At 44.9% G+C, this 144,179-nt stretch overlaps 1 protein-coding gene across 1 annotated transcript; it reads left to right on the top strand.

The window, feature by feature from the left end:
• Window positions 1-24,951: 24,951 nt before the first annotated feature.
• Window positions 24,952-130,752, top strand: SMC3 (structural maintenance of chromosomes 3). The gene is made up of 29 exons (XM_077455061.1): window positions 24,952-25,116; window positions 26,563-26,638; window positions 28,251-28,289; window positions 31,500-31,567; window positions 36,652-36,723; window positions 36,802-36,881; window positions 41,199-41,277; window positions 44,806-44,923; window positions 45,001-45,176; window positions 45,297-45,377; window positions 49,890-50,054; window positions 50,145-50,266; window positions 51,515-51,728; window positions 59,800-59,903; window positions 77,041-77,140; window positions 77,245-77,405; window positions 84,839-84,980; window positions 89,522-89,672; window positions 90,519-90,671; window positions 93,123-93,274; window positions 94,878-95,036; window positions 95,148-95,255; window positions 95,379-95,487; window positions 100,569-100,816; window positions 116,768-116,980; window positions 121,169-121,360; window positions 123,223-123,400; window positions 127,197-127,303; window positions 130,269-130,752. The coding sequence occupies exons 1-29, from the start codon at window positions 25,102-25,104 to the stop codon at window positions 130,338-130,340; spliced, it is 3,654 nt and encodes a 1,217-aa protein (XP_077311187.1). The 5' UTR covers window positions 24,952-25,101; the 3' UTR covers window positions 130,341-130,752.
• Window positions 130,753-144,179: the final 13,427 nt, after the last annotated feature.

The raw sequence follows: 144,179 nt of genomic DNA, 5'->3' as shown, positions 1-144,179 counted from the left end.
ATGTTTCCAGTTTCTGACCATCTCCTGTAGTATGTCTGCAGTCTCTGGCCATCTACTGTAATATGTCTGCAGTCTCTGGTCATTACCTGTAGTATGTCTACAGTCTCTGACCATCTCCTGTAGAATGTTTCCAATTTCTGACCATCTTCTGTAGAATGTTTCCAGTTTCTGACCATCTCCTGTAGTATGTCTGCCGTCTCCGACTATCTCCTGTAGTATGTCTGCAATTTCTGAATATCTCCTTTATTATGTCTGCAGTCTCTGACAATCTTGTGTAGTGTGTCTGCAATCTCTGCTCAACTAAAGCAGTGTGTCGGCGGTCTCTAATGCCATGTACACAGAACCAGACTTTTTCGGCAGACTAGGTCCGACGATCTTCCAGACGGACTTTCGGTGGACTTTCCGAACACAATCACACCAAAGTCTGACGGATTCAACTGTGATGACGTATGACCGGACTAGAATAAGGAAGTTCATAGAAGGTAGCCAATAGCTGCCCTAGCATCGGTTTTCGTCCGTCGGACTAGCATACAGACGAATGGATTTTTCGATTGGACTCGAGTCCGTTGGAAAGATTTGAAACATGTTCTACATCTAAAGTCTGTCTGATTTTTCGACAGCAAAGGTCCGATGAAGCCCACACACGGTCGAATTGTCTGACGGATTCGTTCCATCTGACCTTTGCTGTCAAAAAGTCTGGCCGTGTGTACACAGCATAACTGTCTAACCATCTCCTGTAGAATATCTGCAGTCCATGACCATCTCCTGTAGTATGTCTTTAGTTTTTGACCATTTTGTGTAACATGTCTGTAATCTCTGAATATCTCCTGTATTATGTCTGCACTCTCTGCCAACTAAAGCAGTGTGTCTGCAGTCTCTAACCGCTTTATGTATCATTAGAATTACTGGAAATTTGGTTCTTTTGCAATGTAACATTAGGCCCTCTGTGTCAAATAAGTTTGCCACCACATACAGTGTGATGGCTACAGGGTGTATGTGTAATGCACCCTTTCTCAACCTTTTTAACATGGAGTTCATCTTTGGGAACATGTTACATGTTACAACCATTTTTAGGGTGTCACAAAAAAATGCATGTGTGCAGTGCTCTGCCCACCCAACCACATCATTCATTCACAGTGTTCTGTGAATGGGTGAACTACAAGTACTGACAACCTTTGCAGCTGTCTGCTTGTAGTTCTCAATGAACTACCAGGGTGCTGTTGAGCTCTCTAAGTAGTTAATTGTTTCTTCCTGTCATTGTGTTACTGCCTGCCCATAAAAGGTAGGAGCAGACAGTTTACGCTGACAGTTAGGGATGAGCCGAACACCCCCCAGTTCGGTTCGCACCAGAACTTTCGAACGGACCCCAAATTCGTACGAACTTTAGAACCCCATTGAAGTCTATGGGACTCGAACGTTTGAAATTAAAAGTGCTAATTTTAACGGCTAATATGCAAGATGCTGTCCTAAAAAGGGTTTGGGGACCTGGCTCCTGCCCCAGGGGACATGGGTCAATGCCTAAAATGTTTTTAAAAATGGCCGTTTTAGCAGGAGCACTGATTTTAATGACGATTAAAGTGAAAAAAAAAAAGTGAAATATTCTTTTAAATATCGTGCCTGGGGGTGTCTGTAGTATGCCTGTGAAGTGCCACGTGTTTCCTGTGTTTAGAACAGTCCCTGCACAAAATGACATTTAACGGAAATAACATTTAAAACTGCTTGCGGTTTTAATGTTATATCTGGTTCCTTCAATATGGTTGAAAATCATTGAGAAAAATGGCATGGGTAGCCTTCCCTGCCCATTACCAGCCCCTTTGGGTCTTGTACGCCTATTAAGGGGAACCCCGTACCCATATTAAAAAAAAGGAAATATGTGTGGCCCCCACGCCCTATATACTCAGAACAGCAGTATAAAGGCAGTGCAAACAAGACAGGGACTGTGTAGGTTTGTTGTGTTAAGTTGAATCTGTTTGTAATTTTCAACTGGTACATTTTTAAAGTGTAGCTCCAGTCAAAAAAACTATTTTTAAGCTTTTTGGAAAACATAGGGAAGGGTTATCACCCCTGTATAATTTGTTTTGTTGTCCATCTTTTTTCATCTCACTTGCTGTTGTCTCCTTCCATTTGCAAGTAGGAGATGTTTATAAGTTGGATGTTTGAAAGTAGGGGCCTGCCCTATATGCTCTGCAGAAATGGCGGAACAAGGTGTTGGTTTTGCCACAACATTGTAAGCTCTCAAAGTGACTCTTGGTGGGCGCTGGAGCGCCCTGCTGTGAACGATTATATCAAGAATTGTAATTACATGCCATTGTTGAACAGTGGTAGAAAAATTGACCTTTGGTGGTTGTGGTGCTGGTGCCACAACACTATAAGTCCTCACAGTTACTCTGGGTGGGCACAGGAAAGGGCCCTCCTGTGAAATATTATATCAAGAATTGTAATTACATGTCCCTGTTAAACAGGGGCAGAAAAATTGGGCCTTAGGCACTGGTGCTGGTGCCACGACACTGCAACCTCTCCCATATACTCTAGTTTTAGTGCAGGAATTAGCCCTGCTGCAAAGCATTGCATTTAAAATTGTAATTAAACGCCCCTGTTAAACAGGGGCAGAAAAATTGGGCCTTAGGCACTGGTGCTGGTGCCACCACACTGCAACCTCTCCCATATACTCTAGTTTTAGTGCAGGAATTAGCCGTGCTGCAAAGCATTGCATCAAAAATTGTAATTAAACGCCCCTGTTAAACAGGGGCAGAAAAATTGGGCCTTAGGCACTGGTGCTGGTGCCACCACACTGCAACCTCTCCCATATACTCTAGTTGTAGTGCAGGAATTAGCCCTGCTGCAAAGCATTGCATCAAATATTGTAATTAAACGCCCCTGTTAAACAGGGGCAGAAAAATTGGGCTGATGTCATCACCCAGAACCAGAAATGTTCTTCCAACATATCAGCGGAGGAGGAAGAGGATAGACAATCAACATAACAGGACAGTCACTCAGCATCAGCATAGGCAGTCTTGAAGGGATGTGATATTTAAAAAAAAATTATTCAGTTACATCAGCTTCAGGTGCTTGGTAGCTGTGGGTGATCCAAGACTGATTCATCTTGATGAAGGTCAGTCGATCAACTGATTCGGTGGACAGGCGCACCCTGTGATCGGTAACAAAGCCACCAGCAGCACTGAAGGTGCGTTCCGAAAGAACGCTGGATGCAGGACAGGCCAGTAGCTCAATTGCATACTGTGCAAGCTCTGGCCAGTGATACATCCTCAAGACCCAGTAAGCCAGAGGATTTTCGGTGGGAAAGGTGTCCAAGTCTGACCTTGCCCCTAGGTATTCCTGCACCATGTAAATCAGACGCTGGTGATGGTTGCTGGAACCGATCATACCTTGGGGCTGCGGACTAAAAAATTGTCTGAAAGCATCGGTCAGACGGCCACCTTCTCCACCGCTCCTTCTGACCAATGCCTCAGCAACACGTTGTCCAGGACGAGGAGTTTGGATCCTCCCAGTCTCTGGGAACGCGTTGCACAGACCTTTATGCAAGGCCTCCCGGAGATGTCTCATCCTCTGCTCCCTCTGTGATGGCAAGATAAGGTCGGCAACCTTACCCTTGTACCGTGGATCAAGGAGAGTGGCCAGCCAGTAATGGTCCCTCTCCTTGATCCGAAGAATACGAGGATCCTTCCGCAGGCTTTGCAGGATCAGGGAGGCCATGCAGCGTAGGTTAGCTGAGGCATTCGGTCCGGAGTCCCCTGGGTCACTAAGGACAACATGATCCGCAGCTACCTCCTCCCAGCCACGTACAAGTCCACGGGTTTCTTGAGACTGTAAATCATCCCTATAAGACTGCTGCTGCTGCTGATGCTGAGTGCCAGCCTCCACCTCCATGCTGACACAATCATCCTCCTCCTCCTTCTCATCCTCTTCCTGTGTGATGGGTGGCACAGCAGGAACACTATCTGGATAAAGGGGGCCTTGAGAGGCAAGGAAGTCCTCCTCTTCCTGCCTCTGTTCTGCCTCAAGTGCCCTGTCCATTATTCCACACAGCGTATGCTCCAAGAGGTGGACAAGAGGTACAGTGTCACTGATGCATGCACTGTCACTGCTCACCATCCTTGTGGCCTCCTCAAATTGTGACAGGACAGTGCATGCATCCCTGATCATGCCCCACTGGCGTGGTGAGAAAAAACCAAGCTCCTCTGACCCTGTCCTGGTGCTGTAGTCACACAGGTACTCATTGATGGCCCTCTGCTGCGTGTGCAGCCGCTGCAGCATGGCCAACGTTGAGTTCCACCTGGTGGGCATGTCACATATAAGGCGGTTCTTGGGCAGGTTCAACTCCTTTTGGAGCTCAGCCAGCCGAGCACAGGCATTAAATGATCGGCGGAAATGCACACAGACTTTCCTGGCCTGCTTCAGGACATCCTGTAAGCCCGGGTACCTGCCCAAGAACCGCTGCACCACCAGGTTAAGGACGTGAGCTACACAGGGCACATGGGTCAGTTGTCCCTGTCGGAGGGCGGAGAGGAGGTTGGTGCCATTGTCGCAAACCACCATTCCTGGCTTAAGCTGGCGTGGCGTCAACCACCTCTCGGCCTGCCCCTGCAGAGCTGACAAAACATCCGCCCCAGTGTGGCTCCTGTCCCCCAAACAAACCAGCGCAAGCACGGCATGGCATCGTTTTGCCTGTGTACTTGCGTAGCCCCTGGAACGCCTACGGAGCACTGCTGGTTCTGAGGACAGAGCACTGGAACAGGCCATGGAGGAAGAAGAAGAGGAGGGGGTGGAGGAGAGAGGTGTGTCACAACCAATAGTAGCATTTTGGAGGCGTGGTGGAGGAACAACCTCCAACACTACTGCACCTTGTCCTGCATCCTTCCCAGCTGCCAGAAGAGTGACCCAATGGGCCGTGAAAGACAGGCAACGTCCCTGTCCATGCCTGCTGGACCATGAGTCAGCGGTAATATGCACCTTACCGCTGACCGCCCTGTCCAGCGAGGCAAGGACATTGCCTTCCACATGCCGGTAGAGAGCCGGAATCGCCTTCCATGAGAAAAAGTGGCGTTTGGGGACCTGCCACTGAGGAACCGCACATTGTACAAACTCACAGAAGGGGGCCAAGTCTACCAACTGAAAAGGCAGCAGTTGAAGTGCTAGCAATTTAGCCAAGCTAGCATTCAACCTCTGGGCATGTGGATGGCTGGGAGTGAACTTCTTTCGCCGGTCCAGCAGCTGGGGCAGGGACATTTGCCTGCTATAATCGGACGTGGGTGTACTGCTAGCAGAGTGCCCGGAAGCACTTGGCTGTGACACACCTAATTCTACACCTTCATTCCTCTCAGAGCAGGTTTCAGAGAGGACTGAATGTCTAGTGGGGTTGGAGATCCCAGCTGATGAGGAGCAAGGAGAGGTCCGCTTTGTTCGTTGGTGTGGGTCTTTGAGGTACGCTTGCCAACGAACTGCATGGCAGGTCAACATATGTCTGGTCAAGCATGTGGTACCCAAGCGGCTGATGTTTTGGCCACGCAAGATACGCTTGAGACATATGTTGCAAATAGCAGCGGTGCGATCTGATGCACTCGTCTCAAAAAAGGCCCACACCAAAGAACTTTTAGAATAACGCGCAGAGGCAGCGCCCTGCACAGGCGGAGCTCTGCGGTGTGATTCAGTCTGTGTGCTGCCCCTAAGCTGGCCCCCAGAGGGCATCCTGCCTCGTTGGACATGTGCCTCCTCCTCCTACCAGGCACCCACGTGGAGTCAGTGCCCTCATCATCCCCTCCCTCTTCATCGCTGGAGCAAACCTGGCAGTATGCTGCAGCATGTAGAACATGACTGCCAGATTGCTGTCCTTCTTTAGCATCCCCTCTCTCTGCATTCACGCTACTGCCTTCCTCTAGCTGAGTATCATCATCAGAGCCTACAAAACACTGAGCATCCTCCTGGAGCATGTACCCAACACTGTGCTCAAAGAGTTCAGGAGACTCCTCAGGAGGACGTGGTGGGTCTAGGGAAGGAGTCACTGATGATGACATTGAGAGGAGGGAGACGATGCGTTGGCAGCTGCTTTGCGAGTACCCTGAGCCTGGGTGAGAGAGGATGAGGAGGATGAAGAGGGCTTGGTCATCCACTCTACCAAGTCGTTAGCATGTTGCGGCTCAACATGTCCAGCTGCCGAAAAGAAGGACAAGCGTGTCCCATGGCCACGTGCTGATGATGACGATGCACCGCGTCCACGACCAGCACTGTTGTCTCTAGACACAGAGCCTGCTTGCCCTCTTTTATCGGCTCACGCCTGTCTGCCTCTCCTTGCTGGCCTTCCAGACATGGTAATGGCATGAAGGGAGTTGGGAAAACCAGCAATTGGGTAGTGTATATTGTGCTGGAGGCACACACAACTTCCACTAACTCCTGCAGATGGCAGATGGCTCAAATAGAGAAGAGCTATGTAGGTGGATATAGCGGTGTATACTGGGTTCAGAGCACGCAGACAGCACGCACAATCTCCTACCGCTGACTGCAAGCTCTATTTAAAACGAGCAAGATACTTAGCTATATAGGTGGATATAGCGGTGTATACTGGGTTCAGAGCACGCAGACAGCACGCACAATCTCCTACCGCTGACTGCAAGCTCTATTTAAAACGAGCAAGATAGTTTGCTATATAGGTGGATATAGCGGTGTATTCTGGGTTCAGAGCACGCAGACAGCACGCACACAGCACGCACACAGCACGCACAATCTCCTACCGCTGACTGCAAGCTCTATTTAAAACGAGCAAGATAGTTTGCTATATAGGTGAATATAGCGGTGTATACTGGGTTCAGAGCATGCAGACAGCACGCACAAGCTCCTACCGCTGACTGCAAGCTCTATTTAAAATGAGCAAGATAGTTTGCTATATAGGTGGATATAGCAGTGTATACTGGGTTCAGAGCACGCAGACAGCACGCACAAGCTCCTACCGCTGACTGCAAGCTCTATTTAAAACGAGCAAGATAGTTAGCTATATAGGTGGATATAGCGGTGTATACTGCGTTCAGAGCACGCAGACAGCACGCACAATCTCCTAACACTGACTGAAAGCTCTATTTAAAACGAGCAAGATAGTTTGCTATATAGGTGGATATAGCGGTGTATACTGGGTTCAGAGCACGCAGACAGCACGCACAATCTCCTACCGCTGACTGCAAGCTCTATTATAAAAGATAGATATATCGCTAGCTATATAGGTGAATATAGCGGTGTATACTGTGGTCAGGGCACGCAGACAACAACCACTACAGAAGAGCAAGAACGAAAAATCGGCCGATAACGATCGGTGTATACTGTGTTGAAGGTACACAGAACACCCACTAACTGCTACAGACACCAACACACTACACAAGGCCACCGTGCTGGCGGCCTTATATAGTGTGGGGCGTGTACTACACAGCCTGAGCTATGATTGGCCACAGGCATCCTGCCTGTGGCCAATCATGGCTCTCCTCGCTGCCGGCGCTGTGATTGGCCAAGCATGCGGGGTCACAGTGCATGCTTGGCCAATCATGAGCCAGCAATGCACTGCGCCATCGCAGTGCATTGTGGGCCGTGAGCGCCACACGAATTTGGCACGAACGGCCCATAACGTTCGGAATTCGCCAAACGGGCGAACAGCTGATGTTCGAGTCGAACATATGTTCGACTCGAACACGAAGCTCATCCCTACTGACAGTCTGCAAGAGCCCTGCATTTACCTTGAGATCTACTGATCGTGGGTGCAATGCTTTGCAGACTTCTAGCAAAAAAATTATAAATGCCAATTTTTTTTTACCTGCAAGAAGATGTGCATATAAATTTTCTTTAAGAAAGGTGAACTTATCGTTTAACTTGTGATATGACTTTTTCTGCTCATAAGCCATCCTTATTGTTATTGTATTTAAAAGAGAAGGAAGGGTTTTTTTCCCCCCCTTTTATACTAACCTAAGTCGATGCAGCATGGGACCGATGCTGCCTCTGTCCCCAGCATCCCTACACTGGGAAACGAGCTATTGAACATCGCCGATGGCTTGGTTCTCACAGATTCCCGCGAGGAGAGCTGCTGACTGTCAATCAGCAGCTCTCTTCTTTGCTTCTCCACTCTCACTGGAGTGCTGAGCTGAGGAGGGGCAGGGAGCAGCCATCTCAGACCCCTTTCACACTGGGGAGCTTTTCAGGAAATTTAGAGCTAAAAATAGCCCCTGCAAAGCGCCTCTCAAGCCACCCAAGTGTGAAAGCCTGAGTACTGCAAGCAGCATCTTTGGGGTGGTTTGTGAGCAGTATAGCTGTAAGAGACAAATGGTATAACGTCTGCTACTCTTTTTGCATTTACATGTGCTGGATACATCCAAAAATAAAAGTAATGAAGGTATTAAATAAATAAAATGTTTGATACAAATATAATTAAGGACCTGTTCACACTAGTGTGATGCCAGACATTGCATGTGATTTGCGGAAATACACTCTACTGTGGACTCAGAAAACAATACTTAAGATGGCGCTGCCTAACCCCTGGAAACAAGTTTTTTAACGTTTCTTTAAACAGTAAGTAATATGCGATTTGGGCTGGATTACAGTGGCTATAGACTGATAATAACTTATTATAATGGACTAAATGAAGAAAAGCATCAGAGTGGAAGAGTTTACTTCCTCTTTAAGTGGTTCAACTTTTTCACTTACACACAAAGGCTATTCCTTTGACAAATTGTTACAATGTTTACAATGTTTATACTTAAGTTCAACTGATAGGGCTGTGGCTTCGGAAGAGCAGAGGGAATTCTTTGCATAGAAAGAATTGTGAAACACTTTAGTCAAGATTGCGATAACGATTCTTGATGATTAATTGTGCAGCTCTACTATGTATACAGTGTAGTGTATGGTACAGCTGTGTATACAGTATAATGTAATGTGTACACAATGTCTGGAATAGCAGTGCACATAAAGCCCCATACACACTATCAGATTGTCTGCTGATTTTTTCCTTCAGGTTTACCAAAACCATGTAGTGGAAGGGCCTGCCTGATTGCATACACATTGAAATCCCTAAGGTTTGACCTCATATTATATGGTTTTGGTAAATCTGATGGAAAAAATCAGCATAAAATATGATAGTGTGTATGGGGCTTTAGGGGAAATTCAATAAAGCTGCTGGGCCACATTTCTGGCGTTAAATGCCCCTTGTTAATATATTTCACCAAATTCATGAAGCATTTACAACACTTTTGTTTCTGACAGCGACTTCTGCACCAAATTCTACAATGTGCCACATTTGCATTGTGTCTGATTGAATGCACCAAATGTAAAAGTGGAGTTAATTAACCAGTTGCCGACCGCCGCACGCCGATGTACGTCGGTAGAATGGCACGGGCAGGCATAAGGACATACATGTACGTCCCTTGCCTCCCGCGGGTCGGGGGCCCGATCGGGCCCCCGCCCGGTGCCTGCGGCGGTCGGTTTTCGTCCGGGAGCGATCCGGGACGAGGGGGCGGCCATTCATTCATGGCCACCCCCTCGCGATCGCTCCCGACGAATAGAAATCCCCGGTGACATCACTTCCTCTCCTGTAATGTAAACACAGGAGAGGAAGTGATGTATTCTCTCCTCCGTGTCGGTATTTTTCGTTCCGACACGGAGGAGAGCGGATCAGTGAGTTGCACCAACACTCTACACACACAGTAGAACATGCCAGGCACACTCACACCCCCCCTTTACCCCCCGATCACCCCCCCAATTACCCCTGCCCCCCAGTCACAGTGACACCAATGTCATTTTTTTTTATTTTTTATTTTTTTTTGCATTGGTGTCATTTGTGACTGTAATAACTGTTAGGGCAGTTAGAGTTAGCCCCCTTTAGTTCTAATGTACCCCCCTAACCCCCCCAATAAAGGTTTAACCCCGTGATCACCCCCCGTCGCCAGTGTCACTAAGGCTGGGTTCACATTGCAGCGGTTTATGAGAACGAATGTGATTCGCACCGCACTGCAGTGCAAATCACATCCGATCTCTGTGCGATTCGAGTTCAGCCATTCGCCGCACCCGCCGCACCCGCCGCAAATTCGCACGGGACCCTTTTTTTGGCCCGCAGCAGAATCGGATCGCATGGGTGTTCACACCATGCGATCCGAGTTTGCAGATCGCACTGCGATATGCGAACTGATCTGGGGGTGTCAGTAACATTTCACTGACACTCCCAGCAGTTCGCATAGGGCAGTGTGAACTGCCGCCGGGAGGCATGCGATGCGGGAACCCGCCGCGGATTCGCGGCGTTTCCGCATCGCTCCAGTGTGAACCCAGCCTAATAAGCGATCATTTTTCTGATCGCCGTATTAGTGTCACAGGTGACGCTAGTTAGGCAGGTAGGTATTTAGGTTCGCCGCAGCTTTTTATAGCGCCAGGGACCCCCATATACTACCGCATAAAGCCCCCTGATTGCCCCCTAGTTAACCCTTTCACCAGTGATCACCATATAACTGTTACAGGTGACGCTGGTTGGTTAGTTATTTTTTTATAGTTTCAGGGCACCCGCCATTTATTACCTAATAAAGGTTTAACCCCCTGATCACCCGGCGGGTGTCATTTGTGACTAATAACTGTTAGGGCAGTTAGGGTTAGCCCCCTTTAGTTCTAAGGTACCCCCCTAACCCCCCCAATAAAGGTTTAACCCCGTGATCACCCCCCGTCGCCAGTGTCACTAAGGCTGGGTTCACATTGCAGCGGTTTATGAGAACGGATGTGATTCGCACCGCACTGCAGTGCAAATCACATCCGATCTCTGTGCGATTCGAGTTCAGCCATTCGCCGCACCCGCCGCACCCGCCGCACCCGCCACACCCGCCGCAAATTCGCACGGGACCCTTTTTTTGGCCCGCAGCAGAATCGGATCGCATGGGTGTTCACACCATGCGATCCGAGTTTGCAGATCGCACTGCGATCCAGTGTGAACCCAGCCTAATAAGCGATCGTTTTTCTGATCGCTGTATTAGTGTCACAGGTGACGCTAGTTAGGCAGGTAGGTATTTAGGTTCGCTGCAGCTTTTTATAGCGCCAGGGACCCCCATATACTACCGCATAAAGCCCCCTGATTGCCCCCTAGTTAACCCTTTCACCAGTGATCACCATATAACTGTTACAGGTGACGCTGGTTGGTTAGTTATTTTTTTATAGTTTCAGGGCACCCGCCATTTATTACCTAGTCTCACTAGTGTACCCCTAAATTTAGGGGTGTCTACTTTCCAAAATGGGGTCATTTGGGGGGGGTTTGTGCCATCTTGGCATTTTATGGCCTTCAAAACTGTAACGCCCTTAGAAAGCCTGAAGGCGGTGCTTGGTTTTCGGGGCCCCGTACGCGGCTAGGCTCCCAAAAAGTCCCACATATGTGGTATCCCCGTACTCAGGAGAAGCAGCAGAATTTATTTTGGGGTGTCATTTCACATATGCCCATGGCATGCGTGAGCAATATATCATTTAGTGACAACTTTGTGAAAAAAAAAAAAAAAAAAAAAAAGTTTGTCATTTTCCCGCAACTTGTGGCAAAATATAAAATATTCCATGGACTCAACATGCCTCTCAGCAAATAGCTTGGGGTGTCTACTTTCTAAAATGGGGTCATTTGTGGGGGTTTTGTGCCATCTTGGCATTTTATGGCCTTCAAAACTGTAATAGGTAGTGAGAAGTGAACTCAAAAATTTACGCCCTTAGAAAGCCTGAAGGCGGTGCTTGGTTTTCGGGGCCCCGTACGCGGCTAGGCTCCCAAAAAGTCCCACATATGTGGTATCCCCGTACTCAGGAGAAGCAGCAGAATTTATTTTGGGGTGTCATTTCACATATGCCCATGGCATGCATGAGCAATATATCATTTAGTGACAACTTTGTTAAAAAAAAAAAAAAAAAAAAAAGTTTGTAATTTTCCCGCAACTTGTGGCAAAATATAAAATATTCCATGAACTCAACATGCCTCTCAGCAAATAGCTTGGGGTGTCTACTTTCTAAAATGGGGTCATTTGTGGGGGTTTTGTGCCATCTTGGCATTTTATGGCCTTCAAAACTGTAATAGGTAGTGAGAAGTGAACTCAAAAATTTACGCCCTTAGAAAGCCTGAAGGCGGTGCTTGGTTTTCGGGGCCCCGTACGCGGCTAGGCTCCCAAAAAGTCCCACATATGTGGTATCCCCGTACTCAGGAGAAGCAGCAGAATTTATTTTGGGGTGTCATTTCACATACGCCCATAGCATGTGTGAGCAATATATCATTTAGTGACAACTTTGTGTAAAAAAAAAAAAAAAATTTTTTTTTTGTCATTATTCAATCGCTTGAGGCAAAAAAATAAAATATTCAATGGGCTCAACATGCCTCTTATCAGTTTCCTTAGGGGGTCTACTTTCCAAAATGGGGTCATTTGGGGGGGTTTTGTACTGCCCTGCCATTTTAGCACCTCAAGAAATGAGATAGGCAGTCGTAAACTAAAAGCTGCGTAAATTCCAGAAAACGTACCTTAGTTTGTAGATGTGACAACTTTTGCGCAAACCAATAAATATACAATTATTGACTTTTTTTTTACCAAAGACATGTGGCTGAATACATTTTGGCCTAAATGTATGACTAAAATTGAGTTTATTGGATTTTTCTAATAACAAAAAGTAGAAAATATCATTTTTTTTCAAAATTTGCGGTCTTTTTACGTTTATATCGCAAAAAATAAAAATTGCAGAGGCAATCAAATACCATCAAAAGAAAGCTCTATTTGTGGGAAGAAAAGGACGCAAATTTTGTTTGGGTACAACATTGCATGACCGCGCAATTACCAGTTAAAGCAGCGCAGTGCCAAAGTGTAAAAAGACCTCTGGTCATTTACCAGCAAAATGGTCCGGTCTGAAAGTGGTTAAAGAGGAGCTCTAGGCTGAATTCAAGAGTTGGTGTGTATAGGCTGAATGTATGTCAGTGTGTAGTATAGCTGTGTATACACCGCAGTGTCTATAGCAGCCTTTCTCAACCTTTTCAACACAGCGGAACCCTTGAAATAGTTCTCTGGTCTTGGGGAAACCCTTCTAAAAATTAGAAATCTACAACTCATGATACATTAATGTGATGGTCAGTGGGAAGAATGGTCCTTACACTTGTGGTCATTGGTAAGAATTACCCCCTTACAGATAGCTACAAAGATCAATGGCATGAGTGGGAACTTATCTGAGAGGCAGAAATTGCCCAATGCTGAAGGAACCCCTAGCAACCTCTGGAGGAACCCTAGGGTTCCACGGAACTCTGGTTGAGAATCACTGGTCTATAGTATAGCAGTGTATATAGTGTAGTGTGTATGGTATAGCTTAGGGATGCATCGATACCGATACTGGTAGCAGTACTGATCCTAGGCATTTGCACAAGTATCTGTACTCATGCAAATGCCTCCGATACCTGAAACTGATACCGGAAGTAACGTCAGCTTGGTGGACAGAGAGTGGCATCACTAGGGTGGTGCGGGTCGCACCCAGCTGACACCCCCTCACCCGGATGTCCAAGGCAGCTGCGGTGGCTGGGCTGCTCCTTGAACACTGCTCACCCGGCCTCTCCATGGCCAGCCGGCCGCCCATTCTTTTCACTGCACGGATGGGAAGGCTGAGACTAGGTCAGCTGATCGTGAAGGGGAGGGGCTGGAGAGGAGACCCCATTGCTGCTTATCAGGATAGGTGTCACTGCAGGACGGAACATCACAAGGTACAACACAGCTAAGTAACACTCGGATGGTGAAGTAACTATGCATTTGTATACTGGCATTGCCACTGTGTGAAGCTTTATAATATATGGATCTATCTACTTGTTACAACTGAATATGTGACATTTAAATTAACATTGAGGGGGCGTGGCCGAGCGGAGAACCGAGTGGACGTGCCTGGGGTGAGCTCCGCTACTAGAGCGCACACCCAGAGCCTTCCCGTCCACCGGAGCGGAACGGACCCCACCGGAGGCCCTGGGCATACCAGGAGGAGCTGGACATACCTCTAGCGCGGGTGCGCTGTTCGCGGAGCTCCGGCCGCCCGGCAGGACAGTCCGAGGCTTCGGCCTACAGCGGCCATCTTGCTCCACCCGGAGGCCGAGCTCCGGCGCACTACAAAGCCCAGCGGCTGTTTCTACAACCTGCAGGTTGCCGGGGACACCCAGCCTGCCATCTAGAGCCCGAAGTCCTCCCTGAGTGGCCCTGGGATCATCCGAAACGGTCCTGGTAAGTGACGGCGGCCATCTTGGTACACCCGGAGGCCTCTCTGTTCTCTCTGGGCTCAATCCGTCCCCATCCACCCTCAGGAACACTCTAGCCGGACCACCAGAGACCCCTGAAGGGGTTGTTAAGGGGGCATGTACTTTTCTCTGGCTGCATTTGCTGACAAGGCTCTGGCTTCAGAGAATTAGAGGGGCGGCCATCTTGCTACACCTCCGTGTCTTCTGGGCCCCTTTCTAAACTCGCTGACCCCCTGGAAATCCTGGCTGGGCACCTTCAGAATTAGACGGGGCTATCCTTGAGGACCAACCCCCCCTTATTACATGGGCTGCTGATACAGATCCAGAGACCCAGAGGGGTGGCCATCTTGGTTCACCCAGGCTGCTGTATGCACCCACACTCCTGAGCTCCCGCATTCTTACAAACCTGGATCTCTACATACACGGCCGCCAAAGCAGCCCAACCAGATAGTGCCCACCTGGGGTCTCCATCCGTTCAACTCCGCAGAGACACAGAACGACCATGTCTGGCTAAGGAAATGTCCGGCTGAGTCCCGTGATCGCCAGTAGCGGACAGGCTATACCTCAGACATTGCACATACCTAAACAGCATGTCCACACACAGCTCTCGATCTACTGAGTCTGTGGATCTCCAACAGGGTACAATCCAGCGATACCTGCTCCGTACGTCTCAGTCTGATCCCCGCACTCCCAGAGACAAGATGGCACCAGCGCGTAATCCAGGAAAGAGCAAACCTCCTCCTCCTACTCAGCCGACAACGGACAGCGGCGAGGAATCAGATGACCCCCCGACCCAGCACTCAGTCCTTTCAAGTGTAGCGTCCAGATCCGGCACCACTGTTGTCCCTCTTCCAGGTGCAGTTCCTGGAGCCGTGGCCCCTCCAACCTCAGGAGAATTACCTAGGTCTGAAGCCTCGACTCTTCTAGCGGCCTTCCGAGCGGAGTTTGAATCCTGGGCAGTCAAAATGGAGTCCTCACTCCACAAGGATCTTCAGGCCATCCAACAGCAGGTCTCTACCAATCAGACCGCAATCTCTACCCTGACTGATACTCAATCTGACCATGCTGCCCGCATTACGTCTCTTGAGCGGGCCTCCAAAGAACACTTGCACCGTATTCGTCAACATCAACTGCGCATAGAAGACGGGGAGAATAGGAGCCGCAGGAATAATATACGACTACAAGGCATACCGGAAGCCACGGCGGGTACAGACTTGAAACCATCTGTCACTGCCATCCTCAACCTAGTCCTGGGAAGAGAGACTATGTCCCCTATTGAGATAGACCGGGTGCACAGAGTGGGGGGGCCCAGGAGGGAACATAGTGACCGCCCACGTGACGTCCTATGCAGGGTTCACTATTTCACCCTTAAAGAGGAAATTATGCGCAAAGCGTGGCGTTTGGGCCCTGTGGACTTTGACGGTTCAACTATCCACCTATACCCAGACCTTTCTCGCAACACTCTCCACATGCGCCGAATGGTCCGCCCACTGCTAGACCTGATACGCCAAGCCGGAGCAACCTACACTTGGGGGCACCCTTTCAGCATCAAGGTGACCAGGGCCGAGCATAAATTTGTACTCTCTGATCCAGATCAACTTCCAGCCTTTTTCCGCTTTTTGGAGCAAGATCCAACTGATGTACCTAACTGGCTGGACCCCCCAGACGACCGCACTAGGGTACAAATACGTGATCCCCTCCCGCAACGCCGCAGACATCCGAGGTATGCATCGCACTCTGTTGATCCTGGACCACGTCACCCTACCTCTCCGGAAGATTAAAGTAACTTCAGGAAACCTTTTGGACTTATTTCGATGCACATTGTATGACTAGCGCCATCTCAGTATTATACCTATCCCTTGTCTCCTGGATGGGCAGCATTTTTCTTTTTTGGGGATGTTATTCCTTTTTTTTTTTTTTGTGGTTTCTGCCATCCTTTCATCTCACTTGTTTCTCCATATACTCTGTTGGTTATGCCATGATGGGGGATGGGGTGGTAGACCGCATACTAAATACTTCAGTACAGCTGGTGCACTTAATTCACGGACCTTCTCCCTGCCCTTTGCTAGTGTATTGTGACTGGCTGGGGTTCGGGAGAGGCAATGGAACAGCGGGTTGCTCATGCTTGATCTAGTTATGTAAATGTTGAGTTCCTAATCTGCTTTAATATACAGGTCCACTCTCTACATGTTTAGCGGTAATGGCCCACCTGGATGTGGGTGGAGGGGCGACTGATGGACCGGTTGGGTCCACGGTCCCTTGCTGCTATCCACGTGGGCTTCCTTAGTTATATACTCACAGTTTCTTACGCACCAGGTAGTTTCACCCTAATGCGCTCTCTGTCATTATACACGGATGGATCTCTGGCCCCCCGTTGGGGTATGTGGAAACATATGTTGACAATGTTTGCTCCCTTCCCGTGAGGTGTCTCACGGACTGTTGTCTCCTCTGCGGAGGGGGGAGACGGGACTGGTGTGGAGCTATTTGCCCATGCGGACCGTCTCCCCCTCCGTGGAGGATCTGCTGTGTGTTCTGTATTAATATCTTGTTATACTAATGTGCCTCAGTGAAGTTTTACATGCCTGTCATGCTACTGGGCTCATGGCTCAGGTTCTCCGCTTCGACCCTTCACCCTCAATAGGCCGGGCACGAATAGTGCTCGTATACGTGAACTTTCACGTGGTGTCCCGTTCTCGTGGACCCCCTTAGATTTACCTGGCTCCTTACCTGGGAGCCCTCTTTCCCCCTTTTTTTCCCTTTTTCTTTTCTCTTTTTAGTTTTTTACTGGTACACTTTCTGCTACCTTATAAGTTCCCCCTTTCCTTCTTCTACCCCCCCCCCCCACTGTCTATAACCTGACTTTCTTATCCGCATTCCACTATGGCTCACACAGTACTATCTCGTCCTCGTTTGACGTGTTGCTCGTACAATGTAAATGGCCTCAATATTGCATCCAAGAGAGGACAAATTCTTTACCACATGCATAAACAGCAGGTCAACGTATTACTGTTACAGGAAACACATTTCCACACAAACTCCACCCCTTCCTGCTCCAACAGGTACTTTAACAGATGGTTCCACAGTACAAACCCCTCTCAGAAAACTAAAGGCGTTTCTATTGCCTTCCACAAAACGCTCCCGATTGATCTGATAGACCAGCTGTCGGATCCTCAGGGAAGGTATGTGTTCGTAAAGTTCTCCCTATGGGGCACCAAATTTACTATAGCCAACCTCTACCTACCAAACACTAACCAAATCTCGACTGCTCTGCGATACATGAAGCTCTTGTCAGAATTTGCGGAAGGTAAACTAATTATAGGCGGGGATTTTAATGCCCCCCTAGACCCGCTTTTAGACTCGTCCACCTCTCGCTCATCCATCTCCTTTACTAAGTTGAGGGCTTTTAAACGGGCTATATACGACCTCCGTCTAATCGACATCTGGCGGGTTCTGTTTCCAACAAATCGGAATTATACCCATTTCTCACAGGTCCATCACTCCTATAGTCGTATCGACTACTTCCTTCTTGACCATAGCTGCTTGGATTGGTCACCTGAATGTGACATAGACTCAATGGTCTGGTCTGACCACTCGCCTATATATCTGACATTATCTATCCCTTCCACTCCTGTGAGGGAATGGACATGGAGGCTGAATGATTCCCTACTCACGAACCCTGAGTGTTCCCACAAGGTCTCGGAAACGATTTCTAGTTTCTTGCTAGATCATGCCACAGACACCACCTCACTACCCTTCCAATGGGAGGCGCTTAAAGCTGTTCTGCGAGGCCTCTTTATTCAGGTGGGAACCCGCTTGAAAAAGACTCGTTCAGCTGCAATAACCTCAGCAACACAAAAGCTTTGGGACCTTGAGACCCAGCATAAACGAGCCCCTACGCTTGTGACTTTGACAGAGGTTTCACTGGCCCGATCCCAACTCAGGGACCTATACGAGGCCTCAGCTCGTACTTATGCGGACAGACTTGCTTTACATCAGTACCGATTTCGAGATAAATGTGGTAGGCCGTTGGCCCGCACCCTCCATCCAAGCACGCCTTCCACATTTATACCTCATATTCGGGCCCCTTCTGGAGAAATGCTTAATGAGCCCTCCAAGATATCACAAACATTCAGAGATTTCTATCAGACACTGTACAACCTACCGACCGGTATCCCGTCTAGCCCATCCCACACTCCTGCGCCCGATGGCCAGTCCTATATCGAGGAAACTGAGCTCCCTATATTAGATGGCGATACTGCAGAAGAGCTAGAGAGAGTAATCACAGCAGACGAGGTAGTGGGAGCAATAGCGGCTACTCCTTCAGGTAAAAGCCCAGGACCCGACGGTTTTACCCCTAAATTCTACAAAACATTTGCTCCTCTACTGACCCCCTTTATGGCTAAGGTGTTTAACTCTCTATCAGAAGGCTCAGCGTTTCCTCCACAAACGCTTGAAGCCCACATCGCCATTATCCCCAAACCAGACAAAGACCCTACCTTGTGTGCAAATTATAGGCCCATATCATTAATTGGAGTGGATCTGAAAATATATGCCAAAATATTAGCTACTAGAATGCAACCGCTACTCCCCCGCCTTATACATCTGGACCAGGTGGGTTTTGTAAGTGGCCGCGAGACAAGGGATAACACCCTGAAAACCCTGCTTCTTACCGACTATGCCCGCACCCACGAAATCCCTCTATGCCTTTTGACGGTCGATGCAGAAAAGGCATTCGACCGGGTTGACTGGCAATTCCTTCGGTTGTCTCTGCAACAGATAGGCCTGGGTCCCAAAATGTTATCCCGAATTATGGCCCTTTACTCCTCCCCTTCCGCTAGAATTCGGGTAAATGGCTCACTGTCACCTACATTTGCCATTAAAAATGGGACACGACAGGGCTGTCCTTTATCTCCCCTTCTATATGTCCTTGTCATGGAACACCTAGCAATAGCCTTACGCAATAACCCCAACGTCTCAGGTGTATCGATAGGCCCCATTCATTCTAAGCTGGCGCTCTTTGCGGACGACTTGCTATTGTTTGTAACCCAACCCCACCTATCCTTACCACATATAATGCAGGAATTCACGAGGTTTGGCATGCTGAGCAATTTCAAAGTAAACCATACTAAATCAGAAATCCTGAACATCTCACTGTCCCAAGAGGTCCTCCGCCAGATATCCGCTAGGTACCCATTTAAAACAGGCTCTACCTCCATCCGCTACCTAGGAATTCAAATACCCACGGAAAGGTCCCATCTATTCTCTTTGAATTATGCACCCCTGCTGCTTAGAACCAAGACGGATCTCTCAAACTATGCAAAGAAATGCCTATCGTGGCTAGGCAGAGTAAATGCCCTAAAAATGGACGTAATCCCTCGGTTTCTCTATTTGTTCCAAACAATTCCCATTTCCATACCCTCCTGGTTTTTCAGGAAGCTCCGCCAACTATTCTCCTCCTTTATTTGGGGGGGGGCTCGTCCCCGGATACGCTACGAGACCTTATCACTCCCCAAGATTCGTGGTGGAGCAGGAGCCCCGGATGCCTCCTTATATTATAGAGCAGCTGTGCTCACGCGTATACTTAACTGGTTCCATCATTCCTCCTCCAAATTATGGGTACAGATAGAGAGCCATATTAACCCAATAGATCTCTGTGCATTGCCGTGGACACCTACTGAATTCCTGAAAGGAGAGGTACAACTGAGCGACCTCACCCGACAAACCATACAAATCTGGACCCGAATGAATTCTTCCAAGACCCTATCTCCCATGCAGGGACCCATGGCTCCACTGTTTGGAACTCCGGCTTTCCCACCGGCCCTACAGGGAGCGAGTTTTGGACCTTGGTGTAAGGAGGACCACAGGCGACTTGCCCAAGTCCTACGTTCGGACCCCTCTCTGACTCATGACATTCCCTCTGACCCATCTTCTCATGCCTCTACGCACTGGCTGCAGAGACAACAGGTGATTTCCTTCATTCGCACTTTCCCTTCGTTACCTAATGTACTCGCTGACTTAACAGACTTGGAAGGCATGCTGCTCCAGGCCACCCCTCCTACACATGTAGTCTCTCAATTATATTCCCTCTTACATGGGGCTTACAATCCTGACCTTCCCCCATACACACAGGCATGGGAGGAAGACCTGGGCCACTCCATCTCGCCTGTAGACTGGCAAAAGTGCTTTATACTGACCCACAAAATGTCCATAGCCTCCAATTCTCAAGAAAAGGGGTTCAAGCTGTTGACCCGCTGGTACAGATGCCCTTCGACTTTGCACCAAATTAACTCGACACTTCCGGATACTTGCTGGCGTTGCTTGTCATCTAAAGGAACCTTACTTCACATTTGGTGGGCATGCCCCCCTGCGAGGAAGTTCTGGCAAAAGATCCTTGATTTGTACTGCAAACTTATGGCGACCTCCATCGCACCCTCTCCTGAGATGGCTCTGCTACCTCTGCTCCCGGGACCGCTTAAGTCAGTCAAGAAAGACGTTCTGCGTCACTTTTTGGCGGCTGCTAGAACGGTGTTGCCCAGACATTGGAAGTCAACGAGCATGCCTTCCCTGGGGGATTGGGCAATTGAAGTGGACCGAATTAAAACTTTGGAAAGAATGTTGTCGCAGGAAACGGGTAGGGAGGAACAATTCTCTAAGACCTGGACCTCATGGTCGATGTTTCGATATTCCTCAGAGTTTATCTCATGGGCCACAGAGGACTCTACCAATACACCTGTGTGATCAGGGTGGAATGTATATCTTTTGATCCCTACGCTCTTTACTGTCCTGACCCCTCTTTCCTCACTCTCTTCCCCCTTTCTTCCCTCCCATATACAAGTTGCAGTAATACCCGATTACTTAAGTTATGACCTCTAGTCTCATTAGACCAGCATGGTGGCACATACAGAGCTTCCCCCCCAGAGTGAACATTGTCAGAATGAACACAATAGCCCTAGTCTACCTGTAATGAGTGGGCAACACCCGCTGAGAGGATAGTGGTGCACACACACCCACTTTAACTTAGACTAATCATGGTAGGACTACAGGCTCTCTTACCATACTACCTAAACCGAAGCTCAAAACAAACACTTTAACCTCGTGACAGTTCAACACCACTGTGGTACAGTGGATTTCTCTATGGTTTCTTTTTTATGTTTATGTAACAATGTAAAACGAATATGTTGGAATATTCTGTATTTTTTTTTTTTCCCCCTCCTATCTTGCTTCTATATCTCAATAAAAATAAGATTGAATTAAATTAACATTGAAGTCATTGCATCATTGGAACAAATTATCATTGTAACAAGTGTACGAGAAATCCACCAGACTGTCACATCTACTGTACAGAGGCATTCCCTCCTCCCCCGGTTAATGCCTATTCAGCGGACAACTAGCTATACACATCGACTTATCACACACACTCAACGTGAAGGTGTAACTCCTCAGATGCTGGAATACCACAGATTGCAAGCTGCCTGCACAACCAGTCACTTTTTGATAGATTATTTGGTTAGTCTACCTAGGATCCTAGGTAGACAACACACACTGGGGATTATTTACAAAAGGAAAATTCACTTTACACTGCAAGTGCGCTTGGAAGTAAAGTCGATGTAGATCAAAGGGAGACATGCAAGGAAAATAAAAAACAGCATTTTGAATTCCACAAGATTGGATGATAAAATCAGCAGAGCTTCCACTCACTTAGATTTAGAGTGACTGCACTTCCAAGTGCACTTTCAGTGCAAAGTGGATTTGCCTTTTCGTAAATAACCCCCACTAGGCATTATAATATTCACAAACTTTCTCTTTCTTTTGATTATTTAGGGCCACCATCTGGATTGTTTTTAATTGCTGTATTTATGATGTAATTCAATCATTGGAAGGTGATGGGTTTTTCTATTGTAAGTGCAATTTTCCACAATATTTGTATCTTTTTTTCAATAAACGTATTTGCATATCACACTGCTTTGGTGTTAAATATTGCCTGATATTTCACAGTCTGTTCTATACAGCTGTTTCTTTTTTGTAGTGTCACTGCAGGCGCAGGCACCATGGAGAGCAGAAAAATTGAGTGATGCTTTGTCAGATCACCTGTGATAGGAGGGTGCTTTGGTCACTTTGGGGGTTATGTACGAAAGGCAAATCCACTTTGCACTACAAGTGCAAACTACAAGGGCAAAGTGCATTTGAAATTGCACTTTAAGTGCAGTCACTGTAAATCTGACGGGTGGATATGAAATGAGGGGAAGCTCTGATGATTTTATTATCCAATCATGTGCAAGCTAAAATGCTGTTTTTTATTTTCCTTGCATGTCCTCCTCAGATCTACAGCTACTGCACTTCCAAGTGCACTTTCAGTGCAATTTTACGTGCACTTTGCACTTGTAGTGCAAAGTGTATTTGCCTTTCGTAAATAACCCCCTTTGTCTCTCGCTTACAATGCGAGTGATACTGAACAGAGGATAACAGAAGGTAAAGAGAAGGCATCAGAGATCAGAAATTGGGGTTTATTTACTAAAGACAACTCCACTTTGCACAATTGCACTTGGAAGTGCAGTCACTGTAGATCTGAGGGGGACACGCAAGGAAAATAAAAAACAGCATTCTTGCTTGCACATAATTGGATGATAAAAATTAGGAGAGCTTCCCCTTATTTCAATCTTCCCCTCAGATCTATAGCGACTGCACTTCCAAGTGCACTTGCAATGCAAAGTGGAATTGCCTTTAGTAAATCAACCCCATTGCCTTCACTTTACTTTCTGTTATCCTCTGTTCAGTATCACTCACATTGTAAGAGAGACAGTTCTTGGACCCAACAAGGTGTCCTGCATTTAACCACTTCTCATCCGCCCCATGTTTATGCAGCAATAACCAAGATATCACTCTTTAGCTCCAGCGATTCTGCACTAAATAGAAATAATCCAGGCAGCTAACATGCCACTGGATTACTTTCACAGGCGGCAAAAGGGGGTCCCACCCCCACCTCTACCTGGCTCTCCAACGCATTCTGAAAGCCCGTTAAGGATGCGACTGATGGTAGACAGTGAAAGGAATGGATGTTATTCCTCCCATTATGTGATGTTAGAAACAGGAAGTGGTGAGGATTTAGTCACTTCATGTTTTGGTTCTTTGTTTACCTGGCCGTGTAGAAAACGATCAGACTGATCTATATCTGATTGGCTGCATTTAAGGCCAGAGAAGATATTTGGAGTCTAATAGACCTCAGATTTCTTCATAAAGTGGACCTGTCAGAGGCCCATTCTATTACAAGAGATGTTGTTCATTCCTTGTAATAGCAATAAAGGTACCTCCAGATACAGGGAGCGAGCTTACATTCACCCCGGGGCTGAGTCCATGGCTATAATGGGAAGTTGAACAGAATTTAGGCCCAGTCACTTAATGAGAACTTGAGAAAGGTTGTAGGTAAGAGGGTTAGGGGAGGTTTCGGATACCCTTTTTAGCAGATCACTTACAGACTCATTGAATCCAAAGGACAAAACAGCTTTCTTTTTAGCAGATCTTGAATACCTGGGTAGGTTTCTCATACAGACCTAGAAACCAGTAGAATGTCTGGACAAGCCTCTCTCACAGACTTAGCAGCCAGTAGAACTCCTGTATAAGTCTCTCTCACAGACTTAGCTGCCAGGAGCTGGTTACCTTGATTAGATTGCAGAACAGCTTGACAGTACCAGAACCTTTAAGCCAACCTGGCAGTACTGTAAGGGTAGTTTAGATATATGTGCATATGTCACCAGGCCCTCCTGAGAGACCAGCCTTCACCCTGGCTGTCTCCAGCAAGGGTCTTCCCCTGGATCTCCTCAGCTTGGCTTCTTCCACACAGACAAGACAGCCTAAGGACCACCTCAGGATTAGTAGGTCCCAGACAGGCTTCTTCTGGGCCTACTTGCAGAATATACAGCACATCCTTAGGCCAGGAGGGCCCCAAGGTAACAGTGACTAAGAGCACATGGCATCTGTCCAATAAATACCCCTTCCCAGAATGCACAGCAGCCAGGAACCTCCAACTGGAGTTTCTGGAAAAAGAATATTAATTTTAGCTCAACCTGGTTGTGATTCTCACACTGTCCTGTGGTACCAGTGACACCTACTGGCAACAGTGGGAAATGCACAACTCAGCCACGTTTAGAACAAAGCCAAATATACTATCAAATCTAAGCTGTTTACAGCTCAGTCAAAAATGACATTTACACTATAGGCCAATTTTCAGGAACAGGGGGGCTACAAGTGTAAAAAAAAAAAAAAAAAAATGTAAAAATAGGTATCGGTATTGGCGAGTACTTCAGGAAAAGTATCTGTACTCAGTCTTAAAAAAAATGGTATCAGTTGCTACCCTAGTATAGCTGTGTATACAGTGTAGAGTGTATATACAGTGTAGTGTGTATGGTATAACAGTGTATATACAGTGTAGTGTGTATGGTATAGCCCTGTATAGGACATATCTGTGTACACAGACTGTTTTGTGTACATGCATACTGAGTTCACTGTTTAGTTTGGCGCCAGTGTGTGCCTCAGGCGGACTGTACCACATCTCGCCGGTCACGGGGAGGTCAATCTCCCTCATTCCTCGGTTCTCCGGTGTGGCTGAAGTCCCTTCCTTCTTTTCTCCCTATCCTATGTAACGCTGTGGCCTCGGCTATCCCCGGTTCCCCTTCCTGCGCTCTCCCAGAGATCCGTATTCCCCCACTCTTCGTAGTTGGTACGGCCCTCGGTGTGTGAGGAGGAGACGACCGCCATTTTGTCTGCTGGCGGGAGACTGGTAGTAACCGAATCCGGGCCCGGGAAAGCGGCCCCCACACCCCCTACCGGAGCGAGGCCACGCAGGAGGGCCCGGGAGAACCGCGGACATGTACATCAAACAGGTACCGGGCGGTGGGGCTGGGGGCATAGGAGGAGCCCGGCGGGGAACCGAGGCCTGACAGGGCCACAGAATTCATACTGTACATACTGTATACTGTGCGGGCCTGAGCGACGCTTTACCTCATATACGGACCACTGCACCTCATATACTGACTACTGTACTATACCTCATATTCTACTACTGTACTATATATGCACTGTACATTTCACCATATATACTGACCACTGTATATCATACTGTACCCCACGCCTCACCTCATATACGGACCACTTTATTATACACTGTACCACACATACTACACCGCACATACTACACACTGCACCCCATACACTGACCACTGTACTACACACTGCACCTCATATACTGACCACTGTACTACACACTGCACCTCATATACTGACCACTGTGCTATACACTGCACCTCCTATACTGACCACACTGCACATCACACACTGACCACTGCACCTAATATACTGACCACTGTACTATACACTATGTACTATACTGCACATTGTACACTGCACCCCTCATATACTAACCAATGTATTATAAACTGTACCTCATATACTAACCACTGTACTACACAGTGCACCTCATATACTGTACACTGCACCTCACACACTGACCACTGTACTGAACCTCATTTACTGACCACTGTACTACACATTGCATCTCATATACTGTACACTGCACCTGATATACTGACCATTGTGCTATACTATGCACCTGACACACTGACCACTGCACGTCACATACTGACCAATGCACCCCATATACTGACCACTGTACACTGCATGTCACACAATGACCATTGTACCTATTATACTGTACTATATACTGACCATTGTACCTCATACTGACCACTGTATTATACACTGTACCTTATATACTGACCACTTTACTACACACTGCACTCATACATTGACCACTGTACACTGCACCTCGTACACTGTACTACAAGCTGCATCTCTCACACTTGCCACTGTACATGGAAACTCATATTGACAGTTGAAATAAGATGTAATGACCCTTAGGCCCCTTTCGCACTGGGGCGGTGCGGACGCTGGTGGTAAAGCGCCGCTATTTTTAGCGGCGGTCTGCGGCCGCTAACGGGGTGGTTTTAACCCCCACTAGCGGCCAAAAAAAGGTTAAAAGCGCTGCAAAGCGCCTCTGCAGCGGCGGTATAGCCGCACTGCCCTATTGATTTCAGTGGGTAGGAGCGGTGAATACACCGCTCCTTTCACCGCTCCAAAGATGCGGCTAGCAGGACTTTTTTCACCGTCCTGCTAGCGCACTGCTCCAGTGTGAAAGGGGCCAGTTTTTCAGGCGCTACACAGGCGCTATTTTTAGCGCTGTAGCGCTTGAAAACCGCCTCAGTGTGAAAGGGGCCTTATGGAACTTTTCTATTTGTTATTTATTATTATTATTTTTTTTTTTTTTTTTTTAGGTTATCATCCAAGGCTTCCGCAGCTACAGAGATCAGACTATTGTTGATCCCTTTAGTTCAAAACACAATGTCATTGGTATGTATGAGCACAAGGTAATAACTGATTATTTTTTACAGGTTTTTTTATTTTATGTTTCAAAAGTAAATCTTAGGTAGTCCTTGCATGGAAAAATAGGTTCCATGTATGTTGCAATTTATCTCCACACCCATTAAAAAAATAAATTAAAAAAAGTTAGAGCTATTAAAAAAAAACATTAAAGTGTATTTATGGCCCGACCATTTTTTTTTCTTCCAGTCGCTTCCTCTAGATCAGGGGTGTCAAACTCAAATTCATCGTGGGCCACATCAGCAGCCTGAAAGGGCCGGTTGTATCTGTAGGGCTATGTATCTACTCTTATTTTGCAGTGCTGTGAAGGGTAGGTGCAAACCAGCACCAAGCTCACTCGCACTCCTGTAGCAGATGATGCAAGTCCAAAAAGGAGGGTCACACATTGACACATTGCTGGTATCACCCTCAAAAAACTGTATTGGAGACTGCTCAGACCGAACAGCATCAGAAGTCAAGCGTACGCTACGTACAGAGTGATGGGTGCAGGAGTGCTTTACGTACAGTGTGCAACATGTCATTCTCACCCCCCCCAAAAAAAACATCCTCACATCAGTACTCTCTGGTACCTCCCCGTATAGGCGGCTCCCTCCCTGTGTATTGGGCTATAGTTAGCACCTCCCTGTGTATTGGGCTATAGTTAGCACCTCCCTGTGTATTTGGGCTATAGTTAGCACCTCCCTGTGTATTTGGGCTACAGTTAGTACCTCCATGTGTAGGCGGATCTTGGTGTTCAGCACCAGTACCAGTGTTCATTTCTGCCCTAGGTCTTATTTCACCACCACTTATCAAAATCATTAGCACAACAAGGATTTTACAACACTGAGCAAGTCCTCCAAAAGCCTGCCCACTGGGTGATTTAAAAAAAAAAAAAAAGATGCCGTCCAAACCGTCAGGAACCTCTACTGCTAACAGCTATGCCCAGCCAACCGCACATGCGCTGCTGGAAGGACTGAGGATAAGAGCAGGAAATGTTTACTCTAGTTCCCTAGGAGACAGCCAGCGGCGTATACGCTCACACACAGCTGGCGCCACTCACGGGACTAAGGAGGAGAGCAGGAAATGTTTATTCTAGTTTCCTAGGAGACGGCTGGCCATGCATGCGCTCACACAAAGCCGACGATGCTCGTGGGAATAAGGAGGTGGTTTACTCTTGTCTGAAAAACAGTCGAAGGCCGGCAGACATTGAGCGGAACACATGACGAGGCCTGGCAGGCTGGATTCAGCCCGCATGCCTTGTGTTTGCCACCTGTGCTCTAAATGCTGGTGACATCACTGGGCCTCACAGCAGAATCCTAGGACATTCCAAGATCCTGAATCTCACAAGAAGATGCTTCAAGCACCATGCAGGAGCGCATTCACTGGATTTGGACTCCTGAGTTTCGCAGGAATAACACAAGAATGCCAAATTACATCACCTTTGCGTAAGTGAACATGCTAAAAGCCAAGGGCTGTAAAAATGTTCCATTCAAATGTTTATAGTTCTCGCTGAGCATCCCTCCTTTATTCTGGACTGAGGGCTACTTAAAAAAAAAAAAATGTATTTATTTTATTAAGGTGTTTTTTATTTTTTTTATTACAGTGGGAAGAAATGGATCTGGCAAGAGTAATTTCTTCTACGGTAAGTTCAGATTTTTTAAAGAAGAACTTGAGGGAAGCAGCTGTTTGCACAAAATACTGTTACTTCCTTGTTTAGTGTTTCTTAGTGTGCCTGCCTTGCTTGACAGAGATAATGTTGATTCACTGTCAGTTGAGGGGGCAAGGTGGCATAAGAATATCTTCGAGATCTTCTGTTAAAAACGGCAAATAAAAATCAAGTGACGTAAAATCAACTGTTTTCACCTGAATTCCGGGTTGGCCACTGAATGAGGGAAGTACGGGGGCTGCAGAAGTGGTGGACTTCCAATTCGGATTGGCAAAAGCAGCAGGAAGGGCACTGTGGGCTTGACTGGCCTGTCTTTGTCTGCTTGGTGGCTGCGGGACACTAGTTGTGATAGCCACATCACCAGCTTGAACTGCACTTATGGGAGTCGCCACGTGATACTGCAGTGCTGGTTTGACTACGACCAGGATCTACTAGGCCACTGGTGCTTGCAAGTTCACCAGAAAGATTAGCGGCGCTAGTACTGGCTAGTACTGGCTCTCTGCTCCATACAGAGTATGCTTGGGTATGCCTGACCTTGGCAGGGACCATTTTTCAGTTGTCAGAGCTATCTGAGTGCCACTGCTGTCTACTGGATTGTATTCTGAGCCCGAATCTGAAAGATGGGTGACTTCCTCTTCACTCTCATCTGTTGTACTTAGAAACATGTAGGCCTCTTGACTAGTGTACCTTCGATTGGACATTTGTGGCCTGTAAAGTTACTGGTGCAACTAGTGAAACTCACAGTAAAAAAGAGCACCTGATTGTCGGCAACTGCTTCAACGCTACCAAAAAAACTGTTAGCACTCGCAGGGATCAGGCCTGACTCTGCGAATGCTTCAGTTATGTGTTTTGTAAGTGACAGTAATCGATTGATACTGCGTTGGGCTGGGCGGAGGGGCTAAATGCAGGTACTAGCAGGTATCTGGGCTGATCCCGCTAACGCTGCATTTTTGGGAACTCTAAACTACTGAGGAAGCTAGTATAGATCTGATCAGATATTGATCCGTTCAGACACTATACTACTACAATTGGTGACACAGTGACAGGGAGTGTAGGGGTTAAATGAGGGGGGGTGACAAGTGTACCTACGTGTACTGGTGTTAGTTTAGTGTTGTGCAACTCAAGGTAAGATGTTCTCTCTCCTCTCTCTGGAATGGAAAAAAAATTCCAGAGAGGGAGATGACATCACTTCCCCTGTCTGTGTTTACACTTTTTAAAGACAGGGGAAGCATTTTCATTCACCAGAACCCATTAGCGGGTGCAGGCCAGAAATCATTGGCCTGGACCTGAAGACTGATCGGTTCTGCTACGAATGTGATCCCCGCGAGCTGCGTACGGGTATGTGATTATGCTCAGACGTGCCACTTTGCCGACGTATATCGGCGTGAGCCGGTCAGAAAGTGGTTAAAGTGGAGTTCCATCCAAAAGTGGAATTTCCGTTCATTGTACTCCTCCCTCCCTCCGGTGTCACATTTGTCACCTTTCAGGAGGGAGAGGGGACAGCATATCTCTTTCACAGGTATGCTTTCCCCACTTCTGTGAGCCTCAGCCACTGTTATGGACGTCACGGTTGGAGCCCCTTCCTCCTCTCTCCCTCCTCCTTCCCCTGTCGCCGGGCCAGTAGGAGAGAGGAGCGGAAGGCTACACTGCCGGGTTCCCTTACTTGTAATGGAGGCGGCATGCACCCAACAGCTGATGGAAACCTCAGCTGCGGAGCCGACACCGCTGGACTCCAGGTAAGTGTCCGATTTATTAAAGTGGAAGTAAACCCATCGATATAAACAGTTAAAATGCTAACTGCACATTGGCTGTGCTCTCAGCCAAACTATTAAACCATCCAATGGCTGGTGTCATAACGAATCACATGTGCAGCACCATAGCAGTTGAAGATTAAACAGAGGCAAAGATGGCAGCTTCCTTGGCTGAAAATGATAGGGGAGTTTACTTCCACTTTAAGTCAGCCGCTGCAGTATGTGCAACTGCTGACTTTTTTTTTTTTTTTTTTTTTTTTGCAGCGGTGGGCGAACCTCTGCTTTAAAGTAGTTGTAAAGACAGAATGTTTTTTTTATCTTAATGCATGCTATTCCTTTCTGCCCAGCAATTTCCACGAGTGTCTCAGCCATCCACGATTCTTATTCCTGATTGGCTCCCGCTTCTTTCAATCAAAGTCAGCTAGTCAATCGGGAGAGAGGGGCCAGGTCCGGGCTCCATGTCTGAATGGACACAGGAAGCTGTAACTCAGCTTGGGTGCCCCCCTAGCAAGCTGCTTGATTTTTGGGGGCACTGAACTGGAGGGATGGGCCAGGATCACAGAAGAGGGAGGGACCCGAGAAGGATCCAGGTTGCTCTGTGCAAATCCACTGCAACAGAGCAGATAAATATAATAACATGTTTATTATTTTTATAGGAAAAAAAATATAGACTTTACAATCACTGTAATACATTCCCTACATTGAAGAAAAAAAACAAAACTCTTTCAGCCCTCCTTTAAACACTTACTTAAGCCCGATATATATATATATATATATATTATTATTATTATTTTTTTTTTTTTAATCCACTGCTGTGTCTGTTTACAACAGTGGTCATCAACCCTGTCCTCAGGGCCCACTAACAGGCCAGGTTTGCAGGATAACTGAAATAAATCACAGGTGATAGAATTTGCTGCTCAGTGAATGCAGTATTCTAGTCTGCATCTCCCCAAGGTAATACATAAAACCTGGCCTGTTAGTGGGCCCTGAGAACAGGGTTGCTGACCACTGGTCTACAGCATCTCTTCTCCGCTCTCTCTCTCTTCTCACAGGAAACTTGGCCATTGGCTCCTGCTGCTGACAGACAAATACTGTGAGGACAGGGTCGAGCCATGCTGCATGTATTTATAAACACATGCAGCCTGACTCGGGATCAAGCCCACACAAGTGCCATAGCAAGCAGCTTGTTGTGGGGCACTCAGGGAAGAGGAGGAGCCAAGACCGGCAGGTGACCCCAGAAGAGAAGGTTCAGGGCCGTTCTGTGCAATAAGTATGACATGTTGTTTTAAAAATAAATAAAAATAATAATATATATAAACTTTTGCATTAACTTTAAGTATGAAATAAGAATATATCATGTGTTGTGAAATCAAAGTATGATGTGTTTGCATTATTTTATTTGTAGTAAATGTTATGTTATTATTTTCCTCTCCAGCCATCCAATTTGTTCTTAGTGATGAATTCAGTCATCTCCGTCCAGAGCAGAGATTGGCTCTTCTACATGTGAGTAACTCCTATTTGAAAATCTTGAATTCTCATGCTCTTACATAATATTTTATGTGTTCAATTTCTTTAACTTTTTTTGGGGGGGGGGGGGGGTGATTGATATTATACAGCAATCAGCGCTTTAAAAATGCACTGATTACTGTGTTAATGTCACTGGCAGGGAAAGGGTTAACACTAGGAGATGATCAAGAGGTTAACTGTGTTCCCTAGTGTGTGTTCTAACTGTGGGGGGAGGGGACCGACTATAAGAGATGACAGATAGTGGTTCCTAGCTATTAGCAACTCACGATCTGCCTCCTCTCTCAGAACAGGGATTTGTGTGTTTTACACACACACACACACACACACACATTCACACACTCACATTAGTTTCAGAATTTAACAAACCTGAGCATATGAAATTGCACAAATTCTCAGCATCACTTTTTTGATATGCTTGCTACTCCCTAATGGAAACTTTAGCTTTGCAATCTGCTGATCAGTTTCTTGTTTACATTAGACCTTCTCCTGGAACAGATTGCATAGCTTTTGCCTGCAACACCCTGTAATCAGCTGGGAGGAACATGCACATTTGAAGGGATACCATGGATGTGTTCTTTCATATAACAGTGGGCCCCAGAGTAAGGCATGGCTTCCTGGGGACAACCGAGGCAAAAGCAAAAAGGGCATTGCTCAATAATTTAAATGTAAAAAAAAAAAAAAAAATAAGGGCGATGCTGAAGTTATTGCCACTCTGAGTAAGGAAGTAAAGGGAAATAACAGGATCAGTCTTGTATGTATTCTAGAATATAGTAGTGAAAGAAATGTGGAGCACGCAGTGAGAACAATTACATTTTGACATTAACCCCCTTTGCACTTAAGGGTAAAACAAATATTAATGCCTAAGCACAATTTTGCAACTTTGACGCATGTTAGTAAAACTGTACATATCACAACTTTGTGCAGCCAGGTGGATTGTATCGCATTTTTTTTTTTTTTCAGAACAAATTGAGCTTTCATTTGGTGGTAAATGGTAATGGATATTTTATTTTCTATTATCACAGGAAAACTGGCCCCAAATAGTAAAAAAAAAATATAGCTGTATATTTCTTGCTACTACCATAACCTACCACCAAAGACCAACCTAAATTCAATTCTCCTGCGCCTGAAGATCGCAACAATACCACATATGTTTATGTTTGTTGTTTGTACCCATAGTACAGCCAAAAACCCAATAGTGTGCTTTTATCTAATTAAAAAAATATATACCGTATATGCCGGTGTATAAGACGACCGGGCATATAAGACGACCCCCTAATCTTACTGTTGTATAAGCATTTTTTTCTTGTACTTACCGTATAAGACGACCCCCTTCCAAGGCTTCCGACGCTTGATATTCCGTCCGTCCTTGCTGAAGCAGGAGCTGGCGCCATATCCTTCTTCCTGCTTTTGCTGGAACCAATCACAGCAAGCGATGTATTCTATTAATGAATACAAAGCCTGCTTGGATTGGCAGAGGCTGTATCATCATCAGCCCGCGCCTCTGACTCTCAAAGCCAATCCGAGCAGGCTACAGAGTAGCCTGCTCGGATTGGCAGAGGTTGTTGCTCCAATCCGAGCAGGCTCTGTATTCATTTGAATACATCGCTCGCTGGGATTGGCTCAGCGGTATATACTGTATGTAGCCGAAGCTACATACAGTATTACCGAACCCTCAGCAGGCATCGGAGGGGCTGATCCGGCGTATAAGACGACCCCCGATTTTCGGCCAGTTTTTTTAAGTGTAAAAGGTCATCTTATACGCCGGCAAATACGGTATATAATTACAGTGGGGACGTAAAGTATTCATAATTCGGACCCCCTTAAAATGTTTACTCTTTGTTATATTGCAGCCATTTGTGAAATTTGACGTTTTTGCAGATTTATTAAAAAAAAGAACAATTGAAATATAACATGGTCCTAAGTATTCAGACCCTTTGTTCAGTATTTTGGGAAAGATGCAACAAGTTTTTCACACGTGGATTTGTGGATCCTCTGCCATTCCTATTTGCAGATCCTCTCCAGTTCTGTCAGGTTGGATGGTAAACGTTGGTGGACAGCAATTTTTAAGTCTCTCCAGAGATGCTCAATTGGGTTTAAGTCAGGGCTCTGGCTAGGCCATTCAAGAACAGTCACAGAGTTGTCTAACCATTCCTTCATTATTTTAGCTTTGTGCTAAGGGTCATTGTCTTGTTGGAAGGAAAAACTTCAGCTCAGTCTGAGGTCCTGAGCACTCTGGAGAAGGTTTTCGTCCAGGATATCCCTGTACTTGGCCGCATTCATATTTCCCTTGATTGCAACCAGTCATCCTGTCCCTGCAGCTGAAAAACACCCCTACAGCATGATGCTGCCACCACCATGCTTCACTGTTGGGACTGTATTGGACAGGTGATGAGCAGTGCCTAGTGTTCTCCACGCATATCTCTTAGAATTAAGGCGAAAAAGTTCTACCTTGGTCTCATCAGACAAGAGAATCTTATTTCTCACCATCTTGGAGTCCTTCAGGTGTGTTTTCTTCTTCTTTTTTTTTTTTTTTTAAAGCAAACTCCATGCAGGCTTTCACGTGTCTTGCACTAAGGAGAGGCTTCCGTCGGGCCACTCTGCCATAAAGCCCCCACTAGTGGAGGGCTGCAGTGATGGTTGACTTCGTACAACTTTCTCCCATCTCCCGACTGGAACTCAGCCACAGTGATCTTTTGGGTTCTTCTTTACCTCTCACAAGGCTCTTCTCCCCCGATAGCTCAGTTTGGCCGGGCAGCCAGCTCTAGGAAGGGTTCTGGTTGTCCCAAACGCCTTCCATTTAAGGATTATGGAGGCCACTGTGCTCTTAGGAACCGTAAGTGCAGCAGAATTTTATTTTATTTTTTAAACTTGGCCAGATCTGTGCCTTGCCACAATTCTGTCTCTGAGCTCTTCAGGCAGTTCCTTTTGACCTCATGATTCTCATTTGCTCTGACATGCACTGTGAGCTGTAAGGCCTTATATAGACAGGTGTGTGGCTTTCATAATCAAGTCCTCTCAGTATAATCAAACACAGCTGGACTCAAATGAAGGTGTAGAGCAATGGGTCTTCAAACTATGGCCCTCCAGTTGTTCAGAAACTAAAATTCCCATCATGCCTAGTCATGTCTGTGAATGTCAGAGTTATATAATGCTTCATGGGATGCGTAGTTCTGCAACAGCTGGAGGGCCGTAGTTTGAGGATCCCTGGTGTAGAGCCATCTCAAGGATGATCAGAAGAAATGGACAGCACCTGAGTTAAACATGAGTGTTACAGCTAAGGGCCTGAATACTTAAGACATATATGATTTCAGTTCTTTTTTAACTACTTAAGCCCCGGACCATTTTGCTGGCCAAAGACCAGACCACTTTTTGCAATTCGGCACTGCTTCACTTTAACTGACAATTGCATGACTGTGTGACATGGCTCCCAAACAAAATTGGCGTCCCCTTTTTTTTTTTTCTTTTTTTTTCCACCACAAATAGAGCTTTCTTTTGGTGGTATTTTATCACCCTTTTTTTGCGCTATAAACAAAAAAGAGCAATTTTGAAGAAAAAAAAAAAAAAAAAGTTTTATTATTATTATGTTATTTTTTACATTTTGATATAATAAATATCCCCAAAAAAATATATTAAAAAAAATATATTTTTTTTTCCCCTCAGTTTAGGCCGATACGTATTCTTCTACATATTTTTGATAAAAAATAGCGATAAACGTTTATAGATTGGTTTACGCAAAAGTTAAGGCGTTTACAAAAAAGGGGATAGTTTATGGCATTTTTATTATCGCCCATTTTTGACAAATTTTTGGGACCATTGTCACTTCTACAGCAATACAAATGCACTGATTCCTGTGTAAATGCCGATGGCAGTGAAGGGGTTAACCACTAGGTGGCAGTGTAGCAGTTAAGTGTGTCCTGGGGCATGTTTCTAACTGGGGGGGTGTGGTTGGGTGTGACGCGTCACTGATCTCTGCTTCCGATGACGGGGAGCAGAGATCAGTGACACTGTCACTAGGCAGAACGGGGAGATGCTTGTTTACATTAGCATCTCCCCATGAGACGATAGCAGGTATCCCCGCTGCAATCGAGTCTGCAGGACTCGCGATCCAGTGGCGCACACGCGATGGCAAATTTAAAGGGGCATACAGGTATGCCCATTTGCCTGTCCGTGCCATTCTGCCAACGTACATCGGCGTGCACCGGTTGGGAAGTGGTTAATACATCTGCAAAAAATGTCAACAATTCTGTGTTTTTCTGTCAATATGGGGTGCTGTGTGTACATTAATGAGGAAAAGAACTTAAATGATTTTAGCAAATGGCTGCAATATAACAGAGTGAAAAATTTAAGGCGGCCTGAATACTTTCTGTCCCCACTGTGTGTGTGTGTGTGTGTGTGTGTCATTGATGTCTAACTCGTGCTTTCTTCAGTGTTATCACATGAAAAGATGTAATAAAATATTTACAAAAAATGTGAGGGGTGTACTCGCTTTTGTGAGAGAGAGAGAGTGTGTGTGTGTGTATCTATACAGTGCCCTGCAAAAGTATTACAGCCTTTAGTTCAGTTTTTTTTTAATCTGAATGCTATGTGAAGAATCGGAACACAATAGTCTAAGTTGGTGAAGTAAAACTAGAAAAATATATACATTTTTAGGTTCAATAAGTTATTAACCTTTTTTTATCAGAATATAGGCAATTAAAGATATCCATTTGGAAGATTTCCCCTCTCTTTTCTGGGGACAAATCAAAACTTGGGGTTTTCTTTTACATTCACTTTTAGTGATAATGGTAAACAAAACAAATGGAGAAGGTAAATATCCTTAACGGGGGCACAGGCAGAAATAGGGGTTTAATTCATCTCCACTATCTAAAGCTTAAAAAAAAAAAAAAAAAAAATCCCTTTTAGTTATACTTTTAATGTAGTGATTTAAACAGGAATTCCATTTTAGCCAGTAACAATTATTATCAGGCAAGCTGTCAAGCAGTTTTTTGTTATAGAAGACAGATTTTTGGCTTACAAAATTGATGTATATGCAGTAAAACTAAAAATACTTTTTCTTACAGGAAGGAACAGGTCCTCGAGTCATTTCTGCCTTCGTGGAAATTATATTTGATAACTCCGACAACAGATTGCCAGTAAGTTTTTAAGTTCTGTAGTTTTATTTATGAAATCTTTATGAAACTCAATTTAAGTTTTGTTACTTTTTTAATTAGATTGACAAGGAGGAGGTGTCACTACGAAGAGTAATTGGAGCCAAAAAGGATCAGTATTTCCTAGACAAGAAAATGGTGACGTAAGTGTTGACACCAATAATTAGGCTTTTCTTATTTATTTTTTTGTAGAGTAGGACATTTGGCATGAAGCTTCCACAATGTAAGAGAACCTTAGGTCTCAGAATAATCATACATTGAAAGCCAATAATATGTAATGCTACTTCTCCATTAAATTTTAGAACTAAAGTAGATCTAAACCCAATTACTAAACTCACATACACTTTAACATGTTCATGTAATTTTAAAAGTAACTTTCAATTTGTAACCTCTTATATACACATATATGCAGCCTCTCAGCAGGTGGACTTTAACGCTAAGGCTCCATGCACACTGAAGCTCAAAAAAGCTTTTTCTGGACGCCAGATTGCTGGCAGAAAACGCTGGTTGAAAAACTTGCTTTTAACAGCGTTTTGTACTAGCGTTTATTAGCGTTAGTGTTTATGGGCGTTTTTCAATAAAAATACACAGAGGACACTCCAAAAATTCCACAGTACATTCCAAACTCCCACAATGCAAAGAAATAAAATGCGGAACACTAATTAACGCGTATTTATAAGCGTTTATCAGCGTTTGTCGTTTTTTGGCGGTGAAAAACTGCACTTTGAACGCGAATTTCTGTCGTTCAGAAAAAAGCCCATAAACTCCACTGCTCATTAAAGCTGAAAAACGTCCATGTGTGCATGGACACATAGGCTAACATAGAGTGGAGTTTATGGGCTTTTACAAAAAACGCTCAAACTCCAATAAACTGCAGTTTATCAGCTCCAGTGTGCATGGAGCCTTACACACACCGGCCACTTTATTAGGTACACCTGTTCAATTAAAGATTAACCACTGGACACTTAAACCCCCTTCCTAACCAGATCAATTTTCATCTTTCGGTGCTCTCACAATTGGAATGACAATTGCTCAGTCATGCAACACTGTACCCATATGAATTTTTTTTTCCTTTTTTCACACAAATGGAGCTTTCTTTTGGTGGTATTTAATCAACGCTGGGTTTTATATTTAATTTTTTTGTTTTTGCGCTATAAATGAAAAAAGACTGAAAATTCAGTAAAATAAAAAAATTCAGTTTTCTTTGTTTCTGTTATAAAATTTTGTAAATTAGTAATTTTTCATAATTTTGGCCAAATTTTATACTGCTACAATTCTTTGGTAAAAATATTTCAAATCGGTGTATATTATTTGGTCGTTGTGAAAGTTAGTGTACAAGCTATGGTGCCCATCACTAAAAATTGATCACATCTGAAGTACTGACGGCCTAGCTCATTTCTTGAGACCCTAATAAGCCAGGAAACTACAAATACCCCCCAAATGACCCCTTTTTGGAAAGTAGACATTCAAAAGTAATTGGAAAGAGGCATGGTAATTTTTTTTTTTTTTTTTATTTTTTTTTTTTTACAAAAAAGTGTCATCATCAGGTTATTTCTCACACACAGCATATGCATAACACAAATTACACCCCAAAATACATTCTACTTCTGAGTATGGCGATACCACATGTGTGAGACTTTTACACAGCGTGGCCACATACAGAGGCCCAACATGCAGAGAGCCATCAAGCGTTCTTGGAGATTAAATTACACATTACTAATTTCTTAACTACCTCTTGCGCTTTTGAAGGCCCTGGAGCTCCAGGACAATAAAAAACGCCCCAAAAATGACCCCATTTATGGAAAGAAAACACCCCAACGTATAATCTGAGGCATATCGAGTCTTTTGACCATGCAATTTTTTTTTCTACAAGTTTTTGGAAAATGAAAATGCATTTTTTTTTTATTTTTTTACAATATTTCTAACACATAGCCTGTTCATACCACAAATTACACCCCAAAATAGATTCTCCTAACCTCCCGAGTAGAACATACGACAAGTATGAGACTTTTACACAGCACAAGTCCAACATGCAGGGAGCATCATCAGGCACTGTAGGGGCATACATTTCAAAGCTAATTTGACTACTTATTACACCTTGTGGCACTGTAGTGGCATGGATGAGCCATGAATGTGGATGGCTGGGTATTGGCCAAGTATGGCTGGGTTGGGTATGGATGGAATGGCTGGGGGAGTCGGGTATTGCTGAGGCTGGGTATGGCTGAGTGTGGATGGGATGGATGAGTATTGCTGAGCATGAATGGATGGAGGAGTTTTTTTTTTTTTTTTTTTTTTTTTGCTGGGATGGAGGAGTATTTTATTACTGGGATGGATGGGTGAGTGCTGGGATGGGCACATATCAGTGCTGTGGGCACTACACATCCAGCCCACAGCGCTGCAGCACTTGATCTCTTCCCTTTCTGTACCGATCGGTATGAGGAGGGGAGAGAGGAACTGGACGCGACGCCGGTTTGTTTACAAGTGATGATCACTTGGTAAACGGCCGCTATCAGCAGCCATTTACCGTGATCAGTAATGTGCCTGATCTTTGGGACCTGGCGGTCACAGATATTCCCGGGTGCGCACCCCAGGGGGTGCGCAGGAGCAATATTCCAGGAGGACGTCCAGCCGACTGTGCTGTAGCCGTCTTTCAGCTGTGGCCCGGTTGGCATGTGGTTAAGGAAAAATAGTTCTGCACTATGGAGAAGAAAAAGACTGTATATTGCTCAGTCTACTAACATAGGTAGGATCTGGAACTAAGGTGAAATTGGGAGTGGAGCCCATTAAGGCTGGGTTCACAATGCTGCGGCTGGGAGACCCGGATGTGATTCGCACCGCACTGCAGTGCAAATCACATCCGATCTCTGTGCGATGCGAGTTCAGCCATACAGATAGTATGGCTGAATTCGCATCGCACCCGCTCCAAACTCGCACAGGACCCTTTTTTTGGTCTGCAGCAGAATCGGATCGCATGGGTGTTCACACCATGCGATCCGATTCCTGTCTGAGTTTGCAGATCGCACTGCGATATGCGAACTGATCTGGGGGTGTCATTAAGGTTTCACTGACACTCCCAGCAGTCCGCATAGGGCAGTGGGAACTGCCGGCCGGAGGCATGCGATGCGGGAACCCGCCGCGGATTTGCGGCGTTCCCGCATCACTTCAGTGTGAACCTAGCCTAAAGCGGCACACATCCACTCCCAATTTCACACCTGTTCAATTGCTTGGTAACACAAATTGCTAAGCAGTAAATCACATGGCAGCAGCTCATTGCATTTAGGCATCTAGACATGGTGAAGGCGACTTGCCAAAGTTCAAACCAAGCATCAGAATGGGAAAGCGAGGGGATTTAAGTGGCTTTGAATGTGGCATGGTTGTTCGTGTCAGACAGGCTGGTCTGAGTATTTCAAAAACTGCTGATCTACTGGGATTTTCACGCACAGCCATCTCTAGGGTTTACAGAGAATTGTCTGAAAGGGAGAAAATATCCAGTGAGCTGCAGTTGTGTGGTGGAAAATGCCTTGTTTATGTCAGAGGAGAATGGGTTCGAAATAATAAAAGCAGCAGTAACTCAAATAACCACTCGTTACAACCAAGGTATGCAAAATACCATCTCTGAACACACAACACATCGAACCTTGAAGCAGATGGGCTACAGCAGCAGAAGGCCACAACAGGTGCCACTCCTGTCAGCTAAGAACAGGAAACTGGGACTACAATTTGCACAGGCTCACCAAAATTGCACAATAGAAGATTGGAAAAAATGTTGCCTGGTCTGATCAGTCTCTATTTTCAGCTGTGACATTCAGATGGTAGGGTCAGAATTTGGCATTAATACCATGAAAGCATGGATCCATCCTGCCTGGTGGTGGTGCAATGGTGTGGGGGATATTTTCTTGGCACACTTTGGGCCCCTTAGTACCAATTGAGCATTGTTTAAACACCATGGCCTACCTGAGTATTGTTCCTGACCATGTCCATCCCTTTATGACTGCAGTGTGCCCATCCTCTGATGGCTCCTTCCAGCAGGATAATGCACCATGTCACAAAGCTCAAATCATCTCACCACTGGTTTCTTGAACATGACAATGAGGTCCCTGTACTCCAATGGCCTCCACAGTCACCAGATCTCAGCCAATAGAGCACCTTTGGGATGTGGTGGAATGGGAGAAACTGGGTGGAGCCATCATGTCAATATGGACCAAAATCTCTGAGAAATGTTTCCAACACAATGTTGAATCAATGCTATGAAGGGAGTCCAACCTGGCACTAGCAAGGTTTACCTAATAAAGTGCCTGGTGAGTGTATACGGCCCTATGTAAACACAAAACTGTGCTGAGACCATGCGCCCAGCACAGTCACCGTCTGTATCACTTTGTGTATTTGTGTTTTTGAAATTGAGTATTTTCTTCAGCTGTACAGTAGCCTATATTAAAAACGCATTTTATTTTTTCATACAGGAAGAATGATGTAATGAATCTTTTGGAAAGCGCTGGCTTTTCACGCAGTAATCCATACTACATTGTAAAACAGGGAAAGGTATGTGCTCTTATTGTGCTCTCTTAGTGGCCAGGCAATCTTCTGGGACCTGTGACGTGTCCCAGAAGATTGCAGAGAGGGAGGGGGGCAGAAGGAGTCGCACCAATGTAGAAAAATAAATTAATTAGACTGGCTTCTAGTAAGTAAATGGTTTGATTTTATTTCTTTCTCAATATCTTTACTTTTTGTCTGTCTATTACTTTTCTCTTTGTTTTTCTTGATCTTTTATATAATGCTGGGGGAAATCTCAAATTTGGCCTAACTAAATTTTACGTGGCTGTAGGGATCACAAATATGGAAGCATTGATTGAAAAAAGGGGCTGCAATAGCAGTGATGTTTAGCACTCTCATGTAATGTCTCCAATCTAGAAAAGATTCTTAAAGCATAGCATGTCTCTAGTCTTCAGTAATACATATATCAGGTTTGCAGTCACTGACCATCTTCTCTTCCATGTGTGCAACCTGAAGGTTTTCTGTAGCATTTTATTTCCTGAATATTATGTGCGTACTTCTTGTGGTGTCAGGTGCCACACTCGAGACCCACTACATTAATTAAGTTGACCAGAACGGATTTAAACTGATTGAGAAAGGTATAGCGCTGCATTGATCCATGTTGCAAACTTAACATAATCATTTTGTAGATTGGTGGAGAGAGCATGAATAGAATCTACAATGTTTATCTGTACGCTTACTATATTATATTATATATATTATATTATATTATATTTTTCATTCTGATTTGTTTCTTGAATAAGACCCCTTTCACACTTGGGCAGTTTTCCAGCGTTTTAGCGTTGGAAATAACCTCTTCTAAGCGTCTGAAAACTGCCTACCATTTGTTCCAGTGTGTGTTTTTTCACACTGGGGCGGTGCACTTGCAGGACGTTCGGGGAAAAGTCTTGCAAGCAGCATGTTCGGAGCACTATATTTAGCACTCTCAAAAAGTCCTGCCCATTGGAATAAATGGGCATCGATTTCAAAGTCCCCGAAAAGCGCAAAAGGGTATTTTTTAACTTTGGGGGGGGGATTAAAAGTGACGCATAAGTGGCACTTAAGCGCTAATGGCCTACGCTTTCAGTGTGAAAGCAGTCTTTAGCGTTGCTCTGTCATCTGTAGCTTTAACACCAGGGCGTTTTGCAGGCGCTATAGCGTTAGAAATAGCGCCTGCGATCCGCCCTAAAGAAGCTGCACCATTGTGTGTAGTGTGAAAGCCCAGAGGGCTTTCACACTACAGCGGTGCGCTGGCAGGACGTCAGAAAAAAGTCCTGCCAGCAGCTTCTTTGGAGCGGTGTGTTTACCTCTCCTCCACCGCTGTTCCCCGTTGAAATCAATGGGGCAGCGCTGTAATACCACCGGCAAAACGCTGCTATTGCGGCGTATTACCGGCGGTTTTAACCCTTTCGCGGGCGCTAGCAGGGGTAAAGGCGCCCGCTAGCGGCCGAAATGCGCCGCAAATCCAGCGGTAAAATGCAGCTAAAAATAGCGGCGTTTTACCGCCGATGCAATGGGTGGTGTGGTGTGAAAGGGGTCTAAAAATGTGGCAGTTACATTATTCGTACTGGTTTCTGATCACTTGCCCTGCCTACGGTACTTCATCAATAAGTGAACACACAGAACTAATTTGTGGGAAAAATTTAAAAATATATTTTTAAATACATCTGTTTTCTCTCGTGGTCAGTGTTAAACACACATCTACTTTAACAGTGCTTTTATTGAATATGTTAATAAATTGTTAGTATATCTGTGAAGAAATTTGAAGTGGAAATATAATCTATTTAAAATGGAAGAAAAGCCTAATAACTATTCTTAAAAATATTTCCTTCCCGCTCCTATCTATTGTGTGTGTGTGTGTGTGTGTGTGTGTGTGTGTGTGTGTAAAAAAAAAAAAAGAGTACTCCTATTTTAACCCACTCCCCACCAGTTGTGTGATCCTACAGCCCCAGCTTCCCTGTGTCGGTGAGCGGCTGCTGCAGGGTCAGAGGAAGGCATGTTCTCTTTGGCTGTGCCATGGCAGCATATGGGTGACTTCATGGCTCCCAGAATTCACAGCTGAGTGCCCTCTAACACAGGGGAGCCAGAACTGTAGCATCACTTGATCAGACCAGAGTGCTTTAGAAAAGGGTAAGTCTTTTATTTTTTACCCAGGGTAGGTAGGAAGAGAGGGGAGAGAACGTTTTAATTAATAGCTTTAATTTGGCTTTTCTTCCACTTTAAGTAAATGTATAATAAGTAATATCTATGACCGCATTTTTTATTTTTATCATGGAGGAACCCTTGGAATAATGGTTTTGGAGGGGAACCCTGAAAATAATTACACTCACGATATATTAGCATAGTGGTCTTCAGGAATGATGGTCCTTACAATTGTGGTCATTTGGAAAAAGCCCCTCTTACATCTGTAAAGCTAAAAAGATCATTGGTGTCAGTGGTTATCCAAGATTTCTCATTCATGGAATCCATAGCAACCTCTGGAGGAACCCTAGGGTTCCACAAAACTATGGTTGAGAGAGACAAATTGATCTAAACTGTAAAAGGCCCCTTTTACACAGTGCACAATCCGATTTTGCTCAGCAGGGGATCTGTCTGCTGATCAGAGCAGAGCAGGTAAATACCATGTCCATGTCTACTCAGTTTCTGCAGAGCGGACCAGATTGGATTTGGGGGTAAGCGGGTAGATATAAATCCATTTCCACCCTCTGGTCCATAGGGATACATGGACCATCTGTTTAAGTCTGTCTGAAAAACTGACAGGCGGACCTGATCAGATCACCTGTGTGATAGGGGCCTAAGCGCTTTTTGATTTTTGTTTCTCTACTGTTCCTTTTTTACATTTATTGTATTTTTTTTTCTCCAGTGCCTATTTTAGGCTAACACTGTGTTTACCAAACTGTACACCTTGGGGGCAACCATGACACTGCAAGGAGGGGGGGCTGGGCACTAATTAGGTTTAACACCACATGTCCTCAGTCAGAGGTGCCCCTGAGGGTGTGATGTGCGTAGCATTGCCAAGCTGCTGGCAAAGATCACTATAGGAACATGTTCAGTGTCCCATAGTAATCTGAGAGGGTGATGGTCACAAGACAAATTGTCAAATCGATCAAGAAACTAGGAGGGAAAACTTAGATAAGCCCTTTTTTAACATGTGTTTTTTAGGGCCCAGATGCCTGTTTTTCTTGCCAAACTTGCGTGTCATTGGTGGGGAACCTTTTACTGGAACAAGTGTGTATGTGTGCCTACATTAGGGGCCAACTCCATGTCTGCTAGGGTGCACCTAGGTTCCCTCAGCTGTCGACTATGCATTGTTCCCTCTTTTTTTTAATTTTAATAATGAATATCAAATCCCCCCCCCCCCCCCCCCCCGGTCTATTATTATCTATGACTAATGCAAAAAAAAGCACAGTTTGGGAATGAAAGATTAACTTTTTGTACAGAGGGTACACCAGAAAAAGTTTGGGAGCTACTAGGATCTCAGTAACTGACTTGCATACCTTTTTTTGGTTTGTGGCAAATTGGTTGCTCTTCTTCCAGATTAATCAGATGGCCACAGCTCCGGACTCTCAGCGTCTGAAACTTCTGCGGGAAGTAGCTGGGACTAGGGTGTATGATGAGAGGAAAGAAGAGAGTATCTCCTTGATGAAAGAAACTGGTTAGTAAAGTTCCTGTTTAAGATTTATATCAGATAGATCTTTGCAAATCATTGCAAATCATTTTGATGCACTACAGAGGGTAAACGTGAAAAGATCAATGAGCTACTGAAGTACATTGAAGAGCGACTACACACCCTAGAGGATGAGAAAGAAGAACTGGCCCAGTACCAGAAGTGGGATAAAATGAGGAGAGCACTGGAGTATACCATCTACAACCAGGAGCTGAATGAAACCCGGGCCAAGCTGGACGAGGCAAGTCTTCTAACCCATTATCTAGCCTTGCATCAGAACCATTATAGCCTTGCACATACACACCTTGTAACCTTTAAATGCATTTATGCAACACTTTATTTCCTCTTGGTTTTTGTTTAGCTTTCCTCAAAGCGTGAGACCAGTGGTGAAAAGTCAAGGCAGTTGAGAGATGCTCAACAAGATGCCAGAGATAAAATGGAGGTGAGTGTTTGCTTTCTTGTTTATTGGGTCTGAGCAAAGGAAACTTTCTGGTGATTTTCTAGTGGCAGTATTGATAACATAGCTTATGAAGTGTTACCAGGCTTTGAGAGTCCCCCAAGAATCGTCAAGGTGTTGCAGCACAGCCAGAAGTGGCCACCGCCACCCAGCATTCATTTTTTTTTTTTTCCTGAGTCTGCTGGCTGCTCTCTGAGACTCGGGCATCTATCATCTGACATTCCCTTCCCTCCCCCCCCCCCTCGCCCTGGCCCTATCATCCAATGCGATGCTCACCTTGGTCGCTCCACTCCAGCCTACTTGTGTTGTGTAGATGCGGGCGGCGCTGGCCCCGCCCGTTCAAGTGGCTGAGTCAGTGATACGCTGCCGCCTGCCAGTGCTGCCCTGGGCATAGGGGATCATCATCACGGACAGAAAATACTGAGACATACACAGTGAAGAACCGCAGGTAACAGCAAGACTCAGTAGGAGCATTTTTATATATAATTGCTTTGCTTGGAAAGTGGGAAAGCTGAACTTAGCTATAATTGCAATTTGCTCGAAAGGTGTGTGTGTGTGTGTGTGTGTGTGTGTGTGTGTGTGTGTGTACAGTTTAAGAGATGATTCATCTTCACTTATCACTTTGTATTGAATTGAAAGCATGGGCATCTACAAGGTTACTCAGATGGCTGCGTACCATGCCCATATATTCTAGAGAATGTACATCTTTTTACATTGCAATACATATGTTGTGGCCATATTTTGATCCTAATGAAAACAGCCTATACAGTGACAGTATGAAGATCAAAATATGGCCACGACAGATGTATTGCAATGTAAAAAGATGTAAATTCTCTAGGCTATATGGGCATGGTACACAGCCGCCTGAGTAACTTCCAATACAAAGTGAAGATGAATTATCTTTTTCATGAGATTGTTGAAAAGGGGTGGAGCATGGGTACCCCACAGATGCTCAATAGGGTTTAGATCTGGAGACATGCTTGGCCATCACCTTTACCCTCAGCTTCTTGAGCAAAGCAGTGGTTACCTTGGAGTTGTTTGGGGTAGTTATCATGTTGGAATATTACCCTGCGGCCCAGTCTCCCAAGGGAAGGGGATCATGTTCTGCTTCAGTATGTTACAGTACATGTTGGCATTCATGGTTCCCTCAATGAACTGTAGCTCCCCAGTGCCGGCAGCACTCGTGCAGCCCCAGACCATGACACTCCCACCACCATGCTTGACTAGGCAAGACACACTTGTCTTTGTACTCCTCACCTGGTTGCCACCACACACGCTTAACACCATCTGAACCAAATACATTTATCTTAGTCTCGTCAGACCACAGGACATGATTCCAGTAATCCACGTCTTTCGTCTAATTGCGGGCTTTCTTGTGCATCATCATTTATAAGAGGCTTCCTTCTGTGACGACAGCAATGCAGACCAATTTGATGCAGTATGCGGCATATGGCCTGAGCACTCACAGGCTGACCCCACTTTTTTTTTTCAGATCCTCAGAGTTCTTTGCCATGAGGTGCCATGTTGAACTACCTTTGACCAGTATGAGAGATTGAGAGCGTTAACACCTAAATTAACACACCTGCTCCCCATTTACACCTGAGGCCCTACCCATTCACCTGGGGGAAAAAAGTGTCAAAAAACACAGCACACAGGGTGTTAAAGTAATTTATTAAGGCAGCTCTGGCATCTCTTCTGACTTCTTCTCCCCTCTCCGGGTCTTCTCCGCTGATGTCTTTTAGCACTCTCCAGTTCTTCTTCCTCTGTCTGCTGTCTTCTGCCTCTGCTGGGTCTTCTCCTCCTCTATCTTCTCGCTCTTTTGCTGGGTCTTCTCCACTGTCTTCTTCCTCATGTTCTTCCGATGTTGACTCGATGCTCTCTCCCGCTCTAATGCCGGGTGCACGATGAGCCACTACTTATATTGGTGTGGGGTCACCAGAGACCTGCCCCTTATGACATCACTGCCCATCATGCCCTGGGTGGTGACGTTATAAGAGTTGGGGCCTCCAGGTGACATCACAAGTGACCCCGTCGCATGCCAATATAAGTAGCAGCACACCACGCACCCGGCATTAGAGCGGGAGAGAGCGTTGAGTCAACATCGTAAGAGGAACAGGGAGAAGACAGCGACAAAGACCCAGCAAAAGAGCGAGAAGATAGCTGAGAAGACCCAGTAGAGGGAGAAGAACCAGAGAGGGCGAGAAGACCCGGAGAAGTCTGAAGAAATGCTGGAGTTAAATTACTTTAACACCCTGTGTGCTGCGTTTTTTATTTTTGACACTTTTTATTTTTCTCAGGTGAATGGGTAAGGGGTATAATGTACCCCATACTCCTTCACATAGGATGGGGGGCCGGGATCGGGGGGGGCCCCTTTGGTAAAGGAGGCTTCCAGATCCCGATAAGCCCTCTGCCCGCAGACCCCGACAACCAACGGGGGAAGAGGCCCTTGTCCCTCATCAACATGGGGACAAGGTACTTTGGGATGGGGGGGCTGCCCCAAAGCACACCCCCCCCCCCCCCCCCCCCCTGTTGAGGGCATTTTTACTTAGGTGTGTACTCACTTTTGTTGCCAGTGGTTTAGACACTTCCCGATGAGCTGCTGCTGCGGCAGAATGGCACGAGTGGTTGAAACGACGTAGCTGTACATCGGCTCCTTTTTAAGCGGTATAGAAGCCGCATGAGAGGCAGAACGGGGACATGTTTGTTTGTGTGTGTGTCCCTGTTCTGTAAGCTGAGGAGAGGCAGATTGTGAGTTCCTAATAGCTAGGAACCACAATCTGCCATCTCCTATAGTCAGTCCTCTCCCCGCACAGTTAGAACACAGTTAACCCCTTGATTGCCCCCTACTGTTAACCCCTTCCCTGCCATTGACATTTACACAGTAATCGGCGCATTTTTATAGCTCTGATCGCTTTATAATTGTCAATGGTTTTAAAAAATGTGTCCACCATAATGTCGTAGTCCTGATAAAAATAAAATAAAAATCAGATTGCCGCCATTACTAGTAAAAAAAAAAATCAAAAAAATGCCATAAATCTATCCCCTATTTTGTAGACGCTATAACTTTTGCCCAAACCAATTATTGCGATTTTATTTTTTTTTTATTTATTTATTTTTATTACCAAATCAGCCTAAACTGAGGGAAAAAAATTAGCTTTTAAAAAAAAAAAATTGGGGATATTTATTATAGCAAAAAGTACAAAATAGTATGTGTGTGTTGTTTTTATTTTCTAAATTGTCGTTCTTTTTTTGTTTTATACCGCAAAAAATAAAAAGCACAGAGATGATAAAATGCCACCAAAAGAAAGCTCTATTTGTGGGAAAAAAAAGGATGTAAATTTTGTTTTTGTACAGTGTCGCACGGCTGCGCAATTGTCAGTTAAAGGGACGCAGTGCTGAATCCCAAAAAATGGCCTGGTCATTGAGCAGCCAAATCTTTAGGTGCTGAAGTGGTTAATGGCTGTTTTCAGTTATTTTGAGGGGAGAGCAAATTTACACTGATACAAGCTGTACACTCACTACTTTACATTGTAGCAATGTGTAATTTCTTCAGTGTTGTTCCATGAAAAGAGATAATAAAATATTTACAAAAATGTTAGTGGTGGTCTCACTTTTGTGAGATACTGTAGCTTGGGTACAGCCATATTGCTGTTTAATGAATCGTCCTCCAAAGATATTCCTTCTCTTCTGTGGGTAATACCCACATTTACAGCCACTTTGTCTTTAAGAGGCAGGCATTACAGGTCTTCGTTTATTTTCCAGTTTTGGCTAGGAGCCTAATTAAAGTGAATATCCAGTCAAAACTAAGCTTAAACCTGCTCCCATCCCATTCTAAGCCCACACTAACTACCCTGTACAGGAAAGATGCTTATACTTACCTAATCTAAGGGCACTCTGGCCACGTGATCGGCTCCCAGTGCTGGCTTCTGGACAGATGACAATGGATGCCCTATAGTAAATCTATGGTTGACCTCACCGCCTATGCTCTGCAGCTGTTGTCACTGCTCTCTCCTCTCTCCTGAAGCCGGTTGCTGGGGAGATCACATGACTGGACCAGAGAACCCATTTTCCAGGTGCAGGAGCACTGTAATCCAACAGTGCAGATGTTCTCGCATCCAACGGTCTCCCCTCAATGAGTTTACCACTGAAATTCCTCTTCTGGATCCTCAGAGGACTCCCACCTCTGGACAGCCAATAGGAAGTTGACCTGTTATGTTAACGGTGACATTTATACCCAAAGATAGACCCTGCCTCTTTAAAAAAAAAAAAAAAAGCCTTGGAATTGGAGTGTTGTCTGACTGTGGATTCTGGTGAGTAAAAAGGAGAGAGAGGGAGATTTAATATGCTACCTGATGTTTCCCATGTGAACATTCTGGTGTTCGGCCTAGCACTGTCGCTTGTCGTATTGAGTATTTGTTGTTTGAATCTGTGGATAGAATATTATGTGATGTACTTTCAGATTAAGGAAACCGATTTTTTTTTTGTGTGTTTCTTTAGGAAATTGAGCGTCAAGTGCGCGAGTTGAAATCGAAGATCTCAGGGATGAAGGAGGAGAAGGAGCAACTGAGCGCAGAAAGGCAGGAGCAAATAAAACAGAGGACCAAACTGGAGCTGAAAGCCAAGGATCTACAGGATGAGCTGGCTGGGAACAGCGAGCAGAGGGTAACAATGGCTATAGACTGTGAAGGATAATTGGTCTGTCTACATTCGGCAAGCTTTAAACTCTTTAACCTGAGGTGTTTTCTGATGTAGAAACGTCTACTAAAAGAAAGGCAGAAGTTACTGGAGAAGATAGAGGAGAAGCAGAAGGAGCTGGCTGAAACGGAGCCCAAATTTAGCAGTGTTAAACAGAAAGAAGAAAGTGGCATTGCAAGGTGTGTTCAAGAGTGCTTGCTTGCCATATAGATGTCTCTTCCTGTCTAGTAGCTGTAGTACTTTTTGTATAATTTTTTTTTTTTTTTTTTTTTAATGTTCATTTTGGAGAATAAGAATATATTACCCTAGCTTTGGGTATAACGGTGCTCTTTCAGAACCGATTTTGAGCAAAATTCTGGAGACAGGAAGTGTATGTAACCCTTTCATGCCTAAACCTATTTCTGACATTTGGTGTTTACAAGTTAAAATCCATATTTTTTGCTAGAAAATTACTTAGAACCCCCAAACATTATATATGTTGTGTGTTTTTTTTTTTTTTTTTTTTTTTTTTTAAGCAGAGAATCTCTGGAGAATAAAATGGTGATATGTTGCAATATTTTATGTCGCACAGTGTTTGTGCCGCAGTGTTTTAAACACAACTTTTTAGGTAAAGGGACACTTTCATGAATAAAAACAAAACAAAGAACAGTAAAGTTAGCCCAATTTTTTTTTTTTTGTGTAATGTGAAAGATGATGTTACGCCGATTAAATAGATACCAAACATGTCACGCTTTATAATTGCACGCACTCGTGGAATGGTGACAAACAATGCTTTAAATTTTTTTTACGGTTACCAGGTTAGAGATGCAGAGGAGGTCTAGTGCTAGAATTATTGCTCTCGCTCTGACGATTGGCGATACCTCACATGTGCGATTTGAATACCGTTTACATATGCAGGCACGACTTCCGTATGCGTTTTCTTTGCTGCGCGAGCTCACGGAGATGGAGGTGCTTTAAAAAAGGTTTCTTTAATTATTTTATTTTTATATTATTAGTTTTAAAGAAAATTAAATACATTTTGATCATTTTTATTGCTGTCACACGGAATGTAAACATCCCTTGTGACAGTAATAGGTGGTGACAGGTACTCATTATGGAGGGACGGGGGGGGTCTAAAAGACCTCTGATCGCTCCTTTGCACTTCAAAGTATTCAGAATCACAGTTTTCGGCATAGTATTCGGATCGCCGAAAACGGCAATTCTGAAAAGCCTGTTAATTAACCAGTAAACGGGCTAGAGGAGGAGAGGAGTACCAGGAAAATGTAGACTGCATAGTGGTGTCTCCTTCCAGGTAGGGTGGTAGGGGTGTGATGAATCACAAAAATGCTTTAACAGAATTACAGGTGTTTTACGATTTTAATTTTACATATGTATATTTCACTGTCTGGCAGAAATTCTGATTTAATGTTTCTTTAAACTTGTTTTAGACTGGCTCAAGCTACACAAGAGAGGACTGACCTGTATGCCAAGCAAGGACGTGGTAGCCAGTTCACCTCTAAAGAAGAGAGAGATAAGTGGATTAAGAAAGAGCTAAAGTCTTTAGACCAGGCCATTAATGACAAGAAACGTCAGATTGCTGCCATAAACAAAGATCTGGAAGATACTGAAGCAAATAAGGAGAAAAATCTTGAGCAGTACACTGTAAGTATGCTTTGGACTGGCGCGGTTTCCTTTTGAATGTAAAAAATAAAGTGAAACAGCTCAGAATTATTTTTAGTTATCAGAAACAGTGGAGATTTGTTTAGAAAGCGGCTGTGCATACACAGAGCAGTACATGATCTGTGGAAACACACTTTGGTTATATATCTGCATTGTGAAGCAATATACCCTTTATTAACTTTTGAGAAACACTGGCATACATTGATGGGGTTAACAAATTGCAGTCTGACTGCAATATAATTTAAGGTCTGCTCAATTTGCCTGGACCCTTTCCCTGTTTACAGATCACTTACTGTTAGTATGAAAAATGTATCTGTGAATAAAAAAAAAAAATCAATTATACCCGCCTTGCCTCCGTCTTCTGCTTTTCTGGGCATGACATCAGTCCATTGAAAAAGCACAGTCTTGCTAGATTCCCACTGCTCTGTATTTCCCAGGATCTAACCTGAAAATGTGGTGTCATTCCCTCCTAGATGCTGCAGGCAGAAAGACTGGGATGAGGTAGTGTAACCTTTTTTTTTTTCTTTGCAGGCACATTTTACATCTACTAAAAGTAGGTGGTTTGTGAAAAGGGGGAGGTGAACAGTCTAAGCAGACCTTGCATTCTATTAAAAAGTCCTCTTTAAAGTACAGCTGTGACCAAGCTATAGGCATTCAAATATCTACATATTCTTAAACGGTAAACCAGTGTTTCTCAACCTTTTTCCAGTTAAGGCATACTTTAAAATCATGGCCAGTCTTCATGTAAAAAATGATTCTAATAGTTTTACATAATGCAGGAACATCCACACATAGGACACCCAATAGCTGTGGTTGCTAAGTTAGGATAGCCCACAGGTGTTCGACCATGCTGCTATTCAGCAGACTAATTTCTGATGAGATGAGAGTGCTTGCTAGAGATGAGTTCGTGTTAATTCCAGTGTATGCCTTTTATAGGGGAACACTGCAGCATTGGGCAGGGTTAAACTTGCATTTGGCAGTATTAATCTGTCCCAGCTGCCTGCCCCATCAAGTCAGCTCCATGGTTGGCATGCTCACAGTAGACTATTTCTGCACACCAAGGAGAGGGGGCAGTTAGTACAGTTCTGTTCTGTGCACTATAGAAGTGGCAACCACCCCAATGTATACCTGGCCTTTGCAGCAAGGTACACATGGAAGGGCAATGCCCATTGCAAACACAAAGATTTCCCAGCTCACTTGCCAGCCTGCAAAATGACCGAATTGGCCATAGCTAACAGTTTATGTTAAAAGCAGAGCATTTTGCTTGCACACATTTGCAAGTATATCTGCAAGCCACAGTGCCCACACCAAGGGACCTCTGTATATGCTGCATTCTTAACTCTAAATTTCCAGGGCCTCCATAGTAGGAGCACATGTAAGAATGGATAGATTAAGGGCAGGTATGCCTGGAAGGAGCCCATCTCTCCTTAAAGGCCCAGGGACCCAATTGACGCCCAGAGAGAGCACAATGGCAGCGCGTCCCTGCACCCAATTCATCCAATTGGATGGGCTCCCTCCAGGCATCATGCATACCTTCTCTCAATCTATCCATTCTTATATATGCTCCTACTATGGAGTCTCTGGAAATTTAGAGTTAGGAACGCAGTATATACAGAGTTCCCTTGGCGTGCGCACTGCGGCTTGCGTATATATTTGCAAATGTGTGCAAACAAAACCCCCTGCTTTAACATTAAATGTTAGATGGGCCAATTTGGTATTCTTGCAGGCTGGTTAGTAAGGCCTTGTACACACAATATGAAAATCGGAAGGGAAAATTTGTAAGACGAGCTATCTGGATTTTCGGATTGTTAGTACTGTGCTTTCGACAGCCGATTTTTTTTTTTTTTTTTTTTTTTTTTTTACTTTTTCGTCAGACAAACAAAAACTGGATGTGTAGGCTATTAAAAAAAATTTTTGGGATGTGAACTCAATGTCCGATTTTCGGATGGTCAGTACAGATATCGTTGCACAAAAGTCGAAAGTAAAAACATGCATGATCGGAATCGAGGAACGACTGGGAACAGTTTGATCTTGTAGACTACTGTTCGTAATCTAGAATTAAGCCCACATTCTCACCTTCTTTTAATGGTAACATGATGAAGCTGCTTTGCTGGTGATACTGATTTAGTTATGCTAAAGGTATTTTAGAAGGCTTTTTATTTTTTTTGTACGATCTGAAAATCGCAAATCAACGCTCACCAAATGTCTAGCAAGAAATTAACAGAAGGGGCCCAAAGTATGGCGCTTGAGAAATTAACTTCTTTATATTCTCACAGTACGTCACTACGTTTGTGTTTGTCGAACGACAATTTGTAGGTAGTATGCTAGACAAAATCCTGCACACGTGCTTTTGACAAAAATCAGGCGCTCAGACGTACAACAATCAAACCATGTGTACTAGGCTTAAGTGTGCTGGGAAATCCTTTGTGTACAGTTTTTTTGTTCTGTACCTTCCCCGTTGGAACACCCATAAATTTGGTTTCAGATTGGGTGTTGCCTACAACCAACAGAAATAGAATTTTTAATTTTTTTATTTTATTGGACAAATCGGAACAGGACGTGTTAGATTAATTTTGTTCTCTGGGGTACACCACAATGATTTAAAAATTATGGTGCGATTTCTTTAACATGATAATAAATGGCTTTGTCTGTAAATAGAAAGAGACCAAGCTCAACTTTTACAGGAAAAGTAAAGTTTACATAAACCTTTCCAGGCGGAGTACAAACAAGATAACCCTCCATTTTATGTATTATTCAGATTGGACACTAATCTGCTTGTGCAGAATGTCTTGGCTGATTTGGCTGTACAGCTATGTCGCATTCACATTAGTCCCTGCCCTGAAGGAGCTTACCTTTTTTAAGGTCCCTATCGTGCATGCATACAAAGGCCAATTTAGACAGCAGCCAGTTAACCTACCAACATGCAAACTTCATGCAGGTAGTGGCCTGTCCCAATGCCTGCCACTGTGCTGACATGCAATATTCAAGAAAGAAAGAAAACTTTCCTTCTAGTCTGAACACCCTCTTCACGTTTTATTGCAGCACATAAACATTATAGTGGGTGGTTGCATTCTGTTGTGATAATGTGGACTGACTAAAAATCAATAGTGCATTTACCCAACTTCGGGACTCTGTGGGACACATAATTTGTGGTGTAAATCCTATCAACCCTGTGTAATTTGTAGGTTGTTCCAATAACCGGTTTCATTTGAACTTTGTGAAGGAGGAAGACATTGACTTGTGCTTCTCTACATATGTGTGTTTTTTTTTTTTTTTTTTTTTTTAGTGCTGGTTCACACTGCAGCGATGCGGGAACCCTGCAAATCCACTGCAGGCTCCCACATCGCGTGTCTATGCACACTACTGGGAGTGACAATGAAAAGTTAATGACACCCCCCCTGCCCCAAAACAGCTTGCATATTGCAGTGTGAACTGCAAATTCAGACAGGAATCGGATTTCATGGGTGTGAAAACCCATGCGATCCGATTCTGCTGCGGACCAAAAAAAGTCTGAATACCATCTGTATGGCTGAAATCCCATTGCACTGCAGTGCCGTGAGACTCGCATTCGAAGTCGGGCATCACTACAGTGTGAACTGCCACTCATTCTATCTTTTCATCACACTTTAGGACAGGGGTCTCCGAACTTTTTTGCGAGAGGGCCACATTGTAGATTTTACAAGTAAAGTTAGCCCAATCATGTGAGATGATGTTACACCGAGTAAATGGATACCTCACACTTTGTAATTGCACACACTCGTGGTATTGTGCACAAATTTGGTACTTAAAAATCTCCATAGGCGATGCTTTAATTATTTTTGACAGGTTACATGTTTAGAGTTAGAGAGGAGGTCTAGTGTTAGAATTATTGCTCTCACTCTAGCGTTCACGGTAATGCCTCACTTGTGTGGTTTGACCGTCGTTTACATATGCAGGCGCGACCTAAGTATGCGTTCGCTTCTGCGTGCAAGCTCGCAGGGAGGTGGGTGCTTTCATTTTTTTATTTTTATTGTTTTACACCTTGCCCTTTAACCGCATGTTGTACTGCAGCAATATGGCTCTAACATAAACGACCACTAGGGGGGAAAAGGAAAACCAGGAACTGTGTGTGTGTGTGTGTGTCAACAGTTTCCAGTTCTCTGAGCAGTGAACTGACAGATGGTCTGTTCATACAGAGTATGAACAGCGATCTGTTCATTTCCCTGCACAGTCCCATCTCCCCTTCAGTTAGAACACATACTAGGATGCATATTAACCCCTTCACCTTCCCCCTAGTGTTAACCCCTTCACTGCCAGTGACATTTTTACAGGTATCAATGCCATTTTAATTGCACTGATAGCTGTATAAATGCCAATGGTCCCAAAAATGTGTCAAAATTGTTCGACGTGTCTGCCATAATATCGCAGTCATGATAAAAATCGCTGATACTAGTAAAAAAAAAATATTAATAAAAATGCCATAAATCTATCCCCTATTTTGTAGATGCTAGAACTTTTGCGCAAACCAATCTTTATACGCTTATTGTGATTAACCAAAAATATGTAGAAGAATACATATCGGCCTAAACTGAGGGGAAAAAAATGTGTATATATTTTTTTGGGGATATTTATTATAGCAAAAAGTTAAAAATAATGCGTTTGTTCTTTTTTCTAAATTGTTGCTCTTTTTTTTGTTTATAGCGCAAAAAAAAAAAACAGGTGATCAGATACCACCAAAAGAAAGCTCTATTTGTGGGAGGGAAAAAAAGGACGTCAATTTTGTTTGGGAGGCACGTCGCACGACCGCGCAATTGTCAGTTAAAGCGACGCAGTGCCGAATCTCAAAAAGTGGTCTGGTCTTTGGCCAGCCAAGTGGTCAGGGACTTGAGCGGTTAAAATAAAGTTTTGATCACTTTTATTCCTATTGCAAGGAATGTAAACATCCCTTTTAACCACTTGGGCACTTAAACCCCCTTCCTAACCAGATAAATTTTGAGCTTTTGGTGCTCTCACACTTTGACAATTTCTTAGTTATTTAACACTGGACCTATATGACATTTTTGGCCTTTTTTCACACAAATAGAGCTTTCTTTTGGTGGCATTTAATCGCTGCTGTGTTTTTTTTTTTTTTTTTTTATTTATATTTATTTATTTATTTATTTGCGCTTTAAAAGAAAAAAAAACTAATTCTGTAAAAAATAAATGCATTTTTCTTTGTTTCTGTTATAAAATGAGTAATTTTTCTTCATATATTTTGGGCAAAATTAATACCGCTATATGTCTTTGGTAAAAATAATTAAAATTGGTGTATATTATTTGGTCTTGTGAAAGTTAGTGTACAAGCTATGGTGCCAATCACTGTAAATAGATCACACCTGAAGTACTGACGGCCTATCTCATTTCTTGAGACCCTTATAAGCCAGGAAACTACAAATACCCCCCAAATGACCCTTTTTTGGAAAGTAGACATTCGAAGGTATTTAGTAAGGGGCATGGTGAGTTTTTTGAAGTAGTAATTTTTTCCCACAATTCTTTGCAAATCAAATTTTTTTTTTTTTTTTTTTTTTTTCTTTTTTTTTCCACACAATTGTTGTTATATTAGCAGGTTATTTCTCACACACAGCATATGCATAGCACAAATTACATCCCAAAACACATTCTGCTATTCCTCCTGAGTATGGCAGTACCACATGTGAGACATTAACACACCATGGCCACATACAGAGGCCCAACATGCAGGGAGCGCCATCAGGCGTTCTTGGAGCATAAATTACACATATCATTTCTTGACTACCTCTTAAATTTTAAAGGCCCTGGAGAACCAGGCCAATGGAAACGGCCCAAAAATGACCCCATTTTGGAAAGAAAACAACCCAATGTATAATCTATGAGGCATATCGAGTCTTTTGAACATGTCGTTTTTTTTTTTTTTCTACAGGTTTTTGGAAAATGTGTAAAGAAAATGAAAACGCTCTTTTTTTTTTATTTTATTTTTTTACACAACGTTTCTAACACGCACACCATGTACATTCCAAAAATTACACCCCAAGATAGATTCTCCTACTCCTGAGTACGGCGATAACACATGTATGAGACTTTTCCACAGCCTGGCCACATTCAGAAGGCCAACATACAGGGAGCGCCGTCAGGTGTTCTGGGTGCATAAGTTTCAAATCTAATTTGACTACATATTACACTTTTGTGAGGCACTGTAGCGTCATGGACGAGCATGAATGGGGATGGATGAGCCATGGATGGGGATGGCTTAGCATGAATGGGTACAACTGAGTATGGCTGGGTATTGCTGGATATGGCTAATTTTGGATGGGGTTGGATGAGTATTGCTGAGCATTCATGTATGGATGGATGAGTATTGCTGAGCATGGATGGATGGCTGAGTATGGATGGGTATTCAGAGCATGGATGGTTGGGGATGGATGAGGATGGAAGACTGGCTGCAATGGGCATATATCAGCGCTGTGGACACTGCACATCCAGCCCACAGCACTGCTGCCACTGATCTCTCCCTCTCTCCCCTCACACTGTATAGAGAGGGGTGAGAGGAACCGGACGTGACACCGGTTTTGTTTACCATGTGATCGCTCCGTCAAATGATGGACCGATCACTAGTAAACAGCCACTATCCTCTGGACCCGGCGGCCACGGATGTTCTCTGGTGAGAGCGGGATTCTGGGAGGATGTCAATGTACGCCCTCCCAGAGTTATCCGACCATCCTGCAGCCGCCATTCTTCTATAGCATGGTCGGCAAGTAGTTAATAGGAATAGTGTGTGACAGGTCCTTCTTATGGAGAGATGTGGGGTCTATAAAAGCCCTCATCTCTCCTCCAGGCTGGAAAGCATCAGATCAAAAAAAGAACGATCTGATGCTTTCCACCCGAGTCCCAGGCTTTGTTTACTTCCAGCGGCCCGAAAGTGACATTATAACATCACGCCCCTGGCCTCCGAGTCATAGATATTGCCGGGGACCATCTGTCCGTTGGTTTTCTCTGTGGCTTTCTTCCGGTTATGGCGGATTTCTTCCCCGGGTGCCCAATTGCCGGTAAGAAAGATCAAACAGGGAACAGCTGCTATGATTGTTCTTATGGTGTAGGGAATCGCCGGCTGAAAAAAAACAATATATGGATGATGCCTGCTGCTGCACCCATCATTCAGATAGCCCCACTAAGAGCCCAGGACGTCATGCGGTGTGGAGGTGGTTACATATTATTCATTCATTTATAAATAATCACATCTTTGTACCCATCAGAGCCTTTCCGCATGTCTGTGTCCCCCATCAAAGTCGCCTACACGTCTGTGTCCCCCCATCACACATTGCACACCTTTGAAAATTGAGCTGTGTTGAACCTGCACTAAATGGAAGTGTGTAATGGAGGGGGCGGGGTTATGCTTTCCCCAATTGGCCACAGGCAGCTGGCAGTCTATCCCTACCCTGATTACACCCCCAGCTACCTCCCACCCCAATAACACCTCTATAATCCCCCCCATGTCTCTCTACTCGGATCAGGTGCATCTCCCCCCCCCCCCATTACTCTCCACTCTGATTTTTATTTTTTTTCCCACCTACGTATCAATCAAATCTGATCGCACTTGTTGTATTCACTGTGACTGCGGTACACACAGACCGCCCCATCTGCCTTATGCTCTCAGTGACAGTCCTGAAAAATATTTCACAGCACGAGTGGCATAACAGGAGGGAGTGTGGGGGGAGCGGCTGTGTCTGATGTTTGTCAGGGATCTTCCTGCAGAGAACAACGGGGGGGGGGGGGGGGGCGAGCAAGCAAGTAGACCGGCAGTTTTGTGCCTGCAGTATCTAAAGGAGCTGCAGGCCGGATAGGACATACAAGCGGGCCGGATGTGACCTGCAGGCTGGGGTTTAGAGACCTCTGCTTTAGAAGATTAGAGCAAACATGTACAGGAGGAAGTTAACACTCTAAACTGCTTGAATCTTATTGACCATACAACTTTTGTGATATTTAAGAATGCGGGGAATATTTGTGCACAGTGTTAAGTCACGTTGTTTATGATGATTTGCTTTTCACTTTGGCTCTTTAGAAACTAGATCAAGATCTGAACGAAGTGAAAGCTCGGGTGGAAGAACTGGATAAAAAATATTATGAGGTGAAAAATAAGAAGGATGAACTACAAAGCGAGCGAAAGTAAGGCTTTAGAGTTGCATTGAACAAAACTTTTGTTTATATAGCAGCTATATATTTGTTTCTCATCATTAAGGAAAAAAAGTCTTTAACTTTTGGGTTATGCTGCCATCTACAGTGTTGGAGACTGGCTAGAAAAAAAAAGTGTAGGCCAGATAACCCCAACTACTGTTGTCATGGATCAGTATTTGTGACATAGAAGGGTGGACAACTTTTCTTCCTCTCTGTCTGTTAACTGCTTCAGCCCCGGAAGATTTGGCTGCTTAGTGACCAGGGAATTTTTAGCGATTCGGCACGGCGTCGCTTTAACTGATAATTGCGTGGTTGTGCGACGCTGTACCCAAACAAAATATATGTCCTTTTTCCCACAAATAGAGATTTATTTTGGTGGTATTTGAGCGCATCTGCGGTTTTTATTTTTTATGCTATAAACAAAAGAAGAGCAACAATTTTGAAAAAAAAACACCATCTCTTACTTTTTGCTATAATAAATATCCCAAATTTTTTATGAAAACATTTTTTTCCCTCAGTTTAGGCCGATATGTATTCTACATATTTTTGGTAAAGAAAATCGCAATAAGTGTATATTGATTGGTTTGCGCAAAAGTTATTGCGTTTACAAAATAGGGGCTAGATTTATGGCATATTCATTTCTTTTTTACTAGTAATGGCGGCAATCTGCATTTTTTTTTTTTTATCGCGACTGCGACATTATGATGGGCACATCAGACACTTGACACATTTTTAAAACCATTGACAATTCTACAGCGATCAGTGCTATAAAATGCACTGATTACTGTGTAAATGTCACTGGCAGGGAAGGGGTTAACTGTGTTCCCTATGTGTGTTTCTAATTGTGGAGGGAAGAGACTGTCTAGCGGGAGAGATCGGTGTTCATACATAGTATGAACACACAATCTGTCTTCTCTTCCCTGAAAGAACCGGGATCTGTATGTTTACACACACAGATTCCGGATTGCGCCCATCAGGCACTCGCAACGGCTCTGGGAACACGCTGCAGGGGCATGCGCCCCTAGTGGCCAAAAGGAGAAGAGATGTAAGGTAACGTAATTTCGCCCAGCTGTGCCATTCTGCTGCAGTAAAACTGCGGCGGCTGGTCAGACTAACCTATATTAATTGTGTGTAATGGTGAGCTGCGCTAAAAAAACAAAAAAGTGTACTATATATATATATATATATATATATATATATATATATATATATATATATATATATATATATATATATATATATATATATAATCTCTCTATCTTGAAAAATAGAAAAACAAAAATAGCCTGGCTAAATGAAAAATAAATAAATCCCCATCTGAATCAATTCATGTGGTTAAAAGCATAAGGAATCGCTGACAAAAAATTTAATAAATGTGAGCATTAAATGATATATAGCAAAATACATATATAATATAAATAAATCATATCGTTAATACATTTGTGGAAAAAACGCAAATAATAAAAGCCAGTATCAAATCACTTGAAAAACCCTACCTCATAGGACCTATCAGGAATCCTCAAATAGAGATAAATAGCACAATAAAAAAAAAAAAAAAATATATATATATATATATTATATCATATCTATCTCCCTTATAAATTCAAACATGTGAAACCATAGTGAAGATGGAATTAAATCGTGTGAACAGGAATCCAAAAGGGGCACCTTCACCAGTGGAAAAAAAGGGCCGCTTACCAGAGCTTGAGATCTCAGTGTTACGTGCTCTCGGCTACCACCCGCACTTCCGGGTCTAGCGTAGAACGCGGTGACATCAGCACGCTGTACCTCCCACGTCACCGCGTTCTACGCCAGACCCGGAAGTGCGGGCGGTAGCCGAGAGCCGGCCGGCTTGTCTTTGAAAAACGTCTAGATTTTCTCCGTTTTATGTGAGTGCACTGGTTTTACTTTTGAAATTTAATAAATAAGGGTTTTTTACGCTATGCGAGTGCTTTTTTGTTTTTTCCATATGAACTGTGGCACTATCTCTTCACTGTAATTGACATTAAGGAGAGTCCGGTGACGGTTCATCGAGATCATTTATATACATGTCCTTTTGATCTCGCTTAACACTGAGATCTCAAGCTCTGGTAAGCTGCCCTTTTTTTCACTGGTGGAGGTGCCGCTTTTGGATTCCTGTTCACACGAAGTGACGTGGGTGTCAGTTTTCCATTCTCACTCTGTATGAATCATCACTATTTGCTGACTGGCATTATTTTCTTGGGACTTTAATGGACTAATATCCTTTTCTTTTCTTTGTTTTTTTTTATATACTTAATGAAATTTAATTCCGTCTTCACATGTTTGAATTTATAAGGGATATATATATATTGTGCTATTTATCTCTCTTTGAGGATTCCTGATAGGTCCTATGAGGTAGGGTTTTTTACGTGGTTTGATACTGGCTTTTATTTGCATTTTTTCCACACATGTATTAACGATATGATTTATTTATATTTGTATTTTACTATATATCATTTAATGCTCACATTTATTAAATTTTTTGTCATCGATTCCTTATGCTTTTAATCGCATGAATTGATTCAGATGGGGATTTATTTATTTTTCATTTAGCCAGGCTATTTGTTTTTCTATCTTTCAAGTTTTACACATATAGCTATTACTTTAGTACACTTTTTCATTTTTTTAGCGCAGCTCACCATTACACACAGTTTATATTATCTGAGTATTACGATTAGAGTTGCTGCTTATAGGGAGGGTTTTTTGAATAGCGCAGTTTACTCTCTGTACCAATTTGTAACCTATATTAATATAAGACTTATATATATATATATACCGTATATACTCGAGTATAAGCCGAGATTTTCAGCCTCTTTTTTGAGGCTGAAAGTGCCCCCCTCGGCTTATACTCGAGTCATCGCTGTCTGCCCGCTCGATCAGCGTGTCGAGCAGACAGACAGCGGCCATTCTATTCAAAAGCCGCGCCTCCGGCTCCGCCTTCGCCTGTGATAGGCGGAACACTGAATTTCCCAGCAGCCTGTGTTCCGCCTATCACGGACGTCGTATCATCCTCGTACTACGGACGAGGATGATACGACGTCTGTGATAGGCGGAACACAGGCTGCTGGGAAATTCAGTGTTCCGCCTATCACAGGCGAAGGCGGCGGCGCAGCTTTTGAACTTTACAATGGCCGCCGACGAAGAGGGCACGGGACGGCACGGGACGGGACGGGGGCAAGGCAAGGCACGACACGACACGGGACGGATGCAAGGAGGCAAGGCACGGCACGGGACGGAGGCAAGGAGGCAAGGCACGGGACGGAGGCTCGGGACAAAGGTAGGCTGGACACACACACACACACACACACACACACACACACACACACACACACACACACACACACACACACACACACACACACACACACACACACACACGGATGGATGGATGGATGGAGACACACACACACAGGGATGGATGGATGGATGGAGACACACACACACAGGGATGGATGGATGGATGGAGACACACACACACAGGGATGGATGGATGGACACACACACACACACAGGGATGGACGGACACACAGGGATGGACGGACACACAGGGATGGACGGACACACAGGGATGGACGGACACACACACAGGGATGGACAGGCATGTCTCACCCTCGGCTTATACACGAGTCAATAAGTTTGCCAGTTTTTTTGGGGGTAAATTGGGGGCCTCGGCTTATATTCGGGTCGGCCTATACTCGAGTATATACGGTATATATATATTATTTTTTTTTTTGCTAGCAATTTTTTCTTCAGTCAAGACTCTTTGCTTTGTTGCTGCTGGAGCTTTGTCTCCTTTGATTTGCATCTAACAGCTTTTGTCGTCCCCAGCCTGGCTTCTTAGGGACAGTATCTGGACCCTGCTGAACGGGATGTTGCAGGGATAGCCTGAAAGCCACCCTTAAGCATTAGGTTCTGTGTGAGGTGCTGACCCGGTTCTGCTAAAAGTTAGCTGTAGAGCACTTTTCAAATCCAAAGCCACTGCCAGCACTTGCCTTGTGGCCAAAGGCTCACTTAGTAACTGGAAGTTTACCTTATTCACGTGGGTTGCCGAGCCCTTATTTTCCATTCCAACTAGCTTCACTCTGAAAGGAGTTTATGCTGTGGTACTGAGCTCTGATGGCATTGGCACATATACACTTCATACTCTTTCCCACCATACAGCATTGAGAGAGCATCTTCCTTGCTGGTACTCCTGCTTGTAAAGTGTCAAGTGGAATTTCAATCATTAATTCGTTCCTGTTACCCACCTACATTGGGTTTGGTCACCTCCAGCCATCCAACTCTTACCTGCTGCAAGTTGTCTAGGTCTCATAACTAAGTAATTGCCACTTAAAGAGAAAGTAAGCTCATCCATCTTGGCATGTCTTCCTTCCAGGGCCGCGGACTCCGGCTGTGTGTCACTGCACTCGCTCCTAAAGAAACGGCAGGATCAGCCGTTCCTGCAGAGCGTGTGCGCCAATGACCGCGTCGGCACAGTTTACAGTAAATATCTCCTAAACAGCGCACGTTTAGGAGATATTTACGGTACCTATAGGTAAACCTTATTCTAGGCTTGCCTATATTTACAAAGTATACAGGAGGGTATACAACCTCTTTTTAACTTAAAACCATATGTTGCCTTACTATCACATGATTGCATCATGTCTGATTCTAGACGTGGAAGAAACAGTTTTGCTTTACCGATTTGCCTTTAGCTCACTTTCTGATAACGGCTCTGGGACTGCTTGCAGCATGCCTACTATCAGTGCTGTTGTCTGCAGCTTGGAATCCTATCACCCTGCTCCTAGGGTCTGTCAAATCTTTGATTCTTTTTGACTCTGTTGGGTGTGGCTGGGTCCTCCCACCTTTATCAGTTGAGGGCTTTACCACGGACATGCCAGACTTTATTGCCCAAATCACCCAGTTTTTTGCTGACTCTGATTGTGAATCCACAAGTATGCTTGTGAATCCACAAAAATGCTTCTGTGCACCGCTCTGCAGATTCTGTCTGATTGCCTGTTTCAACTTTTATTCATGCAGCAATTGCTACCCTGAAACTAGGGGATCAGCCTTTTGTGAAAAAATAGTCTGTTCCCACTGTGAATCCGACACTTTCCCTTCTTAAAGGCGTTTTTCACTTTCAAATCTTTTTTTTGTAGTCTTATAGCTTATAGATTTCCTTATGTCCATGTATTCATTCACCTAGCTTGTCCCTAAATGCTAAAGGGACAGGAAACGTCTTGTCTGTGGTCACAATCCATGCCTCATTAATTCCTCTGCATTGCATCACAAATGTGGGAGGGCTAATGTGATAAACGACTGCATGGTAATTTTTCTGCAAACTACTTGGCCTGTATCAGATCTAATTACTGTTTAGTACTCGATTGAGGACCACTTGACTCTGAGACCCAGGAATTGTGGCATATGTAGTTTCTTTGCATGAAGTGTTGGTCCTTTCCTACAAACAGAGGTCATGCTCGAACTTCTGCAGTGCCATGTCGCATGTTTGAACATATGTGCAGAAACTTCTAACACAGCAATGTGATGATTTACCCTTATCGGATGTGTGTACAGACCAACAAATGACACAGTGAAACTACATGATCTGTGTACATCCTATGCAGGTGAAAAACAGCAGGTGCAGGGAGGGAGGTTTATAATGCCTTTAAAATTTTGCTTACTATGCCGGTGGAGGATGTACCTGTTTTTTAAGAACCTAACTAATAAGCGTTTGACAAAGAACCTTCAAGAGAGAACAGATCTTCCAAACAGTGCTATGAAGAAGGCTGCAATGGCTGAAAGCATTAGCGTTTTGAACTGAATCCATGCTATATAGCTAATAAAGATCAACAAGAAGAGCACAGAGTTGCCAATTTTTTTTCTATAGTGGCCTTTGTCAAACAGTGCCTAATTTGGTCAAAATCCTTTAAGATATCTAACCTCTGCTGAAATTGATCCCTTTTATATTGAGTATATGGAGCCGATGGCTGTGGAATTAAACTTCAGCTGTGATAGTTTGCTAGAAGCCTCTCCTCTCATTACCTGCATGTGTCTAGTGCCAGTACATATATGAATTAAGTGTTGGGCTGAGGAACCTTTGTGCAAGAAGCTTTTGATCCGCATAGCCTTTGAGGAGCAATGGCTCTTTGGACCAACTCTTAAAGCGGGATTCCACTGCCGTTTTTTTTTTTTTTTTTTTACCTGTGTCACTGTTGGGCGATTCCTACGGTGTCTTTGCAGCCACGATCGGCGTCTTTTTAACCCCCGGCGTGACGATTTCATTGCTAAGGAAAACTTTTAAAAAAGCAGTCCGGCGGTTTCCATTTTCACTGTGGGCGTTTGAAGCCCACAGGCATTTACTTCCTGGATGCGATGACACTGAGCTCCCAGCATCCACTGCTCCATCTCGCACATGCTCATTGAGTGTCCTCTTTGTTTTCCTTCCTTTTGCCTCATGTGCTATAGTGGTAATGGCTGATAGAGCTGCCTGCCCACTTTCAAAATGGCAATTTCGGCTTGACTGTGTCCCCCACGGATTCCTGGGAAATAGCTAAAAAAAGTTCCCAGGGACCATTGCGAAGCCGATAAACACGCCTACTCCCACGGGAGGAGAGCCCGGAAGTCGGCATAAACATTAAAAATAAAAAGGTGGGGGGCGTGGCCTGACGTGAATGGCGACGGACGTGTAGCTGAGGAGCTCCTGCCGCTCACGGAGCTATCCGTCGCCATCCACCTTTATTTGTGCACTGTCTGCCGAACCACTCGCTCTGCCCGGACCGCGCTGTGCCGCCGAGGGATCCCAGACGATTTTCCCCGGAATTGGGGCTCCCAGCCGCCTGGATCCGTAGTTTGTCTCTCCGCCGGCCGCCGCCATCTTGGGCCTCCGGGATCGCCCGAGACCTCCGGAGCCACGCCGGCGGGTGAGGTAAGGGGCTGTCATCGGTCCTCTCCAGCTATCCCCCCCCCCGCCCGGATCGTAATTGGGGTGGTTTCGGACCCCTGTGACCCCCGTGGCTCCCCGGGGGGGCCCCGCGGCCGGCTCCGGCCTAGTGCGGCCTACTGAGGCCTGAAGATCCCCGGGATTTCCTACGGCTGCTGCCCGGGCACGTGCTCCGCGGATGTTCTGGCCCACTCCTGCGGTTTGCCTGTCAGCTCAGGCCTGATTGCCCACCCCCACCAAGGAGGATTGTTTTAATTGACTTGTCCCCCTGCTTGTGGTTCTCCATCCACCTCTGTTTGTGACCCCAGCCTGCTCTTCTGGTCCACTACTCCAGGCATCCTTGCTCCAGGCATCCCCTGCAGCCCTCTGCACACAGACTCAGCTCTGGACACCTTGGTATACTCATTTACTCTACTGCAGCAGGAGACTGACCACTTTACATTCCTTTTACCTGGATCATCCTTTCATTCTCTCAGATTATACGTCACTATACCTCTCTGAATTACTACGGCGAAGGTCGCCTTGCTTTACCTCAAGTCTGTACCTATAGGACCACGTTTTGATTTATGCACGTCCCTCCTGAATGATCTGGACTTTCACCTGTGAGGGCCTGCCCCCACGTATGGAGAGGTAGGTCGGGCCTACGCTCAGCTCCTGGCTCCCCCGGCCCCACGGCCCTTATTTCGGACAGTAAACCGGCTATTCACAGCACCATGGGGAAAGACAAGCCCAAAGCACACGAGCGGTAATAGCCGTCACCCGGGAGGGGATCTCGATGATTATTTTGGCCATGGTCGGTCGTCCTCACAGCACCGACCGGCATCCAAGGGGACGCCGGCCCCTCCATCCCCGGCACGCTCTGAATCAGCTCTGCAGTCTCAGGTGAGACCCCACAGTCTGCTTTCACACTCTGAGGACTCTGCCCTCTCCCCCAGGCTTACCAGAAGCCGCTCTAATGCCTCCCTAGGTTCAGGGGATGGATGGGACATGGAATCACAGATTAGATCCCTGCACAGCTACATGAGGTCCCTACCCACCAAAGCTGACTTTGAACATTGTGTACTCCGGATCGAGGAAACGTACCGAAAGGAGATCTCTGACCTGAGAAAAGATGTGGGGGTGCGTTTTGATGATGTGGATAGCACAATGGATGGCCTGCGGGACACCGTACAATCGCATGATCGGATCCTCAATACTCACACTGTCCTGCTTCAGCAGCTCTCATACCAACAGGACGACCTCGAAAACCGCAGTCGCCGCAACAACATACGTATACGGGGGATTCCCGAATCGGTTGACCCCAAAAATCTGCCTGCAGCTGTGACGGCTATCTTCAACCAACTGCTTCAGCGACCCAAGGATGACCCGATCGAATTGGACCGGGTGCACCGTACATCGGGTCCCCGTACCCCTGACCCCTCCTTCATTCGTGACACGTTGTGCCGTGTCCATTTCTACAAAGTAAAGGAGAACATCATGAGGGCCGCTAGCACGCAGCAGTCGATCCTCTTCAATGACACACCCGTCATGCTTCTTCCTGATCTCTCTCGCCAAACACTGGCTTTGCGGAAATCCCTACGACCCCTCACGCAACTCCTGCAAGCAAGACAGATCAAATACCAATGGCGGTTCCCGTTTCATCTCCGAGTGCACCACGCGGGTAAAACCGCTGTATTTCGTACATTGGGAGACCTGCCTACATTTCTTAGCACGCTTGAACTGCCTCAAGTCGCCCTACCTGACTGGCCGTTTGCTCCGACCACTCCAGGTCTGCCCTACACCCCGCAATGGCAGAAGCAAGGACGCAAGCGCACCCCTCGGTCCCCGCAGCTTCAAGATACCAACGACTGACCCGATCCAGTGGGCCCCCGGGCCTGTTTTCTCCTCCCGCCGCTGGGGCCTCCCCCTGTGATGGCCTTGGACCCATATGGGTCGAATATCTCACATGTTGATTAACCCTTCTGTTTACAGGTTTTTTCCGTATCTTTTATAACCCCCGTTGCTGTGTTCCCCTCCCCCCTTTCCCTATAGTTGGGGTTCTCCGTTGTGCTGATAGTTCCTGGACTGCTCTCAAGACTTGTCTTTGCAACCCACTGTATACAACGGTCCCCTCCGTGTTGCCCTTGATTTACTTTACGATTATTGTTTTGTTTAAATCTGATCCCTTTGTTGGGCCTGTTGCATGTCCTTCCCCTTATGACTCATAGATGTTCTCTATTTTATGCCGGTTTACAATTGCATTTATTGATGACCACTAAGATGATTATGCTTACTATGTTCTTTAGTTTACTCCTTAGGTCGCACCTGATACTGGTTTACCCGTGGGGCCGGGGTGCTGGGAGCTGCCCGACTCTGGGTTTCTCCCCCACACTCCTCCCCCCCTTGCGGATTTTTTGTTTGTTTTTTTTTGTGCGCCCCACGGTGATCCTCTGATCACTGTGCGATGCACTGACTTGTGCCTTTCTGATAGGCTTCTTTTCTTTGTAATGTTTGCCTTTTGGAGCCACCTAGTGGCCTTTTTTATTTTTATTTTTATTTTATCTTTCTTGCCTACTCCTCTTTTCTGCCTGACCTACTGGGCCCATCTCCTGTCACTGATGTTTCTAAATGCCCTGTTTCATGTCCCTCTGTTTACTGTGCTGGGAATGGGTTGCCATACCTGCCACTGTTGTTACTACCTATGCAAGGTTGTTGTGCTGTTCTTTCTCTCTCTTCTTCCTTCTCTTCTCCCCTCCGCCTTCTCTCTGCCTTTACCCTCACACCCCTCCCCCCCTCCCTTACCTCCCCTTTACATCCTCTATTCCTGTTCCTTACCCCAATGGGGTTTGCCCATAGTGTCACTCATCCTATTGATCTCGAGCACCACTTCAATGATCCCCCATGGCTAGTGACGATTCGATAACTTTTGCTTCCTTTAATTGTAGGGGTTTCAACACTCCCGAGAAGCGGAGCCAGACACTTTACCATTTTCACAAACAGCGTGCGAAAATTCTGTTGCTCCAGGAAACACATTTTCGAGCTGGAGCTATTCCGGCACTGCGCAATAGGTACTACCCTCAATGGTTCCACAGTGTTAATCCACAGGCCAAATCCAAGGGGGTATCTGTTGCCTTTCATAAATCTTTTAACCCGGAGGTTCTGGACTCTCTCATAGACGATTCAGGCCGCTATGTATTTTTGAAACTGAAACTAAAAGATTTTCTCTTTACAGTAGCTAACGTTTACGTGCCGAACGTGGGCCAGGCTCGGTTCCTCTCTTCAGTCCTCACCAGACTATCCTCCTTTGGAGGGTCGACTTTTATTGTTGGAGGTGATCTCAATATTGCCCTCTCCCCATCCGCAGACACATCCTCGGGTAAGTCTTCTGTACCTTGTTCCACCTTGACACGTGTTAAATCACTCCTCCATTCCTCCCATCTGGTGGATGCCTGGCGAGTCCAGCATCCCACAGAGAGGGATTACAGTTATTTTTCAGTCTCACACAACTCCTACAGTAGATTGGACCACTTTCTCATATCGCAATCACTTCTAGACACGCCTCTACAAACAGCGATCGGTAACCTCCTATGGTCCGATCATGCCCCCATCTATCTGACTCTAGTCCGCCCCCCTGTTGCCCGCCGGGGGGCGAGCTGGAGGCTTAATGACAATCTGCTGCGGGACTCAGTGTGCGTGGCGGATGTCTCCACAGTCATTAAAAATTTCATAGGTGACCACTCCGCAGACACAACCTCCCCTTTGAACCAGTGGGACACACTCAAATGTGTGATCCGGGGTACCCTCATACAACACGGCTCCCGCCTTAAGAAGGCCCGCGCTCATGACATACGCAAACTCCTTTCTACCATAGCGGACCTTGAACCCCTTCATAAAAAAGACCTGGACCCTACGGTTTTTGTCCAGCTTTCCAACGCCCGCAGAGACTTGCTCCAGCTTTTAGACGCGCACTCCCTGATTGCCAGGGATAAAGCACGGAATCGCTTCTACTCCCTGGCGAATAAATGTGGTAAACATCTGGCCAGAACTATTCACCCTAGACCCCCACGACATTCTATCCCCTTTATCGTCCAATCGGACCTTAGGAAAACGTTTAACACCTCCGGGATATCTGAATCCTTCCGGCAATACTATTCAAAGCTTTATAACCTCCCGCGTGCAAACCCCTCCGACCGGTCCCCCCCCTCTCCCGACCCCACACGGGATTATATTATGGAAACTGCTCTACCCACTATTGATGATGCAGACGCTACGTCCCTAGATGAGCCCCTAACTACTTCTGAATTTCTGCAGGCCCTCAAAGCCCTTAAGGTGGGCAAATGCCCGGGTCCTGACGGCTTTACACCCCGGTTCTACAAGACATTTGCCCCACAACTTGCACCCCTTCTGACAAAGGCCTTTAATTCGGTAGACAGTCTTCACCTCCCCTCCAAGGAATCTTTATCTGCCAACATCTCTATTATCCCTAAACCGGGCAAAGACCCATCCCAATGCAGCAGCTATCGACCCATATCCCTGCTCAATATAGATATTAAGCTATTTGCGAAAGTTCTGGCTACCCGTCTGTCCCCTTTATTGCCTAAAATTATTCATAACGATCAAGTGGGTTTTGTCCCTGGCAGAGAAGCGAGGGACAACACCTCCAAGACAATACATCTTATCTCCCTGATCCAACGTAAAGGCCTGAAAGCTTGCCTTTTATCCTTTGACGCTGAAAAGGCCTTCGATAGGGTCAGCTGGAGGTTCCTACAGCTGTCTCTACAACAACTTGGCCTCGGAGCTCCCTTCATCTCTAAAGTTATGTCCCTATATTCACGACCCTCGGCTACGGTCCTGGTCAACGGTACCACATCAGCCCCCTTTGACATTGCAAACGGTACCCGCCAGGGCTGCCCCCTGTCCCCCCTCCTCTTTGTCATTATTATTGAACATTTGGCCTGTGCCATACGACAAAACCCCTCCATTCTAGGTATCCAAACTCCATCTGCGCATCACAAACTTTCCCTGTATGCTGATGACCTCCTCGTGTACCTTCAGAATCCGCACACCTCCCTACCATCCCTACTCAGAGAATTTCAACGTTTTGGTACCCATAGTAATTTCAAGATCAACATTACTAAGACTGAAGCCCTTAACATATCCCTCGCCCCCTCCACACTGTCCCTTCTAAAATCCAATTTCTCATTTAAATGGCAGACCAAGGGGATTTCTTATCTGGGGGTTATTATACCCTCCAACCTAGCTAACTTGTTTTCCCTGAATTATATTCCCCTGCTTAACCGTATACGGAAAGACCTTGAGGAATGGGGGGGGTCTCCCTTGCCCTGGTTCGGAAAGATTAATATCCTAAAGATGGACATCCTGCCCAAGCTCCTGTATTTATTCCAAACCATCCCCATCCAAGTCCCCAAATCATTTTTCATCTCCCTGCGTTCGTTAGCCATCAGATTCATGTGGAACAGGGGCCTCCCCCGAGTTAAATTTAAACTGCTTACACTCCCGAAGACTATGGGGGGAACAGGCCTCCCTGACTTTGAGACTTACCATACGGCTGCTCTTATGACTCGCATCATAGAGTGGTTCCCCCGTCCTCCTTGCAAGGCCTCGGTGGCCGTTGAACAGGACCTTTCTCCTGTGGATCTCCGAGCTCTTCTATGGGGATACACTCAGGACTACTCTAGTATGACCTCCCTATCCCCATTGACCTTGGCCTCCCTGAAATTATGGTATAAGACAGGGCTAAACACCACCCTTTCCTCTGATCCGGGCCCCCTGACGTCCCTCTTTGATCACCCTGCTTTACCACAAAGTACAGGGGCAGCCTCCCTAGGACCCTTTAGGCGTACGGAGTGGCCGCAAGCTTTTACATTTGTACATCCCTCTCAGGGGACCCCGGTCCCCCTGACAGACTCTGGAGATTGGCTCACGGCCCTACAGGTGTCCGCATTTACCAAACGCCTACACTCCTCCTCTCAAATACACCGCAAGCTTACCAACTTTGAGGTATTGTGCTCCCTCCCAGAAACCCCCAAACACCTGCTATCCTCCTTATATAGCTTACTACAGACTTTAGCGCATGATCAGCTCCCACCTTATACTAGGCTGTGGTCTGCGGATTTGGGTGAAGACATCTCTGTGCCGGATTGGCAAACCTCTTTCCACTTCACCCACAAGTCGACCATCTCCTGCTACTCTCAAGAGAAGAACTATAAGCTGCTGTCCAGATGGTACAGAGACCCTGCTACTTTACACAAAATCTTCCCGTCTACGCCAGCCACCTGCTGGCGCTGTGAAGCCTCAGTCGGAACCTATTTACATGTCTGGTGGGACTGTGAGAGGATCCGCCCCTTCTGGACACAGGTTTTTGAATGTTATAATCTTCTAGCTGATACTCCGGTTCCTATCTCTCCGAAAATTGCATTACTCTCCATACTACCCGGGTCTATTAAATCGCAGAGACAAAGATTGCTTCGTTTTTTTATGTCCTCTGCTAGGCAGCTGATACCTGCTTATTGGAAGACGACGACTACCCCCCCATTGTCACGGTGGGTATCCATTATGAATGACACCATGAGAATGGAGGAGATGTTGGCGCTGGACAATGATACTTACTCCAAGTTTATATCTCAATGGTCGATCTGGCTCCGCTTCTCTTCCTCTGACACTTTAATGGAACAAGTATTGAATGCGTAGGGGCGCTGTGGGCTCTCTCCTACCCTTCCCCCCCCCCCTACCCGTATCCCTTCCCCTTCCCCCCTTTTTTCCCTCTCCTCTCATCTTGATATCCATTTTTTCCTGTAACACTCTGTTCCTCTTTCTTTTGCTCCTCTCTTCCCTTTCTTTTCTCTCTCTCTCTCTGTCTTCTTCGTAATACTAATTGCACGTTGTCTCATGTAGTAACCCATGAGTATTCTTTCCCTACTGTGGCCTTGTGGATCGGGAACAGGCTGCTTTCCTTGTTTTCCAAACTTTCCGACGGGACCGACTGTGGCTGATAGTCGCTAGCCGTCCATTCACAAATGTAGTCCTGTTACTGTTCCTGCTTGTATTTGCCTCATGTAGGTTACTGTCTTGTTGTTTTTTTTTTTACTTGAAATGTTCAATAAAAATATTTTCAACACTAAAAATAAAAAGGTAAATACTGCATATTATTTTATTTCAATGGTCATAACTGCATCTATGTTCCAAAGCCATTTGAATAAGATGAACTTGCAATTTTCTGTACAAAACCGCTTTAATAGAGTGCTACTGGTGGTAAGAGCACCCATCTTCCTCAGTGGAAGAAACCCAAGGAACAGGCTGCAAAGTATTCTCTCTCTGACTGTTAAGAAATAGCCTGGAGGACTGTTGTAGGAGTTCATCAACATCCTGAAACTTTGACAATTTGGCCATATTACGAAGGATCATTCAATCCAGATTCAGTTAGGCAGCATCACAGCAACGTTGTAAATTGATTATGATGGAGGAACCAGAAGGCTCGTCATGGTAAAAAGGTAGATCAAATCCTGTCCTGGGCAGAATTTCATATTCCATCCTTGTCCGTTATGTACATTTCAGGTGTAGACAATTGGCAGGCAGATTTCTTCACCCGGCAGCGCCTGGACCCAAAAGAGTGGTCCCTACACTTGGAGGTGTTACAGGATGGGTGAGTCCCAAAGGATGCTACTTTACCTGCCTCCAGGTTCAACAACAAATTGGACAGGCGTCCAAAGTACAGGGATTCTCCAGTTAAAGCAGTGGTTGGGGATCATTGCCTTTCTTCCCGAGAAGCTTCTTCCTCCTCACTTTGCATGATTGAGACCGAGGGCATTCTTGTGTTTTTCGTACTTCTTGACTAGCCCCTGTAAAATGTGGAATGTTGCCCTGGCAAGATTCCTGACAAGGCCCTCTGTGAACTCTGCCTGGTCATCGGGACATTCTGTCCCATGAACAAATTTTGCCATCCTGCTTTTATGGTCACTGGCTTTAACAGCATGGCTTTTAAGAAGCAGGGCATTTCGAGTCTCGGAGCTTCCACCCCAGTTCTCCTAAAATTGGGCCCAAACCCCCTTGGTCATTGAGTTCACCAGAGCATCACAGGTTGCCACTGGAGTCCTCTTCCTCTCCTCCATGATGACATCACGGAGCTGGTGGATGTTAGAGACCTTGCCCTTTATCCACCTTCCGTTTGATGATGCCCCACAGATGCTCAATAGGGTTTAGGTCTGGAGACATGCTTGGCTAGTCCATCACCTTTACCCTCAGCTTCTTTAGCAAGGCAGTGGTTGTCTTGGAGGTGTGTTTGTGGTCATTCCGTTGGAATACTGCCCTGCGGCCCAGTCTCTGCTTCAGTATGCCACAGTACATGTTGGCATTCATGGTTCCCTCAATGAACTGTAGCTCCCCACTGCCGGAAGCACTCGTGCAGCCCCAGACCATGACACTTCAACCACCATGCTTGACTGTAGGCAAGACACACTTGGCTTTGAACTCCTCACCTGGTTGCCACCACACACGCTTGACACCATCTGAACCAAATAAGTTTATCTTGGTCTCAGACCATTGGACATGCTTAGCGTAATCCATGTTCTTAGTCTGCTTGTCTAAAGCAAACTGTTTGCAGGCTTTCTTATGCATCATCTTTTAGAAGAGGCTTCCTTCTGGGACAACAGGGATGCAGACCAATTTGATGCAGTGTGTGTTGTATGGTCTGAGCACTGACAGGCTGACCTCCCACCCCATCAATCTCTGTAGATTCTGGCAGCACTCGTACGTCTATTTCCCAAAGACAACCACTGGATATGACGCTGAGCAGGTGCACTCAACTTTGGTCGACCATGGCGAGGCCTGTTCTGAGTAGAACCTGTCCTGTCCATTGTATGGTCTTGGCGACCATGCTACAGCTCAGTTTGAGGGTCTTGGCAATCTTCTTATAGCCTAGGCCATCTTTATGTAGAGCAATAATTCTTTTTTTTTTTTCAGATCCTCAGAGTTCTTTGCCATGAGGTGCCATGTTGAACATCTAGTGACTAGTATAAGAGAGTGAGAGTGATGACGCCAAATTTAACATACCTGCTTCCCCATTCACACCTGGGGCCTTGTAACACTGAGTCACATGACACCGGCGAGGGAAAATGGCTAATTGGGCCCAATTTGGACATTATCACTCAGGGGCGTACTCACTTTTGTTGCCAGCGGTATAGACATTAATGGCTGTGTGTTTCGTTATTTTGAGGAGACAGCAAATTTACACTGTTATACAAGCTGTACACTCACTACTTTACATTGTAGCAAAGTGTAATTTCTTCAGTGTTACATGAAAAGATATAATAAAATATTTTCAAAAATGTGAGGGGTGGATTCACTTGTGAGATACTGTATGTAGCAGAATACATATTGGCCTGAATTGATAAAAAAAAAATGTAGATTTTTTTTTTTTCTTTCTTATTTATTGATGTGTTATAGCGGAAAGTAATTTTTTTTTTTTAAATAGGATAGATACTTGGATAATAATTTTTTATTATCAATAGATACACAGTTGTGCTCATATGTTTACATTCCCCGGCAGGATTTGATTTCTTGGCCATTTTTCTGAGAAACATGAATGATAACACAAACACTGTAGCTGCTGGCTTTTAATAAGGTCACTTACCTGTCCAGGGAGCCTGCTATGTTGTTTATAGCGCAAAAAATAAAAACTGCGGAGGTGACCAAATACCACCAAAAGAAAGCTGTTTTGTAGGGAAAACAAGAACACTTTTTTTTTTTTTATTACATTTTATTTGGGTACCAGGTTGCACGACCGCTCAATTGTCAATTAAATTAACCCAGTGCCATTTTGGAAAAAAAATAGCCTGGTCAGGAAGTGGGTAAAACCTTCTGATCCAGAAGTGGTTAAGGGAAGGAGAACATTTTATGTTCACTGTCCACCCACTTAATATAATGCAACCAGAATGTTCTTTATGTCAGTGCAGGTTTCCTTTTAGCAAAACTGGAATTTTGAGGATTTCGTGTCTGCAGTTAGGAGGATAGACGCTAAACAAAAGCATGGCTTTTCTTGTGAGCTATACCCCTCTGCACGGGAAGTGAGAACTTAGGTTAGCTTGGTGTCATAAGATTAGACATTTTAGTTGCCTTTTGCTCAAGAAATTAGGTTGTTGACATTTAAACCTAAACTTGTCTTTTTTTTTTTTTATATTACTTCTTTTCCAGTTACTTGTGGCGGGAGGAGAATGCAGAACAGCAGGCCCTAGCGGCAAAGAGGGAGGATCTGGAGAAGAAACAGCAGCTGCTCCGGGCTGCCACAGGAAAGGTGGCTTGAATGTTATGCAAGGATGTCTCGTAAAGTCAATGTTTTGTTGTAACTAGCCGTTTTATATTAAAGTTTGTAAACTAAGCTTAATTTTCTTTTGGCAGGCAATTTTAAATGGCATTGACAGCATTAATAAAGTTCTGGAGCACTTTCGGAGGAAGGGAATTAATCAGCATGTTGCTAATGGCTACCATGGCATCGTCATGAATAATTTTGACTGCGAACCTGCCTTTTACACTTGTGTGGAGGTCACAGCAGGGAACAGGTAACCTTTTCATCCCAGTCTTCATTACCACAAACTTTACTTGCAAGGCTGTAAACTAACCCCTAAACCTCCGCAGCAGTGCCTTCTGTCTTCATTAGAGATAATTATGAAATGCCAGTGAAATGAGGTGATGAAAGTACAGCATGAGGACACTGCTGGGAGGAAAAGTCTTTTACAAGAGTAGCCACTACTCTGTAGAGTTCATTCAAGGTCTCCTTTCCTGACAGGCTAGATAATTCATGCGTTTAATAAGCCACCAAATGTGACCCATACAACATCTAACATTTTACAGGGACACACTCGCATTTTAACTTGGTTTTTATATTTGTTCAATAAAAGTACCGTATTTATCAGCGCAAAACATGCACTCCACATTCAGAGGGAATTTTAAGGAAAAAAACTTACATTTAAATGACCATCAATGCAGCCTTATCAGTGTCCATCTGCAGCCTTGTCCATCATTGCACCCTTGCCCAGAGTCCATCTGCAGCCTTGTCCAGCCTCATTGCAGGCTGATTATTTAAAATTGGCGCCGACCTCCGCTGACTGAGAGGAGCGAGCGCTGCCTATATACACAAAGCCAAGTGTACTCGGCTAGGCTTGGTTACTCTCGTGGTCCCGCCCTATGATGAACATAACACAGGTCCAGTGGTGGGACTGCGAGAGGAGCCGAGTGCCGCTGAGATACACATAGCCAAGTTTACCCAGTCCCTGTGTTATGTCCATCATAGGGCGGGACTGGACGTGACTGTGAGCGGAGCCGAGCCTACTCGGCTATGTGTATCTCGGCGGCGCTCAATCCTTCGCTCACAATCGGCGGGGATCGGTGTATAACACGCACCCACAATTTCCCCCTGATTTTAAGGGGAAAAAAGTGTGTGTTACACGCCGATTAAATACAGTATGTACTTACTGGTGCATTGTAAAGATATAAATGTGTCGTAGCAGTCTTTTAGCTTTCACGTTTAATTCCTCAGTTTGTGTCCCTAAAACACAACCTCATTCCTTCAGGCCTGCTGTTAGGCAAAAGATCACCTTTTCATTGTCTATATAGATATGTCACATGGTAAAAGGGTAGAACATTGTTTCTCAACTCCAATCCTTAAAACGCCCCAGCAGGTCATGTTTTCAGGCTCTCCATTATCTTGCACAGGTGATTTGATCGGTTTCACTGCCTTAGTAATTACCACAGCTGTTTCACCTGAGGGAAATCCTGAAAGCATGACCTGTTAGGCTGCTTTCACACTGGGGCGGTATTCAGGCGTTACAGCGCTAAAAATAGCGCCTGTGTAGCGCATGAAAAAAACCGGCCTCTTTCCCTCCAGTGTGAAAGCCGGAGGGCTTTCACACTGGAGCGATGCGCTGGCAGGACGGTGAAAAAAGTCCTGCTAGCCGCATCTTTGGAGCGGTGAAGGAGCGGTGTATTCACCGCTCCTATACCGCTCCTACCCATTGAAATCATTGGGACACCGCGGCAATACCGCCGGCAAAGCGCCACTGCAGCGGCGCTTTGCGGGCGGGTTTAACCCTTTTTCGGCCGCTAGTGGGGGTTAAAACCACCCCGCTAGCGCCCGCAGACCGCCGCTAAAACGACGGTAAAGCGCCGCTAAAAATGGCGGCACTTTACCGCCGACGCCGCTCCCGCCCCAGTGTGAAAGCAGCCTTAGGGTGCCTTGAGGACTGAACTTAAGAAACACTGGGGTAGAATATAGAGATTTGAACTACCTACTATGGAGTCGTTATAGCTGTGCCCGAGCTGGATGATGTTAAGTAACACAGAGCCCACCCGATCAAGTTCAGCCTATCTGGTAAAATACATTTTATGCCCATTTTCCTGCATCCAAGCCATACTATATGCATTTGTGTCCAGCTTAATATGTATGTTGGCTTTATATAAAAGAATTAAAAAAAAATCCCAATTTCTTAATCTTACATCACAGGACACAGAGTCATAGTAGTTACTATGTGGGTTATATAGGCCAACTTTAGGTGATGGACACTGGCACACCCTAAACAGGAAGTTCAACTTCCTATATAACCCCTCCCCTAAAGGGAGTACCTCCGTGGTTTTTTTTTTTTTTTTTTTTTTTTAGCCAGTGTTTTAGGTGTTGGTCACTAGTAAAGATGCGCTGTGCTAGGCTCCGCTGGAATATTCCTTGCTGGGGCAAGTCACGCAACCGGACCCATGCAAAGTGTCTTTTGCAGGCCAAATTGAATGGTACCTGGGCCTTGTGTCCGAAGAAACAAGGTTTTACCTGTAATGCTTCTCTTTTTAGAGAGCTGGACCCTGGGATCCATTTATTTATTTATTTATTTTTTTCAGCCATATTCCTGGCGGGGTGCTTTTTACAGGCCCAGGGCTGTGGATCCCCCGATGAAAAGGGGGCCCATGTCCCTGTAGGTTTTTTAATGGAGCCCACCGTGAGCGGTGAAGATTGGGTCTGTTTTACCACAGAACCCTGCAGCTGGATAAGGTAAGGGAGATTCCTAAGGAATTTTCCTAAAGTGTTTTCTCCTTTTCAGTAAATGTTTGCTATACCTAAAGTTGCCACCGGGGGTTGTCAAGAGCACGTACCTGTTCCATGCTTGGCTCCTTCGAGCCAAGCTCCAGGTAGGATGTGGGAAAGTGCTTTTTTTTTTTTCTGCTTAGGAATATCCGTCTGCAGCTTCTTCTCCCGGTTAGGGACCATAGGGCAGTCAGTGGTATGCCGCACCGCTGCCGCCGCCATAACAGCGGCTCTCCATCCACCTGCCCTCCTCTCTTCTCTGCCCCAGCCCCCCCCCACCCACCCACATGCGATCCGGCCAGATCAGAGCCCACGCTCACGCAGGAAAGCAGGGGGTGGGGGGAGCATTAGCGCAGCATCGTGGCCCATGCTTGGCTATAAAGGTGTACCTTTTGCAGGTGCACACAGCTAAAGGAGGGCTAAAGAGCAGATGGATTCCATGTGAGAGTGGTTGACACAGGCATTCCCAGGCACGTTTACTTAGCATCAGACTGAGCCTTGATAGCAGTGACAGTTGCTGAACTAAATTGCTCAGCAGTGGGTGCATTTCTGGTAGTACCTCTGCATTTGTGCTTAGCACTATGGGCAGAAGGGGAGGTACAAATACCCTGAAAAATAGGGGCTCAAAGGGCTCACCCTCAGTCTCTGAGGACCCTCCTTCTGCATCTCCATCTCCCCCTGAAAAACCTGGGGAGGCTGGTCAGTGAGCCGTCGGGGTTTGGGGTTGCAACTGCTTCTAGCATTTCAGCCCCTGTATATATTACTCAGGAGGTTTTTTTTTTTCTCAGCCATGAGTGGCTTAGAGGAAAGATTAGTGACCTTAATAGCATCTTCACAAGTAGAAGAAGATGCATTAAGGCCCCTTCTATCACCCATGACCCTAAAACGGAGAAACTCTGGGGGAAGGAAGATGAACCCCTCAGTGGACCAGGAAGAGACTGCCACACGTGCAGGAAGTATTTTCAGCCCTGTAAGAGAAGCTGCTGCCTGGCGGTGGAGGGACAGAGCAGAGTGGTTGGCTGGTGAGGGTTTGGTGACACAGCCATTTCCCTTTTGACAGCATTGTACTGTATTAGCTAGGATTAATAGCAGTTATTGTACTGTACTATAGCCTAGCAAGTATTACATTCTTTTGCTGGTAGTGCCTCTGTTTTGTGCTGTAAGCTATGAGTGGCAAAGGGACCAGGAACTCCTCTAAGAGTTCTTAGGGGTTAATGGTATACAACAAGCTAAAAACCCCTTCCAAAAGAATGTCACCCTCCCCTGAGAGGTATACGGCTAGTCAGATGAGCCGTCAAGGGTAGAATACGTCTGTCCCTGTATATATCATACAAACAGGTTTTTTCTTCTACCATTTAAAAGATTATGGCTATGATGTCTCTCCATAGTAGGACTAAACATAGCAGATTCCCATCTATTCCTCTGGGCCCTTTTGTTGAGGTGCAGGAGGCTGGGGATCAGGTAGATCTTCCCAAATATTGGAAGATACTTAGGATCCTCCGAGGAGGAAAAATATCAGGGAGGGAGTAGCCTCACAAGTCAGGTGATGTGTCTACTCCCTTAACCCTTTTGTTGCCTGCAGCATAGGCTCCTGAGGTATCTACCTCTAATAAGGTTCATTTGAACCCCCCCCCCCCCCCCCCTCCCACCTGGGGATGTTTTTCCTATTCATGCATAGCTTATGTATTCTGAATGCGAAGATTTCTATGAAGAAATGGGGGTTTCCAGCTATTAATGCTGCATTCACCCCAGTGAGCAGAGTCTCATACGTCCAGTGGATAGTGCACTGATGTTAAAGGACCCACCAAATTAAGGTTGGATTTTACTTTTCTGGACAGGAGGTTTTTTGCAGTTCTTGCTGCAATTGGCGTATCTGTCCATTAACCCTTTAACGTCTGCTCCCCTATTTTGGTGGAGCACATTTTGAGTCATGCTAATGCATTGAAAAATGTGGACTCCAAAGAGTTAAGGAACAGGTTGTGAGATACCTGAAAGTCTGCCTGATCAGCAGGCCCGGCAAGGGGCTGGTGTATTTGATGCACTGTGTCTCACAGATGCTATGAAGGACTTGATAGTTTAAGCCTTATGGCTTATACTTGGACTAGTGCATTCTCATAGAGGTCCGTGGCTGATGTGAAAACCCTTAGCCAGTTTGTGTCCTTTCCTGGCGTATGGCTATTTACAGTGGATAAGTACATCCAAAAGGGTAAAGCTCTCGTTACCAGTAAAAGGAGGTTAAACAGGTCTCCTTTATTTGTGCGGCCTCTCCTATGCCTGGGGCATCTGCCTATAGGCAGTCTCAACGGTCATCAGGAGAGAGTTCCCAAGGGCAGCACCAGGATCTTGGGGGCAGAGAGTCCATAAAACGGAATGTTAAATCCTTCTCATGGAGGAGCACCCCCACTTGTTTGGGTGAGGGGAAAGGGTCCTGCGGTTCTCAAGGTCTGGCAGGAACAATGTCAAGAGCAGAGGGATTTCTGCAAATTTTTCTCTAGGTTACGATTAGAGTTCCAAGAGCCCGGATGGCTCAGTCAGCTTTCGATCTGAGGGTTCGGGTCCCTGTTTGGGTGCTGTCTGTGGCGTCCTCGGGCTGCTAATGCGGAAGTCTTTTATGCAAGAGTTTCCGTCTCCTCAGAGAATGTTCCTAAGGATCCAGAGAAAAAGGAGAAGTTTCTCGTTCTGGCCTCTGGATCAGCTGTTATCCCAGTCAGTGATATCAGAGATTCCCTTAGTGGAACCGAGGGTTTGGGCTCAAACCTTTTAGGGTGCCAAACAGGTAAGACCCATTTTAGATCTTGGAGATCTGAATCGGCACTTAAACATCCGATTCTTTCATAATTCGATCAGCTGTGCCCATCCTGCAAGGAGGGGAGTTGCATATCTCCATGTGCCAAAGTTTCCCACTTACCAGAAATTTCTGCGGTTTGAAATATAAAATTATTTTTTTCAGTTGTGGCCCTGCCATTCGGCTTAGCCACAGCACCACGAGTGTTCTGGAAGATTCTGGCACCTCCTTTTAGCCAGGTTAAGGGCTCAGGACATAGCGGCCCTAGCCTGTTAGAAGATCTACTTTTAATAAGTCATTCAGTCTCAGCTCTAAAAACTGAGTCTGATCTCAGCCATAAATATCTGAAATCTCTAGGTTGGATTCTCAAGCTAGGAAGATTCTCCTTAAAACCATCAGGGAGATTATGGTACTCGGGGGTTGGTTATAGATACCATACAGAAGAAGGTATTCTTACCCCAGACGAGAATCAGTTCCATTGTAGAATTAATTCAACTTATAAAAACAAAGAAAAAATTCCCTCATTCGACTGTGCAGGAGATTTTTGGGGGGCCTCCTTCAAGGCTGTCCCTTGCGCGCAGTTTACTCAAAGACTGCTTCGAGACACCATCCTGTCGGTCTGAAATAAAGAAGATGCAGGCCTTGTTTCCAATACGCTTGGCTCCCAACATAGTTCAGAGCCTAAATTGGTGGTTTTTATCCAGCAAAAGGGAAAATCTTTATTCTGGAAGGTGTTAACAACATATGCCAGCCTTCTAGGCTGGGGAGCAGCCCTGGAAGAAGATTCTGTCCAGGGGAGATGGTCCAGGTTAGATGACCTTGCCTGTCAACTTTTTTTTTTTTTTTTTTGGAAGTTTCAAGCAGTACATCTGGCCCTAGAATCTTAGCGGTCATACTACAGGACTGCCCTGACAGGATTCAGTCTGACAAGGACACAGCGTGGCTTACAACGATCACCAGAGGAGGCACGAGAGGTCGTGCAGCCCAAAAAGAGGTGACTAGGCTGCGACTTGGTCTTCGGTTCATACGTTTATCCGATCCAAATCGTTATTAAGGCCGGGTTCACACCGCTGCGATGCGGGAACGCCGCAAATCCGCGGCGTTTTCCCGCATCGCATTACTCCCGCCGGCAGTTCACACTGCCCTATGCGGACGGCTGGGAGTGTCAATGATATGTTAATGACACCCCCAGATCCGTCCGCATATCGCAGTGCGATCTGCCGACTCGCACAGGAATCGGATCGCATGGTGTGAACCCCCATGCGATCCGATTCTGTTGCGGACCAAAAAAAGGGTCCTGTGCGAGTTTGCTGCGGGAGCGATGCGAATTCAGCCATACTATCTGTATGGCTGTACTCGCATCACTACGCAGATCGGATGTGATTTGCGGTGCGAATCACATCCGGATCTCCCCCCGCAGCAGTGTGAACCCAGCCTAAAGGTCATGAGGATATTTCCTTTGTGCACAGCATATACTGCAGACTGCAGTATGAGTCCTCTGGCCTCCTGTTTTTTTTGTTCTGTCCCCCCCTTCAGTTGCCATTGCTATGGGACATCTCATATAGTTATTAATATGGCTCTGTGTCCCCTGATGTAAGAAAAGAAAATAGGATTTTTAAAACCGCTTACCTGTAAAATCCTTTTCTTTGATGTACATCAGGTCCCTCCCTTCTTCTTATACACTTATATTGCTTGGCTAAAAAAACTGAGGACTCCCAGTAGTGGGAGGGATTATATGGGGGAAGTTCACACCTTAAGGGGCATGCCAGTGTCCAGCACCTAATAGGCCGATATAACCCATATATTTATTACTATGGTCTTTGTCCCCTGATGTACATCAAAGAAAAGGATTTTACAGGTAAGCTGTTTTAAAAATCCTATTTTTCGCCACAAATACTTAAACTGTTATTGGGCTATGATATGTTCAATTTTTTTTTAGTTGAGAATTCATTATACAAGCCAAGAATGCTCAAATCCAACTATTGCAGATCCTTTGCTGTCTCTGGAAAAGGGAGTCCAAAAGCAAGAGAGATTTGCCCACCCGCAGTTACCGATCACTTCAAAATTGATGAACTACTTATTATAGCATGAACTACACAAGTCATGAACACCAGAATTTTTTTAACTGTTCTTTCCCTCAGGTTGTTCTATCATATTGTCGATTCAGATGAGGTCAGCACCAAGATCTTAATGGAGTTTAACAAGATGAATCTTCCTGGAGAGGTTACCTTCCTGCCTCTCAACAAGTTGGATGTTAGAGACACGGCCTACCCAGAGACCAATGTGAGTCATTGTTGGCCTGACTAAGAAAAAATGATCATAGTCCTTTATTTTTCCCTGTGTGTTTTTTTTTTTTTTTTTTTTTTCATGAATTTCACTGTTTGGGTGCTGCATAGTGAGAGACATGCAGGAATAAAGGGAATTTAGATTTGTGTGAGTTCAATTAGATTAACCGTTTGCCAACCAGCCACAGTACACTGCGGCAGGTCCACTCTATTGCGCAAAACGACATACCTGTATGCCACTTCATGCAACAGATGCTGCGTCCACCCGCGATTGCCGTATAGAGGCAGTACAGGGATGTGCCTAAGTAAACAGTAAGGCGGATTCCCATTCTGACAGGGGACAACATGGAGATCTGCTGTTCCTAGTTATCAGGAACAGAGATCTCTGTGTTGTCCCAGTGAGCCCAGCCCCCACACAGTTAGAACACCGCTAACCCCTTGATCGCCCCCTAGTGTTAACTCCTTCTTTGCCAGGGTCATTTATACATTGATAAGTGCATTTTATTTAGCACTGATCACTGTAATAATGTCATTGGTCCCCAAAAAGTGTTACTTGGGATCAGATTTGTCTGCCGCAATGTTGCTGTCCCCCTAAAAATGGCAGATTGCTGCCAATACTAGTAAAAAACATAAAAAAACATAAATCTATTCCCTATTTTGTAGACACTATAACTTTTGTGCAAACCAATCAATATACACTTGGGATATATATATATATATATTTTTTCCCAAATATATGTAGAAGAATACATATTGGCTTAAACTGATGACATTTTTTTTTTTTTTTTAATATAATATATATAATATATAAATTTTTTAATATAAGTAAGAAACTTGTGGGGGTAAAAAAGGTTTGGGTACAGCGGCACGCAACCGTGCAATTGTCAGTTAAAGCGACACAGTGCCGTATTGCAAAAATATGGCCTCACTATTAAGGGGGTAAATCCTTCTGAGGCCGAAATTGTTAATATAAATAACCTTCAGGGCCTTACAAGTGGACCGAATGTTGGGCATCATCAGCTGATTCAGTAGAAACCAGCCGACATTCGGTCCATGTGTTTGGTTGGCTTCTGTCGAAAGGGCATGACCGAAAAAGTTCCTCTGGCATCCAATGGTTAAGAGCGCTGACCGGTGTGTTTTGGTAGGGGTTGGCTGTCCCCCTGTCAGAACACAATAGCTCAGCGCGGATAGATCAATGTACTAACAGGATTTTTAGTACAGCAGTTACTCATGAGCTCTTCAGTTTTATTTTTTTTCGTTCAGCCCACTGGGTTGAATTAAAAAAAAAAAAAAAAAAAAAAAAAAAACCTGTTAGTGTGTACTAGGCTTTAGTGTATGTTAATGCTGTAAAAACTACCAATCAGCTTCTATCTTCAGCTTTTTCAGTTAAAGTGATTGTAAAGATAAAATAAGAAAAAAGTAACAAACTATCATACTTGCCTCCACTGTGTAGCTCGTTTTGCACAGAATGGGCCCCGAACCTGGTCTTCTGGGGTCCTTCGGCTCTCGTGGCTCCTCCCCACATCTGATAACCCCCTCAGAGAAATGCTTCCCTTATAGGGGGTTACCTTGCGAACATGCTCCCGAGTCCAGCAATGCTGGTCTTTGCCCTCGGCGCTTACGTCATTGGATTTAATTGACAGCAGTGGGAGCTGCACTTCGATCATTCTATCCAACAACAGCCGAGAACCTCGGGCAGAGAGACAGTGCATCCTCGTGGGTCAAGTTTGAGGGGTCAGGTAAGTATAACTGGGGGGCCGGTCACTGATGGGTGTTTTTTCACCTTAATGCATTGGATGCATGAAGGTGAAAAAACATGAACCTTTAACAACCCCTCTTAAGCTTTGAAAATGTAAGACAGCAGATGATTGCCATACAAAGCTGCTCCCGTTTTGATAAATTCTGCTCGTATATGTAAATTTATGTGTGTGTGTTTGTGTGTGTGTGTGTGTGTGTATATATGTATATATATATATATATATATATATATATATATATATATATATATATATATATATATATATATATATATATATATATATATATATATATATTGTGTGTATACACACACGCACACCCAGCCATATTTGCTCATTATACATATGCAGAGTCTGCTTCTTTTGCACAGTGATTGCCTCTTGTTTCTTCTCCTGAGGATCCACCTAGAAGTGCCTGCACATGTTGTAGTAGACTCTGAAACCTTTTTTTTTTTCATGGCCATAACTCTGGCCATTTTTGCAGGCAAATATTTTGCACTTCACAACTTTACCAAGCCTTGTTTGCCTCTTCCTTGATAGTGCCAAACCTCGCTCCTCTCTTAAAGCGGTTGTAAACCCTTTACAACCACTTTAAACTACAGGCAAGCCTATAATTAGGCTTGCCTGTAGCTACCTAGGATATCTCCTAAACCTGCACAGTTTAGGAGATATCCCTGTATTTGCATGTGCCGACGTCATGCGGCACATGCGCACTTAAGCCAACTGAAGCAATGGCATGTACGGTGCACCGCTGCTTCAGTTGTACTGTGCCGTTCCTGTCGGCTCCCACGCCGGAGCCGCTATAGCCAAAAGTAACCTCCGGGATAGATGTCGCCGGCTGGAGGGGGAGATGAGGACGGCTACGGGGCCTTCGTTCTCAAGTAAGTAATTTTATAATGCGCTAGTATGCTATGCATACTAGTTCATTATGCCTTTTTATCTTGCAGGTTTTTTTTTTTTTCAAGAGAGTTTACAACCTCTTTAATATGATCAAACCATGCCTTCCTCTTCCTTGATGCTGTTGAACCTTGCCTGCCTCTTTCTTAATAGTGCTGAACCTTGCCTGCCTCTTTCTTACTAGTGCCGAACCTTGCCTGCCTCTTTCTTACTAGTGCCGAACCTTGCCTGCCTCTTTCTTACTAGTGCTGAACCTTGCCGGCCTCTTTCTTAATAGTGCAGAACCTTGCCTGCTTCTTTCTTAATAGTGCAGAACCTTGCCTGCTTCTTTCTTAATAGTGCAGAACCTTGCCTGCTTCTTTCTTAATAGTGCAGAACCTTGCCTGCTTCTTTCTTAATAGTGCAGAACCTTGCCTGCTTCTTTCTTAATAGTGCAGAACCTTGCCTGCCTCTTTCTTACTAGTGCAGAACCTTGCCTGCCTCTTTCTTACTAGTGCCGAACCTTGCCTGCCTCTTTCTTACTAGTGCCGAACCTTGCCTGCCTCTTTCTTACTAGTGCCGAACCTTGCCTGCCTCTTTCTTACTAGTGCCGAACCTTGCCTGCCTCTTTCTTACTAGTGCCGAACCTTGCCTGCCTCTTTCTTACTAGTGCCGAACCTTGCCTGCCTCTTTCTTACTAGTGCCGAACCTTGCCTGCCTCTTTCTTACTAGTGCCGAACCTTGCCTGCCTCTTTCTTACTAGTGCCGAACCTTGCCTGCCTCTTTCTTACTAGTGCCGAACCTTGCCTGCCTCTTTCTTACTAGTGCCGAACCTTGCCTGCCTCTTTCTTACTAGTGCCGAACCTTGCCTGCCTCTTTCTTACTAGTGCCGAACCTTGCCTGCCTCTTTCTTACTAGTGCCGAACCTTGCCTGCCTCTTTCTTACTAGTGCCGAACCTTGCCTGCCTCTTTCTTACTAGTGCCGAACCTTGCCTGCCTCTTTCTTACTAGTGCCGAACCTTGCCTGCCTCTTTCTTACTAGTGCCGAACCTTGCCTGCCTCTTTCTTACTAGTGCCGAACCTTGCCTGCCTCTTTCTTACTAGTGCCGAACCTTGCCTGCCTCTTAAAGTGGAAGTAAACCCATGGATTTAAACGGCTAAAAAAAAGGGAATGCTAACTGCACTTTGGCTGGGCTCTCAGCCAAACTATCAAACCATCCAATGGCTGGTGTCATAAGGAATCACATGTGCAGCACCATAGCAGTTGAAGATTAAACGGTGCAAAGCTGGCAGCTTCCTTGGCTGAAAACGGTAGGGGAGTTTACTTCCACTTTAATAGTGCCAAACCTTGCCTGCCTCTTTCTTAATAGTGCCGAACCTTGCCTGCCTCTTTCTTAATAGTGCCGAACCTTCCCTGCCTCTTTCTTAATAGTGCCGAACCTTGCCTGCCTCTTTCTTAATAGTGCCGAACCTTGCCTGCCTCTTTCTTAATAGTGCCGAACCTTGCCTGCCTCTTTCTTAATAGTGCCGAACCTTGCCTGCCTCTTTCTTAATAGTGCCGAACCTTGCCTGCCTCTTTCTTAATAGTGCCGAACCTTGCCTGCCTCTTTCTTAATAGTGCCGAACCTTGCCCATGTTATTTTAGTTTAGGAAGGTGAGTACGTCTGTCAGGTTATTATTGGTGCCCAAGGCCTGCAGTGACAACATCATCACTAGGGCAGAAAATTGGAGGAAATCTCTCCAATAAAGTCCCCACACCACCAAAAACTGTTTCAGACCCCCCACAGTATCCAAAAGACTTTACACTTTATGTTCACGTAGATGCTGTAGCGGAATGGAGTCTATTTGGAATTGTGTTCTAGAGATAAAATGCTCAGTATTTTAATTTGTATGTCTTTCTTGTCAGGATGCCATTCCTATGATCAGTAAGCTACGGTACATTAACCGATTCGATAAAGCTTTTAAGCATGTGTTTGGAAGGACACTTATTTGTCGAAGTATGGAGGTGTCCACGCAGCTGGCCAGGGCATTCACTATGGATTGTATCACCCTGGAGGGTAAGGTTCACCGTAATACGCTTTGTGTTCCTGGCATTTCTCATGCATTTTACTTCTTTGTCAGAGGCATTATTTGTGTATTACACCATTGACTTTGAGTGAAACAGTTTAGCATGTTAAACTGTAACTTTTTAGACCTAATGTGTTCTTGGATGCCGGCCTACATAAATATGAATTCTGGATGCTGCTCGATAGGATTAGACGATCGTATTTCTGTTTTCTTTTATATAACAGCTGTTGCTGGAAGCACAAAAAGCCTCATAGGAGACAGTGTATCACATCACACTTCGTAATCCACGTATTGGGGTTGATTTTTTTTTTTTTATTATGTTGCTGTTGCTGTGCTAGCAAACCTCGGTGATCTTTTCAGCTCTGTATCTCTTGTAGTTGTTAATGTGACCCCGTGCTTTCATAAGCAAAAGGTTTGCCTTAGCAGCAGCTCACCACCAGGACACCTACATTACCTCTACCCCCACAGACACTGAATTTTAGGCCAAACTCCAGGAGAAAGAAGTACCTGGTGCTTCTAAGTAAATGGGGGCATGTGAGTGGCTCCTATTCCTCTCATGGTAAATCCCTTGCACTGGCTGCTTGGACATCCATTTTTTTTTTTTTTTTTGCACATACGGTGGGGAGATAGTCTTCAGCCCTGTGTATGACCTGGGTCTTGGAGCTTACACGACAGGCAGTCAGAGAGGCTGGAGAATAAAGGCAATGTAAGGATGCACAGCCATTAGAGTTCTAGAGAGAACCTTTTGTAGGCAAGTCATATTCCCCTGAAACAATTAGTTTTTTCAATTAACTCAACAAAATAGACTGCTTATTGAAATTATTTTCTTGTTACAGGTGACCAGGTCAGCCATCGGGGTGCACTGACTGGTGGTTACTATGACACCAGGAAGTCTCGTCTGGAGCTGCAGAAAGATGTGCGGAAAGTAGAGGATGAACTGCATGCACTGGAGGCAAAGCTAAATGAGAACCTACGCAGAAACATTGAAAGTATCCTTTAAATGTGGTATTGTAATAAAAAAAAAGGTTCACACAATTCTATTTCATAAGAGGCATCCTACAGTGCTTGCATCTCCTTTTTAGATGTAACCAAATCGTTCTTTTGTGTTTCTCAAGATCACATCGAACGCAGATGTGCTTGGCTGGATGGCATCTACTTCTCTGTAATGCAGAGTTTAAAGAGGAAGTAAACCCTGATGAGTTTACTTCCTCTTTCATTCCCTGTAAAGGCAAAGCATAATGGACTACTATGCATCGCATAGTAGTCCATTATGTGTCACTTACCTGACACAGGAGCCAGCGAAGTCACCGCTGTCCCCTGTAGTTCCGAGCGTCCATCTTCTTGGTGGGTCTCCGTGGGTCTCGCTGCTCCGGCGCTGTGATTCGCCGGAGCAGCGATGACATCACTCCCGCGCATGCGCACGGGAGCCGAGACTCGCGGCATTGCCGTCATCATCAATGCCCCGCTCAGTGCGCCTGCGCGCCGCTGTCTACGGCGCATGCGCCGTAGATAGAGGTGCCCGTCTTCGGGCAAATATCTCCTAAACCGTATAGGTTTGGGAGATATTTCTTGGACCTACAGGTAAGCCTTAATCTAGGCTTACCTGTAGGTCAAAGTGGTTTGTAATGGTTTACAACCACTTTAAGATGAACTCATACTTTTATCCACTCAAGGCAAAGTTGTGGTGTCTTTGCAAAGATGCTCCACTCTAGCTGATACCTGATGCTCCTTCCTCTGGCGCAAGAAAAAAAAGACACAGTGCTTCTGAGTAAGTAAATGTATCCCCTAGCTCCCATAATGCAGTGTATATGGCTAGGAGCCAATTCCTAGACATAAGCAATATCGCATTATATATGGGATGAAGTGGCCAGGTATTTTGGTGGTGGCTGCAAGTGAGAAAGGAGTGATGCAAGAACTCTGGAGAGGTATCTAAGAAGATGGTAACTTTAACCATACTGTTAGTGCAAAGTGATAGTTGCTCTTTAACCTCACCCAAGCAGTATTTAGGGGAACCTTCAAAGATGCTGGTAAAATGGTTTTAGTTGGAGGAAAAGACCCCAAGAACTTAATGTAAAAGGGCTCTTTTTGTCTTTTTTATTTTTTTTATTTTTATTTTTTTCTCTCTCTTTACCTCTTAATGCCGGCTGTACGCATATTTACATGGTCCTTAAAGCACATTGTTAACTAAAAAAAAAAAAAAAAAAAAAAAAAAAAAAAAAACCACTTGTTCCTTTTAAAGCATTTTATACAGCACAGTGCTTGTGCTGTGTCATTTGTCCCCCTGTAATACCTGGCTGATCCTGTCTGGCTATACCCTCCCACCTGTACACTGACTCTGCTGACACCAGAGTCATCCGTACATGCCTCAATCATCCGCAGCCTGCAATCTGTCTCCTCTGTGCTCTCTTTCCCTTCTTCTTTCATCGTGTCCGCTTGTGACAGTAATAGGAAAAGATGATGTCGCTCCAGGTAAGCTGGGGAATGGACTCCTCCTTGGGGAGCTAGCCTTGGCTCGCCGGCCATGCAATTTGGATAAAAAAGAATGGATGGCCGCACGCAGAGGTAGTGATGAATCTCTTTATTGTAAAATCCGTAACATGAATAACACCACAGGACAGACTAACAGGTACAGGTAGGTGCGTTTCACACAGCGTCGCTGTGTGAAATGCGCCTGCCTGTCCTGTGATGTTCATGTTATGGAGTTTACAGAAAAGAGATTCATCACTACGTTGGTGTGCAGCCATCCATTCTCTTTTTTTTTTTTTTTTTTTAATCCATCTTGTGACAGTGCCTGCCCCCTCAACTCCTGCTCAAGTAACTTTTACATCTTCATACCATCCCCTCTCTTCATACCATCCCCTCTGTGTTCTAATCCTGTGTGCCCTGTGTGAGTGATAAAAAAAAAGTTGTTTATACCTCATTTCACAGCTCTTCTCGGCGATCACATGATCGTCTGGCTCTCTCTATCGCCTCTTCTCTCCCGAGTGATGTGAGCGGGGGACTCTTGGCTCCGCCAACTGTATCTATCAGACGGGGAGAGAAGAAAGCCAGCCGATCATGGGATTGCTGAGAAAAGCTCTGAAATGAGGTATAGCAGGCTTTTTTTTATTAATGACTCCCACAGGGGCACAGAGGATTAGAACACAGCGGGGATGGTATGAAGATGTGAAAGTGGCTTAACAACCACTTTAACACCAAGCAGCCGCATATATGCGGCCCTGTGTAAACTACTTATTGTGCTGAGAGCACACATGGAGATCTGTGCTCCCAGTGCATGCTTGTGATCGGTAGCTTTCTGATCATGAGACGGCCAACCAGCGGTCACATGACCCGAATGCCTGCTTCCCGGCTTTTAAAACTCTTAAAGGGTCTGGAGGTGGTCAGTGTGAAAGGGTTAAACATGTTCTACTGTGGTTTGTATGTTCCTTAGTGTTGTGCAGGGATTAATAATGAAATTGACCAGCTGATGAACCAGATGCAACAGATTGAGACACAGCAGAGGAAGTTTAAAGCCTCACGAGACAGTATATTATCAGAAATGAAGATGCTGAAGGAGAAGCGTCTACAGTCTGAAAAGACTTTCATGCCAAAGGTGAGCTTCGTTTTTTTTTTTTTTTTTATGAAAGCAACACTTTTTTGTTAATGATTTTGATGTTTTTGTTTCTTAAAGTCAGCCTGGGCATGTTGGCAGATTGTCTGTAGTAACCTGAGTTTGTTTTAATCTTTTTATCAGGCTGTCTACTGTACATACCTCTATGATGTGTAAAGATTAAAGCGGAATTAAAGGCACAAATATCTACCTTAGTTACAATAGTCTGAAACCACTAGGTCCCGCACAATCATCCTCTCCCCTGGTGCTTTCGGGTGCTGGTCTTCAGCCTTTTTGATTAGCTGGCATGTGATGACGTCACTCCGACACATGCTCAGCTCAGTGTACATTCTGCAGAGGATTGCAAATGGGCAATTAAGTGTACTTTTATTATAGAGGAGACGGTGCATGTCTTTTCTGCAATAAAATCCTGCCTGTTTGTGTGTATTTATATACAGTAAAACCTTAGTTTGAGAGTAACTTGGTTTGAGAGTGTTTAGCAAGATGAGCAAAATTTTGAAATGCATTTTGACTTTTTATATTCAAGTAGCCTCACGTCACAACTGTAGCACTTATGCCGCGTACACACGAGCGGATTGTATGGCATACTTAGTCCGTCATACAATCCGACGGAGAGTCCGTCATACTTTCGACTGAACGGACTTCACCACACACGGATACCCAAACAGTCTGTCGAAAGCTTGCGCGATGACGTGTACAGCGCGTACGACGGGACTAGAAATAGGAAGTCCAATACACAGCAAAGCACCTTTCCGCCGTGTAAATCCTTTCTGGGCATGCGCCATTCTTAGTCCGTCGAACTAGCCTACTGACGAGCGGATTGTCCGCTGAAACCAAAGTATGACGGACAGAATTTCGAAAAATCCGAAATACTTAGTACGCCAGACTGCACGCTGAAAAAGTCCGCTGAAGCCCACACACGAGCGGACTGTCCGCTGAAATGTGTTTCGACGGACTAAGTAGGCCATACAGTCCGCCCGCGTGTACGCGGCATTAGAGGCGCCTCTCTCCTCTTTTATACTCTGTAGCTTCTGCTGGATCTTGCTTCTAATACTGTTGTGAAGGCGGCCATTTGTGGATGGACATTTTATGGTTACACAACCTGGTCATATTGCTATAATCTTTTTATGTGGACTATAAACTGAAGGTCCTATGAATAAATGGTAGTGGAACAAATCATTTGAGTTTCCATTATTTCTTATGGGGAAATTTACTTTGATATACAAGTGCTTTGGATTACAAGCATGTTTCTGGAAAGAATTATACTTTCAATCCAAGGTTTTACTGCTTTTAGTTCCTCTTTGATAGTTGAATAGAGTGTCTGGGGTTATATTCCAGAACTTCAGTGGGGAATAGAAGATCTGACAGCTGGGTCTAGGATTTTAAAGGAACTCCTATAGGGTGGATTTAAAAGCTAACACAAAAAGCAGTTTTAAGCTAGTTCTCCGTCACTTTAAAATATGATGAACCAGCGTTCCCTAACCTTTAGTTTGTAAGCCACGTTAAAGGCAGCTGAGGAGCATAGGTGGAAAACCCCTGGTTTATACCAATCTTAATGTTCCTCTACAATCTTGTTGTTTTACAGCAACGCAGCTTGCAGAGCTTGGAGGCCAGTTTACATGCCATGGAGTCAACTCGGGATTCCCTTAAAGCAGAGCTGGGGACAGACCTGTTATCACAGCTAAGTCTGGAAGACCAAAGGAGGGTAGATGCCCTGAATGATGAAATCCGACAGTTGCAGCAGGTAAATAACCTTCAAATATATGGCATGATGACAAGTTCTGCAGTTTTTGCATTGGACCGCTTTTATTAATTAACAGAAGTTCAGAGGAGTTCAACATGTTTTATTTCTTAGGACAATCGACAACTCCTGAATGAAAGAATCAAACTGGAGGGCACAATCACTAGAGTAGAGACGTACCTGAATGAGAACTTGCGGAAAAGGCTGGACCAAGTAGAGCAGGTAACAAAACCTTGGGTTTCAGCCAGCTTGTTTTGTTTATAACCAGCTTCTTGAAACATGGACTGGACTGACTGTCTTTTTATTTTAGTTTTACATGTATGATCTCTGTTTTATATGGTCTAGGAACTGAATGAGCTAAGAGAGACAGAGGGGGGGACAGTACTTACTGCGACCACATCTGAGCTGGAAAACATCAACAAACGTATCAAGGAAACGGTGGCACGATCAGAAGGTGACTATGAATTTCATATTTTTATCAATTGCCATTGCATTTTTTTAACTGCATAGTAGTTCCCAAAGTGGACCTGAACTTAAAAAGTGAAGACTATTTGTCCATCAGGGAACAACTAGAAATGGTAACTGTAGAGCATGCTGAAGGTCTTATTTCTCAGTGCTGCAATATGTTACTGTGATACTTTTTAGATAGCTATCCCACCAAGGCTAGAGAGAAATGGGATCCCTGCCTGGTGATCAGTGGGGAGATGCGTTGCAGACGGTGCTAACTAGCTTCCTTATCTCGTCACAAAAACTATCCCAGTTATACATAGTACTGAGATTCCATCTCACACCTGCTTAACTTCATAAAATGTGCATACTTGCCTACCCCTTGGGTTATACATGTAAACGGGACAGGGCTGATATCATCCACCTTCTCAGAAGATGCCCTAAATTACACAATTATAAAATGGGATGGTTCCCCCAAGGGATTTTTAAGCAGCAATGTTAAATAGATGAAAAGACGGTAACTGATTATAAAATGTCTTTATTTTAACAAAATTAAATTCAATGTCATTATTTCAATTAAAACATGAGCTCTAGTTGTACGATACAATACATATTTCACAAAATGGTGATATTCACATAATGGAGTAGAACATTAGTATCCAACACATTTCAGTCCGTACAGTTTTGTTCTTCCACAGGGGGATTATTGGCTCTGAAGAAATATTTCAGAAAAACTCAGGATTCAAAACATTTCACAGTGCACAAACCTCTATGTACACAACAATAGTATGTTTACCGCTAGAAGGTGGAATTTGGAAATAAGATTGCACAACCAGAAGTTTAAAAGCAATTAGTTGATCCAGAAGGCTCCATGGTCCATCCCCCATCTCCCCAGAAAGAAATCCAGCTTGCAAGAAGTCACGTTTTTGACACCTTTCGGGAAAGGACAGACTGCACCTGCAGCATGTTTCAGAAATATTAACAGATTAATGAATAAAATATCAAATTTAAAGCAACCCTGACAGAATAACAGAAGGCCAGATTGGTTATAAGATTTTTTTATATGTAGTATTAATATAGCTATACTTCGTAAAAATTGTTTTACGTTGTATGTATATATGTATTTTAAAGCGTTACTGTAAGTGTGTGAAAGGTGTTGAATGTGCATATATTTTATGGATTGTTTAGTATTATATATCTTTATGTGAAAATGTGTGCATGTGTTATGTGGGGAAGTGACCCCAACAGAAAAGAATGTGTGTGAATAGAATGGTGTTTGTTCAAGACGTGAGACAAAATATGTCTTAACCAACCAGTGAAAAATGGAAAATTAATAATTGTGATTCTTGAAGATGGCCCGTTTACACTAGCAGGAGTGATGAAAAAACTGTGTAAACGCAAAAAGATGAAAGAACAAATAACAGCCTTTACTTTTATCAAGGATGTGATTAGTATGAGCCATCTGTTAAATGATGCCCAACTGCAGAGTGCAAAAAAGAGCCAAGACAAATCCTCTTTGAATCCAATATATTGCAGTAATTTGTGCTTTTGTCCGAACTTATGTCAGGCAAGGAAACAAGGACTAGTTACTCTGGCATTACTGAAATCTGTACTTTCATTGCACCATAAATATGTTGTGACCATCCGTATTGATAGCGTGCATGGAATTATCTTATGATCTGCATGCAACCTGGCTCTTATATACTACCTCCTATAATCAAGAAGATCCATGTGCCAGCTGCAGGTACCGTCTGGAGCTGGGTGGGCGTCCTGGCTGCTATGGAACGGCCATCGCATGACACTCCCACGGCACCCCAGAAGGCCTAGGCACCGACCTCTGCCATCACTTCCGTCGCAAACACGTGCCGTCGCAACGTAACACGCATGCGAGGCACTGGTTTGCACATGCCCGCCTCACCGTTGGACCCGCTTCTGGAGCAGGAATATTCCACCTGGAGCCAGAAATTTTCTCAGCCGTCCCCTTGGAGCATATCAGAAGGAGAAATTGCTAAAGGAATCCACATCCCCCTGCTGTGTTGGGAAGCCAAAAAGGAACAGAGAACATCGAGGGAGGTGCAGGAAGGGCCACAGAACGCAGAACTATCCAAAATCTGTAACCACATAATAAATTGAGAATATACAAACAAAACATGACATTCAAAGGACTTCAACAAACATAATAAGTTTCTTAATCCACATGTATAGTCTTGTTTATGATATAATACTAACACATATTCAAAAATATTTTTTCTTTACTTTACAAAAGCTGTTTGTATGTTTTAATATTCTTTACTCTTATTTACATGTGATTTCACCAATCGATTTTAACTGTCTATGTATACACTGGGAAACATTGGGTTTTTCCTGATGTGAACCCTTTAAAAAATGGAGCATAAGAGATGGACTCATTCAGGCCTGGAACGGTAGTGGCCTATAATATGAAGATCCATCTCTGCTCATGTTGGAGCAATATTTTGTTGCAATCTCCACCTCGATCATGAATGTGTAAGCCGGCCATCTTCAAGGATCACAATTATTATTTTCCATTTTTTACTGGTTGGTTGGGTAGTTCATTGGTCACTTAGACATATTCTGTCTCATCTGATTGAACCAACACCATTTACACCATCTATTCACACTCATACTCTTTTCTGTTGAGGTCACTTCCCCACATAAAACATGCACACTCAATATTTCTTTTACACATACACAATTTCACATACACATACAGATATATAATACTAAACAATCTCCTAAAATACAAGGTATTTTTACACACGACATATGCACATTCAACACCTGTCACACACTTACAGTAACACTTTAAAATACACATGTACATACATACATACAGTCTAAAAAATTTGGACAAAGTACAGCTGTATAAATACTACATATAAAAATCTTATAACTAAGCTGGCATTCTGTTATTCTGTCAAAGTTGCTTAAAATTTGATCATATTTTATTCATTAATTTATTGTTGCTATTTGGGAAATATGCTGCAGGTGGCGCCTGTCATTTCCTCCAAGGTATCAAAAGCCTGACTTCTTGCAGGCCCCTTTGGGCTGAACTTCTTTCTGGGGAGACGGGGACGGACCATGGAGCCTTCTGGACCACTTAATTGCTTTTAAACTTCTGGTTGTGCCATCTTATTCCCAAATTCCACCTTCTAGCGGTAAACATTCTGTTGTCGTGTACATAGATGTTTGTGCAATGTGAAAAGTTTTGAATCCTGAGTTTTTTTTTATATTTCTTCCGAGCCCATAATCCTCCTGAGGAAGACCATGATTGTACAGGTTGAAACGCTTTGGACTACTAATGTGGCTGACATTGTAATGTAATGTTCTGCTCCACTATGAGAATATCGCTATTTTGTTTTTTTTTGGAATACATATTTTATCGTACAACCAGAGCTCATATTTTAATTGTAACATGACATTGAATTTTTGTTAAAGTAGTATCTCATATGTGTTTTCTCAATTTGAAATGACACGGTTATTGTACAGCTATTTTTGGGTACCCTTAATGAGGTATTCCAATCCTCTGTCCCGCTAGACCCTAAATATTGCCTTTAGAGTAGTGGTTAATCGTGCTCTCTCCTAAGCCCGCAAAATACTTCTGCTTTGGAAATCACCTGACCCTCCTTCATACCAAATGTGGGCAACGCACATGGGGCATTCCCTTATTTTTGAAAAATGTGTACCAACACAGAGGATGCTTGGGAGAGTTTGAAAGGTTATGTGCGCTATGGCTGGACACCCCATGAGAACTTGTTCAGATGCTACTTGTGCATTGTCCAGACAGACCTGTTTAGGTTAGGTATAGTGCATAACACACTGGGAGCTGTGTATATTTACTTTGGCTCCCTGTGATATACAGTGAGGGGAAAAAAGTATTTGATCCCCCTACTGATTTTGTACATTTGCCCACTGACAAAGAAATTGTCAGTCTAATTTTAAGGGTAGGTTTATTTTAACAGTGAGAGACAGCTGTCAACTTTTGGGATGTGTGTGTATTTATACGTGCTCTAAGTTTGTGATTATACAAGTGAATCTTTCTACTTGTAATCACTATACTCAGTAATGTATAGACTGTGGGTGTCACTGGCATGTATCTGTATCTGCTCTTGTTGGTTTTAAAGTGTTAATCCAAAGAAATTATTGATCCTTTTTCTTTAAAGCATGTGTGTTTGGCCCCTGTAACACCTGGTAGATCCTGCCTAGCTATACCCCTCCCCCTTGTAAACGGACTATGATAATCAGGGCTGCTGAGCCCTGACACGTGGTCAGTTTACATGCCTCCGTCAATCTCAGCCTACTCTCCTGTGTCTGTGTCTCCCTGTTCTCCGCTCCCCAATCCTCCCCCTCCCACAAGCTCTCCAGTAGATGTCCTTTTATAAAAAAAAAAATACATAATAGCGGTATATAGCTTACTTCGGAGCGCCATTCGACGCTCGCGTCACTACCCGCCGTTCTCCTCCTCTCCTCTCCTAGTCTCGGCTGACCTCAGTGGGGGGGTTTCCCAGCACCTCCTCCTGCAGCTATCACATCACAGCGGGCAGTCAGCTGAGCGCCAAAGTGTGTTTTGAAGTAAGCTATTATACCATGTATTTTTTTTATGAAGGACATCCACTGGGCAGCTTACTGTTTTATATCAGTGGGAACTATAGCAGAAAATGTTTTACTTTCACTAACAGTTGTTAAATAGAGAACCTGTTTTGATGGGGAAAAAAAAAAAGAAAGAAATGGTAATTCTGCCTAATCCGTACCCTTAAATATTTACATTTCTGTGTTGAATTCCTCCCGAAAACAGTGTACTTCCTGTGCGTTAGGCACTTTGTTCTGTACCTTCGTCACTGTATATCTGCAGTCTGAGATTATTTAAGGCACTGTATCCTCTGACTTGCCAGTCTCACCAGATTCAAAGTGAGATATGGTGATGTCTCACTACTGTGCCGCTCACTGTTCTTGTTGGAGAGCTGTACCCGAGTATTGGCAGTGCAAGGATCTCTCTGCTTCAGTCTGTGGATCTGCGTTTCCACCAGCTCTCCTGTTTTTTGATCATTACCACATTGATCTCATTGTCAGGTCTCGATGTAAATATTGATAAAACTGAAGCTGAAATTAAAGATCTTGTGAAGAGCATGGATCGATGGAAGCATATGGAAAAGGAAAATATGGACGCCATTAATCACGACACAAAGGAGCTTGAGAAGATGACCAACAGACAAGGAATGCTCTTGAAAAAGAAAGAGGAATGCATGAAAAAGATCAGAGAACTGGGCTCCCTTCCACAGGAGGCTTTTGAAAAATACCAGACGTTAACGTTAAAACAGGTAAATGTGAATTCATACTTAAAGCGGAGTTCCAGCCTGTAAAAAAAAAAAAAAAAAAAAAAAAAAAAAAAAGGACACTTATCTGTCCAGTTATCCCGCAGTGTCAGCAACACTAGCAGATTCACCAATCGACTTTGGGTGTAGGCGCATGGTCTTGTCGCATACTGTCTGCCGGCAAAAAATGCCTCCGATGATACTGTGCATGCGCAGACCCAAATGTCACTCCAGCTGATATGTTGATCAGCTGGATGGGGCGTAAATACAGCACATGCACACGATGCCTAAGGCATTATCTTGCAACACACAAAACATGATCTTCAACACACTGAACCCACCCTGCAACACCCACAGCAAACCTCGCAATAGCGAGGCATAATCTAACAAGTATGTTCTCCTCAGCTCTTTGCAAATCATCGGATAATGCCTTGGATGTGCGCTGTGTTGACGTTACGCCAGCTGATAAACTGGAGTTATGTTTGGCACTGCGTATGCGCAGACCCATTGGAGGCATTTTCTGGCGGGAGGCATTTTTCAATAGAACACCAGCATCTTCACTAGCGGAAACTGGAAGTGAAGCCTGTTTCCTACTGCACATGTGCCAGTCCCACTGTGCTTTCTGAATGGTCCTGCTGTCTTCTGGGACCTGTGTGTTTCCCAGGGGGGGTTTGAATTTTTTTTTTTAGCTCACCTCGATTGTTGTGCGGCGAACTGACCCAGAAGTTGGAGCGGGTACCTGGTTTTGACAGGTATCCTCTCACCCCCACAAGGGTGTGAACAAGCGGAGCTTCCACTTTTGGGTGGAGTATAAAATTCTGCTCTTAGGATTATGTAGGGCTGCTGCCTCCTGAAAAACTGAATTTTAATAATACAAAAAGAGGAAGGTGGTTCTGCCCCTTAACTGAAGAGTGACCCTCAGGATTGAATCGCAATCCACTTCAATAAGTGAGAAAATAAATTGTAGCTTAATCCACAGTACTGTGATGTGTTCAACACTATAAAAACCTTGGTAGCCGGTGACTTTAAACTGCAATGAGCTTATTAGACAAAAAATTCCCTTAATAATAATTAAACAATAATAATTAAAACATTTAAACACAATAAAAATATTAAAAAAAGCAGCAAGAAAAACAAAATGGATGTCCTTGTTTGACTGTTACAACATGTATAATAGTTCAGTCTTTAGTTTAATTATATCCAATGTTCCAAAGTGATTTGTGCAGATGTCCAAAGTGCTTTGTGCATACACTTATTCCTGACTTCCAGTGCAACAAATTGATGAAGTGACGGTGGTGCTCCCCTTTGGTTCCACACGCACTAGATCTTTGTACCTCTGCAGGGGTAAAATGCATTTTAATGCCAGTATCCGAAGCAATCGCCTAATCCTTGGTGCGCCAAGTTGCAGGATATCCTCATGCAAGTGGACATAAAAGATGGGTACTCATAGCGCGACTCAGTTTTAAAAAGTTTTATTTGCCAAACATTTAAAAGCAGTTTATATAAAAAAGGGCGAAATGTATGCTCGACCAGAACCGCCTGAGCCGGCGTGCATTCCACAGGCCGGAAAGCATACAGACCGGAAGTAATGTGGGTGCTTACTAGGCTCTGACTTGCACGTTTCCTCATAGGACGTAGTCTGAGATGGAGCTCTGCTTTAAAGTGTATTTGACAGGTGCACGTCCGTATCGAATGACAGGTCACACTCTATTGTCGGCAATGGAACTGTTCAAATCAGACTCTGACTTTGCGGTGCCTCACCGATTTGAAAAAAGGTTACTGCACTATTTTTTGTGATTTCAGGTGCGACTTGCATAGACATCTGTGCATGAAGGCGCACAGATGTCAGACAAGTCACGCTATTTCAAAGCCACAGGTCAGTTGCAACATTTGTGTGGGTTTTGTTTAGACAAAATGAAAGTGATGTGGCAGCTCCATAGCCGCTGGATCACATGCCCTATGACTATTAGACCTCTAATGTCTTTATAAAAAATGCCTGTCACCTGCCCAATGCTATCACATAGGGGGTTATTAACCCTTTGTGATTGCAATCAAATAAAAATAAATAAATACATTTTTATTTTTTTATTTTTTTTAAATAAAATTTTAGAAAGTTGCCTCACACATGCTTTTAAACCATCACCTATGGAGATTTCTGGGCACCATAGTCAAACTGGTTATACTAAATTCAGTCCTGAAGATCGTGCCATTTGTGAGCCCCATCCCATCAGTCATTTTTGGAAAAAGGCAGTTGCGGGTACATCCTACCCCAGGTATTTTCATTGTATAGGTAGTCCTGATAATGTTGTGGTTGGTTCAGGACATACAGGAGAAGTGTTGGTAAGCACCTTAACATACACTACCCCAGCCAATGCTGCACAGAGATGTGTGAGATCTAGCACAGTCCTGTGAATGCTAGTATCACTGACTAAAAAGAGATAAAAAGTTAAAATTTTATGAGCAGTTTTGCTTGAATATCACTTTGTCGTCCTATATCTTTGTACAGGGTAATCCACAAATAAATTGTAAAGTCAAACTCAAAAGGCTGACGGCTTAAATAGTTTGAATACAGATCCACAGTATTAGGGCTGTTCATAAAATTGTATGTCTCTTGCTTCAATGCATTTACAATGCCTTGAAAAAGTTTTCCTATCGCTTGACATTTTCTACATTTTGTCACGTTACAACCAAAAACGTTATTGTATTTTATTGGGATTTTATGTAATAGACCAACACAAAGTGGCACATAATTGTGAAGTGGAAGGAAAATGATAAATGGTAATCAACATTTTTTACAAATCTGTGAAAAGTGTGGGGGGCATTTGTATAGCGCCGCCCTGAGTCACTTTGTAGAACCCCCTTTTTCTGTACTTACAGCTGCAAGTCTTTTTGGGCATTTCTCTTCAAGCTTTGCACATCTAGAGCGCGACATTTTTGCCCATTCTTTGAAAAATAGCTCAAGCTCTGTCAGAATGGATGGAGAGCATTTGTAAACAGCAAGTCTTGCCACAGATTCTCAATTGGGTTTAGGCCTTAACTTTGATTGGGCCATTCTAACACCTGAATATTCTTTGATCTAAAACATTCCATTGTAGCTCTGGCTGAATGTTTAGGGTCGTTGTCCTGCTGGAAGGTGAACCTCCGCCCTGCCTCAAGTCTTTTCAGACTCTAACAGGTTTTCTCCTAAGATTGCGCTTTATTTGGCTCCATCCATCTTCCCACCAACTCTGACCTGCTTTCCTGTCCCTGCTGAAGAAAAGCAACTCCACAACATGTTACCACCACCATGTTTTACGGTGGGGATGGTGTCTCCGGGGCGATGTGCAGTGTTATTTTTCCACCACACATAGCGTTTTTGCTTTTAGACCAAAAAAGTAAAATTTGGGTCTCATCTGACCAGAGCACCTTCTTCCACATGTTTTCCGTGTCTCCCACATGGCTTCTTGCAAACTGCATACAGGACCTCTTATGGCTTTTTTTCAACAATGGCTTTCTTCTCACAACTCTTTCATAAAGACCAGATTTGTGGAGTGCAATACTAATAGTTGTCCTGTGGACAGATTCTCCCACCTGAGCTGTGGATCTCTGCAACTCCTCCAAAGTCACCATGGGCCTCTTGGCTGCTTCTCTGATTAATGCTCTCCTTGCCCGACCTGTCAGTTTAGGTGGACGGCCATGTCTTGGTAGGTTTGCAGTTTTGCCATACTCTCCATTTTCGGATGATGGATTAAACGGTGCTCCATGAGATTTTCAAAACTTGAGATTTTTTTTTTTATGATCTTAACCCTGCTTAAAACTTCTCCACAACTTTATCCCTGACCTGTCTGATGTGTTTCTTGGCCTTCATGATGCTGTTAGTCACTAAGGTTCTATAACAAACCTCTGAGCGCTTCACAGAATAGCTGTATTTATATTGAGACTAAATTACACACAGGTGGACTCTTAATTACTAATTAGGTGACTTCTGAAGGCAGTTGGTTTGACTAGATTTTACTTAGGGTTATCAGAGTAAAGGGGGCTGAATACAAATGCACACCATATTTTTCAGATATTTATTTGTAAGAAATTTTGAAGACCATTTATACGTTTTCAAGGCACTGTAAACCCCAATTTTCTTTTGTGTCATTAGCTTTAAAATTAATTTAACTCTTGCTAGCTAATTTTTTTTTTTTTTTTTTCTCTAATTCATTATTCAAAGTGGCAATGTTATTCCAGCCTGCCCCTCCATCTTCAGGGTTGCCACATTTATTGCTCCTGCTCTAGTTTTCTATTCAGGTTAACCATACTCTTCTCTGATCTTGAGCGTTCTATATGAAAGGTCAACCATCACAAAGCAGGGAGCCAAGCACATTGCTGTCATATAGCTCCTCTTCCATGCTGCCCTTCGGTCCTTTGTCAATAAAGCTTTGGCTGGTTGAAGACATTGGGTAAACAAAACAGCATCACACAGTGTGTGCTGTGGCAACGCTACTGTACCAGATGATGCACACAGTTGTGAATAACACTAAGTTTTACCGAATGGAAATTGCCTGCCCCTTTAGTAACCTGACACCCCTCATTGGGCAGAAACAGGACTATAAGACTGTACAGTCATGGGAACGTAAATAATACTACATAAATAATACAATTTCTGTATCGTTCATTGACGGACACAGCATCTCTTGTTGACCTTAGTGTTATATTGGTCCTGGTAATGTTTTTTTTTCTTTTATCTGCATTTTTGATTCCTGTGATCTTCAATCAACAGCCGGGGTGGGTGACAGACTGGATAATATAGATCCTTGTAGTCTCCCCAGCCCTGGCCATTGAGCGGGAGCAGGCCCTAGCTACGCTTGAGTCAGCCACAACATGCCTCATCTATTCCAGGGGTGGCCGGTGAGCTATAAACTCTGGGGCACACACATGACCGGGCTATTGCTGTCTGTGTCACAGTATGCCATAGCCGGCAGCCACCCTGTACTGCTCGGATGGTGGGTCTTTCTGTGGATTGCGTCCAGCAGTTCCTGCAGAAGGGGCAAGTATGGTTCCACCTGTCTCGGCAGGATGGAGCAGCTGGGCATTCCCTGGGAGCAGCGCAGCACAGTACCTGGGTCAGGGTGGCGAGTCCTGCGGGGGGCCACTAAGTCTGTGCAGCTGGGGGGGTGGACTTTTGTGTGCCTTGCCTTAGGTCCCTAAGTGGAGACAGGCGAGTGTGGGTCAGCATGGCGTCAGAAGCTGGCTCTTCTTCCCCATACAACCCTGTGATTGAAACTGGTTCCCCTGCACCTTCGGTGCCTATGAACGCTCTGTCGGCGGTCCTGGAGGCCTTTGTTGCCCGGGGTGGAAGTGGCGTGCAGGCGCAAGGGAGGGTAAAAAAAGACCCCTCCTCCCACCGTCTTCTGGGGAAGCTCTGATTCAGACTCGGGCCCTGCTGTGACTGGCGACCCCTGTTCTTATGTATCAGAGGAAGGCGGACGAGGACCTATCGGATAGTGAGGATGACTCTGTGTCAGTGCAGGAAAAGGCACTTGTAGGGGCACTTATTACAGCATTGCAGGATACAGCATGGGCATCTACAGAGGTGTCGGTCCCTTTCGGGTCCCACAAGCCGGCCCGCATGCCTAAGGTGTTTCCTTACCTATGTTATTTTGATAAGTTTATTTACAAGGAATGGGGAAACCCCCCAATAGGCCTTTTCTGTCCTGAAATGCATGGTGGTGCGTTACCCCTTTGAGGAGCATTTCCTGAAGAAATGGACATCTCCGATTGTTGACCCTCTGGTATCCAGGTTAAATAAAGTAACCACGATTCCGGTGTAAGGGACTCCTGCTTTCGAGGACCCGGCCGACAGAAGGGCAGAGGCAGTTGGCCGGTCCATGTTCGGCGTGGGGTCAGCATTGCGGCCAGTATTAGCCACAGCCCTGTTATCGCAGACACTGACTGAATGGGCTAAATTTTTGCACCGTGAATTGGAGACGCAACAGGCTTCCTCTGTCTGCTTGGAGCTGGTGGACCAGTTGGTGCAGGGCCTTAAGTATGTCTGTGATGCGGCCTTAGATATAGCCCCCTTGCTCTCTAGAGCCTCAGTATCGGCAGTAGTGCTACGTTGCCTGATTTGGCTGAAATGCTGGTCTGCAGCCCGGGACGGAAGGTGAGCGTTCTCAGTCCGACAAGGTGCCTGCTGAGGGACAAAAGCGTCCCTAGTTTCACAAGCCAAACAAGCCTGCGAACAAATCTGTTACAGCATGAAGGTTTGCCCCCGCCTGACTCATGGATGGGGGGTCGCCTTCAGGAGTTTGCAGCTCGGGGGACCTCCCTGATTTCCGACCAGTGGGTCTGCAAACTAGTTTCCTCAGGGTAAAAGAGAGTTTTTCTTTCTTGTCCGCAAAACAGATTTTTTATTTTTTTTTCCTCCAACCTTCATCATCTTCCGGCTCGTGGGGAGGCCCTGTTTGGGACAGTACAGAACCCGCTGCTGCACAGAGTGATAGTACCTGTATCGACACCAGAAAGGTTTCAGGGGTTCTACTCCAATCTGTTTGTAGTCCCAAAGAAGGAAAGGGTCCGTCCGGTCCTGGACCTCAAGGCCCTCAACATCTTTATGAAAGTACAAAGGTTCAGGATGAAATCAGTTAGCTCAATGGTTGCTGTACGACCTCCTCCTGAGGGCAGCTTCCACCTCAGAATTAAGGGAGGATGTGGCAATCGCCATGCAAACTCTTTGGGTGTTTGGTTGGGTACTGAACCTACAGAAGTCTGTGTTGGTACCGACTCAACGCCTGGATTACCTGGGCTTGCTTCTGGACTCCTCGGAGGTGAGAATCTTTCTCCCTTCAGACAAGTTGCAGACTCTTCGAACTGCGGTAAAATTGTTGGTGTCCCGCAGGTGGTCGCCACTGCATTTTTTGCATGCGAGTCCTCTGTCTCACGGTAGCCACTTTCGTGGCAGTACCGTATGCTCAATTCCACTCGAGTCTTGCAAAAGGAAATATTGTCCAAATGGGACAAATCTCCATTGTCCCTGGATTGTCAAATTCAGGTGAGCCAGCTAGTCAGGGATTCCCTGCTCTGGTGGCTCAGGTCGCCGCCCCTTTGGTCCGAAAAGTCGTTCTTCCTCTTCATTGGATGGGGATCACAACGGACACCAACCTGACCGGTTGGGGGGGGGGGGAGTTTGGGGCGTATAGTCAGCCCAGGGTCAGTGGACCAAGGAGGGATCTCGCCTGCCGATCTACTGGAGCTTTAGGCAATCATGCAGTGCCTCTCCACATGGTCACAGAGGCTGCAGGGGCATCCGGTCAGGATCCAGTTGGACAACGCCATGGCGGTGGCGTATGTCAACCGTTAAGGAGCTCTGCTGCAGCACTGGAGGTCCCTCACATCCTGCGTTGGGCAGAGCGGCATGTGCCAGCTCTGTCGGCTGTGTACATTCCGGTGTAGAAAACTGGCAAGGACTACCTAAGTCGTCAGATGCTGGACCAAAGGGAATGGTCGCTATATCTGAATGTATTTCAGCTCCTTTGCCTTAGGTGGAGCACGTCAGATGTGGATCTCCTAGCTTCTCGACTCAATTGGAAGGTACAGAGGTTTGTGGCCAGGTCAAAGGATCCCTGAGTGGATGCAGCAGACGCGCTGATGGCTCCATGGGGGTATTATCGGCTGATTTATGTCTCCCCCCCCCCCCCCCCCCCCCATTCAAACTTCTACCATGTCTGCTTTGAGTGGAGTGGAGGCCGAGGGGATGCCGGTGATTCTGATTGCCCCAGATTGGCCTCGGCGTCCATGGTACACTGACCGTACGAATGGTGGCTGATGTTCCTTGGTGACTGCCGATGCGAGAGAACCTTCTGTTGCAAGGTCCAATATTGCATCCTGCTTTACCGTCACTGGCTTTAACGGCGTGGCTGTTGAAAGCCAGGTGCTAAGGGACCAGGGTCTGTCAGATTCGGTAATATCCACTATGTTGAGGGCACAGAAGTCATCTTCGCGAAAGATTTATCATTGTACGTGGAAGGCCTACATCTCCGTGTGTGAGGAGATGGGGTGGCGTCCGCGTACATATTCACTTTCCGATCCTGCTGTTTTTGCAGAGAGGAGTGTTGCATTAAGCACCATTAAGGGGCAGATATCAGCTTTGGCTGTCTTCTTTTCAGCAACCCTTGGTGGCTCATTCATTGTACATTTGTTCAGGGGGTTCAACATGTGGCCCCTCCAATTCGACCACCGCTACCACCGTGGGATTTGAATCTGGTGCTCTCGGTGCTTCAGAAACTGCCATTTGAAAACAGGGAACTTTCCTTATTGACACTCTCTCAGAAGGTGGTCTTTCTAGTGGCCATTAAATCTGCCAGAAGGGTTTCTGAGTTGGTGGCCTTGTCTTGTAAGTCTCTCTACTTGGTCCGCCACAAGGATAAGGCGGTGCTGCGTCTGCAGCCTTCGTTTCTTCCAAATGTTTTGGCCTTTCATCTAAATGAGGACATTGTGCTTCCATCCTTATGTCCTCGGCCGTACCATCCTAAAGAGGTGGCTTTGAATTCCCTGGACGTGGTCTTGGCTCTGTGGGTGTATCTGTCTGCTACGGCTCCTTTTCGGATGTCGGACTCGCTGTTTGTATCGGTGGCCGGTCCGAAGAAGGAACTGGCGGTCTCATCGGCCACCATCTCTCAGTGGATCGGACAGACTGTAGTTCAGGCTTATGCCATAAGGGGATGAGTGCCTCACTTTCCTGTCACAATGCATTCTACCAGGGTAATTGGTGCCTCTTGGGCTTTCCAACATCAAGCGTCTGTTTCTCAGGTGTGTAAGGCGGCGACCTGGTCATCCGTTCACACTTTTACTAAATTTTACAAGGTTGATGTGAGTGCATCTTCAGATGCTTGCTTCGGCCACAAGGTTTTGCAGGCGGCTGTTTAAGGTTGCAACTCCTCCGTTGAGGAGCTCTGGCTGTTTTGGGTGGAGTTCTTGTTGTTTATTGTTCCCACCCCTTGTTTCTTTGACACTGCTTGGGGACGTCCCTAAGGTCAAGAAGAACGATAGAGAAAATAGGATTTTTGTACTCACTGTAAAATCCCTTTCTCTGAAGTTCATTGACGGACACAGCACCCACCCCTCCTGTTTCTGTTTGTACTGCTTTTGACGAACTGAGCTGCTGGATGCAGTGTGAGGGGTTATAGCCAGTAGGACCGCGCCCTGGGCGGTACTGTACAAGTGTTGCTGTTTTTAACACTTTCTGCCTAGTCCTTTCCTAAAGGGGCGATGTAACCCTAAGGTCAAGAAGAGCTGCTGTATCAGTCAATGAACTTCAGAGAAAAATTTTACAGTGAGTCCAAAAATCCTATTAAGTTTTTTTTTTTTTTTTTTTCTTTTCACATTTCAAGTTTATTCACTCGTATAGAATACAGGCAAAGCCGAACAGTTACAGCGTTAAGAACTCAAATTCAAGATGCACATATGGTATTCGGTCAGAAACATAAACATATCGTAAACTTAAAGCAATGGAAGATGAATACTTCCTGAGGGTAGGGTTGTCTGACAGCTAGCTGTAAAACTTCAACGTATCACTGTTTGATTTCTTCACATAGTGTCATTGATACATTCCAGTATTGTTTTGTCTCCCACTAAGAAAAGGAATAGGTGTGGGAGAATTATATAAAGAAGAGGAAAGAAGAGATAAAGGACTAGAGAGGTGTGAGCATAGCAAAAGGAATAATGAAAGCTATTTTGTAATAGTAGCATCCAGTGGCTGCAGCAAGCGGGTGGGGGAACCAATTCAACCCCCATAAGGTCCATTGCTGTTCCCAGCAATCAGGTCTTCGTATGTTCGCGTGCATCTAAAAGCGAACCACGGTGTCCACGTGGCGTGATATTTATCAACCATACCATTAGACTGGGCTACCGTTTCCTCCATGTCACAAACCTCCCCAATTTGAAAGAGCCATTCCCTGACTGCAAGAACACTCGTCGATTTCCAATAGCGTGGCATCAAAGATTTGGCAGCATTAAATAAATGTTGAGTCAATGATTTCTTATAACGTTGTAGGGAGAAGGTTGTGACATGGAGCAGACAGCACGCCGCGTCGAGTCTCATGGACGTTTCAGTTATGACCCTGATCAGATCCCTCACCGTATTCCAGAATTGTTGGATGGGAGGGCATTGCCACCATATGTGTAAAAGCGTACCAGCTTCCCTCTGACAGTGCCAGCAAATATCCGAGGCTTGAGGGAACCATTTGTGTAGTTTCGCTGGCGTGGCGTACCACTGAGTGAGTAATTTATAGGAGGTTTCCTGTGCTCAAAGAGCACTTATGGGCCAGAACGCAGGCCTTCCCCCATTGCCCAGCTGAGAGATCCATCCCAAGAGCCTCAGACCATTGCTCTCTAAGTCTCTCCAGTCATCCCTCCCCTGTATTCCGCAGCCAGGCGTACGAAAGAGACGTGGTGTTTGGAGTTTTGTTTTCCTTCCCAGCACACCCTTTCTATGTCCGTGAGATCTCTCACAAAGTGCCCTCTGTGGGTTGGCCTGTTGGTATAGCTTTGAATTTCAAGATAAGTCCAGTAGGTCAGATGAGGTAATGAGTTTGCTGTTTTGAAAGTCATGAAGTCCATCAGCTGTGTGTTATGGAAGCAGTGTTTTGTAAGGAGAGGTGTGTGGTGGTTAGAAGACCGGTAGAGGTGTACCTCCATCCCTGGTGGGAAGTCGGGATTATGACATAAAGGTGTTAGTGGGCTCAATGTAGAAGAGAATCTTGAATAAAGGGTCAACTGGTGGAAAATTTTGAGAGTAGTGTGAATTAGAGGGTGTTTTAGTGCTCTCGGATATCCAGACTCTGGCACCCAAGGAAGAAATCGCAATGGAATAGGGCTCAACTCATTTTCCAACGCCACCCAATCTTTGACTCCCCCGTGACAATGCCAGTCAATAATTCTTGCCACATGCGTAGCGTGATAATATTGTTTGTAATCAGGCAGAAGCCCACCCCCCCCCCTTGTCCTTGGGTAAGGTCAAAAGAGAATGTTTTATGCAGGGACTTTTATGCGCCCATACAAATTTGCGTTTTGAATCGCCTGCAATTTTTTGAAAAAGGTCGTCGGGACCGTGATCGGAAGAGTTTTGAGCAAGTAGAGTATTTTGGGCAAGATGTTAATTTTGCATATGGCTGCCCTACCAAACCTTGAGAAGTTCCCTGGGTGCCAGTCTTTCAGTTCCCGTTCAATGACCTTGAGCAATGGTGTGAAGTTTTTATCGAATGCCCGAGAGAGCGTGGGGGTCAGCCACACACCCAGATATTGAAGCGCCTCGGTCTCCCATCTAAAGGGACTATCTGTCCATAGCAACCCCAATAAATGTTTCGGTAGACTGATGTTCAGGGCTTCCGACTTGGTTAGGTTAATTTTTAAATTAGATAGGTAGTCATATACCGAAAATTCCCGTAATAAGTTGGGAATGGAGATATGAGGCTTTGTTAGGAAAAATAGGAGATCGTCCGCATAGGCGGCAATCTTATATTCCTTCTGGGCTATCTGAAAACCTGTCACGTCAGGGTTCATCTTCAATAGTCTGATAAAGGGTTCCAGTGAGATAATGAAAAGAATGGGTGATGGGGGGCAGCCCTGTCTCGTTCCATTGGAGATGTGGACCATATCGGATAACGATCCATTGATGCGAAGTTTTGCAGAAGGGTTTTTATATAAAGCAGATATCCATGACATCATTTGTGGGCCCAAGCCAATAAACTTGCAAGTTGCCAGCATAAAATTCCAAGCTACTCTATCGAAAGGCCTTCTCCGCGTCAGTAGAGAGGAGAAGGCCCTCGATATTTCGCTCATGGGCCATCTGGATAAGATTAAGTGACTTCGTCACATTGTCTTTGGCCTCCCTTCCTGGCATAAATCCGGCCTGTTCTGGTCCAATTATGGTGTGGAGTAGGGGTTTCAATCTATTTGCCATGATTTTAGCCATAATTTTTACGTCTAGGTTCAAAAGAGAAATCGGTCTATAATTGGAGCATAAGGTCGGGTCTTCGGTTTGGGTAGGACAGTGATGTGGGCCTCCAGAAACTTTGGAGGTATTTCTCTGGGGGATGAGAAGGAGTTCAGTGCTTTTGTTAGTGGTTTTGACAGGGCATCGATAAAGGTTTTGTAGTATATCGCAGTATAGCCATCAGGGCCGGCGCTCTTCCCTGCTTTCAAGTCCTTTATTGCCCTTTGGACCTCAGCTACATCCACCGAGTCCTCCAAAAGTTCAGAGTCCTCCGGATATCTGAGGTAAATTAGATTTAAGTAAGTAATCCTGAATAGCCTGGGTCCTGGCTCCCGTCAAATCGTTGGGCCTATGCTGGGGCGGCAGATTATAGAGTTTGGTATAATAAGTCTGGAAATGCCTAGCTATCTGTTTGTCTGAAACGTCAAGTTTGCCTTCCTGGTTGGTTATTCCCGCTATGCTATTTCGGTAACGAGGCCCTTTCAACGCTCTCGCCAAGAACCTGCCTGATTTGTCCCCGTGCTCATAATAAATTTTCCGCCGAAAAAAATAAGAATCTCTTCGACGTGGCGTCTAGAATCTGTTGTAATAGTTTCCTAGCGGCTAAGAGGTCTGATGCCGTCTGTGTGGATAAAGATTGCTTGTGCAGGGTCTCGAGCTTCGAGATTTTGTTCGCTAAGGTGGTTATTTCAGTTTCCCTATCTCTCTTACGATGAGAGGCCATTTTCATTAAAACCCCCCTAAAGTGTGCATTTGTGGGCCTCCCATACCACCAAAGGGTCCATGTCCTGCGTAGCGTTAAGTGTGAAGAATTCCTGTAACTGGGAGGATATCTCGGGCAGGAATTTGGGATCTGTCAGGAGGGATGAGTTCAACCTCCAATTTGAGGGTTTGGTAGTGTGTTGTCGTCTGAGTGCAAGGGATATCGGGGCGTGATCAGAAAAACCCTGGATCCCTATTTCTGCTCCGGTCAATAGGTGTATGTCCTTACGGGAAACAAATAAATAGTCTATCCTAGAGTATTTAGCATGCAGGGCGGAATAAAATGTGTAATCCCTATCTTCCGGGTGTAGGACCTGCCAGGAATCCAGTAGGTGCAAGGAATGCAAGAGTCCCTTTATCTGCTTCAAGATTTTATATGTGACGTGTGATTTGTCCGTAGAAGTGTCCATCAAGGGGTTAAGGGGTAGGTTAAAATTCCCCCCTCCCCCCCAGGATTGTGCATCCGGTGCTAAACCCTTCCAATTCCCTGATTATTCTCCTGCAGAAGGATAAATGAAGTTTGTTAGGGAAATAAATAAACATTGGCCAGTGTAATAGGATGCCCCTTATAATGGCCCTTAAGAAAGAGAAATCTACCGTCCGTATCTGTCATTTTTTTCTAATAATGTGAAGGGCGCATCTTTACTAATAAGAATCGACACTCCCTTCGTTTTCGCTTGAGCGTTCGTGGCATGATGAGCCTCAACAAAGAAAGTGTCGGTGAGTCTGGGTATGTTATTCGTCCGAAAATGAGTCTTGTAAAAAGACGAAGTGTGGCCTACCTTTCTTGAGTTCCCGTAGAAGAGATGATCTCTTCTCTGGTATATTCAGGCCCTGCACGTTGGGAGATATCACCACGGGGTTCCGCCCCAGTGCTGAGTACGCCATGACTCTGGAATCCGTAGATTCAGAAAAATAATACCTGTTTACAAAGGCAATACAGAATGTATTAAACAATATTAAAGCGTTAAAGTTCATAACCTGGACCCTGAGACACTGCCTGCAACCACTGGTATGTTAGAACTGGTCCTTTATAGATAAAGTAGAGAAAATAGTAAAGAGCTAGGGAGAGAAAAGAGGAAAGGACAAGGTATCAGTGTACAACCTCTACCGTAGGTATACGGTTAAAAGGTTTCAAGTTGTGGGACCGACGGAGTCTAAGCTATCCTGTCCGTCCCACTGTAGAGAGCTAAGGGAGGCGAGCAGCCGAACCAACCGTCAAACTTCACACCTATCAGGCCGGTGTTAAAAAAAAAAAAAAAAGGGGAAAAACACCTGGCATGAAAGGGTGGAGGACCTCGCCCATAATTCACTTCTTTTGGAGATGTGCCTAAAGTAGCCTCTCGGCACCAATGCCTATTATTAGCTAGGTGGCGGAACATAATCAAAAACCTTTAAGGTAACAAGATGTTAAACATGGGAGCAAACAATAAATTAAAAAAAGAAGATAAAAACAAAACAAGAACCCCCATATAAAAGGCAGCTGAGTAATTACCCACTATCATACCGTATTTTGGCATCCACACCCTACTACCAAAAAAAAGAACATGAACTCTTGCCAGTCCCTCCCCTCGATCAAGGTCTCACTAAGGTCTAGTGAATGAGTTCAAAAGTCCTGTCCCAAAACCTCGCCCACTCCATGTCTCCTTTCACGGTACTGATGCAGGAAAGATGGGGCAGGGATAGAAGTGCATGTCAGATGAGCATGAGGGGTAGGGGCAGTAGGGAGGAGGTTTGGGAAGAACAACAAAAAAAAAAGAGGGGGGGGGTAGAAAAATAATACCCCCCATGTTGTAAGTCTGCCAATACCAAATTTCTCAGGAAGCACAGCATTGAGTGATGGCGATCTTGGTAGTCAGTGTGAACTAAGCCAGGTATATTCAGTATGCCTCATCGCACACTCTGGAGTGGTGTGCTCTGCTGCTGTTCGGTGTACCCGCTGCAGATCCTCCATGGTGATTGGGTTTAGCCTTCTTAGGTAGTCTCTTCTCTGGGGAGGACGACGGTGATTCCGGGGGGCTCCTTTCGGGTGAGGGTAGGCGGACCTCTTGGTACCATTCTGGGAGATCCACATGACCCAGGTGTAAAGCACGGCAAAACTCGGGTAGGTCCTCTGGGGAGCGCAAGGTAAATTGTCGGCCATTGTGGGTCACCAGCAGGGCGAACGGAAAGCGCCATGTGTACCTCATCTCCTTGGCGCGGAGCTTGTCCAGCAGGGGGCACAGCGCCCTCCGTTTTTTTTTGTGTAATCTGGGAGAGATCCTGGAACAACATTATGGTTTCCCCATTGAAGACTATCTGTTCATTCCTGCGTGCCTTCTGCATAATCTCCTCTTTCAGGGTAAAGCTTTGCAGGCAGCAGATGACATCACGAGGGGGCATGTTATCCGGGCCTCTTGCCCGCAGAGCTCTGTGCGCTCTTACAAATTCCATGTCAGTATCCTCTGGCCTTTCTAACAGGCTGTTAAATACTCTCTACAGTGCTGGTACAATCTGCTCAGTCTCCACTGTTTCAGGAATCCCTCTCACTCTAATGTTGCACCTTCTTCCCCTATTGTCGAGATCTTCAAGGTGTCTGTTCATATCAATAAAGTGATTGGAGTGTGTAAGGGTTACCTTATCCAGACGTAGGATGGCCTTCTCTCTCAATTTCCCCACCGCCTCAGCAGCCACCATGCGGTCATTCAGAACCACCAGGCTAGATTTTAAGTTCGTGATGGCCGCGGAAAAGGATGATTTTATGTCCGCCGCTATAATGGCCATATCTGCATATGTCAGTGGGAGGTTAGGGTGCGTAGGTCCCCTACCGTTGTCTTTGGGCACCGATTGCGAATCCTCGCTAAAATCTTCCGATGCACGCGGCGGCCCCATCTTGGGGCCGTTAGTCTCAGGCTGCGTTCTTGGTTGACTGCGGAAGATTTCAGAAATATTTCGGCCCCGGAATGCTTCCGATGTCCGTCGGGATCTAGTGCGCGGTGTTCGGCCACCAAATTTGCTCATGATCCGTGGTTAAGTGTGCGGAAGGCGGTCAAATTGCAGAGCTCCGGAGAGACCTCGGCCATCAAGCTGCCATGTCCACCGCGCGCCAAGCCACGCCCCCTATTATGTTTTATACGGAAAAAATTATATATGCAATTAGAGTGCACAAATAATATTGCAAGTATTGCTATGTGTTTTGGATGTTGTGTATTTACATATGGTTTTAAATGTATTAACTTTTGTGTTTTCACTTGCAGCTATTCCGCAAGCTGGAGCAGTGCAACACAGAGCTAAAGAAGTACAGCCACGTCAACAAGAAGGCTTTGGACCAGTTTGTGAACTTCTCTGAGCAGAAAGAGAAGCTCATTAAACGTCAGGAAGAGCTGGACCGAGGTCACAAATCCATCATGGAGCTAATGAATGTCCTAGAGCTTCGAAAGTATGAGGCTATCCAGCTTACTTTTAAGCAGGTGAGATGATTTACAGACAAGGGGTCATTTGGTAGAATAGAAACTGTCTTTTAATTGGTGGGCAGAGCTGGCAGGCTGCTTTTAGTGCCTTCACAAACCTTACAGCACCCCTGCCTAGTATCCTCCCAAAAAGTGAGCTGGGGGGGGGGGGGGGGGGGGTATAAATAAGTGGCTGTGTAGGCTCAAGGAATAGGCATTCTTTGGTTAAAGCGGAACTTCAGTAATTTTTTTCATCTTTCCATCTATTAAATCCTCTCTCCTTGTTTTAACCATGGATAGTAAAACATATATATTTTTTTTTTCTGCCAGTAAATACCTTATACAGCCCACTTCCTGTTTCTTGTCTAATTAAAAAGCCTTCGCTTATGACATCATGCACAGTGCTCTTTCACTCTTATGAGTGTTTGCCAGGAAGGGAGGGGAGATGAGTTATAATAGATCTAATGAGAGCTGCAGGGCTGGAGGTGTGCCTTTGTGTAAATGCAGGAAGTGAACAGGCAGCAGCTTCAGCTGCCCGCAGGTCAAATGGTTGCAGCCAGAATTAGTGGAGGGAGATTTCTACAGCATATTTGACAGAATCACAGTATATATTAAATAATATGCAAAGTGGTTGGAGGGAAGCTTTAGAATGGCAAAGATATTTTTATTACAAAAGATGTAAGCAGACTGCAATTCCTCTTTAACTGCATTTGCATGTAGACTGCCTGTAGTAATGCCCCCACATGACGTTGAGACTGAATGACTGATGGCACAGAGAGCAAATAGCTAAGAGTGGCCAGAGATGGTGAGGATTTTTTTTGCAGCTCCTAATACACATATAGAACTCTGTGTGCAGGGAAATAAAACTAATTACATTAAAGTGGAACTTTAGACAGAAAATTTTAAGCCCTGCTAGCCACTTCAGGTTGGCTTCTTTTGCAGGTATAGCTATGTAAAAGAAAAATGAAAAAACCTAAGCCGCGCTTAAACAAAGAAAAATGTAACCAACTACTTATACAGTGGTATTAAGATATGCACTATACAGGGTACAGCAACCCTATATATATGTGTACGTAATGCAGAACACATATGTATTAATGTTCCAAATCCAAAATCTCACTACCATGATTCACTACATATAATAAGAATACACTTATAAATACGAAAAATATATAAAGCATCAACACCCAGTGTATAAACAATAAGTCCGTGTGTAGAACGCCAAAAATGATTGACGAAAGGCTGTGAATAAAAAACCTCTAGAAATAAAACATAATGTTCATGAAATCCAAACTGAGAAAAATCGTGTTCAGTCCACCACCAACATACGTTGAGATTTGCTGCTTACCAGACGGATATGACCCCCCACTACAGAGGGTCACATGGAGCTTTATGAAATTGTGCACCACTTTCAGCCACGGGGAAGGGGATTCGTGGAATCCCCTTCCCCGTGGCTGAAAGTGGTGCACAATTTCCGTGGAATCCCCTTCCCCGTGGCTGAAAGTGGTGCACAATTTCCGTGGAATCCCCTTCCCCGTGGCTGAAAGTGGTGCACAATTTCCGTGGAATCCCCTTCCCCGTGGCTGAAAGTGGTGCACAATTTCCGTGGAATCCCCTTCCCCGTGGCTGAAAGTGGTGCACAATTTCCGTGGAATCCCCTTCCCCGTGGCTGAAAGTGGTGCACAATTTCATAGTGGAATCCCCTTCCCCGTGGCTGAAAGTGGTGCACAATTTCATAGTGGAATCCCCTTCCCCGTGGCTGAAAGTGGTGCACAATTTCATAAAGCTCCGTGTGACCCTCTGTAGTGGGGGGTCATATCCGTCTGGTAAGCAGCAAATCTCAACGTATGTTGGTGGTGGACTGAACACGATTTTTCTCAGTTTGGATTTCATGAACATTATGTTTTATTTCTAGAGGTTTTTTATTCACAGCCTTTCGTCAATCATTTTTGGCGTTCTACACACGGACTTATTGTTTATACACTGGGTGTTGATGCTTTATATATTTTTCGTATTTATAAGTGTATTCTTATTATATGTAGTGAATCATAGTAGTGAGATTTTGGATTTGGAACATTAATACATATGTGTACGTAATGCAGAACACATATATATATATATATATATATATATATATATATATATATATATATATATATATATATATATATATATATATATATATATATATATAGGGTTGCTGTACCCTGTATAGTGCATATCTTAATACCACTGTATAAGTAGTTGGTTACATTTTTCTTTGTTTAAGCGCGGCTTAGGTTTTTTCATTTATCTTTTTTGCTTGTACGTGATACAGTGAAGCCGCAGCTGAACACTTTTCAACACTTTTTATTATTTAAGAGATTCACAATTATTTCACACACTTCATAATTTTTCACCTTAGCGCAGTTTGTTTCCCCTTTTTTTCTATAGCTATGTAAAACATTAAAAATAAGTGTATATACTGTTTAAAATGCAGTAATACATTCACACCCTGCTCTGCATATGCTCAGTTGCTTTCCATTTTTAGAATTTGTAAAGGCCAATCTGCTGACAGCCTAACAATTTACTACTGTTCAAGGGACTTGGGCTTCGGCAAAATAGCAGCCTCCTGCAAAAAGAAACTGAAGCAATACTGGAGGCAATTTACAGCACACGCTGAATTTGGTAGCATAATTTAATGTGGAATGTACCATATTTATCGGCGTATAACATGCACCCCAAGTTTAGGAGGGAAGTTTAAGGAAAAAAAACTTACATTTAAATGCCCATCAATGCAGCCTTATCAGTGTCCCTCTGCAGCCTTTTCAGTGTCTTTTGCAGCCTTGTCCATCGTTGTCCCCTTGTCGGTGTCATTTTCAGCCTTGTCAGTTTTATTTTCTGGTTTTATTTTTAAAAATGGCGCTGCCGAGAAGGGCCGAAGGTGGCTGAAAGCCACCCAGAGGCTCCAAAATAGTGGAGGATCGGCGTATAACACGCACCCGCGATTTTCCCCTGATTTTAAGGGGGAAAAAGTGCGTGTTATACGCGATAAATACGGTATGTTCCTTGCTAAAGAAATTTTTTTTTATTAAGTTGTTATGGGTAAAGTTTCACCTTAAGCACAGAAGAGGATCCTCTTACCAGTGTGAAAAAGGGTAAGGTTGAAGTAATCTTTAATAACATTTTAAAATACAAGTCAGAAATTACCTCTATCATACTTATGTTCTCAAAATACCTTAATTTTTCTATTGAAGCCAATCAGCATAGGCCCTTTTTAAAGCTGACCATCTTCAGCTGCATCAAAGCAGAACTAGACCCATCAATTTAACGGTTTCAAAAAGTTACAAACCTGGAATGGTGGAAATGCTGATTGTCACGTTTGCTTGTTCTTTTAACCAAACTGTAATCCATCAAATGGCTGGTGTGTCATAACTGACCACATCATGGAGTTGCAGTTCAAACAGAGGCTAAGATAGCAGCTTTCTTGGCTGAAAAGGATAGAAGGACTTAGTTCAGTTTTAAGCTTTACCTTCCATTTTCGTGTTGTAGTTAGGAAAAGTCAGCCAGTGTAGACTCTGACCTTAGTTGAACCTTGCAGAAATCCTATAATAAACTTCTGTTTAGATTAACAGTGTTTTCCTTCGTTTAAATCCTATTCAGCCCTGCCTCCTGGGCTACAGGATTCCGCTTATCCTTGCCCCCCTGTACCACTCCACATGAATACATTGATTTATTTTCAAGGAAAACCGTGTTCACTCCCAAGAAACTGTTTACATACTGTGTGTAGTCAAAGGGCATTTTGGAAAATGTAGCTCTGGAGAGTTTCCAGAAATTGCTTCTGAAAGAATTTTGTAGGTCTGGTGATAAGGGGGTATTAAAAAGCGGTTTGCGGCGTCAGGAACAAGGTAAAAGATTTAGTACTTGGATGTAATTTAGTGTGGGGGGAGTTTTAGTGTAAATTTGGGGTTTAAAGCACGGACAAACACTTTTTATAACGTCATGTTGGTTAGTATCCAATAACTTTGTTTTCAGTTTTTTAGGTATTTTGAACCATTAAAAGGTGTTTTATTTTTATTATTATTATTTTTTTTTGACATAGCTTTTTTAAAATGTCTGTCGGAAAACCCTTAGCATGCATGCTTGACAGCAATAGCAAGTGTATGCATTCAAACTGCAAATCTTGTTCTGTGTCATGAGTGGTGTAACTGACAGTTTTTGCTCTCTTAGGTATCGAAGAACTTCAGTGAAGTGTTCCAAAAGCTGGTGCCAGGAGGAAAAGCCACACTGGTGATGAAGAAAGGGGATGTAGAGGGGAGCCAGTCTCAAGATGAAGGGGAAGGGAACGCAGACAGTGAAAAAGGCTCCAGCTCACAGAGCAGTGTGCCATCTGTGGATCAGTTTACTGGTGTTGGAATCCGGGTAAGAACCAGCAGTGCTTGATAGAGTGGGAGGAGGCTGAGAGGTGTTTGGTACATTCATTAAATATATGCCTTTTATATCATATTTAAAGTTGCCCTCTAGGCAAATATTAAAAACCAATATTAATGCAGTTTTGTATTTCTTTAAAGCTGCGTTCCTGTGCAGAATAGAATCGCGTACATACACATGTGATTCTGCACTTCCACCTGCAGGGGGCGCACGCTGCTGGTGGGCCGCTTCTGCAATGATTATACACAGCAAAAGTCAGCCTGTGAGTGCCAGGCACTGGATGTCCGCTGGCACCTGCCGATCATCGGAAATGCATGCAGAACTGAGATCTGCCTATGTAAACAAGGGGGGAAGGAAAGGGTTTTGTGTTCCTGCAAAACCAGGAATAAAATCCACCTCTTACCTTAGTAGCACCTAATACCGTACACAAAAACACTGGCTAGACACACAGTTAACCCTTTGATAGTCCTAGGTGTTTAACCTCCTTCCTAACCAGTGTTATAAGTAAAGTGGCTATAAGTCGCTGATCGCTGCCATTACTATTATATAAAAAAAAATTCCATAAAAAGATCAGTTTGTAGATGCCGTAACAGTCACGTAAACCATTATTGAGAATTCATTTTTTTATTTAACCAAAAAGTAGCGCATATATATATATATATATGCGCGCTACTTTTTGGTTAAATAAAAAAATGAATTCTCAATAATGGTTATATATATATATATATATATATACACACACCAAAAGAGAGAGCTCTATTTGTGGGAGAAAATGACAACGCAATTGCTAGTTAAAGGGATTGTAAAGTGAATTTTTTATTTTATTTAAAATAACAAACATGTCATACTTACCTCCACTGTGCAGCTCGTTTTGCACAGAGTGGCCCCGAACCTGCTCTTCTGAGGGTCCCTCGGCGGCTGTTTCGGCTTCCTCCCGCAGATGCTTCTCACGTTCATGCAAGCTCCCTCGCATGGTGAGAAGCATCTGCGGGCGCGCTCCCGTGATACAGCCGGCGGCTATAGCCGCTCACTGTATCACACGGCCCCGCCCCCTGGCGCTCCGCGTCAGTGGATGTGATTGACAGCAGCGCAAGCCAATGGCTGCGCTGCTTTCCATCCATCCATTCCAGCCAATCAGCGGCCAGGCTGAACGGTGGAAAGGACGTCGGGGAACAAGCACGGGACTTTCGAGGGGTGAGGTAAGTAAAACGGGGGGGGGGGGGGGCTGGGGGCGCAGACACTGTCAGATGTTTTTTCACCTTAATGCATAGAATGCATTAAGGTGAAAAAACATTTACCTTTACAACCCCTTTAAAGTAACGCTGGTTAAAACATCATTAAACTATAAACTTTTTTTTTTTTTTTTTTTTTTTTATACAGTTTAAGTATCTAAAATTGCCTTCACTTTTGCAGACTCTTTACAACAGAATTCAAAGTGTTAGAGGAAAAAGCAGCATAAGTAGCCAGTTGAGTCATGTGCTCATCAAAATGAGAATACTAGTAGGATAGAGATAAGTTCATCAAGGTTTTGCTTTTCCTGCACTTTGCAGTCACAGGCTAGAGTGCGACTGAACCTGACCAGTTGCCTGATTCATCTAATTGTCCCACCAAATACTCTTAAAATACACTTTATGGCTAACCAAGTAGCATCTGGCCAGCTGCAGGGCTATAACACCATTACAAGTTTTGTAGTGTGCTTGTAAGGTTGTGAACTTTTTTCATTTAGAGAAGTCTAATTTACTCTGCAGCTATTCACAGAGAATGTTGAACTATTCCAATGGGTCCTCACCTCAGAGTAGCTTTTATCTAATATGTAAATTTGTACTATGTCCTTGCTGTTTTGCTTCCCATAGGTGTCCTTCACTGGCAAGCAAGCTGAAATGAGAGAGATGCAGCAGTTGTCTGGAGGACAGAAGTCTCTGGTAGCCCTGGCGTTGATCTTTGCAATCCAGAAATGTGACCCGGCCCCTTTCTACCTGTTTGATGAAATTGACCAGGCTCTGGATGCCCAGCACAGAAAAGCTGTGTCAGGTACTGTGCCTTTTTTTCCTGTTTTTCCTTATTTAATTTTGTGTACTTTTTAATTTTTTCATTTCTAGACCCCTTGCTTGTTTAGTGAAACATTTTAATAAATTTATTAAAACAGTGTTGTCTTGTTGAAGTGCATCTGTCACAGCAGAGTGAAATCCGGGACAAGTACCTGAAATCGGTAAATCTTTGGCACATTGTCCATTAACAGGGTTTATTGCAATCTGCTAGAATTAGAGCCTTGGTCAGGTTGCTGCTGCTTGGTCACCACTGGAGAGATTTCCCTTAAAATCCTTTGCCAGCTGGGGCACAGATTGCAACACGTGCCTTTAAAGAAGAAATATTCCCATTTGGGGACAAAATACTGATATTCAAATAAACCATAATATAATAAAACAATAGACTATAATACCCTGCACTCCTGGAGAGAGATGCAGCAATAAATACTGTAAAGATGGTACTCAGAGAGGCAATATTATGTGGTAAGTGCGATGACAAGAGGGGAACATGTCTCACTTAATGCCTGGTGATGTTTTATAGCCATTTCAAGTGGATAAGAAGAAACATTTTAAGGTTTGGGGACAAAGGACTGGTGAAACCGTTAAAGGTCCTAAACCTTATACAAATGAGAACTAAAAAAAAGGCTAATGTTCCACTTTATTATTCAGTTCTTAAAGTAACAGAAACTGGGCATATTTAAGCAAAGGTGGGGGGGGGGGAGCAAAAATTATTGCTAGTGAAAAATTATTGCTAGTGCATAACAGAATGGTCAAAAATTATTGCTAGTGAAAAATTATTGCTAGTGCATAACAGAATGGTCACTAAATGTGCAAATCCAGGTTGCTGAATTTGCTATATACTACCAAACAAATGTGGGGGCACCCCTCTAAGTTCAGGTGTTTTTCATTGAAAAGTTCTGTTGATGTGAAAGCATACGGAGATATTTTAGACAATTGAACGCTTCCAACCATGTGGCAATAGTTTGGGGAAGGTTCTTTTCTTCTTCAACATGACTGCCTCTGCACAAAGCAAGCTCCATAAAGACATGGTTAATACCTTCCCGCCCAGCCAATAGCACGATGAGGTCGAGCGGTGGCTTTCACATGCTGACTGGACTTCATATGTTTCCCATGGACATGACTGATCAGTGTACCGGCTCGCTGCTGGTATTATGTGACCGCCGTAACTAATCACAGCAGGTCACAGTTGTACACAATGAATGGCGTCTCTCATGCCATCAATTGTGTACAATTGTGTTTGCTAGCTATGATTGATCAATTTGATCACATGGTACAGACAGGGCCAATCACAGCCTAAAAAATGATGGGAGGCAAGAACCCCAAATAAGTAACAGCGGGTCCATGCAGATTAATCACGGGATAATTTTACGTCATATGATGTCCAGCAGGATAACAGTCACCGCTCTGTATCCTGACACACCACTACACTGATCTCGGTAAAGAGTAGGCTCTTTACCAAGTGATCAGCCCTGGCTGATCACAATGATCAACAGACGCGAGTAGAGGAGAGCCAGTCGGTGGCTCTCCTGATGGGGGGGGGGGGGTGGAGGTCTGCGCTGATTGTTTATCAGTGCAGCCCCCCTCGAATGCCCATACTGGACCACCAGGGAAGCCCCCAACATGTGGATAGCCGGGTACGTACCCCATGGCCATCCACATATACAAATATATGTCAATTAGAGCCCACAAATGGGCGCTCACTGACAACATTATGCAGCAGATCAGACAAGTGATGCTCAGCAATGCCACCTATCGGTGACGATCACTGCGGCCTATGAGTGCCCATCGGTGCCGCCTTGTCAGTGCAGCCATATCAGTGCCTGTCATTGAAGGAGAAAACTTATTTACAATTTTTTTTTTTAACAGAAACAAAGAAACTTTATTTTTTTTCAACATTTTCGCACTTTTTTTTTTATTTGTTGCGCAAAAAATAATTCACAGAGGTGATCAAATACCACCAAAAAGCTCTATATGTGGGAACAAAATGATAAAAAATTTGTTTGGGGACAGTGTAGCACGACCGCGCAATTGTCATTCAAATTGCAACAGCGCTGAAAGCTGAAAATTGGCTTTGGCAGGAAGGTGTACAAGTACCTGGTATTGAAGTGGTTAAAGGCGCTTAAAGCATTGAAATTAATGGGCAGCTGCACTTTGCAGGCATTTTTAACCCTTTATTCGCCCGCTAGCAGGGTTTAAAAGCGCCCCGTTAGCTACCAAAAAAGCACCTCTAAAATGACGGTAAAGCGCTGCTAAAACTAGCGGCGCTTTACCACCGACACCCCCTGTGCTGGCTCTAATAGCTAGTATATATTATCATGAAGCTGTCGGCAAGAAGGCGTATAATACGCTAAATGGTGGTATGATCTAATGGCTCCTTTGTCTGAAGCATATAAGTATTAAGATGCAACACCAGATTGAGCTGAGGGTATACAGTCACTCATGCCAAGTATAATCATTCCTCATCTGGATAAAAAAAAAAAAGAGAGTAATGTAGAGTAGCACAGGACTCTGCTATAATGAATAGAGTCTCTTAAAGCTTCAGCACTGTGTAGTGTCAGTTTGTTCAAAACACTGATGGAAGTCCGTTTGTCCAGACACACATAAAGGCAGCAGTAAAGTGCACCCGCACTGTAACCAAAAGTATAGGGTCGTAGGACCCGCTTACCAGACCAATATAAGAGTATAGCCACCTCCTGGGTCAGAGGAGGAAAGCACAGTCCCTGCAGGTGTATAGCTCACAGGGAACCAGGTTGATTGCGGATGTCAGTGCTCGATTGCTCTGGTCTCTTGCAGGTGTAGGTGCTCACTGCACTCATATGTTCAGTATGCTTTAATATATAGTATTATGGTGCCAGTAATAAAGATGGTGTCCACTGCCTCAATAGGTGCATCAAGCATGTGCCAGTGTGTGGAGCCGCGTCATCCGTGACGTCAGAGCGCCACTCACGTGGTGTAGGGACCTCCTACAGTGTTTACAAGACTAGTGAGATTTTGGCAATACTTCCTCCAATCATAGCCTATCTGTACCATGACAGAGTTTTGACCAATCGCAGCTAATCACAACAAAACAATCAATCAGTTTCATTCAGTAAAACGATTGCTTATAGCACTGTAATGCACTACTATAAGTAAACCTAATGTGTAAACAAAAATGAAAACATTAAAAAAAAAAAATCATAACTTTTTTTTCTTCGTACTGTCCCCGATCACCCCCACACCAGTTATATGATGATGCAGCACTGCACTGTTTTTTTGTTTTGTTTTTTCCCCAAAATTGTTCAGTCTTTTTTTGTTTATTTAGCAATACATTTTAAGAAAGTGATAATTAAATACCACCAAAAAAAAGCTCTAGTTGTGTGAAAAAATTATAAAAATTTAAGCCAGGTCTTCTCAACCAGCTTTAAGGCACCTGAACTACAACACATACACACTCCAATAGTTTGTGAAAAACAATCTGAGAAGAGTAGAGGCCATTATGTCTGCAACAAAAGGTGTCAATCGCCATATTCATTACCATGATTTTGAAATAGGATGTCCAACAAGCTCATATAGATGTGATGGTTAGGTGTACACACTTTTTGCCACATCTATTCATGCAAAGATTTGGTGTGGTCTTTTTCCTCCCACTTCCCCACTGGTCAGTGCAACCATCTATCAAATTAAAGGGAAATGTCATGAACGGTTTTCACCTGTCTTGGGTCTTGTATTGTGAATTGCTTAATTTTTCCTACAACTAACACTGTATATGTGTATTCTCCCTCTTGTCTATTTATCTACAGATATGATCTTAGAGTTGGCATCACATGCCCAGTTCATTACCACAACCTTCAGGCCTGAGCTGTTAGAATCTGCTGACAAGTTTTATGGAGTGAAGTTTAGAAATAAGGTAAGTTTTCAAATTTGTAAAGAGGAGGTCCAGCCTGGGTTAAAAAAAATTAAGTCAGCAGCTACAAATGCTGCAGCTGCTGACTTTTAATATTGGAGCACTTGCCTGTCCAGGGAGCCTTCAATGTCTGCACCCCATCTGATCTTTGGATCGACTTCCAGGTGCTGCCACAACCATTCCTGTTAAGGGAAACCAGCAGTGATGCCTTTCGGCTTCGGCATGAACGTTACTCTTTCTTATTGGCCTGGCAGGGGTCCGAACTTCTGAGAGATTGGACCTCGGCCCCGTCTCTGGACGCTTCCTAGACCAAACCCCCCCATGCCACATTTGCCACCTTTCGGGGAGGAGTGGAGGAAGCGTATAAGTGGAAGTTCCACTTTTGGGTGGAACTCCGCTTTAAGTGCGAAGTCACATACGTGCTTCTATAGCCTGTTTTTATGGTAAATGCTTTAAAAGGTTTTCTTTTGATAATCTGTGTTTTTACGTCTTTTGATCTTGTCATATACAATATTTTCTGGGAGAATTGGAGAAATGTAATTCTTTCTCATCCATTGAGAGAGACAGCAAGTCTTTAACCTTCAGGTTATACAGCCATCTACAGTAAGATTGGAGGCTTTACGGACAGCTTTCAGATAAGTTAGCTCTGGAGCACTTTCTAGGTCCAGAGCCGCTGACATATTTTCTGTGCCTTGCCCTGTCTATGAAGACTCATTTAGTGAGTAAGCCAATCAGACTGGTAACTGGAAGGTACCCCATTCACCAATAGGCTGAGCACTTTTCATTCTCCATTCTTGCTGGTTTTACAGCAGAAAGTGTTAATGCTGACATCACCCGTTGGGTGAAGTGTCGCATGCAAGCACTCTTTCCTGTTATGCAGCAGTGAGGAAGCATCTCCTTGCTGCTAATCCTGCTTGCAAAGAGTCACATGGGACACTATCTTTGACCCATTCCTCCTGTCCGCCTACAGTTATTTTGGTTACCTACTAGTATCTGACCTTCATCTTCCACTAGCTGTCTGTTTTCCGGAATTGCCTAAAGCCTTGCCTCTTACCTAGAGCCTATACATTGCCTTACTGTCACATATTAACATGTCTAATTCTAGCTGAGGGATGTGCTGATGCAGAATAATGTTGCTCTCCGGGGTTAGTCTGTTCCATCCTCGGTCTATTTGGTGTGGCCAAGTCATTTGCGATATCAGCTGCTGTTTTTACCACTGTCATGCAGGACTTTATGACCCAAATTACCCAATTAATTGACTCTGATCGTAGAGGCCCTTTGCTGCAGTTTCCATATCTGATTTGCCCGCAGCCATAGCTGCTTACATCCATCGACTTCAGAGATCTGATTGAGTCGCTGCAGTCCTTGACTGATGAGCTTACTCCTGTAGAGTTGAAGTCTGTTATTATCCCAAAGTAAATCAATTTGGCTAAAGTGTCGAACTACAGGACCCTTGCACAAGAAGAATTTGATCCTTTTTCAATTTGCCTCTCCCCATGGCTTCCATGCTTGGACCCCCTAGCCACTAGAAGTATTCTTAGTCTTTAGATAAGCCTTCCTCTGCATAAAAGTGTGCCCCCACTTTTCAAAGTGGGGAGATGTTTGTTAATCTTTGTGGATGCTTGCATACCCCAGGGCTACAAACTAAAGTTTCACTCAGTGGAGATGGACTCCCTGTGTGTGCCTGTCGGTGCAGGGGACCTGGAAACAGAAGTCACATCACATAAGAATGATACCGGATCCTGTTTTGGGCAGAACATCACTGCTGTGTTCAGCAGGTAGTACTGCTGCCAAATTAGACCCTTTCAAATGAGAGGGGTTGTGCTGGATTGGCCTACAATACTATAGTATTCCTAAAGATGGCATTATAACCTAAAGGTTGCAGACATCCTGTGTTTCTCATTGTACTCCAAAACAGGATTGTATACTAAATACAAAAAAATCCTGGCTTTGCATATGTATTAATTTTAAAGCCAATCTAAACTTGCCTCTGTTCCAGTAATTCAGTCTTTGGCTGTCCCGATTGGCAGGCACGGGATTATGTCTCTCCTGAACATGCGTAGGAGTGCAGTCATCACAGCACACAGGCAGTGTACCGAAATGTAAACTGAGCTTTCCATGCATTGCTTAATGTACGTTATAGAGAGGCTTGGGAACAGTCAGATAAGTATATTTTATTGTAGAAGAGACGTTGCATGTCTCTTTCACAATAAAGGGACTGCCTGTTCACTTTACTTCTGCTTTTAAGTTTTATATTAATAGCTATTGTAAAGTGTTTTCTCTATTAGTATGATTGTATACTTTTTAATGTATCTGCAGTTCCCCCCTTTAGTGCCCTTTTCCCAGACATTTAGCATCCTTTTCCAATAACTACTAAGATTATATCTATTATAATATAATACACATACAACATGTACAGCATATGTTTATTGATTTGATTTACATTAATTATAATTATATCTGAAAAGAATTTTAATTTACCAATTAAAAGAAGCATATCGATGCTAAGCCCTTGTGTTAGCTTTACCTAAGAATGTAATGGAGTAATAGGTGGCGAGTGGCAAGATTAGTGGGGTGATGGGAGTTATATTTACAAAATGTACTATTTAGGTACTTGAAAACGATCCTCAGACTTCAAGCTGTCATAAGTGTTGCTCAGCGTCTTTGGTTTCATAGGGTCATATGCACATGACTGCCTGTATATAAGTTTGTACAGCGATTTTAGTAGGCCTCGTTTTGGAACAGAAGCCCGGCTGTTATTACTGGGCAAAAAAAAAAAATTCTTGGCCGGTATCGGGTATCAGCTCCCGTCACAGGCATCTGCTGCCCTTCACTCTCATAACCTGCTCCTAAACACACATGAAATGCCAGGCTTGTTGATGAGACAGCAGAGACCTCACCGTCTGGGCAGAGGACTATATGATCTGCGTTATTTAACTTCCCCCATTGTGCATTTTTTTTTTTTCAGGTGAGTCACATTGACGTGATCACAGCAGAACAAGCCAAGGACTTTGTGGAAGACGACACGACTCACGGTTGATGCACCTGTCAATAGTTCTGCCGGAAGGCATTGTACAAAATGTTACCCACTGTTAACCTTCGCAGCGGGTTCTGTATATTTAAAAAAGTGTAAAATTTTTGCGCTCGTTTAGCCAGTTTTTTTTCCAAGAGTTGTTTTAATACTTCAGATGGCAAGCTTTTCATGTTTTGTACTATGATGTTGCGTTTGTGTTCTGTACGTCATGTTGATATGGTTTTATATACCTGCTGTTGTTTGTTTGTTTTATTTTTTTGTTTTTTTGCCTTTTAGGATTCCCCCCCCCCCCCCCCAATCCCTGAAACGCTGTTTTTATGCTTTCCACAGAAGTGCATTTTAATTCTTGTTTTTACCAGACTGCCTTGTGGGTACCTCCTTTTAAAATAGCGTCAATAAAACAACTGATTTTACAGTGTGATGGCATCATTGTCTGATAATAAATCACATCTAGTTATAGAGAGCAGTGGACCTGAAGTGTCAGGATAATCTCCTCTGGGTTTGAGAGGTTCCACTTGTAGGTCAAGGCAGCTTGTAATTAAAAGACCAGGCTGCATATCTTCATAGTGATCATTGCAGCCTGGTCACGTGCAGGCTCATGGCAGAGAATGGCAGGCCTGCCTGAGTTTATCAGCACTTCTACTAGTTAATATGACATTCCTAATCATGGCTACTAAGTATGTAGAGTGATCTCATTAAAAGATGCTTAATTTAGTGCAACAAAGTGAAAATTGATCTTTAAAAAAAAAAAAATCTATAATTAAAGCCTTACTCAGAGCATAAAAACCTATACATACCAATGTACCCTGCCCCCAACCGATGAAAAGAATATGATGCTTATTTTACTAGGTGATGATACTTGCCTTACTCTGCAGTTTTCCTCCCTGATGGTTCTGTTTTTGACAACTCGTCCCCTGAATCCACTCTTCTCGCAGGTCTCCGACTGGTTCTGTTGTTAACCCTCTCTCCGATGTTATCACTTACAATACAGGACCATCATACATTACTGGTCCTGCATTGCACATGCAGGACCATGTGATCTGATTTTGGTGCCAACCAAAAAAAGGGTCCTGTGCGAGTTTGGTCCAAATGCGATATCAGCCATACTTTCTGTATGGCTAAAATCACATCGCAAAGACGTCACATGTAATTTGCAGTGTGAATCGCATGCTATCTTGCACCATGCACAAGTGTAAACCGGGACTGATGCAACTTTGGATGGGTGCGACTTGGATAAGACTTTGTCTTTGACCAGTGTTAATGCACAACTGTTGCACTGTATAACATTCAGCATGCCCGTGGTTGTCAGTCTCTTATGGAATTTGAAGATCCATCACACCAAGTGTGCTAAGGTTGTCTACCCTTTTAAGTAGGGAATTGTTAAAACCCCTGCTGTGGGGGTATTCATCCCCCCCTTTTTGAATTTTTAACTTTTTTTTTATTTTTTTCCTTTTACTCCATGGAAGGCTGCAGTTTTTTGAAGAAAGCTAGGAACCACAAAGTAAGAGGGGTGTGGGAGCCTTGTGACCTGTAAAGTACTCAAAGACAAGTTTTGTGTTTATTTTTAATGACTAAACCATAGTTCCCATATTTTTCATCCTACGTACCAGGACATGGGATATCTTTATATCCATTATGTTAGGGATGTCCCAAAGTATTAAATATGAGGGGAGGGCAATAGGCCAGCAGGCCCCAGACAACTAAACCAACAACTAAACCGAAGGTGGTCCTCAATGGCATGAACACCCACTTGGTAAAACATTTGCAAAAGTTTTTACTGAAGACCAGTTGGCAGCTTTACAAATTTGAGCTACCAACGCCCGATAATGAATAGTCCAGGAGAAGACAACATTCCTTGTAGAATGAGCTGTCACCAAAAATGGAGCATTGCCATTTAGACCATAAACTTGTATAATAGGCTGATTAGTCCTGTGGGAAATTGTTGATTTGGAAGCTGTATGACCTTTCCCTTGGCCTTCAGGAAGCTAAAGCGGGGATCAGACTAATGAATTGCAGCAGTCAACTTCAGGTAATGTCTGATGGCACAAACCACATCCAATGTGTGAAGAGCTAGCCTAGTGACTGAGGCTTGGCAATGTCCTAGTTTTGATGGTACAAAGAAACCTTGAGTAGGGTGGCTGAGGTCATAGCACCATCTTGTCATTATTTTTTTAAAATTAAAATAAAGTTTATTGAGCATAAGTCAATACATGATATTACACACTAAATGCCGGATGCAACAGGCACCAATATATACTGATAGGATATACAAAGTTCATCTGACAATACATATCAAGGTTTACTGTCTATATCGCCTTATTTCTCTAGCATGAAAACATAGATGCACGTGAATTCTACTGTCATAGGCAAAAAGGATGATTGCAAATTAGTCTTATTACCTAGTTCTAATGAACCATTAGCTTTAGTCTGCACAAGTGGAGGAGTCTTCTATCCACCTATCCCAGATTTTCTGAAATATGCCTGGGCATCCGCAGTGAGAGTAAAGGATTTTTTTATAGGGTAATGTGAGATTCACAGCCCTCCTCCACTGTTGGACAGTGATAGAGGTAGGCCTGAGCCATAATTGAGCTATTTGCATTCTGACAGCAAAGAGTTTCTTGCAAGAATATTGTACGGTACTTCTCTTATTCAGGTGGGTGGAGGAGACCAAGTATGCATTGGCATGGCATAGTATAGTATTAAGGGGGATCCCATATGGTCATGGAGGAATTTGATAATCTGTAATCAATATTGTTGAATGGGTGGGCAAGACCATATGAGGTGATAGAAAGTGCTGTTGGTATCGCCACATCTGGGGCATGTCGGGTCAGCATCTATTTTATATTTGGACTGTCGAGCTGGAGTGATGTACTACTTGTGAAGGATATAAAGGTGGGTGAGTCTGTCAGACAGTTTGGGTGACACTTTTTTGGGCATTGCTAATATTTCCCCCCACTGTTCATCCTCTATCTCCCTGAGGTCTGCCTGCCATTTTGTCTTTAATTGATATGAGTGAGCTGTAGCTGTGGGAGTGAGAAGGTACGTGTATAGGAAAGATATCATTTTTTTAGGCTAGTCACCGAGTACCATGTTCGCCAGGGCCACTGATTCTAATGCAGGGGCGGGGCCCCTAAGCTGAGACTGAATGGCATGACGGACTTGCCAGTAGCAAAAGAGTGTGTGGTTGGGGAGAGCAAATTCTTCAAGGGTTTGGAACGTCTTAATGGTATTTCCAGTAAGAAGTTGAGATATGGATATTTAAGGGAGTCGTACACCTATCTTGTGATCTGGGATGGTCAGTAGTTCCCGGGAGAAGAGGATTTTCCCAAAGCGGTGTGTGGGCCTGTAAGGGCGGCACCCCAGTGATGGTTTGTGCTATGTGCCAGATTTTACTGTGGTGTGCTAGCATATGTCGTTTGTCATCTAAACGTGATAGATTCTGATGCTTACAGAAAATTATCTGAAAGGGATGGGCCACTACATCTGTAGCCGCCATACACACTAGTGTGGGGTATAGGATTTTATCATGTCTGTTGAGATAGTAGAGGTAGGATAATTGGGAGGCGAGATAGTATAGTGTCAGATCGGGTAGGGCAGTACCGCCTAGGTGGACAGGACAGTTAAGTCTGCCATGCCAGTTTGTGCCTAGAGGAGCTCCATATAAATGTGTTAAGAATAGATTCCATGTTTCTAAACATATGGGCTGGAATGATAAGTGGGGCATGCCAGAAGAGGTAGAGTAGTTTGGGAAGGAGAATCATTTGTACTAGGTTGAATCGCCCCATGACCCTAAGAGGAAGTCTGGACCAGACCTGGGTTTTGCGTTTAAGGAGTTCAAAAAGTGGTTCCAAGTTTAATTGTGTGTAGTCTGAGGGAGCAGGAGCACTGTACATCTATCCATTTGATTTGGCTGGTTCGCACATGCGTGTCTGTGGGAGCAGTGACGTCTATAGGGAGAATTTGGGATTTGGATTAATTTATCTGTAGTCCAGAGAAAGCGCCAAAGTGTTGAATTAGGTGTGGGGCTGCTGTCAAGGAAGGGCCTGCATCTTCCAGGTAGAGAAGCATGTCATCAGCATAAAGGCTGATCACCTCGGTCACTTGGCCCATGCGGAGGCCCTGAATATCAGGGTGCGCTCTTATAGCAATGGCCAGTGGTTCCACGGCCAATGCGTAAAGCATCAGTGAAATGGGACAGCCTTGGTGGGTTCCTCGGGACAGAGAGAAGGAGCTAGATGTCTTTCCATTCACTTGTAGACCGGCAGTGGGGGCCTGATAGAGGAGTTGGAGCCACTTAACAAATCTGTGGAGACACTCCCATAAGTAGCTCCACTCTACTGAATCAAATGCCTTGGCGGCATCAAGGCTAACTACAATCCTTGTGCTGGCGTTCTCGTGGGGGGGCTTGGAGATTCATAAGTAAACTTCTATGATTAAATGGCGTGTTCTTGTTGGGCATGAAGCCAGTTTGGTCGGCATGTATGAGGCTGAGTATTACTTTGTTTAGTCTTAGGGCAAGAATTTTGGGCAATATTTTGACATCTAATTGCAAGAGGGAGATAGGGCGGTGTGATTCGGGATATAGAGGGTCCTTGTCTGGCTTCAGGGTGAGGACAATCAGGGCCTCGCTCATGGTAGCGTGTTGGTTTCGTATATGTGAGAGTACAGTGCATGGAGTTTGGGGAGTAGAATTCCTTGGAATTAGGAATAGAACTCTAGGGGGAGGCCATCAGAGCCTTAGATGGTGGCAAGCATGATTTTGCCTTTGCGATGCATTCTTCTGTTACGGGGGCCTCAAGGAGCTCTACCTGGGGGTCCGTGAGGGAGGGGAATTCTACGCTCTGCCGGAGAGCATTTAACTCACTCGATGGACGGTTGGCTCTTGAAGTGTACAAATTGGCATAGAAGTGCCTAAACTCCTGGGCTACTTGTGCTGGGTCTGTTAGGATGGTCCCAGGTTCTGATAGTTGGGAGGGCTGTGGTCTAAATGAGCCATGTATCCTAGGAGTTTCCATGTTCGTATATTTTTTGTTAACTAAAAAAGATTCCCTTCTTGGCCTTTTCAAACTGTAGGTGATCTGTGAGTCTGGAGTGCAGGCGTAGTTTAGCTGAATTTGAGGCTGTGGGATTTGCAACGAACACCTGCTCAAGAGAGTCCAGTGTTTCTTCAGCCTTTTTTAGGACACGTTTAGATGAGGCTTTATGTCTGTTTATGCAGGTAGACATTTTCATACGAGCGTGTATTTTTAAAGCCTCCCAGATCATTCCGGTTGTCGAGGCTGATCGTGCATTAGATTGGAATTATCGAGTCCATTCTCGCTGGACAGCCTCCAAATCAGTTAGGACTGTGAACCAGAATGGGTTCAGTCTCCAGATGCATGACGGTGTGGTAGGAGGCAAGCGGAGAATAGCCCAGAATGGCGAGTGATCCGATAGGATCCTGGTACCAAAGCCTACTTGCAGCTGTAGGGTCAGGGCGGGGGATAGCATGATCATAGCTATACGAGACATGGCGGTCTGGGATGGGGTAAAGCAGGAATATGCTCTTGTACTGGGATGTTTGAGTCTTCATGTATCAGACATGGCAAATTCTAAAAGGATCCTGACAAATCTTGTCAGCATGGGCTGAGTTGATGGTACAGTGAACTGGTGGAGTCTGTCAAGGTATGGGTCTATTACTGCATTAAAGTCTCCCATCCATATGGCGGGCACTGTGGGATGCTGTGTCATGCAGGCTATTCCTTCTTTGAGAGCCGCAAATTGAAAAGGTGGAGAGATATAAAAGGCCAGAAGAAGTTGTTCAAGGGCTCCCACTGTTGCATGCAAGAAAATGAATCTACCCTGCCGGTCGGACTGTAAGTTTTGTAATTGGAACTGGACTTTTTTAGCAACGAGAATGGCGACACCCCTGGAATTATTCGTGTAGGGGGCCTGGTGCAACCAGTCCACCCACGGTTCTTTTTAAGGGACATCTGCAATTGGCCTGTTATGTGGGTCTCCACCAATACAGATATGTCTGCGTGTAGTTGTTTGAGATGGGAGAGGGCAGCCAGACATTTGGGTTTGGCTCTCACTCCTCTCTTATTCCATTTGTTTAATTTAAGGGCTGCCATCTTGGTAGTTGTGATAATGTGTGGTTTGGTCAGACCAGCAGGGGGTAGCCCGATCTCACATGCGCATCTAGTAGAGATAAGCAAGTATACAGTAGAACACAAGCCCCTCCGCCCCTCTCAAGGTGAAGTTACACATAGGAGACCTGCATCGGGTTGCGCAGAGAGATGGGCAGACGTACAACAAGCTCAGTATAAAACATCTTAGGTGGTGCATTCTAGCATTTTTCAGACAACACAAAAATGAAAAATCAAAAACGGGAAAGAAAGAAAACAGAACTGTAAGAACATTGCCTACACTGGACCAGCACGGCTTAACAAACTTGGGGCAGCCCTCCACAGCCGTGGGGGCTAGAGCTGGCCAGGGAAACAAATCTTGCGGTAACAGTGAGGTGCATATTCCCAAATGGGGACAATAGAACCGTGAAGCTGTGGTTGAGGTGGAAATCCAAGCGCACTCTTGACTGGTAATGGGGGCGAACAAGAGTTAACAGGTGCACAGCGGTGCTAGTGGAGCTAGCATCTGGGTGCAGCAGGGAAAAAAGTTAGTCCGAGAGTGGCTGCAAGATTCCTCTGCTTGAAGGGGGGACAGTGCGTGCCTAGTTGAACATCATGGGCAGCATTGTTCTAGCAACTTTTGAACAGAGGGATAGAGGTAAAAACATTGTGTGCTTGTTCTTCAGGAGTTCAGCAGGGGCCGGGGGAGAAACAGGCCGAGGCCTACTCACGGTTTGTGGTGTAGATGTTGTTGATGTAAATCAGCGGGCCTCAACTTTAGCAGACATCTTTGGAAAAGTGTGTGCATTTATGGTGGTACAGGGGGCGGCCACGTCTCTTCTCTCCAGCCATGGGATAACTGCTGAGGGGGTCTTCAAAACAAAATGAGCCTGGATGACCCAAAGGCGTGCTGGAAATAACATTGCGTAGGCGAGATCGTGATTGTAGAGCTGGAGCTTGGCCTCTGTGAACTGTGCACTTTTTCTCTTATATTTACCGACCGACACAGCTCCTCTCTCTGTAACTAAATGGGTTGCATAGCCTCCCATTAGGAGAATTAGGCAAAATTGTTACACAGTACACAGAACTTTAATCCCGCCCCAGGGGGGAACACCCTGTGCTAGGAACCCTCCTCACTGCTCCAGGCAGCTTCAGTTTTTATTTTGCCTAGCAAGGAGAATGACCTAGGAAACCCTGCGGGCCTCTCGGTCCATGTTTTTGCTGTAGGTTTGCTGCTTTTTGCGCAAGATAAAAGATCCTGAGATCTTCTATCAACTGCCGGCTGGGTGACAGGCTGGTTAATGATATCCTTGTAGTCTCCCCAGTCCGGCCATCGAGCGTGAGCAGGCCGCAGCTAAGGCTCGGCAGGCCACGACATGCCTCAGCTCCAGAGGTCGTCGGTGAGCTTCAATGCTCCAGGGTATACATATGACCGGGCTACTGCTGTCTGGATCAAAGTATACCGGGCCAACAGCTACCCTGTAACTGTGCAGGCGTAGGTCTGTGATGGAATGTCTCCCAGCTCTTCAGGACTGGTAAGTATGGATTTCCCTACCTCGGTGGGGTGAGCAGCTGGGCATTCCCTGGGGGGGGTCGATTCGGGGGCCACCTTACCTCCCTATCTTCTCTCCCAAGTCCCTATCATCCTTCCTTCCCCCCTCTGAGGGGGGGTGGCTGTGATGTGTGTGTGTGTGTGTGTGTGTGTGTGTGTGTGTGTGTGTGTGTGTGTGTGTGTGTTTGCTGTTTTCTCACCTGTGGGGGCTCTGTGCGGCTGGCGTTGGTCCTGGTCTGGGGGGTCCCAAAAAGGTGTTTTGTGGAGGTTGTTCTGGCTGTTAGCAGGCAGCATGTTTTCATTTTTTGTTCTGTCACCGCATGGCGCCATCTGGCGGCTATCTTGGATGAGGGAAAGCTGATATTCCCCTGATGAGCTTCAGCAGCCATTTTCTTTAGGCTTTCCTATTACTTGCGTTGGCAGCCATTTTCTTGAAGCCTGATCGGTTTTTTCACCGCTGTTCTCTTGTGGCAGCATTACATGTGCTCTCACATGCTGTTTCCTGTGTCCACTGTGTTTTCAGGACGCTGGATGGCTCTTTGCTGAATCCTGAAGCTAGCTCTGCAGATCGTTTCACCGCTGTTTATAGCTGCTGCTGACAGTTTTCTCCTCTCTGCAACTGGGAACTTCCTAGGGACTACAGGCACTGCTGTGGCTTTCACAGAACGCCACAGGGTGGTAAGTCTAGCGCTAAGTACCCCCCCCACCCCCACACGGCGGCAGCAGGACGGTGGGACCTTCACTGTCCTAAGTCCCCTTGCAGGTGGCAGACAGGCTAGGGTCAGCATGGCTTCAGAAACTGGTGTTTCTTCCCCCGAAATCCAGGCTATAGCAACCGGGGTCACCTGCGGTTAGCGCGGTGCGCATGGACACCCCGACGGCGGTCCTTGACTCCTATGTTGCTAAGATAGAGGCGGCATGTGGCAAGAAAGGTGCACGTAAGAGACACCCGCCCCCCCCCTGTCCTCTGGGGAGAGCTCTGATGCAGACTCGGGCCCTGCTGCGTGGCTGACCAGGACCGTTCAGACAGTGAGAATGATTCCCCGTCCGGGTCCGGGCGCGACAAGGCGCTTGTTGGAGAACTTATCACAGTTGTGTGTGATACCCTGAAGATTCAGGAGCCAGCGGGATCCCTCTGCTGATGTACCGGTCCCTTTTGGGTCCCGCAAGCCAGCACGTTCACCTAAGGTGTTCCCGTATTTGACTTATTTTTTACAAATTCATCTACAGGGAATGGGGTCGCCCACAACGGACCTTTTCGGTCCCCAAAATTTGGCGGTGCGTTACCTCTTTGAGGAAAGCCTTCTCAAAATGTGGTCGGCTTCTCCGGTCGTGGAACCCCCAGTATCTAGGTTAAATAAAGTAACTACGATCCCGGTTAGGGGACTCCTGCATTCAAGGATCCCACGCACAGGAAGGCCGTGGCAGTGGCTCGTTCCTTATTTACGGTTGTGGAGTCAGCCGTGCGACCTGTACTGGCATCCGCACTGGTGTAGCAGACACTGAATGAGTGGGGAAAATGTATGCACCGCGAATTTGGAAAGAAAAACGCCTCCCCTGTCTGCGTGGAGCTAGCAGACCAACTAGTGCACGGCCTTAAGTACGTCTGTGACGCGGCCCTGGATCCTCTCCCCCTGTTATCCAAGGCTTCATTGTCAGCTGTGTTGCTGAGGCGCCTCATTTGGCGGAAATGTTCGTCTGCTGACCAGGCATCCAAGAAAGCCCTGACGGATCTTCCCTTCCTTGGCGAACGGCTCTTTGGAGCCTCGTTGGATGACATTACTAAAAATGTCACGGCTGGTAAGAGTACACTACTCCCACAGGCCAGGAAGGCTAAGGAGCCAAGCCGCAGGCAAGGGCCCTCTTTTTCCGCTCACAAGCAGCTTTCTCGTCCGCCTGGTGCTTTGGAAAAACGCCCCCAGCCCGACAGGATGCCCATGGATGGTCAGAAGCGTCCCTGGAACTGCAAGCCTGCGAACAAAAGTGCTACCGCATGGTTTGCCCCCACCCACTTTTCGGGTGGGGGGTCGTCTTCGTGAGTTTGCAGCCCTGTGTACCTCCTGGTTCACAGACCAATGGGTCTGCGATCTGATTTCCACAGGCTACAAGATAGTTTCTTGGCCTCCAAACAGATTCTTCTCCAGCATACCCGTGTCCCCGGTTCGCCGGGAGGCCCTGTTAGGGGCGGTGAGGGACTTGCTGAATCAGGGGGTGATTGTACCGGTTCCAGAATCAGAACGCTTCCAGGGGTTCTACTCCAATCTGTTTGTGGTTCCCAAGAAAGAAAGGGTACGTCCAATATTGGACCTAAAAGCCCTCAATCACTTTGTAAAAGTGCAGAGGTTCAGAATGGAATCAGTTCGCTCAGTAGTCGCTGCACTCCATCAAGGGGACTTCCTGGCATCCTTGGACATTCAGGATGCCTACCTGCACATACCCATATGCCTTCGGCATCAAAAGTTTCTGCGTTTGGCAGTTGGGGAAGCCCACTACCAGTTTGTGGCGCTTCCTTTTAGCCTGGCATTAGCCCCCTGAGTCTTTACCAAAGCATTGGCGGCGTTGAGACAACGCGGGATCGCGATCGTGATCGTGGGTTACCTAGGCGATCTCCTCCTGAGAGCTTCTTCCGCCTCAGAATTAGAGGAGGATGTGGCGATCACCTTGCAGTCCCTGCAAGAATTTGGGCGGCTGTTGAACCTAAAGAAGTCGGTGGTGGTACCGACTCAGTGTCTGGAGTACCTGGGGTTACTATTGGACTCCAGGGAAGCGACGGTTATTCTCCCCTCAGACAAATTGAGGACTCTCAGATCGGCGGTCAATCTACTGATGAGCCACAAGTGGTCGTCACTCCACTTTTGCATGCGAGTACTGGGGCTCACGGTTGCCTCCTTCGAGGCGGTACCTTATGCCCAGTTCCACACAAGAGTTCTGCAGAGGGAGATTTTGACGAAGTGGGACAAATCTCCGTTGTCCCTGGATCAACAGATCCAAGAGAGCCAACCATTTAGGAACTCCCTGATCTGGTGGTTAAGGTCCTCGGTGATTCCTCTGACTTGGACGGTGATCACTACGGATGCCAGTCTGTCCGGCTGGGGTGGAGTGATGGGGATTCAGTCGGCTTAGGGCCTTTGGTCTGCAGAGGAATCCAAGTTGCCGATCAATCTGCTAGAATTGAGAGTGATCAGGCTGTGCCTCCACACATGGTCGATGAGTCTTCAAGGGCGTCCGATCAGAATACAGTCAGACAACGCCACGGCTGTGGCGTACATAAATCACCAAGGAGGAACAAGAAGCTCAGCCGCTGCTCGGGAGGTCGCTCACATACTTCGGTGGGCAGATCGACACTTACCGTCCCTGATGGCCATTTACATGCCAGGGGTGGAAAATTGGCAGGCGGACTATCTGAGTGGACAGATGCTGGACCCAGGAGAATGGGCATTGCATCCGGAGGTGTTCAGGCTGCTGTGCCTGAGGTGGGGCACACCAGATGTGGATCTATTGGCCTCCCGTCTCAATCGGAAGGTACCGAGATTCGTGGGCAGACGCGTCGGACGAGCTAGTGGCTCCGTGGGATCAGTACCAGCTGATCTACGCCTTTCCTCCACTAAAACTGTTGCCAGGCCTGCTGCGCAGAGTTGAAGCCGAGGGCAGGCCTGGTGGCAGACTCTCCCTGGCGACTGCCGTTGCGAGAGGACCTCCTATCTCAAGGTCCAATCTTTCACCCTGCTTTACCATCACTGGCTTTAACGGCATGGCTGTTGAGAGCCAGGTATTGAGGAACCGGGGTCTGTCGGATTCGGTGATTCCAACTATGTTGAGGGCACGGAAATCTTCTTCCAGGAAGATATACCATCGTATTTGGAAGGCCTATATCTCCATGTACGAGGAGAAAGGATGGTAACCGTGCTCTTGGACCTCGGTGGAAAAATCCGGGAATACTGCAATGTGCGAATCACCGAATGGTATATTGCCCTTCTCATGGGTGATGCGTAGTACAATGTTAGGGTCTCGGTCGTTCAGCAACTTCGCAATAAATGTGCGTGACGGAGGCCTTGATGCTAGGCAGTGTGTGCGCGCTCCACCACGAACGTGGAGGAGAAGGCCTCCCTGCCGTCATTAGTGATGAGGAATGCGGGGGGATCCGAGCTCTCTGGCTCACAAACCTGAGATTACAGGAGCGGAGTCTGTTTTCCATGTCGCCCTGTTTGCTCAGGACTACTTTCAGTTGATGCTGCAGCTGCTCGGTAGTAATTTGTAAGGGAGGGATGTTGTCCTCTACCTGCCCGATCCTGCGTTCTGTCTTACCGACTCTCCCGCAGCTTGTGGAGATCTTGGCGGATGAGTGAAATGTCTACTTTCACCACCTCGATCCTGGAGGTAAGGGTGGATTGACAGAGGGAGACGGCATCCAGTATTCGAGCTGTGTCTCCGAAGGACGGCACCTCCTCGCGGGCGCTGTGCCATCTTCCTCCACTGGGTCCGGGTCATCGGCTCGGTATTTTCTGAGCTTTGCAATCTCCCCTTGGGTTCTTTTTGGCGGCAACATGAGCAGTGTGTTCACCCCAAGGGGTCGATGCCTTAAGCTGGAGAAGGGGGTGATTTTAGTCCCAAAGGATCGATTTGTAGGATTTCATGCAGCCGCAGCTCTCACCCTGTACGTCCTACGCCATGCAGCTTCAGGCCACACCCCCATATTATCATTATTACCATCATATACCATTATGTCATCACCAGGAACAGTTCCTTATAGAAAATAGCAGCCAATTCTGAGACTCTCCAAGCCAAAGTAATGACAACCAAAAACCATAACCTTCCATTTCAGAAGGACTAAGGGAATATCCCAGGTGAGTTTAAAAGGAGATATTTTCATTACAGAAAGTACCAAGTTGAGCTCTCATGGAGTCCTAACCGGTAGAATATGCGTAACTGTGAACAAAGAAAGACGCCATGGAATGTGAAGAAATCAGTCTCTGAAAAAGGATTACCAAGGCTGAAGTCTTACCCTTTATCATACTCCAGGGCAATTTCTGTTGGACTACAGACAAGAAAAATGCCAGGATGCGGCCCACAACATATTTATGAGGAAGTTATACCAGGCAAAAAAAAGACTATCAAGTCCTGTGGTAAATCTATGAAGTCTTTCTAGCTTTTTAGGAATCGGAGTATCAAAGACTGCTTAGGCTTTAAGAGCCATGCCGGTAAAGCCAATGACTAAAGATGGATGAAAGATCAGACCCTGTGACAGGAGGTTGGGTCAATGCAGAAGGGTCCATGGTTTGTCTACCAACAATTTTATAATATCAGAGTATAAGCTGTCGGTAATAGATTTAGAAGTGCCAGTCCAAATCTCAAATGAAATTCTTCATAAGCTAGCTATTTTACTGTAGAGATTGCACGGACATGACCATTACCTATGATGCTAAAAAAAAAAAAAGCAGTCTTTCTAAGATGGGAGGGGGTTATGCCATAGAAGGAAATCTACTATAAACCATTGGGATACGCCACACCATGGCCTTCGTTTTGTAGACCATTCATAAAATTCTATCAATCGACTTGTGTATAACAAGCCTGTTGGGTTTTTCCTGAACGATCAGTGCTGCCGGCTATATCAAGCAGCACTGATCATTGTATTCTGATGGTGGGGAGACAATAGAACTGCGAGAGTGATTCCCCCCCATCTACCTCGAATATATGGATGTGGGAATTGGATCTTTTTTCTTTTTTCTTTTTTCATTTAACCCCCTGGTTGAACGAAAAAAATAAAATAATGAATGGCCAGCCTAATGGAGTTTTCTATGCCTAACCAATTCCGGACCGTCTGCCGTCGTTCTTTTAGCATCAGTATTTTGACTTTGAATACCGTTGTTATGGCAGCAGGTAGCTGCCATAACCCCTGTATTTTTAAAAACTGCAGGCAGTCCGCTTTCAGATATAAGTCATCTCTGCGGCAGATTGGCCCGCAAGATCACTTTTATCGGTGGCGAGAGAGGAGCCCACCCCCCTCCCGCAGTGTTCCAGTCATCTCTGCCACTTCCGGGAGCTGTCCCTAGCGGTGGAAACGATCAGGTCCTTTCCCCTGTGTGGCATGGAGTAGAGTGAGTGAATAGTGGTTCCCACTCAACTGCATATCGTTGGATGATGGAAGCAACGTCAAACATCACTTCCGCCCAATGGTCTTAAAGGGAA

This window comes from Lithobates pipiens, unplaced genomic scaffold, assembly GCF_037356315.1.
Source record: "Lithobates pipiens isolate NorthernLeopardFrog02 unplaced genomic scaffold, aLitPip1_a1.2 Scaffold_25, whole genome shotgun sequence".
Lineage (NCBI taxonomy): Eukaryota > Metazoa > Chordata > Amphibia > Anura > Ranidae > Lithobates > Lithobates pipiens.
This window is presented reverse-complemented; position numbering and strand designations above follow the sequence as displayed.

Bases quoted from the DNA above. Each gene is read 5' to 3' on its own strand.
- SMC3 (XM_077455061.1), top strand. The intron at 31,568-36,651 runs GTGAGTAACTCC...TTTTTCTTACAG, and splicing joins AGAGATTGGCTCTTCTACAT to GAAGGAACAGGTCCTCGAGT. The intron at 121,361-123,222 runs GTAAGAACCAGC...TGCTTCCCATAG, and splicing joins TTACTGGTGTTGGAATCCGG to GTGTCCTTCACTGGCAAGCA.